The 123,176-nt window shown below is 41.8% G+C and overlaps 3 protein-coding genes across 5 annotated transcripts; 2 read left to right on the top strand and 1 right to left on the bottom strand.

The window, feature by feature from the left end:
* The first annotated feature begins 2,899 nt into the window (after nucleotides 1–2,899).
* Nucleotides 2,900–38,456, top strand: CYTIP (cytohesin 1 interacting protein). Of its 2 annotated transcripts, none has more exons than XM_073305524.2 (8): nucleotides 2,900–2,938; nucleotides 17,008–17,057; nucleotides 17,486–17,540; nucleotides 24,737–24,839; nucleotides 24,986–25,079; nucleotides 27,680–27,749; nucleotides 32,724–32,790; nucleotides 33,534–38,456. In XM_073305524.2, exons 1-8 carry the CDS (start codon nucleotides 2,915–2,917, stop codon nucleotides 34,001–34,003), a joined length of 933 nt encoding a protein of 310 aa, XP_073161625.1. In that variant the 5' UTR covers nucleotides 2,900–2,914; the 3' UTR covers nucleotides 34,004–38,456. The 2 variants fall into 2 exon arrangements, with proteins under 2 accessions (XP_073161625.1, XP_073161624.1); XM_073305523.2 differs by lacking the exon at nucleotides 2,900–2,938 and adding an exon at nucleotides 11,979–12,192.
* A 20,852-nt stretch (nucleotides 38,457–59,308) lies between these two features.
* Nucleotides 59,309–70,634, top strand: ERMN (ermin). The gene is made up of 3 exons (XM_073305522.1): nucleotides 59,309–59,716; nucleotides 60,106–60,198; nucleotides 68,021–70,634. Exons 1-3 carry the CDS (start codon nucleotides 59,470–59,472, stop codon nucleotides 68,512–68,514), a joined length of 834 nt encoding a protein of 277 aa, XP_073161623.1. The 5' UTR covers nucleotides 59,309–59,469; the 3' UTR covers nucleotides 68,515–70,634.
* Nucleotides 60,534–111,023, bottom strand: GALNT5 (polypeptide N-acetylgalactosaminyltransferase 5). 2 transcript variants are annotated; one of them, XR_012154260.2, is made up of 11 exons: nucleotides 109,180–111,023; nucleotides 97,153–97,319; nucleotides 94,167–94,286; nucleotides 92,619–92,754; nucleotides 92,124–92,243; nucleotides 90,393–90,510; nucleotides 88,835–89,158; nucleotides 83,518–83,598; nucleotides 82,216–82,377; nucleotides 77,923–78,172; nucleotides 60,534–60,582 (listed from the first exon to the last, which is right to left on the bottom strand). XR_012154260.2 is itself a non-coding variant. In XM_073305521.2 (10 exons), exons 1-10 carry the CDS (start codon nucleotides 110,688–110,690, stop codon nucleotides 78,032–78,034), a joined length of 2,880 nt encoding a protein of 959 aa, XP_073161622.1. In that variant the 5' UTR covers nucleotides 110,691–111,023; the 3' UTR covers nucleotides 72,722–78,031. The 2 variants fall into 2 exon arrangements, 1 of the variants encoding a protein (XP_073161622.1); XM_073305521.2 differs by lacking the exon at nucleotides 60,534–60,582 and having other exon boundaries at nucleotides 72,722–78,172.
* Nucleotides 111,024–123,176: the final 12,153 nt, after the last annotated feature.

The following is a 123,176-nucleotide window of genomic DNA, read 5'->3' as shown; positions in this document are numbered from 1 at the left end:
AAAAATGGTTACAATCTCTCGTCCTTTCTGTTGAAGTTCAATGTAGCCATGGCGTGCAGCATAGTGACAACAATCATGAAGTTCCTATGTGTCTATAGATTTGTTACAGTATTAGTTTGCTCCACTTTGGAAGCCTTTCTTTAGCTTTATACATATTTTACTTGGCAATTTCTATGAGATGTTCTAAAATCATTTATGAATTGTGAAATCATGATACACTGATCAAGCTTTCACTCTGCAGCATTGATCTAGATTCTCGATTGATTTCAATGGTGTGACACCAATTTATACCAGCAGGGGATTTGGGGGGTTGCGTTTTGATGCAGCTGTTGCCTGTGGGTATAAATCATCCAGAAGTTTAATTATTTCTCCAAGTTGTGCACTTGAGTTGGTTTGTATTAGTTTAAAACTGAATTACACGGGTTGTGTGAATTGCTGCTGAAGCCCTTGGTAAAACCCCGTCTTAGATTTATTTTGAAATGACTTGGTTCTTTCTTTTTAAATGTAAAGCTCTGTTTAAAATTCACTTACCATAAAAGACCTGACAAAAACATCTGCTTGTACTTTTATAGATATTTGAAAATCTGAGATGTAAACATAAACCAGAGTTGTGTGGAGACTAGTGACCTGATTTTCAGAGCACCTGCAATTCTTATTTAAGTTAATAAGATTGAGGGTGTTCTGTGCCTCTTGAAAATCTGGCTATTTGACTCATATCTGTTGTTGAAAAGTTCTAAACTTGATTGGGAAAGAAGATATGGCTGCAGATGTTAAATATCTGTTGTAGAATTAGTTGGCATGCTCTGGCCTGAACTGCGTGCCACTTGACTTACTCATTTAGGTACTTAAACCGTTATTCTGAGTCATTGCATAGCTCATATGTTACTTATGAGATGGAAAATTTTGTGGTCCAAGAGACGAGATACCACTTTTTGTAAAATGTGCTTCTGAAGCTGAAATGTGACAGTTTGAGTTTAGATTTTATACATAGACAAAACCTTATAGGACACTTCTGTTGGTTTTTTTTTTCTACATTTAGAACATGATACATGGAAAATAGATATCTTTCTGATGTTACACAGCAGTTTTCAGCATATATCCACTGCAGCAAAACTAGACTGTTTGTTTCACAATGGATAGAATTTTTCAGACTAGACCAACTAACTGGCACATTTTTATTTTACCTTTCCAATAAGATCACTTAGGAGCTGAATTGTTCTTTCAGTTACAGGGTTCAACTCAAACTGAAGTCAATGGGAGTTGCACCTAAGAAGTTTAATGCAGAATCTGGCCTCTAATGTCCCAATATTTCTCAGCTTTGTTGAGGAACAACTAGAAATAAGGCTCAGTAAAGAAGACCAAGGACACTGGAGAAAGAAAAGGATGAGCGAGAAATAGAATATGGATGGGACAATACAGGCAGCTGATCTAGAAGTAATGGTACAGAGAAAGAAAATGATAGTTCTTTTGATATACTTGTGATAGAGCAGCAGCTGGTTGCAGCTGGCTACTGGTCAATATCAGATTATTTCAAAGGTTTCAGATTCCATAGTTTACCAGGATTATATTTGGCCCCCAACCCTCCAAAATAGGGCTGGCTACAGAAATCAGAGCTGGTCCTGCAACTGACTGGACTCTGACCTCTGGCACTGCAGAGTCTGTAGGATTTAAAGCTTCAGACTATCTGGAGCGCCCAGGAAGCGCCAGATGCAAGAAATTGCTTTAAAGTGCATCTAAGGAGCCCTGAGGAGCTAGCAACACTTGCAGGTGATTGTAGGAATTGGAGTTGCCACAAACAGGACTAGATGGGACAGCAGGAGATGACAGAAATCACAAGTAGCCTTTTGAACACAGAAGACACACTCAGAGAAGCCTGAACTGATGGGAAGGTCACAGTGTGTCAGGGATCATTATGAAGAAGTAGGGTAGTGCAGAAACCGTGTGAAACAGCCAGGGCTGTGGAGAGAAGAGAGAAGTTGGAGGGCGAGGGGGAGAGCGCACACAACCTCGGAGCATCCAGGCAAGTGTAGCTGGAGAATCAGATCTCTGTGAAAGAGAGAAGTAGTTAATGGGTGAGGCTTGGGGAAACAAACGTCTGTGACTGATTTTGATTTTTCTCTGTAGTTGGAATCTGCAACAACACACACAAACTAATTGTGGAGCCAGACCAGGGCTAAGATGTCAAATTTGCTTCTCGTAAAAAGAAAAGGAGTACTTGTGGCACCTTAGAGACTAACCAATTTATTTGAGCATAAGCTTTCGTGAGCTACAGCTTATGCTCAAATAAATTGGTTAGTCTCTAAGGTGCCACAAGTACTCCTTTTCTTTTTGCGAATACAGACTAACACGGCTGCTACTCTGAAATTTGCTTCTAAAACTTCTAGAAAAGAGAATTCTTTCAGGATCCACCATGTGTGTGCGCAAACACACACACACACACACAGCAATGAAACTAAATGATTCTGAAAATCTTAATGTCTGTATATTTGTGTTGCTTAGTTACTGGGCATTTTGTTGTCTCCCGTTAATACTGAGTTGCCAGAGTTGCAAGTTGACCTAACTTATGTGTGTGTTTTTCTGGTGGCAGATCTTAATTTTTTTTCTCCAGTGTGTCAGGAGATGAGTCACTTGGTTTTAAAAAGGTAAAATAAAATCACTTAAGGAACTGAAATGCAGTTTGTTTGCAGAGATAATCAGCAAAATAATGACAAAGAGGAAAAATACAAGAGGTTTGAGTCACAGAGGAACTGTACATTACATGCTAAAAGCAAGATAAGTAAAGAGATGTCATTGCTGAGATAACTATCTAGTTTGTATTAAGAGAAACAGGCTCTTTCTGGTCTATCATAATTTGTTTCCTTTTACTCTAGCTGCATTCATCTAATCAAGTGGTGTGGAGGAGGAAGACTGGAAGATGTGTAAACTGCTCTTAATAAATGTAAGTGGAATGAGTGCTGGTGAAAGGAACTAGGATGAAGAACTCTATTAACCACAGAATAGGGCCAGCATGGACAGTGACGATGAAAGTTGTTTCACCCCTTCAACCCCAATCTTGATCTAGAGAGACAACTTCAGAGATGGGAAGTAATTTCAGCTTTTATGCTTACTCCTAATACCTGTCACCTCCCTTTTCTGGGGTGAAGGGCCTGAATCTGATTGTTTTGTTTTGTTGTATAACGTGCACGCTTGTCCGCTAGAAAAAGGACAGAGACCACAGTGAGTCATTACACAGCAGCCATTGATCAGCCATCCAGATGCATTTATACAGTGCTTTTCATTTGGAATGATCTCAAACACTTTATAGCCTATTGATATACAATGAAATGCAGCAACCTCTAGGGTTGAACACAGCCACCACCGAATTGTAAATCTGATTGAAAATGTTCCATTGGAACTGTTTTGGGACAGGAAATGGATTTAGACTAAATTAATTTATTTTTGTGTGTGTGGAAAAGTGTCTGCTTTCCATGGAAACATTAGGTATTTTGGTTGAAAAATTGAATACCTGAAAAACAATATTTCAATTTGGAAATGCAGCTGCAGAGGCTCAGGGGAGTTTTACTTTGGATGCCTCATGTTCCCCCTTCTCCTCTATGGGCTGGGCTGCATCTTCCACCATGACCAGGGTCTCCAAGGTATTTCATTTCCCCTCTCCAAAAGGGAGCCCATAGTGCTTCTTGGGAGATGTAGTTTGACGAGGAACCCTGGTGTATAGAGAAGAACAGGAATTAAGGATCTGAACTATAACTCCCACTAGGTCTTGCAATAGCACTTCCAAATTGAAATATTTTGGGTTTTGGACAAAATATTTAGGTTTTCAGTTGAAATTGTTTGATGTTTGAATTTCTGTAAAAATTTCCCATTGGAAACCAACCATATTTCTGGCCACCTCAACTTATTAATGTAGAATAATACTATATAAACCTTTAAGAAAAGACATGAAGAAAATGATATCCAATAGGAGCTTCAGGGAGATTTAGATAAGCAAAATTATCTAAACTAGGACTTGATCAGGAGACTAAGGCTAACTCCCTGGTATTGGGAAAAGAATGTATAGGATGATTAATGAACACAGGAAGGACTTCAATTTTATTTTTCATTTGAGAGATGCACTTCCTTCAGCACACAGCCTCCATACACCAATCTGGAATGTTATTTTGGCAATGACTTAGAGGGAAGAGTTCTGTTTCCATCTAGTGAATCACCAACACGGTTTTCTTTATAACTTGGGTTTTCCTTAGGCCCTGTCATGACTAGAATTTTGGTCATGTTTTATCTCTAGTTAACTGATTTCCAGTTAACTAGCACTATTGTAGACAGTCTACAAACATTAGTTCTATGACACGCAGATTTGTTGTGGGTCTGTGGTTCATGTGGCCCTAGCTAAGCATGAGGATGATTCTCAACTAGGAACAAACCTTTGTGGAGTGTTACATTTGCATTTAGAATCAAATTAGTAAATTCAATAAGATTGAAAGACAGCAAATTCAAAACCAATAAATAGAAATGATTTTATGCACACTAAACGATTAGACTCTGGAACTCATTGCCATAGGATGTTGCTGAAGCCTGCGCTTAGCACGATTCAAAGTGATATTGGACATTTATATGGATAATAAGAATATCCAGGAATAAAACCCTGTATGCTTCAGGTTTTAAATCAATCTCTAACTATTAAGGGTTAAGTGGAGACTCTCCTGGAGGACAGATTATTTAAAATCTGTCTATAGCATGTTATCTTGCACTTTCCTTTAAAGCATTTGATGCTGGCCGCTGTTAGTGTCAAGATACTGAACTGATACTAGCTGGATCTCAGATCTGAGTCAGTAAGGGAATTTGTATGTTCCTATGAGTTAGACATTAACACAAAAATACAGGTTAGACAGGACCATTAGAAGTTTTCCAAGTAATGAGTTGTTCTAACCTTGCATCACTTGTGAAATCTGACTAGGTTGCATAGGAAAACTGTGGCAGAGCCAGGAACAGACCTCCACTCCTTCTGCATTCTAGTGCTGTATCTTAATCACAGATGTATCCTTTGTCTCCATCTTGTTTTCAGAGTATAGTCAGGGAAAGGCCACTTCTGTATTAGAATATTAGCAGGCTAATTATCTAATGGGTTTTAAACTGAATGAAATGTTTGTACTCTGGGATAAATTAAGATCTAATCAGGATTTGTTAGTTCAGTTTGCTGCCATTAATGGACCTATATTTCCACTAGTTTTTGACTGGTTATTTTTCAGTGTTTCATTTATTTCTATTTACTGTTTGTATTAAGATAACATATAGGAGCCCTGTCATGGATCAGGACCCTATTGTGTTAGGGGCTGTACAAACACAGAACAAAAAGAGTCCCTGCCCTAAAGATGTTACAGTCTAGATAATTGTAGAATCCAGCACTACTGAGAGAACAGCATTCATTCAGATCCATCCTATCATTGATTTTTGTTGGTCCACTGGCAAGGACTGAACACTAAAAGGACTGGTTTTTTTAGACTGCTAGAAATCTCTCTAATCTGAACTATTAATACTATGCTAAGACCTATAGAAAACACGTGGAAAAACCTGGAATGCCAGCACCAGCACTTTCTTCAGAAGATCCTCAACATAAAATGGGAGGATCGCCGCACTAATGTCAGTATCCGCACAGAGGCCAACATCTTTGGTGTTGAGGCCCTGATTATCCTGCGTCGAATGAGGTGGAGTGGGAACCATGTCCGCATGCCTGATGTACGCTTACTAAAACAACTGCTGTGCGCCCACCTCACCAAAGGAGAAAGGAAATAGGGAGGCCAAAAGAAATGCTTTAAAAACATCCTCAAGATAAACATCAAGAGATGTAAAAAGAAAAGGAGTACTTGTGGCACCTTAGAGACTAACCAATGTCATCGACACCACACACTGGGAGACAGCAGCCGAGGATAGGGATAACTGGCAAAGACAGAGAGGGAACATCCACTTTTGGGGAAAATCACCTTGCCCTGGTTGCAGAAAAACACTAGAAAAGCAAGGACCAACTACTCTCATGCAGCAATCGTGGCCCAACCCTGTCTTCCAACACCACCTGCAATATCTGCCTGTGGCTCAAGGAGTGGACTCGAGTCACCAAAGCACCCATGAAAAATAAAACCCGTGAAAGAGATTGTGACATTGCACTCCATATGATTTTATGAAATTATAATGAGTGTGAATATAATGTAACTGGAATATGCTTATGCAAAAGGTCTCTTGTAAGGTATCATTACAAAGCTTATAATCTAGTGAGTGTGGTCATCCTATTTGTATAAATGTATCATTCTTGTATCTGAAACTAGAAATATGAAATACAACTCTGAGGTCCTATTGTAATTATGCAAAGTGTGGGCCATTAATGGTGGTTTGGAATCTTGTTGGCTCCCATCAACTAGGACAATTGGTTGAAAATGGCTCTGTTTACTTGCAAACCTTCCTGTTAGTCAGACGAGGAAGAATGAAGGCTTGCGGTCTCACAGGACATGTGGCTATGTCACCTGGTACTGGAATCCATCTTAAACCTGGTGCTTTTCCATTTAGAAGGAGAAAGACACAAGATTCCCACCTTGTGCCAAAAGGGGTAGAATACAACAAAGAAGTTTCCAGTCATGAGAACTCCCTTAGTTATCACCTGAGCTGGAGCTAACGAGAACTGTACCAGGGGAAAGGATTGGGCCCAGAGTAGGAAGGAGTACAGTCTGTGAAAGAAGCTTATTGGAACATCTGTGAGGGTGAGATGTATCTGTAATCAGTTTCTTAATGTATTAGGCTTAGATTTGTGTGTTTGTTTTATTTTGCTTGGTAACTTACTTTGTTCTGTATGTTTATTACTTGGGACCACTTAAATTCTGGAGTTTGGAGTACATGGAGTTTACCCACTTCTCATTTGGTGAATGTGGTGGTTAGGTTAGGTTAATTTACTTGCTGCTGCTTTTACCACTATGCTACTGAGTAGTAGGTATTATGGTAGAGCCTTACAGCTCTAACCAAAATTAGGGTACCATTGTTCTAGGCACTGTGCAAGTAAGAAAAAGTCCATGCCCTAAAGAGCTGTCAGTCTAAATATATGAACCAGACAATGGATGGGAGAATGGAGTGGTTATTATCTGGGTCCGGTTCTTGTATAGCCCAATATGGAGATAAGGGTTCACTGCAAAACTCAATCCAATCTGGATCCAGCTTGTAACCCCACCAAAGTTCTGTGTTCTGCTCTGGGCAATGATTTGGGCCCATCTCTATCCACATTATACATAAAGGGAAAAGACTCCATCTGCGCCAAGTACAACAATGCCAAGGTTAGAACACCATGAAGAAACTTAAATCTGCAGGAAGGGTTTCTGTGACACAGTCACCCTTTGGTAATGCTGGGAGAGCGGGAACTTGTAGAAGACAGGGACTATGAAGTGGCTGAAACAGATGAGCTGTATCGTGCACCTGGGGAATATCTGATTTGCTTCACACATTTTTCTGAATTAAAACTGCAAACTTGGGCATAATTTTGTGAAACTGGTTAAAAAACAAAACCCCACAAGTAATTGGTGGATTTCACCACTGTGCAGATCCAGCATCTGGGCTTGTGCAGGAAACTTAAGGCCTGATCCAATGCCAGGGAAAGTCTGTGGAAAAATTCACATTGGACTGGGATGATGGAGTTCAACCCCCAACTCATGGGCAGGGCATGGTACTGTAGTACAGTTATTCCATGGTCTCTGTTTCAACCTAGGGGTTGGAACAGCAGGACCTGTGTGGAGAATCTGGGTCAAGAGCAGATTCATTATCATTATTTTTGTTTATTTTGGCAGTGTTAGGGACTAACCAAGATCCAGACCTCACTGTACTAGGCACCATATAAACACAGAGTAGCAGACAGACACAGAACGGGGGAAGGGGTATAACACACAAGCAGAGTGAATAATAATATGGCAGCAAATGTCATGATAATGCCACCATTTAAAAACAAATTTGGGGTCGGGTTTGGAGCCAGCATAAAGACCTCTTCCATGGCACATAGGGATCTGCTTTGCACCTTTTGCAGCTGCTGTGCAGACCCTGCATGGGACTTTAAAGGGTGTAGATGGTCTTGTGTAGGCTATTAGTACTTGGGGAAATCTCGCCCTTTTAGAAATTTTACATTGATTTAAATAAAAAAGTCAATTTGTGAGGATTCTGGCACCTTTTTCCAAAGCATCAGGAACAGGCCGCTTGTAGCCCACTGGTAATTTTACCAGTCTGGCAATTCCTATGGGTCTGAAATCTGATTTCACGGTTTTGTGACCTATTTTGGTGATTTGACCACCTGCCTTTCAAAAACTTTGTGCTACTGAAACTTGCCTTTGCTGGTGTTCATTTTGAACAGCACCAGTATACAAGCACCACAGGAAAGGATTTGTCAATGTGAAGGACTTTAGAATAATGTCTGGGAAGTGGCTGGGTGAGGCTTCAAACCTCTTCAGTACGTAAAATGAATGCTAGGTAGTTCAGGTCATACTTCAAGCCATTCAATGTTTCCTGCCTAGCACAAAAGATTGTGTGCTCTACATTGCTGCAAATTTTAAAAACAATACAGTAATTGTCCAAAAGCATATAATGACACACTTGTAACCTGCCATGTTTTGTACTACTATTGCAGAACACTGTGGGGTTGTCCTGAAGTCACTGGGAATTTTGCTTGAGAAGGAATGCAAGATCAGGCCCTATATTATTTTTTAAAAATTAGAATAAGTGTATTCCCTAGCAACCCTAATGGTGATTATGTGAAGTAGATGTTTCCCTGGCTATCCATTAGAGCATGGTTCTCCACCTTTTTTCATTTGCAGACCCCTACAAAATTTCAAATGGAGGTGTGGACCCCTTTGAAAATCTATTGTCTGTGGAGCTGAGTTCTGTTCGGTCAGTTTTCAGTCTATCTTTCACAGACCCCTTAGACATAGTCTGTGGTCTCCTTGGGGGTCTGCAGACCACAGGTTGGGAACCACTGTGTTAGAGTAGCTTGAAGAATTCACATACATGCTGCCGTGCAAAGAACATCTTGAAGGCGGCCTTACTGCTCTTCATGCTCTGGTGCTTGTGGCCAGTTGTCAGTTGATTCACAGTTGTACAGGAAACCAGAGCTAAGGCAAATCTCCTTTTGAGCTAGACACCGGAAACAGCTGAGTTCAGTATCAGGGGGAAAATGGACTTCTACATCTGAAAAGAGATTAACAGCTAAGAAAATGAATTGTGCTAGCAATTACATTCTACTTGCTTTATATTTTTGAAAGGGGGGCCCCTTTCACCACTTCCCAAATACATTGTTATTGATTATAAGCTTCTGTTTTGTCGTCCTAGTTTTCAGGATGATAAAGGGAGCAGGTCTCTGCTTAAAAATGAATATATGGCTGCTGTGTACTCCACAGTGCATCATTTAGAGTCAGTTATCTTTTTGAGAGATTCCACTCTCGCTCCACTCCCACCCCCAGGGTGTTTTACTAAAACTGAACAAGTAAAAGGGAAGTACAAAACAGATCTGTATCATATCCCCCCTGCATAATATGGACACTAAAAAGAACGCACTGAAAATCCATCTGGCTAGCAGAAGATGAGAGGAATTAGAATCTATAATTTCTGCCCTATTTTGAAGTTTTGGCAGAGGTCCTCTAAACTTTCTTGCACTTTAATTATCCATATCCACCACTATCCATATTCTGTGTGATCCATGACTCCTGTGATTTTATGTGCTGGAATTTCCTTTTGATGGCTGGGAATTCAAGATATATATAGCTTTTTAAAGGTACATAGGAAGGACATGTTGAGAAATAAATATATATAACTTCTGAGATTCTGTGATAGTCTGAAGCCCTAAATCTTCTGTTCAAGATCTCAAGAGCATGCCTGTACTAACCACTATAGATGACAAATCCTGATGACTTTAATGTTCGTTTGACACTCATTCATGAGTCTCAAATGTTCATCTTCATATACTGAATGAAAATGAAAGTGAATTTCAGAGAACTTCCATCAGACCATTCAGACTCCCCCAGAGGCTGGTTTTGGCCATCAGAAAATGGCATTCTTGGCAGAGCAGCAGCAGTTCTGTGCTGGCAGGCTAGATAGGATTTCTTGTGTTAATCAGCTTCAGAACTCTGAAGCATAGGTAACTCCTTGTTTTCTCTCACACTCATTTTAGGCTGTTAGGGTCAAAGGAGGTGAGGCTGGTGGATCTGGCAAGCATTTCAGGCTTGTGTTATACTTGTATTGGCATCTTCACACTCCATCTTTCTGCTTTGCTGATGTCTGAAAGTGGTAATGTCAACTTTTATACAGGAGCTATAAGAAACACAAAGAGCTGCGTGTTTGGAAAGTTCCTGTATTCTATCTCCTTTCTCTTCTTGAACTGTTTAACTGTAGCCAAATGGTAGCTGGTCTCTCTCTCAAATTTGGATTTATGGCACGTTATTATTTGCCCCTTTTCTATTTGTGGCATACTTCTGAAATTGTGGTCTATGGACTTCTTTGTTTGCCCATAGAATAAAATATTTGGAGAACCAAGCAGTGAAGAAGCTGCACTAAGACCTTTAAAAAAAACAACAACAAAGAGAACAAAAAACCCCCAAACAGCTGTGACCCATTCACATGTCCCAGCAGCAAGTGGAAACAATACCAGGGAAAATGTGCAAGGAAAAGGAACCAGTCATAGAATTCCATCTTCGAGCTATGGATATTTATAAAAATCAACCATCTGTGTGGTGGCCTACGTAAGAATGGATGGTGGTCCCAGTCCTGCTCTGACTTTACACTAGCGGAGACATCCTCTCTATCAGGTGAATTCTCATCTGGCCACATACAACCAGTATCGTGCCCTTTTGTATCACGAGAGAGGCATAAAGGAGTCAGATCAGGGGAGAGAGTCTGACCCATTGTTTGCAATATGGTGCTCAATATCTTGTGAGTATGCAGTGTGTGTAGTGACAGACTGATGGTTGATATGTGTGGTAGAACCTCCTCAGAGGTGCTGAAACTAGGGGTGTTGGCGTTGCTGTTACACCCCATGGCTTGAAGTGGTTTCCATCACATACAGGTTTTATAGATTGGTTCAATGGCTTTCAGCACCCTCACTATACAAATTGTTCCATCCCCCCCTGCCTCTGGGACCTCTGGAGTGCCTTTATCAGCTACCGTGCTGCCTGTCCATTTGAGCCCACTTGCTGGGGGACCAATTTGGAACAGTTTTCTGACTTCCTTGTCTGTCTGTCTGTCTGGCTTGCCTGGTGTCACCATCTTTCTGAAGCCCCACCTACTGGCAAATTGACCGTCACCTGTGAAATACCTCACTTCATTCTCATGCCATGGCCCTCTCTGACTGCGAACTGACTGGCATGCTCCTCCTCCCCTCATGGCTCTGTCTATGGGCTACCCGGTATCACCTTTCTGCTTGCCTGGAATTACGTTAATTTTTCTTTTTGGAACAGAATTGATAATTAATTAAAAGCAAAATGCAATTTCTCTTTTAAGAGCATCACTGAGCTGGAATAGTGCTTTCTTGCAGTGAATACTTTCTGACAAGTCCTTTTAATTCTTTCTGATGTCCCTAACTCTTCACTGAAGTCATTATTTGCAAAAGCACGATTTTTTTTGTCAATGATAATCTGAGGAATATGAAGGGACACAGAGCAAATGTAAGAATGAATGTCAAATTCAGGGACATTTTTAAAGCAAGATGGTCTTTTAAACACAAACCATCACAGAACATAAAAACTGCATGATGTGAGTTCTGCTTGTATCCAGGAGTGGAAAAACAAGCTGTTTTCTTTAATTGCAAAATGCATCTCCTAGCTCTCCCATAAGCTTAAAAAAAACATTGAGTAATGTTGCGATCTGCAAGAAGTGATTTATGTAACATGCACCTAAACCACAAGTCACATGGGCTCTTTCTGTTTGCTACTTTTGATTGCTTGGCTGAGGAAACAAACTATAACCTCCTCTACAAGCAATGTTCTTTAGCAATGCCAGTCTAAGTGCCCTTCATCCAACATGTCCTTAAGAAAGCTCATTCAGCAAAACCGCAATGCCAATTTTGTGGGCTACTGTGTTAGTCCAAGTTACACACCTTACTTGGATCCAATGTGCAGTCCCCAGATGGATAATAGAAGAGTTCAGAGTCTGGCAAACACAGTGGGGACATTACCCAGGGGACGCAAACAGGTACGTTTTCAGTTTTTGACATTGTGGAAGGTCTGATTTTTGCAGGACAGATAATTGTTTTTCTGTGTGGTTTTTTTTTATTTCTAAATGTATGCTACAAGGTTATCAACATGTGATTTTTAATGGTTGTTGTAGAATGTAGCAGGCCACATTCAACCTTGATTTAACTTTAATACAGTCAGTGGAATTACACCAGGGGGAATTTGGCCCGGCATGTTTTCTTGGATTGTGATTATAAAACCTTTAAAACAAAACACCAATATGGCAAGTTTTTAGGGCAACTCGGAACATAAAGTTCTTTTTCAGCTAAAGAAAAGGAAGTACTTGTGGCACCTTAGAGGCTAACCAATTTATCTGAGCACAAGCTTTCGTGAGCTACAGCTCACTTCATCGGATGCATGAAGTCACTAACTTCTAAGTCACTAGCTGTGCTGCATTAGGGTTTGTTCTGTTTACAGCTGTGTTGAGAAGACTCTCTTGATTTCTGGGTGTTTCTGATCATTTAATTCACTCTGCTCTGGTATAATGGCTTGTTTAGGACTTTTGGTTCCCTCATGAACTGCCTTCCCCATTTATGACTGAAAGCACCTCTCATTAGTTGTGTCCATCTGGTTTGAAGTATTTTGCTAGAAGCGATTCTGATTTGAATTGTTTCTCAATACAATATTCTTTGTTTTTCTTTCTTTTTCTTTCAGAGCATGACAGATTTCTGTTTGCAATTGGCTTTTAAGAAAGCCCGTTTCTGTTCTTGCTAATGCTGTGAATTGGCAAATAAGCACTTATAGGATCTATCTAACAATCTAATGTAAAGCAGTCTAAATTGAAAGTACATAAGACATATTAACACAAATTATCAAAGAATTTGTACATACTGATTGTGCACTTACGCATTCACTTTGTATAACAATATAAGTGCACTTAATCCTTCTCTTTGTACAATCCTGGAGAAGATAAAGCAGAGCCAGAATTAGACAGATTAATGTATTTCTGTGGAATACTGTTGCTGATTCTTTGTTCAGTTACAAGTGCTTGTGATAGGCACGGTTTTCTATGGCAATCATGCCTGATTTAGAGAGAGAATCTACAGTAATGGTTGTGACATGACCATGTTTGTTAAAAATAAATTACAACACATGTATTTGCTCTGAGAACCACCCTCTGCAAAGAATTACATATCTGATGGACACTTTAGAGAAGTAGATCAGTTTAAAGTTATGTGCATATTTAACTCTCACAAACAGCCTACAGTTTGCTATAAGTACATCTAATGCTCTTCCCCAAAAACAAATACATGTTTCTGAAATAAGAGTGGTACAGAGATGGTTGTTTTACAATGGGGCACAGTTTTATCCCTCTGAAGTGTGTATCATATGTTTTATTACATTAACTTGCAGTCCATAGACATTTTTGTGATACAGGCCAGTAGTTCCTCATTTTTAATCTACATTTGGCAAGAATCTTTGCTTAAAATTAATGTTAGCCCTTTTCAGAATCCTTCCTGATTTCTTAAATACTTTTCTATTTGCCTGAAATATCAAGTTATGGTTTTCTGGCATCGTGAATGTGTGTATGTTGTTGGATTCCACCATGCATAGAGATAAGAGTAATCCTCATGCGTGAGCAGGTATGGAGGGTCTGTGTGACACCGCTCATCGTTACAGGAATAATCACTCCAATAACGCCCGGTGAAACTTAGATCTGCTTTTAGAAATGCTGGAATTAGCATTAGCAAATCAGCATTTCCTTTGGTATCACAGCACTCCCGGAAGTACCGCTGTGTGGATGCAATACTCCTAATGTGGGGTTTTCAAAAGTGCTCTGCATTGGCCTAACTCTCCTCCAGTTGAAGACGATGGAAATTTGACTTCAATCGGAGCAGAGTTAGACCAAACCTGAGGGCTTCTGAATCCCAACCCAGGTGGTCTGTTCTCTAGCTGTATCTTATTTCTCGTTGGTGTCAGTGGAGAAAGTAACGGGCCCATTTGGCTACTCGTGGATGAATGCTGGCAGAGATAAGAGTGGCTTTGCGGTAAAGGCACAAGAGTGGGAGTCAAAAAGATTTGAGTCCTACTGCAGGTTCAGCTGGTTCTTGTGTGATCTTGGTCAATTAATTCTTTGCCTCAGTTTCCCGGTTTGTAAAATAGGGATCATTCTACTTGAATTTCTCACGGAGCGAGATATGGTGGGTGAGGTAATAACTTTTACTGGACCAACTTGTATTGGTGAGAGAGAGACACTGTTGAGCTTTTCTTCTTTTCATGGGCAGTTAAGTATTAATGTTTGTAAAATGCGTTCAAGTTCTCTACTGGAAGGTGCCAGAGAGGTGTAAAAAGTATTTGTGTTGTTAACATACACTGTTGGCACGATAAAAATATTAACTCTAATTAGAACTACCTCCCTCCCAACATCACTCCAAATTATTCATTTGTGATACACCTACAGCCCCCTAGAGGTAAGGTAGCATGTCTGGGGCCCATAGATTCCGGCCATGCGTAGGCTTAGGCTGTGCCTGATTACAAAGAGCAGGGTTCAGACCTGCACAGCTCAGACTTCGATCAGGCTGTACATTTTCCATAGTGCACAGCAGTAAAGCTTCCACAATATCAGTGAACATTAAGTGTCTTCTATCTGAAAGTTCCACAAAATACCGTCACAAGGCATTCTTTCTTAGGTTTCTAGAACCATAGGAAACACTTCAGCTATTCGACCAGTGCAGGGTTTCCCCCTACAGAGTATAGTCTATTGTCCTTTCCAGTTTAAAATGCTCCAAGAAATTAAATTCGCAGCATTTCAATTACGGGGTGGAATCCACAGTCAACCAGTCTCGCTCTCAAAAAGATTTTCTTATTATTCAGCTTCAATTTTCACTCTTCATAGTCTCACCCCATTACTTTTAATTACAACCACTTGCATTACCCTAAACAACCCCTTCCATTATGTTTACAGCCTTCAAACTCTTCAGCAGGTATCACAGTCATTGCTTAACCAAGTTACATACCCCTCCAGGGCTTTGGTTTTTAGAGCACCTGTTCCCGAGCTTTTGAAAGTGGATCACAAAGGTCCTAGGTGCCATTCCCAGTACAAAAGTGTGCTGTGAGTTACCTCATTCTTGTATTGGCCAGTGGTAATGCAATGTATCAATGGGTTTAATCTTTATCCTATTAGCAGCAGGATCATGCCTGACATTTGGCCATACAGATATTGGAGAGTTTTTTTTAAAATAAGGCTTGATTCACTGCAGTTTTCCAGTGGAGGACTATTGCAGATTTTACAGTGGCATAACACTGGAGTCACATAATGGTATATCAGGTGCAAAATGTTTTCACATGGTAGATTCAGAAAGTGTGCAGTATTTCCACTTTATATCAGAGGGTCTGGAAAGATCATATTAAGTGACTTTCACACCCATTTGGAAATGTTGCTCCTACCAGTGACTTTCTGTATCATAACAATACTGAAACAATGTATGATGATTGACCTGTAAAACCACTGAGTGTTGCACATGAAATGGTAAGTCAGCCCTAGAAAGCAGACAGGTTTATATACTGACAGTTGTTAATTTGACAGTTGTTAATTAGAATTAGCCAGCCAGCTTTAAAAAGATGGATTTGAAGAGGAATGCAAATTGGTTTACAATCTTATATTTAGCTTCTAAAACTGATGTTCTACAGTTGTCATTTTCATCAGGTTGACCAGATTTACTGTTTAATTAAAACTTTTATTTCAAATTAAACCCAGTTTGTTTAGTTTACCTTTCTGTCATTCAACTCCATCACTATGGACCTGGAGGCGGCTTAACAAAATGAAATCTCTTCTGTCTAACCCGCTCCCACTTGCCACTGTGTATTTATTACTGTGGCATCAAAAGTGCCTTTGTTATTGACTGATACAACACTATGCAGTCTACCAAACATCCCAGAGACATGTCTCTTCCCTCATCATTCCATTTGGAAATGACACAGAGACTGGGAATGGTATGGAAGATCAGAGGGATTTTGTTTATAACAGTTTTATGGAGAATACGGAACCTTGCTGTTGAATTCATGCATGCCGAACAGACCACCCAAGTGCCAACCATAGGATGGTGGTACCAAGGCCTTGAACGGGACCTCTCTATCATACCCCTTTCTGGTCTTCCCTTACCCAATATAGTTTTAGGACTAGATTCATCTGAGGCTTATATTGTTTCTTTTAGGCATTACCTAAGGTACAGCACCCGCAAAATGAAGACTGCTGGGGAGAGGTTGCAGTAGTGCAAAGTGGCTACAAACTCTCTCCTCTACTGAGGAACCTGCATGCAGCCAATGCTATCCCCAAGTGGCCAGGAATGGCTGGAGAGAGTGGATGTGAGATGCCCTGATTCAGCACATCCCCTAAGCACTCTGCACCTGCTCCTACACCAGGGGGAACACCAAGGGAGGTTAGACAGCAGTAACACCTTCTGTTCTCCCGGAGGGTACAGAGTGCCAGGCTGGTATGAGTGGAGGTATAATTTGCACCTTGCTGAGTCAGCGAGAGAGTATCTTCAGCAGTTATATACTCTTGAAAAGTGGCGCAAACACTCTACCAGGTGTCACTTTCTTCTGTCCCTGTCCCCCCTCACCACACACCAGGTTTTTCACACAATGCTCATGTGATAGCAACTTTGCCAAAATAATAATATTCTCTTGGGAATAGACATTCACTAACACACAAAGGTTCAAGGAATTTTCTCTGTGGTGTACTTTTCTATTAACTTGTTGATTTTATTCATTTTATACGTAAAGTTAAATGTATGGACCTATTAACAATGGCAAACTTTATTTCTGTTTCCAGCTTGCTTTAACCAGATCAAGTTCCTTAGGTGACTCTTCTGGGCCACAAAGGTAAAGAGATTTGCTTTTTACTGTGATACTTGCTCTGATTTTATATTGTGCTGTAGATGTATGGATAGTAAAAAGATAAAACAGAAAATGAAATAAAAGCCATTCCCTGAAGAGCTTACAATCTAACAGCAAGAGTAGGTACAGCACAGATACCAGGCAGAGAATGGTGGTTCGTTCGTACACAGTAGCTAGTGAGCAGTGTAGAGCAGGTGGGTTTAAAAAGTAATTTTAATTTTGAGAGGAAGGGCTCCTAAGTTGTATGACTGTCTGTAAATGTGCATGCCATGAATCCAGACTGTTGATGGGGTTGATATGTCACAGTTGGATAAATAGCGGCATTTTGCATTTCTTAGTAATAAATAACCCCCCCCCCCCCCAAAATAGGGTGCTGTGTTCTTTATGTGCAGATTTATGTATTTTTCTTACAGACGCCTTCTTGCTATTGTCAAAGAAGATAATGAAACATTTGGATTTGAAATTGAGGTGAGACTTCAGCACTGTGAATATAGATTATCTAATTCACTGCCTATGATAGGTCTGTGTTCATGATGAATTGAAGTGATGGACCTGGAATGTGATGGACTTCAAAGGGTTTACAAATATAGAAGGACACAGACCAAACCCTATGATCACCTGCCACTACACCTGAACTTTGGAGAGATTCAGATCTGAATCCAGATCCAAAATTTGCAGGTGGCCCTATCTTTATTATGGGCCAAAACAAAACTCTAGTTCCAGACACCCTCAACTTCCATGGCTCTTCCTATTCCATGACATAGTTGTTTTAATCCTCCTTCTGAATCCACAATAAGCTTCTTGTTGCCAAAAGCAGGGGGTGTTGTCAGCTGATTAGAATAGAGGGCTAGAAAGCAAGAGGACTCCTGATATCAATTCACACCCCTGTGATTAACTTCTTGAGTAACTTTAGACAAGTCATATAATTTATGCTGGCCTAAGTTTACCCATCTGAAAAATGGGTAACTATGGCATTTACCTGCCTCATAGAGATGTTGTGAGAATTAATGGTTTTAAAGTGCTTTAGATTAACGCTGCTATACAAGTATTCTTGACACTTATGTTACCCAACTCAGGGATCGCTTCAATGTGTGTAGTGTATCTAACTTGTATGGGATTTCCTCATGGACATTGAGGGGGAAAAGCAAAAAGTCCTTTATACAGAGCCCAATGCAAACTTGGAAGGGATAAAAGAACAAGTATAGAATATAAATATTTGAGTCCATTATGGGAAAATAACACACACATGCTCTCTTCTGAAAACACTGTACTATCTTTTTAAAATCTTTTTAAACTTTAAGTAGATATATTTTTGGAAGTAAGTGTACAGAGGAAATACATTAAGAAATTTTTAAATAATAATGAACTTACTAAGTTCAACTATTTTATTTTTAAGTAAATCGCATGAAAAGTAACTGTGTGTATATATAGATTTGCAATGTATGCATGTGTGTATCTATCTTTCTCTCTGTTTTTATGTATAGAGGGAGAGAGAGACACATACAAGAGTTAATATTAACACATCAAATAATAAAAATAAAATTACTTATGGTTCATAATAAGTCAAGAGCTTGATCCTGTAACCTTTACTCTAGGATTACAGGGGCAGGCCTTTGCAGATTTCTTATATATTTTGGGAGATATAAATCTTTGCTATTCCTCTTTCAGCTGACTACTTTAATACTTTGACCTTGATCACTAGAAAAACAAAACTGATGCAATTTTCAGGACAGTTGTCTAATACAAGTATTATAGAACACCTCCTCATACTGTATTTCTAATCTGTACAGACACACATTTGTACAGTATTTATTTGTTTATATACTGGTAGTCTTTATCTGTGTCCATTTATTATTTTGCATAATTACTCTGGGTGGCTTGGTTGTAGCTTTAAAATAAATCACTGATGTTAACAATGTGAGATAAATAAGATAGATATTTAGCAGAGTATATAAATAATACATTTAGAAATGTTCTCAAGGAAACATCAGGTTTTTAGGCTTATTTGAGGACATAAGGATCTGATTCCCCACTTGCAATACATAGGAATGAAACCACACATTTATTTACAGTGCTGTTGTTGTGCATCTTTGAAACATTTCTCAAATTTATGCACAGAGAATAAATAACATTTTCAGCCAAATTAGTGTATTAGGAGACGCATAACTTTTTCTGATTTAGTTCTGTGACTAATGAGTGTGTAAGTATTTGGGTCAGGAATAGTGGAGAGCTTTTAGAAGGGAAGATAATTGAGTCAATTACTGTGCTTTTGTATGAATTGAGAGGGCAGATTTTCATTATTTGTGGCATTCAGATTAAAAATAATTATTCTTGGCATATCTTCCTTCTGAGTGTACATTGTCTGTGAGCCTCTCACTTGATAGCCTGGTCTATAAAAAGCCAGTATCTGTTTGGTATTGAAATAGGTTGACTTAGCTCCAGATTTTGACAGTATTTAGGTGTTAACTCCACTTGCCATTGCACTACCTAAGTCCCATTTTCAGAACTGATTTTAGGCTCTTAGGAAGCCTAAATCCCATTGACTTTCAATAAGACGTAGGCTCCTAAAAGCCCGAATTGCTTCTGCACATGAGACTTAGGCTCCTCAGCATGGACTTCTCCCATGCTGCCCCTTTCCCCTGAGGCCTCACCCCATGCTCACTCGTCTCCGCCCCCTCCCCCTTTGGCTCTCCTTTACAGCCAGTAAAAAGAGGGAGGGCTTTTTAAAAGTGATGGGGCCATGACCCCCTGGCCCCACTGTCCCAGCACTCCTGCTTCTATGCCAGCTAGGCCATGTCTGAGCTGGAGGAGTAACTTCCAGCTCAGGTAGACACACCCATGCTAGAACTAGCTCTGATTAAACTAGCATGCTAAAAATAAACATGTAGCTGTAGAAGCATGAGCCACAGGATAGACTAGCCGCCTCGAGTACATACCTAGGGTTTCAGATGGGATTGTGCTCAGGGTGGCTTGTCTGTCTTGCCACCGCCGCTACGCTTTTAGTGCGGTAGCTTGATTAGAGATAGCATGTGTTTTTTCTGCCTGAACTGGAAATTGCATCTCTAGCTACAGTGTGGACATACCCTAAGGCTTTGCAACGCTGACTGGAGCAACACCTAAGCATCTTTTTAAAAAGCAATCTGGCCTGAAGGGTTTACACTGTGTAGATGTGATTATTTCATTATTATAGTATGAGTTTAGACATCCCTGAATAGGACTATATGAATCTCTCTATGCTACCATTTGCAGGTGGTTTATGAGAATTACAGTGGGTGCATTTGAAAGTTTCTGCCCATTTGACTGATTCTACCAGTACTTCCCATTTATGGCCTCAGTCTGTTGTAATCAGATGACAGCAATCACTACTGTTGTAATGGGACCATGCATGTGCCTAAAAAGTTACTAATGTACGTACATGTATGTGCAAGTTTGAGGCCTAAATAGCTAGATATTACTACTCAGGCTGGTATAAACTTTCAGTCTGGTAGGAAAATGTTAAATGGCATATACTGGTGTGATTCTGGAATATTGGGTTTAGCTGAAAGCATTAAGTTGTGCCTAATGTTGAAATCACTGAGTTGCATAGTTTCTTCATGAATAAGTAAATCAGCCCAGGTTTGCTAGAAACTCATGCCAGATTTGCTCATCATTTGATCCATGTTGTGATTAGAAAGATTTGTGAATCTGCCGAGGATTTTAGGGTTGTAACGAAACTCAAAATTGAGTGGGTTTTGGCTGTCTTAGTTTCACTATTAGAGAAACAAGGTGGGTGAGGTAATATATTTTATTTGACCAACTTCTATTGACGAGAGAGACCGCTTTCAAGCCACACAGAGCTCTTCTTCAGGTCTGAGAAAGGTACTCTGAGACAGAGTGCAGTGCTTAATTTGTGCCAGGGCTTGCCAGGACTGAGCCCGGGCACCTCTAGACTTGGCAGTTCATAGTCCCAGCACCTCTGGGCTTGCTGCATCAGTTGTGAATGTAAAAAATTGCTTAAGCCTTGGTACCTAATTGCTTGAGCCCCAGTATCTCTTTCATTACAAATTAAGCACTGTCTGAGTGTGACAGCTAAATGCAAGGTGGAACACATTGTTTAGCAAAAGGAGTTAGCACATATTGTAAGGGACCAGTCAAGACAAAGTGGCGCATTAACAATTCTGACAAAAATGGGGGTAGCCGTGTTAGTCTGGATCTGTAAAAGCAGCAGAGTGTCCTGTGGCACCTTATAGACTAACAGACATATTGGAGCATGAGCTTTCGTGGGTGAATACCCACTTCGTCGGATGCATGCATGCCACAGGACTCTTTGCCGCTTTTGTGAAAAGTGTTAACCCACAGGTGATGGGGTGTTTTAGCATTTTCCTGGGTGAGCTCATTTGAGAGTGTATTGATTATCTGGTTTAACCCACATTATTGTTCGTGCATTTAGTGCACTGAATGAGGTACAACACCTGTTGTGATAGGCATGTGTAGGACCCATGGATCTTGAAAGTTGTGTTGTCGGGACTGTTGATCATCACAGCTGTGGAGATATGTCTACAGGTTTTGCATCTGTTCTGGTGGGGTCTGGTGCCGCTTTGAGTTGGTGTATCTCGGTCTGTGGGGAAATTGCTTCTGATGATGAGCTTGGAGAGGTTGAGGGGCTGTTTAATGGGGTATTTTTCAGGATGGGATCCCGATTGTGTATGGGTTGTAATTGTTTGATACCCCGGTTGGGTTCCAGAGTAGGGTGACAGGTGACAACTAGGGGTATTCAGTCAGAGAGGGTTTTATTTCTGTATTGAAGCAGATTCTCTTGGGACATTTGGGTGGCCTGTTCCGTGATTGATCTACTTCTCTGGTGGAGTGTCCTTGTTTGGTGAAGATGGTTTTAAGTGTGTTAAGGTGTATATATCCTGGGCTGTTTCCTCAGAGCATACTTTGTTGTATCTGAGTGCCTGGCTGTAGATAAGATTTCTTGGTGTGTTTGAGGTGGTTACTGGATCTACGAAGGTAGGTGTGGTGGTCTGTGGGTTTCTTGTATATGGTTGTCTGTAGGATTCCATTGTTGAAGCTGGTTGTGGTCCAGAAAGTTGATGATAGTATGGGAGTGTTCTAGAGAGAGTTTAGAGGGTGGGTGGTGGAAATCTATGAGGGAGTTGAAACAGTCTGTCCAAAAGATGAAAATATCAGGTATATCACTGGTTTTGTGCTTTGTTTGTCCAAAAATTCTTTTTCAAGGTGGCCCATGAAGAGGTTGGCATACTGGGGACCATTCTAGTACCCATGGCTGTTCCCATGGTTTGGACACAGTGTGTGTTGTTGAATGTAAAATTGTTATGGGTGGGTATGAAATGGATGAGTTTGCTGATGACTTTGGGGTGGATAGCTGAGGGTAGTCCATTATCTTGTAAATATTTTGAGGCAGGCAATGATGCTGACATTGTGAGGCATGTTGATGTATAGGGAAGTGACATCCGTGTTGGCAAGGATGGTGTTCTGAGGGAGGTTGTTAATGTTGCAGAGTTTGTGAAGGAAGTCAGTTGTGCCCTTTGTGGTGAGTGGTTAGAAGATGGTTTCCTATGAGTCCCGATATTCCTTCAGTAAGAGTGCTGTGGCCAGAGAGGACGAGTCTGCCTGTGTTCCCTTGTTTGTGTATCTTGGGAAGCATGTAGGAGGTCCTTGGGATTAGTTTGTGGGAAATGAGTTTGTAGAGTTACGCTTGGAATTGTTTGGGGAAGGATTTTATGATATCCTGGGTAAATTGTGGTGTGGGGGTCTTCTTTGAGTTCTTTATAGTAGGTGATGTCAGAGAGTTGTCAGTTGGCCTCAATAACATTTGCCTGTACCCTGCCCCTCCTCTATGGCCGGGGCCATGAGACCACCCCCAGAGGAGTCCCGAGCACTCCTCTCCCCCCTCTCCCTTGGCTAAAGGATCCCCGCACAGGCCAGAAGCCGGAGCACTCACCCCATTCGGCTTCAGGCATCTTGGGCCAGTCGAAGACCTGAGCCTTCCTCCCTTTCCACCTGCCTGGAGGTGCCCCGAGCCCCCTCCACCTGCACAGAGCAGACCCGGCCCAGCTGCAGGGAAAAGTCTCTCACTTTCATCCGAAGAAGCTTTACATATGCCCCATGCAGGTTCTGGGCTGGTTGAGGAGGTGGTATTTGCTACTCAACTTCCTGGGTTCATCAGTCCAGGGAGGTTACTGATGAACCCAGGAAGCTGACTAGCACATACCACCTCCTCAGCTGCCCTGGAACCAGCATGGGGCATAATAAAGCAAAAACTTCCCCCCAAAGCACCACAACTGGGCATCCAGCAACCATGACAGAGCCTCCCCTGGCCTTATTATATCCACCACCCACGTCAACGGTGTCCCCTTTTGTCTACTGTTTGATCACTCTCTGGCGATTAGATTAGCTGTCCTCTTGGTGGTGGAGAAATCATGGTAGATGCGAGGTTTGTTAAGGATTTCACAGTCAATTTTTTCCCTGAAGTGGACATGGTAATTGTGAGTGGTAGTGTCGTTGTTGTTTCACTATTAACGTTTCGCACAGCCCCAGTCCTGACTTGTGGTAGGAAGATGCGGTTAAATATTGATATTGCCAGGCAACCAACAGGATTGGTTATTTCTTATGTCTTTGCGAGATAACAGAGATTTTGATTAGGTATTTACAGTTGCATGATCTGTCTGGCTATTTTTCGAAGTACATGTGACACAGATGATGGATTTTGCTGGATTTTTTCCTCATTATTTAATGAATATTCATTTCAAAATAAAAAAGAGGCAGCTATTTTTTTCTTGGAGGAGGTGTGGACACAATGTTATGCCTTGGGACTCAGAGCTTTTACAGCTTAAAAGATGACTTAGGACAAGAGCAGGTTCAATTTTCCTTACTTCTCAGTCATCTCATAATAGTCTCTTGTCCCATCTAATATTACCAGATGGTTAAAATGACATTTGAAATACGGTAGCATAGATGGGCCCAAAATTTTTAAAACCGTGTTCCCAGGCTATGTCAGACTCTACCGTGTTATAACTGGATCCTACAAGATGGTAGATTGTTGTAGTGTAAACAAGAGAATAATCTATGTCCAGGTAGGCTAGAACCAGAAAGTTGTTCTTGTCTACAGTTAATGTGTAAATAGGCCTAAACTCTTCTTGTTGCTGTTTAAGAGCCATCTTGGTTTAAAACTATGTTGTGTAGGAACGGTACATATTGTAAATAAAATGAACAAGGATAATTTATTTATTGTTTTTCTGTTTCCACTCATTTCTCTCCTAAGAAGGAAATATCCTATTCCCATTGTCTCAGGCTTCTTGACTTCTCATTTATGATAATAACAAAAGTAATAAAACATATGCAATACAAAAAAAAGGTTTCAGAGTAGCAGCCATGTTAGTCTGTATTCACAAAAAGAAAAGGAGTACTTGTGGCACCTTAGAGACTAACGAATTTATTTGAGCATTTATTTACTTCATCGGATGCAAGTGAGCTGTAGCTCACGAAAGCTTATGCTCAAATAAATTCGTTAGTCTCTAAGGTGCCACAAGTCCTCCTTTTCCTTTTGAAAATAAGATGAACGCTGACTGTACACTGATTGGGCTGTAAGGCAATATTTAACTTTTTACATTGATTTTGAGGTTTTAATATTGGTAACATTGTCAATTTGATATTTATAGACACGTAGATTACAACACCAAAATGCTTGTTCCCTGCAAATATGCACTTATGTCTGCAAAATAGAAGAAGAAAGTCCTGCCCATCTTTCTGGCCTGCAAACAGGTAACTATCATGTTTTTCTATGGTTTGTGGCTCTGTCTGTTTGTTTTCCCATTTATTTCTGTGTCATTTAGTTTTTGTTTTTAGAGACTGTGGAAAGAATGGTGTGTACCTGAGATGTTCATTTTACTTTTATTTAAATTTAACAGGTGATATTCTAGCCAATATCAATGGAGTAAACACTGAAGGTTTTAGTCACAAGCAAATGGTGGACTTGATAAAATCTTCAGGGAATTATTTAAGGTAATTAAGTGTTTTTTCAAACATTTTAGTTTAATCCCTTCTCACACTATGAGCCTAAGAAGAAATGTTTACTTGTTTCCTGATGCTCAGTTTGCTGTTTCTGATGCAAAGGCAAAAAGGATTAAATCAAATTCTGCTGATGAAATAAGATCCACAGTTCTGCCTGTAGGCAGGAACACAATAGCAAGTTCAAAATCGTAGAGCCACGCTACACGACAGTTTAGGACAAGACATGCAAAGTTACCATAGCACATCAAATATGCAGAATGTAATTGCCCAAATTAGAACTGAACCCTGCTCTAGCATAGGGTGACCATATTTCCCTATGCTGAATATTGGACACCTTGTAAAATTACTCGTATTCAAGGGAGTTCAGCGGCAGTCAATCAGAATGATGCAGTAAAAATGTTCAAATTAACATTAAGTTGACTGAGCTCCTGTTAAAAAAGAAATACTAAGCAGTTGGAGTCTTTTTATTTATCTTCTTATCTTTAAGACTTTAGGTTTGATACAGGGAGGGGTGACACACAAATCCCTACCCTCCCACACACACACTGGGAGAGGTGACGTGCACATACTCCCATACACCTCTCATATACGGTGGGAGACAGGTGACCGACTGACTCTCCCCTCCTTGCCTGGCACTCTCCGCCCTCCCTGCCTGGCTGGGCCCTCGTGACACACCCGCCTCTCCTGGTACCTGGCACCACATCTTCCTGAGGCAACACGTTGGGGGGGGGGGGAACACTCAGGGTCCCATGCCCCTCCTCCCCAGATTTCTGCCAGGATTCATACCAGAATGTGGCCAGCAGCAGCCTTTTGGCACTGTGCTGGAGGGAAGGGACGGGAGTTGCTTCCAGCAGCAGGGGAGGAGGAGTGGATGGGGAAGAGACGACCTGGCCTGTGCCTTTGCAGAGTTCATCTCTTCTTCTCTCCTCCATCCCCAGTGGCTGGAAGTAGCTTGTCCCTTCCTGCCCACACAGTGTCAAAAGGCAGCTCACACCTCCAGGCTGCTGCTGGCCACTGACATAACCCAGCCACCTCCTGTCCCCCGTGTGGGCAGGAAGGGGTTAAGCTCTAAGGATGCATTGTGCACCAGGGCCCAACCTGACTGCAGGGGCTTCAGCAGCCAGAGATGTGGGTCAGCAGGGAAGGGTGCCTAGGTGCCAGAGCAGCCTCATGCCCACTGGGGGGCAGGACCCAGGGCAGGAGGGTCTTGGACTTTCCTGGGGTGCTGGCCCAACCAGAGGCAGTGGGGGAAGGAAGGAGCCTGCCAGCTAGGGTGACCAGACAGCAAGTGTGAAAAATCGGGAGGGGGTAAGGGGTAATAGGCACCTATATAAGACAAAGCCTCAAATATCAGGACTGTCCTTATAAAATTGGGAAATCTGGTCACTGTATTGCCAGCCAGGCTGCTGGTGAGCTGAGCGCTCCAACCAGTGGCTGGTTCTCTGCACATTGCTGGGAGTGAGACACTTGGGAGGATATGGAGTAGCAGCAGGGTTGGGAGAAGGGGCAAAACTGGGAGAGAACAGTGAGAGGGGGAGCATGTAAAGGGCCGATGGGTGGGCAGCACAGGTGACATGTAACCAGGCGCTGCCTGGTGCCTGCCCGCATTCGCCGGCCACTGCAGTGCTGGCCAGAAATGGGGCAGGGCCCTGCTGGCCAAGAGCCAGCATGCAGTGTGGGCTGCACTGACAGACCACCAGGGGCGTAGCTGGTCCCACACACTGAATCTTCACCCCCCGCATCAGCCTTGCACACCCACCCCTATTGTTGGCCACAGGACCCCTCCACTCACCACTGGTGGGAGGGTGACTGGCAAGCAGGGATCAGGCCAGCAGCAGGACCTGCCAGTACTGATGAGGGAAGGCAGAAAATACGGGACAATTTGTTTTTAAGAAAAAGTCAGGACACCTGCAGGAGGGCTTAAATACGGGACAGTTCCTTTAAGAAGGAGACATCTTGTCACCCTACTCTTGCAAGCACTATTGAGCATGAGGTAAGTAGGTTTTTGCAGTGGATCAGCAAAAAGCTGTTTATCACAGGCACTTATAGAATGATACATTGGAAGAATTCCCAGGCCATTACAAGACCTTCTCATCTCACACTCTCACACTTTTTGATCTTTATGGTAAGTAGTATTAGTTCTCTCAGTGCTTGTTGACATAAAACATTTAGGAACACTAATTGGTCAAGACAGACACCTACCTCCTTGTCCCCATTGGCCCTAGGATCCCCTTTTTTATATTTACCATTCTTTGGAAGTTGGCCCAATACTCTCTCTTCACCCTCTCCTGCTTCTCCATACTCATGTGTTTGGAAATTTCCAAGTGGCTTGATTCCTCTGTAACACAGGAAATACATCACTCCTTAAAATAGCTGATTCAAGAGAGATAATACATCCTAACTGCATCCCTTTCCCCAGACCTCCATATTCCACTTGCCTTTTAGATTGTGAACTCTTTAGGGTATTTACTGTGCCTACTCCTCTGTGTGCTACTGCAGTATAAACATTACCTAATAGTAGTAATGTAATACCTATACATGCTTAAATGGTCCTTGTACATTTCAGTCATGAAAACAATTGTTCTTTACAGATTAGAGACTGTTAATGGAGCCAGGATTGTTAGGAGAATGGAACTTGAAACCAAGCTGCAGTTATTGAAGGTAATTTAATATGTGTTTTTTAAGTGCAGTATGTCTCTTGTAAATATGTTGCACGTAAAAAGTGCCAGATTGATTTCCTGAAGACCAAAGTCATCTATTTATCTGCAGACAAAGAAGAAACAGGCAATGGAAATGCAACATCTCGCATTGCCTTGCCAATATGCATCAGCCCCTCCTGCCTCAAGTGCTGAGAGGCTAGTTCATTTTCTATGTCTTTGACCTTGCAAATTCTACTGCCAGCGAGGATACCAGGTGTGTTGGCCGTCTTTGTGAAGAGGATGCTTCTCCACAAGGGGAACCCCAAAATACCCTAGGCCCTCATTTCATCATCTGCGTAAGGTTATCCAGCTTGGGACATTGTTCATACATAGTATGTGCGAGGAGTAGAATTAAGGAACGTTGGCTGACTCAGGATAGCCCAAAGCTGCTGGATGATGATTTCAAGACTGATTGAGAGGAAGGATTGTATTGTGGTTAGGGCACTAGCCTGCCACTTTGGGAATTGGGGTTCAATACTCTGCTTTGCCACAGACATCCTGTGTACCTTGGGCAAGTCACTTAGTCTCTCTGTCTCAGGTGCCTACCTAAAAATGGGGATAGTAGCACTTCCTTACATCACAGGCTTTTGTAAGGTGTTCAAATACTATGGTGATAAGAGCCATATAAGCACCTAAAATATCTAGATGATAGAATTACTTCTACTTCTGTAAACCTATAATAATCTCTGCCATGTGAGTGTCAGTAATGGGCAAGTACGAGGTATTATGACACAGACCTTGATTCATTCTTTATTAACAGAGTTGGTATGATTTTTAATTTGATTTGTATTTAGCAAATACCACCAGCAGTTTTGTACCATGCCATGGAATTCATAAAAAGTTTAAAAAAACCCCCACAAAAAACAAAACAAAACCACATGCTGAACTTAAGCGTGTGTGTGTGTACGTACATCTGACTCCAACTGAGTGAGCCGTGGCAGATCTGAGCAGTGGCCCATGCCAGCTGACGCGGACTTGTCGGCCTCCAGCTGTTTAACTGCAGTGTAGACATTCTTGTTCAGGCTGCAGCCTGGGCTCTAAAACTCTGTGAGGTGGAAGGGTCCCAGAGCTCAGGCTGCAGCTTGAGTCCGAACATCTACACCACAATTAAACAGCCCCACAGCCCACACCCCGAAAGCCTGAGTCAGCTGACACGGGCCAGCTGCAGGTTTTTAATTGCAATGTAGACATACCCTATGCGTACACGTTAAGACATCAAGTTGATCCAATTAACATACCTGTCTGGTGTAGTCAAACTATTTACTAGTGTCCGCATAACTGGAGTTGATGTTCGTGTAGTTGAGAGCAGAATCTGACCCATCCTCTTTACTGTTTTTCTTTTCTTTTAAACAATTCTGGGCCTGATTCACCTCTCACTTACACTAGTGAAACTAATGATTTCAGTGGAGACACTGAAAGGAAAAGGAAAGTACTCGGCCTTTAAAGTGTTTTGTAATTTAAACAGATTAATTTTAGTGAAGAATTTAAATTTTTAAAGTGTCCCAGAAGTGGTAAGTAGAAAACGCCTGTTTAAAACTATTAAAAATACACCTAACCTCCCAATGAATTACAGCAAAGTTGGGTTTTCTTTGGGATTCTCAGAGCAGGATGGTCTAGTGGATAGAGTACTGGACTAAAAGTCAGAAGACCTTGGCTTTGTTTCCTGTTCTGCCACTGGCCTGCTGTGTGTCCTTGGGCACATCTCTGTGCTTCTGTTTCTCCTTTGTCTTCATTTAGAATATAAAGGCAGGGACTCTCTCTCACTCTCCTTTGGGACCTCTGGGTGTTATGTAATGCAGCTAGTCTAATAATAATATTTACCAGGTGGTTCTTTGCAAGGCTGATTCTGAGGCAAAGCTCCTTCATATACAGTGCTGCCTTTATGCAATCTACCATGTTCTGCCCTGTTCCTCAGTGTTAGGAGATTTAGAAAGGTAGAGGGAGGTGGGGGAACTATACATGCCCAGCATGCTGCTTACATCACATGGGGCCACCACCTGAGTTTGACCTCCAAATGACCCTAATATTGGAATGGCAACCCCAACTTTGATTATATCAGCTAAGTATGCAAGCAGTCACCACCACTTAGTCCAGAAAGAACTAGAACTAAGTCAAATCATGGAGCCAGACATTTCATTGCTGTGATTAATGAGACTGCAGTAGTTGATTATTATGTTGGCAGTAACTAGTACCGCTACAGATTCCATTACTGTTAGTTGTACAGGCTGGAATAAGCTGCCTGACAATTGATCTCTTCCCTCCCCCCCCCAGATAAAAGCTTTGAAAAGCATCTGAGCCTAAGAAAAACATCATAAAGTTACTCTGCTTTGTGATATACCCATGTACATTTTGATTCGACAAACGGCAGGTGGAACAGAGCTACTTTACAGTGATGGATTTAAAATATCCCCAACCTGTTTTAGCAGCCAAACTCTAGCCCTGCTAAGTGGCTTTGTAAAATATGAAATTCATTTCTCTCCTTTCCCCTTCCAGATTCAGAATCTAACCCCATTCCCCATCTTTCAGCCCTCGTTCAGAATTTAATTAAAGCAGTTATCTGCTTCCAAAATGGCTAGTCCCCTTGCTGCAGTGCAGACCACATTGTAATGCTCCATGATGGTGCTAATAGGGCTGGTCATTCTGAACATCCTGTGAGCCACACAGCAGAGACCACAGCATTTCTAAGCTTAAGTCACTGGTAAAGCAAAATTGCTGCATCTCTAATCATATGCCCTGTTTTCAAAAAGGGGGTTAATTTACCAACTAGTTTCTCAGAAGTGCAAAACCACTACCTCACAAAATAGTTGTCATATATCAAAGTATTGTGAGAGTGTGGGCCTGGGCCCACCGGTTTCCTATTAGTGTGGTTACAATGGTAAGAAACCTACTTTTGTTTATAAAAGATCAGTCCCCAAAAAGCCTTCTATAAATGAGACTCTACTCACGTATGTGATAAGTAACTACAAGTATAAAGAGTCATTATAAACAGAATTAGAGAGACAAAGTGGGTGAGGGAATAAAAGATATTCTCTTTTATCTCACCCATCTTGTCTCTCTCATATCTTGGGACCAACATGGCTACAACTATACTGCAAACAGAATAAGCACATTTAGAGTTTAAGAATTGTTTGGGTTTTTGACATAACCTGCCAGATTGATACAAATAACCTTTTTACAGAACCAGGGACCGAACACGTAAGCACATTGTCATTGAGAGGTGTTCTAAACCTTTGGGCCAACAAACTGAAGAGAAGTCTAGCTAACATTTTGGCAGCAACAGATGGATGCATAACAATTTTTTGAGAGTCCAAGTGCTCCCAAATTTCAGTTAGGTGCCAGAAACAATAATTAGGGGATGGCTGGGACTCTGATGTAGCGATAGTGAGAATAAGGAAAATCTTGGATATTCTGAACAATCAATCAAAGGTGTCTTTTGCTGCCCTCTTGAGAATTCACCCAAATTTAGCCAAATTATAGGCCTCTGAAAATTGCCATTTGCAAAAGTTCAATAGTGCTAGTTGGAAATGTTAGCAGCAAGCTTCTAAACTTTTTTTTTTCCTCATGGTTTTTCACTGCAGCAAGAAAGAAATTTTTCAGTTTGTTTGTGTTGACCTGAAACTAATTTTATTTGGGTTTTTTTGGGTTCAGCCACCAAACTAAAAATCAGTTATCCACTCAGCTCCAGTAATGAAGAAGGGAGGAGGTAGTCTAATGTGACTGCCCTTGAAACAACAGTCCACACAAATGTCTCCACACATGTGGTATTAGCAAAAATTTGCATTTGTATTCACTATCAAGCTTCTGCATATGTGAACCAGGAAGTGGCGTGCCTAGCTACCTATTTATAGATGCACTGGGTTCATTTATATCATTGCAGATGGCCGTATTGCATCCACCTTAAAGCAAAATGGTACAGGTTTTATTGTTTTAATTAGAATATGTAACTGCATTTGAGATGTGTCAAGATAAGCATGCAGCAGGGAGGAAGCCAGCATGTTGAGCAACTTCAGGATAGACCAGCCTTTGTAGGCATCAGACTGAAAGTGTTGTTGCTAACCATGACATCAGGACATTGCTCATGGCAGAACAAGCAACAGAAGCACATGTGCCTTGTTTTCAAGAGCTCAGCACCCACGACTGGGGACAGATTTCTAGAAGAGATCAGTTCCCACTTGGACGCTTAACAGGGCAACATTTTGAAAAGCGTTAGGCTCCTGGTTTGCTGAGCTTTTTTGAAAAATCTGGTTCTTCAACTCGGTGACTAAATGGTAGCTGAGCATTTTTTAATATCCAGACCACAGGGCCCAACAGCCCATGACCCTGGCCTCACAGTGACATGACTGGCAGTTTGAATACAGCAACCAATGCTGGAAATTCTGAAGATCATCTTATTCCAAATAACTAGATAATCTCTCTCCCAGCCTTTCTTTTGGCAAATGAGTTTCACTAGATACTGTCCTTGCCAGTGATTATTACATAGTTACTGCACTACAGTTATGGCTTTTGCTTCAAAGATGCTATCTGCTTCTATTATGGGATGTGCAGATAGTATTCAAATGTTGTTGGTACAGGTAATTATAGTATCATGCCTCTGAACTTTTGCATACTCTTCTTGTTAGAGATAAGCCTGGCTTCCAATAACTAGAGTTATCATATCTATGGGTAATAAGAGAACCCAGATAATACTCCATAGTAGCATGTGTTAGGTGCATCAGCAAAAGTCAAACAAAAATTAACAGAATAATTTGTTTCTGGGAGAAACTTACTAATTTTCAAGCAAGCTCTGTTAATACGACTGGTAAGAGAATGTACGCTTTATTGAAAGTACCTGCTTCCTAGAACTAAGCTGCAGTTTTTCTGAATACACCATTTCTCTAAACCAGCTTTACATTGTGAAAGTTAGTGCTAATCATCATTCATAATTTACCCTTCACAGCAAACTATGCAGGAAAAATGGGTGGAGTACCGATCTCTGCAATTACAGGAACAACGCTTGCTGCATGGTAAGTTTTGATTTCCTGTTAGGAAACCACAGTACGTTTCATGACCATCACAGCTGCTTCTGCAGAAATTCTGTGTGCTCAGTCGAAAGCAGGTGTTTGCTTGGGTCTGGTTTTCATTTGGCTTCTTTTTCCCTGTTAATGAGGGTACTGGGTGGAAAAACTGTTTCAGGGATTAATGAATGGGGATGTCTGTCTCCTTGGCTGGCGCAGAACAAAAGGTAATCTGCATGAATTCTAGAAAACAGAAGTTGGCATTGGTTACACCCTTTTCTCCTCCCTTCCTTTACTGACTGACCCAGGGAAAGGCCTTCATTCTGTTTATTGAGGGGGAAGTGATAGGTACATAGCTAATACACCTTCCTCTAAAGTATCAGTTATTGGCCACTGCCTGAGACAGGACACTGGACTTGATAGATCAATGTTCTAAACTGGCATGCTAAATCCATGGGGGTCTTCCCCATCTTCCTGGCTGGAAAAAAGCTGATGACAGGTCAGTAAGGAAGAACAGAGAAGGGCTGAGAAATCTAGGGGAGACCAAATAAAACCGTTGACGTGCCTTGTGTAGATCTCTTCAATCAGCCAAACATGTAGGCGTGAATTACCAGTAACATCTCTCTCTAATGACACTTCGGGAAATTCAGATTGCGATGTTGTAGATTATCTTTGATACACAGATTTCCTGTGCTCTAGTCTTTACGTGATTTACATTGTATAATTCTGCTGCTTTTATATCTCTTTTCTAGGGGAGGTGAATGACAACTCTCTGTTTGACATCCAGGAATTGGAGTCCAATTTATTCGGTAGTTGTGCTTCACCAAGGCCTGCCTTCCCAATTAAACCCCGATTCTCCAGCGAAAGCAGCTGTAAAAGCCGTCTGAGCTCAATGACGGTGGACAGTGAGGATAGCTTCTACCAGAGTGGTGTTTTTGAGGATTCTGCTCATGAGACTTTGAGCAGGCAGTCAAGTACAGATGACGATTGCTTCTTTTCAAGGGACAATGATACTGCAGTAGGGAAATATTCACTGAGGAGGAACAGAAGCATTAGTGTGGCTAGCAGTGGATCAATGTCGCCCTCATGGGAGGGAGGCAGTTTTTCAAATATTTTTGGAACACTCCCACGGAAAAATAGGAGAGGAAGTGTCCGAAAGCAGCTTTTGAAATTCATTCCAGGTCTTCACCGAGCAGTGGAAGAGGAAGAAAGTCGGGTCTGACATCTTAAGTATCTTCTTCAGCAAGGACTGTGTTAGTATCCATAGACAGAAACTTCAGCAGTAAAACCACATGGTGCCTGGAATTCATACTGACTCACCCAGCCACACATTTCCCCCCAACATAACATTACGATGGGATTGCCGTTCGTTAAAGTGCTGGCTTTTTTTTCATTCTTCTTGAATGCAGCTAGCACACTGTGGGCCCAGCTTTGTTAGTATAGAGCAGATTTTCAGGGACTAACTTTGGCATGTGAAAAAGCTTTGCAGTGTCTCCTCATCGACCCTTGCGTTACCAATGTAGTCCTCTCTGTGTGAGAGTTACAGCTATTTATTTCCTATGTTAGCCAGCCAAATATTATATTCTTCAAAGAACTTTAATAAAGGGCCTGCTGCTGCTGAAATCATTGGCAAAAGTCCCATTGTGAGCAGGATCAGGCCCCACATATACAAATGTGCGCACCACAGAAGAACAAAACTGTGAAAAGAAGTGCAGTAACTAGAAGTCTGAAGGATTTATTTGTATGTTTGTTAACCTTATATTTTGCCTGTGCTGTGGCTCAGACTAGGGTATACTTGAGTTTCTGTAGCAGAGACTAGGGATTTTTATTTAAATGCAATTGTATTTCCAGTCAGTAAGCTAGAGACCACGTTTCTCCAGTCAGTCAAGCCCATAGGACAGCATGCAGACACTGCAGGGACCGTAGCAGTAACTCCTAGGATATCGTTGGAATTTTTCTTATCTCTTCATACTATTTATATTTTAACACACATCATGACCTATGGCCCACACTTTATCAGACCTGTCTGCTCCTCATGGCTGAAATCACTGATATGTCATGCTAAGTCTTTACCATCACAGGGAATTTGAACTCTAAGGTTCACCCACAAACTTACATGATTCCTCAGCTAACAAACCAAAGCTTTTCTACTATGGCAGCTCATTCAGTACCATTGTCTGTTGTTTTTATACTAGACTGGCCACAATAGCTGAGTTACTGAGTTTTTAAAACGTGGGTGTGTGTGTTTCATTCATCTGGGTGGGGGACAAACTGGGGCCATTGAACATAAATGAACTTGGGAGTCAAAACATTTCAGTTTTCTTTATTAAAAAAGAAAAGAAAAAAGAAAAAAAAGGCAGAGAAAAGCATAAAGGATTATTGGCTTAAAAAAAGGAGGGGGTATCTGAAATATGAGAGATTGCAGAGCCACACTCATTGGACTGTGATTGAGTATGTTTGGGGGAGGTATTCAGCTGAGGTATGTTATTTGATCTGCACCTGCATGGTAGTCTAGAAAGAGAGAGGAAGGGTTTTTTGGTGCTGCTGGTATCGGATTGACATTACCTTCGGTAACATGAATTGGCCTTGTACTTAGCAGCAGTGATGACAAAGATCATTGAAATGGTGAACACCAAAGAAATACTGGACAGGTGTGTACAGAGCAAAGTAACATCCACTGCAGTAGTTTGGCAACAAAAGGTTTGAAATAGATTTCAGTGGTTTGGAATGAGAAGGAGTCTTCCAGGGTGAACTGATTGAAAATGGAAAGGAAAGAAAAAATGGAATGGCAGCACAAGGTTCTGGGAAACTAGTGATATAGTCTGACTGCTTTTGTGTATCTTCCACTTCAAGACCCTGCTATGACAGCTCAGGTGGGCCTGTGATCCCTGCTTATAGTGACATGTCTCTAACTCCTGTCACTTGTTTCTGAAATTCTAATCAGGCTTATTGAAAACATATTTCCCTGTACTGTGCATATGTCAGGCTCAGTAACAAGTAATGTAAAGGTTATGCTTCTTCACTGTCACCAGTTGAGATTATTGCAGTCAAAGAAGCATATCAGAATTTCAGCAGTCTTGAGAAAATATTGATCAGCGAACAAGATCTAAATATAGTACATCAGATGAATTCTCCTTCTTCAAGGCCCCATAGAAATAAGTACATCCCTTCCTATGCCATTCTCATGGGATGTCCTGCAGTTACCAATAGGATTTTGTTTTGTTTCTGAATGGAATGCAAGATTTCAGTCTCACCTTTGAAAACTCTTTACAAATCAGTGTCAGGGAAGTGCCTTTTTTGGGATTCAAACCCCATAAACAAGCTTGCACTCTTAAGGACTTCATGGAACCCTGTATACAACTCTCTATATAGTATTTTGGTGTACTGCTGCTGGAACAAAAGGGTCAGCAATTATCTAGGTTTTTTATGATTAAAGATTTCTATAGCATATGGAGTGAAGATGGAAGGGATAGTTTACCCAAGATTGATTATAGGAAATTATTTAATAAGTTTGGATATAGAATGGGAAGGAAAGGAGACACTTTGTGTATATCAGGTATTATATGTGCAAAACACTTATAATAGATCAAGCACAAATTAAGTCCTCTAAACTGTGGGCAAAACTTTTCAAAACATAGCATAGATGGAAGACGTGTTAATGTAATTATCTTTAAGAATATCTTTTGTTTTACATGACTTGGTTTTAACTGACCAAAAAAGAGCATTAAGAGGTAGTTTATACTTCAGACATTACTCTACTCTAACAAGATTTCAGTTGTGTTTAAAACATCAAAGTCAAACCAGCAACTTTCACCACCACAAACAAACAAAAAGTCAAAGAAATATGCTCCATTGTACCCAATATTCCTTTAGCTGATAAATTTTGTTTCAAAGGCACACCTTCCAAGGTGATTTCATCACCCAACTCTTGCTAGGCCAACAAGAGCTGTGAACCAACATTTCAGATAGTTTTTATATTTTTTTCTAAGAGGATTAAAAAGATTGTAGTACAGCAATTCTCCATGTGAAGTTGAGGGAAGGGAAACATTACATGAACATGGGAGAAGCTTTATTGCTCTGTTTATTACAGGAAGCACATTCTTTTGTTTGTTCAGTTTAACATATATGTTTATTATTATGTTAAAAATTGAACATGTGTTTTAAATTCAACCCCACTCCCATGTCTCTGGTGGTTCAGAGTTCAAGCCTTGATCCAGCTGAGCTCTGAATTTCCTGACTGGCCCTTAACCTGAGCAAAACCAAACCCCTTGATTCAAATAACCCCACACCTGATCCAATCTAATTTTTGCATCTGGAGTCCATTTCTGAATCAACACAGTAAATCACAGGAAAAAAGTTAAGATACATCGCATGTATTTTCAGAAATTGCTTTCTTGTTTTGTTTTTCCCCACAGTTATTTTTAGACACAATGTCACTAGGAGGTCTTGTGGGAAAAATTAGATGCTTAGGTGTGACTGTGGGCACAGTGATGCTCTAGTGAAGGCTGGATTGAAAATCATGCCCATAATACCACTCTGAGAACATATAGGACCTGACACTTTAACCTAGATCCCAAATTTTCAGGTGCAATTTTGCAAATACAAATAATTGGGCCCACATCTTGCACATGCAAATAACTGCAGTTGCACATGGTAGCACCTAGACATCTAACAATCCAATGTATAGGTGCAAATATGCAGGCAGAGTTGTTTGTGCATATAAAATTGCACCTGCCAGGTTAGAAGCCATCTCTGAAAATCAGACCTTTTAAGTATAGGACGTTCCTAAGTGAAAATCCTGCATTGAAGTAAATATTTTCTTTCTTAGCATGTCTACTGTACATGTAGGTGGAATCCTGGCTCTACTGAAGTACATTGATTTCAACAGGGCCAGGATCTCACCCTATTTAGGAACAGGAATTCCATAACTGTGTTAAAATTTGACTCTCAAGTAATAAATACCATTTTATATTAAAATCATAGAATATTGTTGCAGGAAAAGGGCCTCTGATTTGTGCTGAAGTACATGCAAACTGGGAGGTAGTGAATATGCAACTGATATGTGCAAAGGTGGGTTTTGCATAAGATAATTTGCACATACGTGGATCGGGGCCCTTTGAACAAATGACCCTGTGCAGTTAAATCCCTTCTCCCCAGTGGATCTCTGAATGCTTTAGGGGATTTACCTGCATCCTTGGTGGTTATATATCAGAGCAATGAAAATGGCTTGAGTCAATCTTTTAATTTGGGCTTGATCAGTTTAACAGAACATATGGATCTGAAATCTGTGCCGCATTTTAGCAGCAGTGACGAACTAGAGTTAGGCCAGAACCACAAATTTCAGATCCAACTGTGGATTTCAAGTCCTTCAGAGGTTGTTCCACATGGAGCAACCCAACCTTCATCAGAGCTCCTTCTCCCCAAGGTTTGAGGGTGTTTGGAGCCAGGGTTTTGGTCTGAGACCATCTCCACAAGCAACAGATGTTCTCGGACTTTCCTGTTGGACCTAAAGGTGAAAATTTGTACCCTTGCACTGTAAATAATGTGGGTAGCTAAAGGCTGACTGTGTGCACTTGGTAAGCACCCCCTCATAAGCCAAAGTGACGAGATATTAAGTACTAAGTTATTAACCAACCAGCTAGGGAATTCAGCTGGTCAGGTGAGGATGTTTAAAAGAGAGACAGGAGGGAGAGAGGAAGGCAGGGCAAAGGAGCCCATTATCTCAGAGAGGTGAGATCTGTCTCTCCCTCCTGCACTTTGCCTTGGTATTAGGTAAAGACCTGGGGAAAAGTCTTATGCTGTGGGGAACAAATGTTTACAAAGCACTTGGTGTTGAACTTGCTACTGGTGTGTATGAGGATTATTTGCAGTAAGGATCCAAGATAAGGGAACCCTGCCCTGTGACAATAAACAGACATTTTATTTGTGTTGAGTCAAATGCAACCTCAAAGTCTAAACTGTAGCTCTTTGTATTGTAAGAACATAGACTAGACAGTAAACCCATGGAAATTGTTTAAAATAAATATATTTTTATTTCTCTTTTTCCAGAATTCTTTTATAAACAATGTTTTGAATGAAAATATCATTCTGACTGTATTTACAGAGTCCAGAATGATTTGGACTAGAGGCGGGGGAAGAAGGAGAGGCTTGGTGTTTTGCTCAAGCATTATGTCAGCATGATAATTAAAAAAAGAAGTCTATTTAAAATATTCTATAGACATAAATATTTAAGTCCAGATCCTCAGCTGCTGTAAACTGGCATATTGCTATGGCCCATAGTATTTATATGCATTTCAATGTGAACTAAGCAAGGTTAATCGTACATCTTTTAGATGCAACAGAGGAGATGTCATTGTGCAGGTCTAATGATTGTCTACCTTTTATGTAGTCAACCCAAGCCTTATGGAGGAAATCCAACATGCTGAAGAAAGAGAAAATTCTGTTACAAACACCCAAGCCTATAGTGAGCAAACTTTGGTGGTGGTTCTCACCACAATCTGCCACTTACACCAAGCTCTTCAGGGCCACAAGATGTGCAGCTGATCAAAAACAGGATGTGGGTGATAGAGATTCATGTGAGGCTGCCTACGTGCGTTTGCTGAAGATCAAAGATGGCCTGACAATTACAAGAAAAAAGAGTCTATATGTAATCTAAAACAAAGAAAACAAGGATGTTTTCTAGACTACGTTTCTCCGTGTAGAATGCATTTTAGCCCATGTTTTGAACCTTCACGCAGCTACTGACATGCTTACAAAACAGAAATGGCTCTTTGCACTGAATAACAGGGGGTAGGTACATGAAGATGATGACCTGGGAACATGGCCAGTGGTACGCATACTCATGAACAAAGAGAGAAGCAGCCCATGATCACTACTGCCCTTGTAGTCTGCAGTACTTGCCACACAGCAACTGGCTGTTGCTCAGGATTCAGCTCCAAACACACACAAGTGCAGCCTCTCTACGTAGGCTGTGAGCTCTTCATGAGGCTGTCCCCTGTATTGCTATTTATTGTTTATTCCCACACAAACATAAATGTTCATAGCATCTGGAAGGAGTTTGTAGCCTATATTATGTAAGTAATGTGCCAGTAGAATACATTACTGAAATTATTATAAGCATAACACACTTCTCTAATGGACTGTTCCCCAGGACACAGGGAAAGGCAACTTCCTATTGAGCCACTTGGGATTCCCCAGCACGCTGAGCTAGTTTGGGCATCATTCTGTGGAGAGTGGGTACAATGTATCTGGAGGTACTCCACGCTTGTACCTCCCATAGCACCAGTTTCCCCATGAAACTGGACAGGGAGGGGTCAGGGCAGAGCTATGGCCTGTTCCCCTTTGTAGCAGCTAGCAGAGTTGTCCTTGTGCAGTCTGGCCTCAGTGCCCCGTACAATCCCCACATCTCATCTTCTAAAAATGTGGCTGTTAAAATTGCTCTCCTATCCCATTGATGTGGCCACATCACCCCACACTTTGAATCTCTCCTTGGGATCCCTCCCCATCCCTGTTGACCCTCCACTTCAAGGGCTTGCATAGTTCTTCCTACCTCTCTGGTCTTTCTCCTTGACTCCCCCCACTCTTTTTGCTCCACTAGCGATGCTATCCTGAACACCCCAAATCGTCTGTTCCCCCTACAAGCCTCTCCATGCTGACCCCTATGCATGGAATTCCCTTCCTGACCTAGCCCGCCATGGTGCCGCCCTTTCCTCACTGACCATTAGAAACAAACATGTTTTTATTTGTAAACTGAGCATGTTTTATAAGGAGCCATTCAGAGACAATAAGCATCGAGCCCCTCAGTGTCATCACTTTTCAGGGTGCAACCATACTTTAAGCTGAGGTCACTCCCAAGTTAGAAGTTAAAGATCCTGTAGTGTGTGTTTTAAAAGAGGCGGGGACAACACAAGTAAATTTGCTGACATTCCTCTTCTTCCTAATGTGTCTGACTAATCTGTAAATAAATGATTGCTGAGCAAATAATGGTTGCTTTGTTGACCTACAAGGTAACTGTATTACCAGAGTGAGTTTAAGTGATCTGGCATATCTTGAATATGAAAGAATCTATATTAAATGGCATTCTGTTCTCTACTCTAGTGGTGTCACATCAGTGTGGGTAAGGTCCAGTCCAGGGAATTTTTCAAGGTTAATTAATGTTCTGCAAGAAACGTTACTACTTCTACATCTGCAACTCTGTTACTTGGTAATGACAATGACTGATGTATAGTCATTGCGTGTATAGTATGCACAGTAGTGACTTTCATTCACTAGGATCCTAAAGCATTTAACAAATGATCAATGTACCATACACCACATAGGAACCACATCTTCAGCCACTACTGAAGTGCAGTCACCTCTGGGTGGGACACAAACACTGTCAACAGTGCCTAGCAACATCAGACATCAGTTTAGGATAGGAAGCGAAACCTGCCTGATTTATTCTATTTAAACCGAGGAGAAAAAGGTAGAAAGTATAATAATCACCCAAATTGGTATTAGCTTGGGGCACTAGAGCTCACTGGCTCAAATGTGTCATGAGATCACTGTGGCGAAACCCTTAGTTTTAAGTTTTATTTGAAAAAAAAATGCCTCCAGCAGCACAGTGCTCCCTCCACCATTAATATGGACTCGGAGAGCAGAACACCACTGTGCTTTTACTACTTGCAACATGCTGGATGTTCCTTGGAGATCTCCTGCTCAAGTCCTAAGCAGGCATAACCCACCTCAGTTATATGAGGTCTGGCATATTCACTGTCCTAGACTGTATGGCCTCACATTCACATGGTGTACAGTATCACAGCATACTAACTTTAGTTTAGGAAGCTGTAATTTGGGTAATTTAGTGCTGAGTTTATTTGTGATGCATTTTAGACAATTCCTGTTTAGCTTTTCAGTATCATTTGCCCTAGTGTTTTAAAAGAGCAGCTTGTTAGAAAACATAGTGGAGAAATAGCACATTTGAATTTGTCAGAACACACAAAAAACAGAGGTTATCTAGCTGTTCAAAACCAGCTTTCACCTATGTCCATAGTTTGGACAAACTAGCTTTGCAGATACCATATAAGAATTAGGGGGTATGAAAGACAAAATGCCATAGAGCATAACTAAAAATAGTGGTAGCAGTTTCAAAGTAGAGAGCTAGGTAGGGGAAGTCCATCAACCAACTTTAGCCTATGATTTATGAAAACTTATTTTGAAGTTCTCAAAAACAGCTTATAATAATGACACCTTGAAAGCAGTTTTCCAGTTTAGAAACACAATGCAGAAGGGACATCAAACAAAAAGTACACTGTCCCATTGTTTTCTCCCACCAGTAAGACTTTCTCACCATGGATTCTACATTCTGTCCCAGCACTGCCGTCAAGTGCTCCATAGCAAATGCAAAAAAAGGGGCACGCATGCCTGTGTGTCAGGGATGTGAATACCCAGGTGAAGTGGTTGATGCTGTAAAAAGGGGATATTCATCCAGCAAATGAACCTCCAAATTGAAAACTTTCTTCATGTTAAGCATTAACGGCTAGGGTGAAGGTTTTAACTTCTTGAATCACAGGGGAAAACCATTGAGCATGCCAAAGAAACAGGTTGTATGAACTGCACCTATAATTCCCTGCCAGAGGTTTAAGCTGATTGGTTAATGTTTTGTGGCATGGGGGTTGGCTATAGGTCTGTAGAACGCATAGCCGTGAGTGATTCTTTACTTGGCTTTTGGGGTAAGAATTAGGACCAGGCAGTTCAGAGGGTCAGCAGGATGCTGTCATTTGTATGAAAGGCACACCGTGTGTCTTCAGAAAAGGAGAAGCTTTAATTGATTATAGGTTTTAATGGCTCGCTTGATTTCCTAAGAGTTAAGGGATTACTTTATACTCTGCTTATCCTCTGCGCATAAAGAGGGCAACTCGAGTTTACTAAAGAAGGAAATAAGAGCTGCTGGTCTGAAAGTATGAAATTCCCTATAAAATAGAAAACTTGTTTGTTTAATTTGCTCGTTGCTACTATGCCTGACCCTATAAGAGTTCTCATCTGCTTAACTGCTATAGCCTGTTGGCCCTCAGCTAAGGCATTGTTTACTTTACTTTGTAAACCTGATGTAAAACTGAGAGGGAGACAGAATCATAGTGTATAGCCTCTGATTTCAGTTACTTGGTGGCAACTAGGCTGAAGAAGGCTGACTTACCAGAGGTGGCAGGAATAGACAGTTCTTAAAGCTTTTGGGCTAGATTGTAGAACAAAACATTAGTTTTTGGCTTTTTCTCAGACTAGAATAGTATCAGTGCCTAAATTTAAAGGATACAGAGGACAAAGTTTATTTTTTAGGAACAGCACCCTACAAGGTTTCCTTCTTGGTACAAAATCAAACATTTGTATGGTATCACATCAGGCAGGCCTTTGCTGAAGTGCATTCTGTAGTGATAAGAGAAGCAGGACGTTAGCTTCTGCTGACATCCAAAACCCATTAAAGTCAATAGGAGTCTTTACATTTTGTGTAATGGACATCCATCAATTTACAGGACAAAGCCTATAGTAAGAGCACCTTCTGTTGCTCCCCAAGCACATATGATCCATTATAAGACTGGTCCCCAGGTTTTCTTCACTCAGCAATAGCTTCTTTCTCTCTAGCTAGCCTGGATGTTCCTCATGACCCTCATAGCCCCCTCGGATCCTGTTGGGCTCTTTCAGTCTATTGTCTCTATTACTGAAGTTTGTCCAAAGCTCTCTAAATGGACTCAGGCTTCTGATGAGGACATTTAAGGATGCAAACAGAAAATGAGTCTGGCTCCATGTACATGTTCTTCTAAAAAAATTTATTTCTCTTCCCACAATTAAGATCCAATCTTACGAAGTACTGAAAGACCTGAGTATACTTCTTTCTAGATTTTTTGTTGCTACTCCATATCAGTTTTCCACTGATTGTGCTGCTGTCATTTTACAGTGACCATTTAAATGCCTGCCTCTCATGGATTGCTGTATCTATAACCTACCTTACTGCTTTCACTTCTGTTTTTTTAATTTTGGCTTTAACACCCGACACTTACTTCCTCGTACTGATGTTTTACAAGTACCACACACAGTCATCTATCACTTGGCAGGCAGATATCTTCACTCAATGGTCTATAGATATAAAAATTCACAAGCATTAGATATAGTAATACTCACTTAGAGATTATTTTGGAATTCAGCATAATCACCTCGCACAAATCAGCAGATTACAGTGCTTCAATATGCCTGCAACACTTACTCTAATTCTGCAGTTTCTAGGAATAAAACCAATTGTTGCTGCAACATAAAATGTTGCAACCACACTGGCCAGCAACCTGCTTGAATTGTATCTTCACAGTAATAGCCAGAAAAGAAGAGAAATTGTTTCCAGTGCAGTTGTGCGATGAATCATGCACACAAAATGTTCATCCACCATCAAGGAGAATGCAGAAAGCATTCTGATGTGCACTTTGGAAAGAATACAGGGTAAGTATAATTTGAAATGGCCCAAGAAACCACCCAAAAATGACACAGTAATGAATCACATGGAGAAGTGAGCATTCTAATGTGCACATGTCCTTTCACTTCTGATAGGAGCTTTAGTCTTTCTGCAGCCACACTGTGTGCATAGCAGGGAGCAGCAAGTGTGGTCCACCTAAGTCTACAAAATGGAGCTGAAGAAATCCCCAGGTGCAAATGGCACATTAGCAAAATTCAGACCCATAGTCCACCATCAGTGAAGTGGCAGTGGTGAAATACCAATGTAGAATGGGCTCATACACTTTTACCACCGTATCTTCTAGCCCTGAGCAAAATGACCAGAATCCCACTCAAACAACCTCTCAGATTCACAGAGATAATCAGCAGGTCTTTTGACAAAGAACAGCATGAGACCTATGCTATGGAAAGGAATATACCTATCTGATAAGAAATTACTAGTTTTCCAGATTTGTAGAAAATGTTTTTCCCACTAGTCAACAAGTGATAGAAAAGTTAAGGACATCCTTTCCCATGTTGGCATTCCAGAAGAAATAGTCGCTGATGATTGGCCCCTAATTTGCCAACTCTGAATTCTAAGCATTTGGGATACACTAAAATTTCATGTATATTACTTTCAGCCACTCCCCACCCCCATCACAGGATGGACTACATGGATTGCGAAGCATTGACAATAAGCAAAGGCTCCCATTCCAGCCCAGCATGTGTGTCACCACAGTATGCCCACTTCTACTGATTGTGGGTTGAAAGATCAGAACAACACTGCCAGCCTTAACAGTAAATCTTCGCCCTAAGTGACCCTGCTTAAAGAAGCCTGAGATATGCCAAACCTACAAAGTCTCAGGTGTCCTCCTTAAACCATCAGGCTGCACTGCGTCTGGGGCTTACCCTAGGTGAAACCAGTCAACCCAGTTCTGATAAATATATAGGGCCAGACTTACAAAGGTGTGTAGGAGTCTAAAGATGCAGACAGGCAGGGCCGGCCCACAATATTTTGGCACCTGAGGCAGGGAGCTCAAATGATGTCCCCATGCCTGCTCGCTTGGGCCAAAACTTTGAAACTCTGGGTCCTGGTGGCGCCCTCCCCACCCCACAGTCTGGCACCTGAGGCGGCTGCCTCAGTTCGCCTCATGGTAAGGCCAGCCCTGCAGACAGGCACCTCATGGTGCTCACAAAAGTGCCTAAGCAGGTTAGGTGTCTAGCTCCCACTGACTTTCAATGCGTCTTAGGTGCCTAGCCTGCTTAGGTGTTTTTGTGACTCCCACCAGGTGCCTATGTGCATCTTTGGGCACCTACACATCTGTTTAATTCTAAATTAATTCTAATTTAACTACTGGCAGTGCTATGCTATTAATAGATCTGATATATAGCCTTTAACTTTATAAATCAATACTTTTGGTGGAAAGACCTTAAATCTACTTCTCCATGTGAGTTTAATAACGCTATGAATATTTAGGTGCTAACATAACTTTCCTACCACTTGTCACCATGACAACTAAAACCCAGCTGGTGGACAGTTAATCAGTTCCTGTGCAAAGTTACTTTGAAGGGCTGAAGAGTAAAAATGGCAAAGACAAATAGCTCAAAACAAACAACTGCTGTACTTTTTACATTAGCAACCACATGGAAACATACAACATATAACCAATGATTTCCAGGAGGAATGTTGTGTTTCTCTGGTTCCATTTGCTGTCAAAGATTTAGCTACCTGGCATATTTAGGCATTATGGCCTAACGTATCCCTGACTTGATGCAATGCTGAACTCCTAGGTGTCCAGCCACCCAGACCAATTGGCAACCCTGAGTTAGGCACCCAGAGTTAGGTGCCTAAGAATGGGATTCTCAGAAGCTAGCAAGCTGAGTAGGGAACTACTGAAAGTATCCAGGAGTGAAATGCGGAAGACAGGGGAGCGGCTTAGGAGCCAGATCCACAAAGGTGTTAGGTGGCTAACTCCCAGCGATCAGGGCATTAGGTGAAAATCTTCATTCGAGGATCTCCATGGTGAACCCACGCCTGAAAGTAGGTGCCTACACCAGGTCAAACTTTCTCGCAAAAGAGTGAGACCCCCCCTCCCTGTTATAGCCCAGTGGTTAGGGTACTCACTTGGGACACCTATTTTCAAATCCCCACTCTGCCTGTTTGGGGCAGCAGGGCCTTGAACAAAGGTCTACCTACATTCCAGTTGACTACCGTAACTGCGAGGCTATTCAGTATGTTGCAGGTACAGACTGTCCTGATGAAGCTGCTTCACTTTGTATTACATAATTAAAGGTTCATTGGGCCCTAGAAAGAGAAGAAGGGTCATTCTCCCTACACCTCTGATTAGGGCCCTCACTGTGATTTAGGAGAGTCAAGTTCATGCCCCTGCTCCAAACAAGGCAGACTGGGGATTCAAACCTAGGTCTCCCGAGTGCCCTAACCACCAGGCTATTAAGTAATCTAGGAATAGGCAGTTGACACCTGGACAACCCCCCAAATTTTCTGTCCTGCTTGCCTCTGGCTGCCTTTTGTGTGGGTTAGGCTTGCTATGAGCACAATTACTAGATCAGGTCTCACAGGTAAGCTAGGCAGAGGAACACCTAGTTTGAGCAACCTGACAGGGCTTAGGCCTGAGTGAGGACTTGGAGCAGTTTGTTAGTGCGGGGTGGTGTCAGGACTTAGGTGGCTTTGAACATGCCCACCATAGAAATTTAGGTGCCTGCAAGGTTAGGTAGCTGCTGAATGGTGGTTTTGTGAATGTCAGTGGCACCTAAAGGTTGGACTTAGGCACTAACGGAGAACTCAGGTACCTAAGTCCCTTTGTGAATCTAATCCCAGGTTCTCTTTTCTCTCGTTGCTTCAGGAGTGTCATTTACGAGACAAAAGGGGGGTAGATAAAATTGTCCCCCAAGACTTGGGTTTGGTTGCTGGAGTAAAAAGTTTAAACAAGCACAGGTAAATGTCTTGTCCTACTGTTCAGCTGTAGTGTCCCTGATCTTACCAGATCTCACTGAGCCTACTTGTTGTCCATATTGCTACCTTGCTTAAATAGCACTAATGACCCCCAGAAGGCTTTGCTCAGAGCCAGCCCTAGACCAAATGAGGGCCACAGGCGAGGAGTGTCTTCGGTGCTCCCCTCCCATTTGTTAAGATTTGACTACCTTCTTTTTTATTGCATTTGAAGCCTATTTTATGACTTTGATGTGCGATTTGCATGCATGATTTATCACTGTCATATAAGACGATAAATTTGAATGCTAGGATCTGAAAATCTGTATTTATTCATTTCTTATAAAAGCAAACAAAAATTCATTTTCTTAAGCTTATAGAAACTTTTTAGACTAACTGAAATGTAACTAACATCAAGCAATTGAACTGTTCACCAACATTGGGTGGACCCAGTATTAATTAGTATTACAGTACGTGACAGCCTTAGAATGTTAACCCTGTCCTTTAGTTCCAAAGGTGCCTTTTCTTGCCTTTGCCCTCGCAAACTGAAACAGTATCAGAGAAATCCAAAGACTGGCCACTGGCATTTTCAAGCGATAAAATAGCAAGCGATATCACTCTCTGATAGGCAATTGTTCACTGAAGTTATGTCTTAATGGATCTGAGCTTTGAAAAGCTGCGCTCACCAGTTGCAACTCCTGAGCAGCAGCATGAGCTGAATCCTTAAAGCTATCCACATATTAGGAAAAGTGTCCTTCAGCTCTGCATCATAAATCATCAATGGCTATTCGCCAGGATGGGCAGGAATGGGGTCCCCACCCTCTGTTTGCTAGAAGCTGGGAATGGGCAACAGGGGATGGATCACTTGATGAGTACCTGTTCTGTTCATTCCCTCTAGGGCAGCTGGCATTGGCCAATGTCGGAAGACAGGATACTGGGCTAGATGGACCTTTGGTCTGACCCAGTATGACCATTCTTATGGCAATAAATATGTCTCATTGATTGCTATTAATGCATAATAATTATGTTTCAGAGCAATCAGTTATGCCTCAAATGGAGGCTTATGAAGCCCTTTAAGTGGGTACCAGGAACAGCTAATCAGCATGCTCCTAAGTCACTCTGTGCCATTATGGTGGGGAAAGCCAGCTTAACCAGCATCCTAAGAATTACACCAATGTGGAGGAATCCCTGGGTGACACAGGGCTGATGCAGTGGCAATGTGCCACCCTTTCTCTTGACCTTTGGCCTGATGGGCAAAGCTAGAGAAAAGGGCAGGGCATCAGTGCACTATGGCAATCTCTACCTAATGGAGTTGTCCCTTGGGTCCATCAGAAAACCAAAATCCTCCTATCCTGCAAATAGGTTCCGAAGTGTAAAAGAGAAGTAATGGGGGAGAGAATGGAGAAAATATGTGATGCAGCAAAATGATCTGCGCTGAGACCATTTCATGAGGAAAACCACACTTTAAAGCATGTTGAACAGATGAAAAAGTAGTGTGGTGATCCAGGCGGCACTGGAGAAGGAAAGCTTTAAAGTCTGAAACAAAGAAAGAAGGAAAAGGAATAACCAAAATGGAGCAAACAGAGTGAAGAGGGAGTGGAAGATTTTCAAAACTGAGGGGGGATGGAAAGATTGAGGAGAGGATGTTAAACACAGGCCAGATATCCCCTGAATGGCCATGGCCTCCTGCAGAAACTGAGAGAGACAATGGAATTTCCAGCCCATCATTCCGAAGAAGGCACCTTGAGGTAAGGGAAAGCCTGGGCCTATTGTGACCCAGTGGAGAGACTTAGCCCAGTCTTCATCGCCTGGGACTCTTTGAGCATAAGGGAACAGGGCTGGTTAAGTTCTCTCTGCCCTGCTGATGCTAGAGCAGGGACATGCTACTTGATAGCAGTGAAACTCAGCAGTGGAACTTTGCTTTGAGTTTCTGAGTTCACCCAAACTGAACCTCACAGTAAACCTTCATGGGTGCATACCTGTGTGAACCCCAAATCACCCTTACTTTTGCAATAGATGGCTGCAGAAATGCACTAATATTTCATTTCAAAAGCCTACTGTATATCTGTAGGAATTGTAAAAAAGTTAATAGGAAGAGGCTGGGATAACTTCCGTTGAGTAAATTAAGATGCAGGAACTTTTTCCATTTTAGAGGAAACAATCAGCTTTTCACAGCCGAATCTATTAACTGCTCAGTGCCATGGTGACAGCACATTAGTGACACAGAGTGAGATGTCCCACTTAGAGGAGTTGCAATGAAATATTGATTCTCCTCTACTTTTATTATTGTGATACTCTCCAGAACACACAGTTTGGAGTAATTAAATAAAGCAGCTGAATCCACAGACCTCAAAGGCAATCTGTGATTTCATGTAGAGACAGGCTGGATGAAGGTGAATGTGGACCAGCAATCTAAATGTAATCTTTTCTGCTCTAATATGGCTGGAGATTTATTATGACCATTGAGTTTGAGTGAATTTTCCTCCGTTACACTTTGATGAATTGCATCTTAGTTAAATTCTTAAAGATAGGCTAAAAGAAGCTACATCTGTTTCTCACCATACAAAAGCCAGGGGTCACCCAATGAAATTAATAGACACCAGGTTTAATACAAATAAGAGGAAGACTTTTTTCACATAATGCTCAGTAATCTGTGGAACTCATTGCCAGGTGATGTTGTGATGGCCAAAAGTATAACTACATTCAAAAAAGAATTTGAGAAGTTCATGGAGGATAGGTCCATCAGTGACTATTAGCCAAGAGGGTCAGGGATGCAACTTCTGACTGTCAGAAGCTAGGATGGGAAGAGGGGGTGGATCACTTCTACTGCCTTATTCTGTACTCTCATCTCCCTGAAGCTCTGTTACTAGCCGCTGTTGGAGACAGGCTATTGGGCTAGATGGACCATTGGCCTGACCCAGTATGGCAGTTCTTATATTTTTACATCGACATCACAGTCTCTCAGAGGGGAAAACTCCAAGCACAGGGTTTCCATAGACAAATATCTTTACACTTGGAAAACTGAGTAGGTTGCAGGGGCGTGATATTCAGAAAGTTGCTGTTTTCCAAATGTATGGCCTGATCCAACCCCCATTAAAATTAACAGAAAACTTTCCATTGACACCTCTGAGTTGGGTCATTAGGAGACAGGTCTTCTGGGAGCACCAATCTAGATACTGGGGTAAACGCAGGTATGGTAAGTTTTAGCAACTGAGAGATGGGGTAGGATTCTTGTCTGGTGTTAGTGTCATTTCAGCAATCCCTGTCTCCCCGCTGCTAGAAACTCTTCCCAATTCTCTGGCCATTCACTCCCACTGCCAGTTCCCAGCCACACCCTCAGCTTGTGACCAGAAGTTGCAGTCCAGTGTCATGGTGGGAAGTGGGGGAAGGAAGGTCAGGGATGGAGCTGGTGAGGCTGTAGATTGGGCACTTCTGATGGGAGGTGGGCAGATACAAGTAGATCTCTTTTGGATTAGTGAGTGAATTGGCAAGGGATGGGCCGTAGGCAGGTTGGGGGTTGAGAGAAAATAAGGATTAAACTGGGAGACTGGTGGATCTCTTGTTGAGGGATGGATGAAGAGCTAAGGATGACTATCTGATGTACACTGTGCATTGTTATTTCTTAATATTTGGGCTTTGTGGAGCCAAGATCAGGGATCACTGAACCAAGACAGGAAAATCCCCTGAACACAAACTGAACCTATGGACGTACAGATAGGAATGATACAACAGATGTCCCTGATTCACTTAAAAAGTGGTGCTATTTCTCTTCTCCTCATTTTCCCAGGGTATATTCAGCAAACACAGATGAGGCATGTGCGGTAACATGCAAGATCTTTAAAACCTAGAGAGATTCACTGAAGAGCTGCTTTTAAGAACCTATCACAAAAACCAGAAATTGGGCTGGGGCGGGGGGAATTAATCGTAATCAGGTATCAAAGAATTAGCCAAAATATCCTTCTGATTAATTTTAATATCCCTGAAAGGAGTTTGTATTAATACCACTCTAAGGATTGGCTTTATGTTAGTAGCTGAAAGAGTACCACTTTCAGATTCCCATAGTGTCCTAGTACCTGACATAGTGTGGGGACTATTTCTGAAGTAAACAAATAGATTCAAAATACACCTATGGTAAAAACTCCCAGTAGAAAATGATGGGTGTAAAAAGATTTAAATGTAAACAGAGATCATTCAAACAGGGTTTTCATACAATAGTCTAATTCGGGGAAATGTGAATAAAGCAGAATTAATGTTGCCACCAACAAGTGGCACTAGTAAATAGCTAAATGTGCTACAATAGCCTTTTGCAAGAAACACAAAATGGCATCCCTATTGCATGGGACCTTTAAATCCAGGCTGAACTAAATACTAGGGAATGTACTGTAGGGAACAATCCTGCATAAGCTGGAGATGGGAAAGTCTTTTCTATTTCAAATGTCATTGACTGGAAAAGAAATATTTACGAGCAAAGAAAGCAGATTGGTTTCAAGGTGGAGAATGGCTTTCCCATTAAGTCAAATTGCCAGTTTAAGTACTGAGGCAAGCTTACCACAGATCCTGCTAGGTCAGCTAGAGGCCAGCTTCTTTAGGCTCACCTCGATAGATGAAAGGAAAATGAAGAGAGACAAAGTAGGTAACGTGAGGTAATATCTTTTATTGGACTGACTTCTGTTGGTGGATGTACAAGCTTTTGAGCTACACAGAGCTCTTTCAAGAGTTTTGAAAGCTTGTACTGTCCATCAACACAAGTTGGTTCAAAAAAAGATATTCCCTCATCCACCTTGTGTGTCTCATATCCTGGGATCAACATGGCTACAACAACACTGCAAAGGAAAGTGAAGAGCTCTTAGCTTACCTTGGTGTTCACCTTGTACACATACCTTTTGTACCAGTATAACTATGTCGGTTTGAGCTGTGATTTCTTACCAAACTAGTTATACTAGTACGACCCTTAGTGGCTACGGTTATACCAGTATAAAGGTGCCTTATGCCAGTGTGACTTATTCCCTTTTCCATACAAGCATAAACAATACCAGTATAAGGCACCTTTGCACCAGTATGACTGGTTATCCTCATGTGTGTGTGTGTGTGTGAGAGAGAGAGAGAAGGGGGGCATTGTGCGGCTTTAACTATCCTGGAAACCTTTGGGATGTAGACAAGCTCTTGGGAACTATCCCTTTAAAGTTCTGAGAGCTTCCTGAATTGTGCTGTGTTCCCTCAGTCTTGGCTGACGTCCATAGGAGCAGAGAGGGATGAGCACCTTGTCAGAATGGGCCCTTAATGCTGAATGTTTTAACTCCAGCTGGAACTGGAGTTTCTCTTTTCAATTAAATGACCCACCTTGATTATCACTACAAAAGGTTCCTTCCCTTTCCCTCCCCACGGCCCCGCTCTCCTGCTGGTAATAGCTCACCTTACCTGATCACTCTCCTTACAGTGTGTATGGTAACACCATTGTTTTATGTTCTCTGTGTATATAAAATCTCCCCACTGTATTTTCCACTGCATGCATCCGATGAAGTGAGCTGTAGCTCATGAAAGCTTATGCTCAAATAAATTTGTTAGTCTCTAAGGTGCCACAAGTCCTCCTTTTCTCTTTTCAATGGTTCACAAAGAACGACAGTGCAATGCTGAATAGATTTAAGAGGTGCTGCAATAAATGCTTTAGCTGGGAAGGTTAAAATATGATCTTGTCATTGCTTTGTCTGGGAGGACATGAAAGAGGAAGCTGAAGAATTTGTTCTTTGAATGAGAACAGTGTCTTCCTGACACAAATCCAGGATAATAGTGTGGGATAGTATCCTTTTGCTATTAGTCAGACTGGTGACAAGTAGCGATGGGTGAACTTTCAAATGGTTTTGGAAATTTAGCTAGACAAGCCCCACCAAACTCCTTTCTTTCTTTCTTTCTTTCTTTCTTTCTTTCTTTCTTTCTTTCTTTCTTTCTTTCTTTCTTTCTTTCTTTCTTTCTTTCTTTCTTTCTTTCTTTCTTTCTTTCTTTCTTTCTTTCTTTCTTTCTAACTGGTTTTATAATTAAGGAAATGCATACACTGTATGAATTGTCCATAGTGAACACTCAGATACTCACTTTTTCATTGAGCACATAGCAAGGATACAGTTATAAAGTGACTCTGTGATGATGTAGTATTGCATACTGTAAACGTGGCTCTGGGCCAAAGACAGAATTATTAATTTCCTCCTGGGTTTTGTATGGCACTTATCACTGTAGAATGTGAGTGCTTCACAAACATCAAAGCATATATCTTCGTCACAACTCTGTGCAGTAAAATGGTGATATTATCCGTATTTTAGAGATCAGGAACAGAGAGATTAAGGAGAAAATTGCCATAAGTAATCCATAATCTTCGGTGCCCAACTGAAGACACCTAAGGCCTAATTTTTCAAAGTACCATGCATTTTTATAGGCACTTTATGTTTAAAGTACACACCTTTGACTTCATTTGCAGTAGTAGTCATTCCTCAGCACTTCTGAAAATCAGACCCCAAGTGTCTCAAGTTGGGCACTGCTATTTCTTAGCTCTCTATGCATCATTAAGAATATGAAGAAAGTAAAGTTGCATTCCAAATAACCATGCTTACTAACTATGTCCAACATTCAAGGCCTAGCTATGGTCATGGTACCCTCTGTTAGGATCTGATGGCTTCTGCAGTGAAAGACAGGGAGGCCCACTAGAGGGCTCCCAAACTATTTGCAGGGATATTATCCAATTCCTATACACTACAGGCACCCAGAGAATGAGGAACACAGTTGGTGGCCACTTGTGAAAATTTTGGTGTAAGGTAATTTCCAAGCATCACATAGGAACTCTGTGGTAGAGGCAGGGACAGAATCCAATTCTCCAGAGTGGCATTCAAATGTCTTAATCACAAGATCATCCTTTCTCTGTCTCATTCCTTGCACACCTTCCAATTTCTGTAACAAACGAAGCAGGGGTCCTACAGACACCACCCTATTTCACTACACAACCCTGAGTCATTTCGTGAGCTCCACCCATGAGGCAGTGTGCACTGATTGAGGCAAGCGTCCAGAGGAAACAACAATATGTGATCATGTAATTAAACACTGTATGCATGCATACAAGGGGGCCAAATTAAGGTTGCATGGACAACTTTAATTCTAGCACTTCCTAAGTTTTGAGTGCTCAACTTTGCAACTTAACGTTCTTTTAAAGTAGTTGTAAAATATAATTCCCTATTTTATAAAAAAGCTAACTGAACAAAACAGAAAGTAGAGGGGAAGAAACGCACATTTTTCCAGTGAGTTCACAGTTATTTTCTGACAGCAGAAGAATGTTGAGATTCAGGACTCCTGGGTTCAATTCCAAGTTATGGAGAGAAGTTATGGAGACCTTCCTGTTCATATTTTCCCTCTCACCCATCGCCTGCCTCTGTTCTGCCATTGGCTCCTATTCCCCCTCCACAACTCCTGTTCCTTTCCCACTGTGCCTCTGACACCCCCCTGCCTATCCTTGGCTCCCTTACCTCCAACCTCTCTACATTTGAGTCAGGCTGCCAGGATTCTGACACTCAATGCACTGAGGAGACGATTTCTGTGCTTTCAGTTCTGGTGTCCAGTGACACAGCAGCCTCTGGCATCCATGAGAGGCAATTGCAGGGGAGATCTTGCTAGGCCCCTCAATGTCTTAAGTGGTGCAGGCTCATTCGTTCTATGGGGATGTGCATATACACATGGTTGGCACATGGGAGATGTGTGGCGAGGAGGTATGCTCAATGCGAGTGGAATTTTTGGAGAATTGAACTGCCAGCTTCTAATAAATCTTTTCTGAGCATGGGAAAACTGTTATTTTTTTTTTAGAGACTTATAATTTGGTTAAATTTGGGACAGAAAAAGACACATTCCAGACAATAGGGCAATTCCCATGTCAAATTTCACGTCCCTGTTCCAAATCATGGAGTTGCTAAAGCGTCTCCATGAAATGGTTATAAGCTTTGTTTAACATGGGCAAAACAACATATTTTCCCCAAACTTCATTCTTGGAAAAGGCTGACCTATTTTTGTTGAAACTTACAAAATCAGCCTGGGGCAGACAGCCAGCGCGGGAAAATTTCAGCCCAAACAGCTAAAGTTTGCAAAGATCTGAGCAAGTGAAAAATGGCTGTAAAATGGCAAGTGTTAGGCAACCTTAACTACAGAGGTCACTACCAGCACTGCTGAAAATAATAATAATAAAAATAATTAATAATAAAAATATACAGGAAATACTAAGCCACGAGGTTGGATTTCAGTAAGGATAGGAGTTTTGCAGTCAGTTAGAGAAGGAGTAAAAGGGCTTCCTAGAACTTTTAGAAACCTAGAAAAAGGTTTTTGTTTTTGGTTGAAAACTGGGACAAAAGTTTGGGTCAATTCTTGTTGAATCAGATATGGGTGCTCATTCCTAATATCAAACCTGTTGCTCTAATAAAAAATGTAGGATACTACAAAGATGCCAGTCGTGTTTCTAATGAAATGGCACACTGTGCTGCTGGGCTGGCCATTATTTCTATCAGACACAAACCTGTAGTCCTCTGACCAGTTGTGGTTATTATAGATACCCTGGAGCCCTTGGCAACGGAAGTGTTGCTAAATACCATGGTGACTGGCATCCTAGAGATAGATTAGATTAGTGGTTTTTAACCTTTTCCATATCAGGACCTCCCTCCCCAATACTCCCTCCCATTTAGCAATATGGGAAAGGTGATTGTAAACTTCTAACTCCTGTTTGTGACCCCAGGGTGAAAACCCATGTTATAACACAGTTCTGGTTAGAAGCATCTGGAGCAAGCCAATACTGGTCAAGCAAGCATTCTGCCGGGGGGGCAGGGGAGAGCCACAGTGAGCCAGGAAAACTCTTCCCTCTTCTCTGAGCTCAAGCACATGATTCAAAATTTTGCCATGTGGAAGCCACTGAACTTTGGTGTGGAAAAGGAGGTTATGATGTCAAGTTCCCATTTCTTCAAATAAAATAGGGAAGAGGTTATGCACTGAGCTTCCCTTTTATAAAGCTTGCAACTTTTACAGCCCTATCAAATATTTTTCTCACTTCCACCAGGATCCTCTTTGCTGCCAACTATTCCCAGCAAATTGAACAAGGTGCCCAGTTATCTTGAGGTGCAAAAGGCTGGATTCTAGTGACAAGGCCACTGTGTTTCCTATCATAGCTCAGGCATCATCCATACCAATACAGTGATACCAGTGTGACCCAGCTGCAAGAAATGATAGGTGTAGAGCTTTGAAGATATATTTTTTTTCTTGTAGCATGTCCTGTAAGAGAACAGAGAAAGAGGAAGGCCACCTCTATAGTTCCTTTCCAATCACAATGAACAAATGTTAAAAGGTGGGCAGAAGAAGACATGCCTGTAGTTTCGTCCATTAGTACAGAGAAGTACTGCTCTCCTGACAGCATACTTTGAAAACCAAGACACTGGAGATGCTCAGGTAAGCTCCATTTCTGCCTCCAGTTCAGTGGAGTTGCCCCATTAAGAGAAGCACTGGGAACAAGATTGACTGCCAAATAAGAACATGTCACATTTCATTGCCATAAATTAGAGCACTGGTTTAAGGAGGCCATTTGAACAAACATGAAGGTTCTTTTTAATTCCAGGGGTACAGCAGAGTATGATTTTAAATGACCTATTGCACTCTCAACCCATTTTCAAAGTATCTAATTTCTTTCCTTACAGCTACCTATGCCCACATTCAAGATTTTATACTGTAGCCATCTCTCATGAAAAGTTAAAACAATTACAAATCATTTACACCAAACTCATTTTTATGATACCACCTGATCTACTGGGATTTCACTGAGCCTCTCCTGCTCCACCAGCCTTGATTCCCTCTTCCTGTTTTGCCAAATTAGGCTCTCTGGCCTCTTGCAGCACACACACACCGGAAGGGCCACATCCAGCTGCAGACACAGACTGAAGTCAGCTCTGTGTGAGAGTACTCACCCAGCACTCACGTGCACACCCCTTTTGGGAGATAAACCCAAGATACTACTGTCTTGCACTGTAGAGAAAGATCTGCACAGCGCAAGCTCATAAAAATTCAGCCTCTCCCTCAATGTGGAGAGAGGTGCAGAGCTCCTTGCCCCCTACCCCCTACAGATATGAATTGCACAAACTGGGTTATGTTATAAACAAGAAATACGTTTATTAACTACAAAAAGTAAATTTCAAGTGATTATAAGGGATAGCAAATAGATCAAAGCAGATTACTTTAGTAAATAAACAAAAACCGCAAAATGAGCTTAACACACTACATAGGTAAGATATAAATTAGCAAATTCTCACCATGAGTGATAAACAGGCTGACAGATTCTTAAGACACAAGTTGCCTTGGCTTTCCCAGGTTTCCATACACAGGCTTAAAATCCTTCTAGCCTGGGACCATCACTTCCCACAATTCAGTCTTTGTTCCTCAGGTGTTTCCAGGTGTGTTGTTGTAGGGAGAGTGAGGTACCCTCCATCATGTCATTTCCTCCCTTTTTTATCTTCTCCCCACTTGCTGGAAAGCTCTTTTGCTGTGACCTGGGTCAAACAGTTCCCATTGTGTAGTGCTATCTCTGAGAGATTTCTATTGTACACAGTTCCTCGGGTAATCCTTGTGCTTGTGTGCATTTCCTCAGTAAGCCCTTAACATTGTTTGACCTTTTTACTGTCATACCTGAAATGCTGCTTGTGGTTGTTTTCAACCTCAGGACATGTTTCAGCAACACATATGTAGCCAAACTTCATAACTTCACATACGATGATAGCACATACAATCCAGTGAGCTATTACTGTCTAGCAGAGCAAAACATTTAGAATGACACCTCACAAGGCATACTTTGTATAAGACATATCCTAATTACACGACAGTGGTGAATATTGGGGTGTCAGGGTGTAACAGTACTGCTATGAAAAGACATTTAAAGTAGAAGATTTCATTCTTATGTAAACTTGGCTTCAGATGCTAGGTTTGTGGAAGAGACTGTGAGGACAAGTTCAGCTATGGGCAAAAATGCCTCTGTCACCCAGGACTGGCCAATTGCTTCCCAGTGAACTACAACAATGAGTTCACTCATTCTTTGTGAGTACTGTACCTTAGAAAAAATTTCTCAGACTCAGTTAGCTTGTAGGTCAGGTTGATAATCAGTGATGTACGTATTAGTCTCATGCCACTGCCCCTATTATATTCCTTTAACATAAGGAATATTATTGTTGCTGGGACTAAAACTTGGATTGGTAAAATGGGGAAACATTGTTGATATGTTATACTACGAGCCATGCTGTTTGTGGAGACTTTATCTTCGTTCTACTGGACATTTTTCCACTGCACATGGTAGCACTTAGAAATATCCTGTCATCTGGAGCTCTCTGCCTCATTGACTCACCTTCTCATTTCAAATCTCATCTCAAAATGTTTCTGTCCCTCTTGCCTGTCCTGCTGCTGTTGTTTTTCATTTTAATTCTCTGGTCTTATTTGGAAGTGCAAAATCTTGAAAGATGCTGAGTGCTTGAAGCTTCCACTGAATTAAATGCCCAGACCTCTCATGGTTTAGCCCTATCTCTGTAAAGCATTTTTGGACACAGTTGGCCTGAGTGATGCTGTACTAAAGAAAGTGGCATTATACTGTATTGTATGCAAAATATGTGCACTTTTAAAACAAGCTAGTTTATTTCTTACCAAATAGAAAATGAAGCCATTGTCTGACCAACAGCATTTCAAGGTTTACCGGAACATAAACCTGGTTGGGAATGTTAAGCTGGTTACACATAACTAATATGAATAAAGGTGGTCACTCACTATGGCTTAAAGATTTAGAACAATTGTTGCTCCTGTTACAAGGCAAACGCACAAAGAGCCATTGTGATAAGAGTACAAAATCTCTGTTTATTACCATGGGGCTGACATGCTGAAAGACCCGCTCTGCATGCCAGCACAAAAGCTTTGTTGCTTCAGATTGTTTGTTTATGTAAATTAAAATGGTTCATTTAATTATGCAACTGGAAGACTCTAAGCAACAAGCAAGGTGCTGATTGGATAGTTTTGTAGAAGGGGACTGCTGGCAAATCCTAGACAAATCCTGACATTGTTACTCTGTTTTCTGCTTTGCTATAACGCCTTCAGAAGAAGAGAAACTTGTTGACTATTCAAGCGGGGGAGGGAGAACAGTGAGAAAGGTAATAAGGTGTATAGCTTATTTTTTCTACAGTGGTTGTAGGATACTGGTACTTCAGTGGAAGTGTACGACCCAAAGGAATTAATTGGACACTACAGTAATCATGACAGAAGAAGTCCCAATTACATCTAGCATACTTGAGTACAATGGGAATGTACCACCTGAAAAAACTCAGCTGCAGGTCATTGATATTATTGATGAAATAGCAAAATCTGTTGGGACAGTTCCATGTGAAAATGCAGAAACCAGTCCTGAAGCTCCACTTAAAAAGGAAAATCAAGAGGATAACAAGAATTCAGTAGAGGACAACACAATATGTGGTGCTCTCGATGGGGAGAAGCAATGCGAAGGTAAAGTACAATACTGCTTCTTTTCAATTTGTTTGGGAAGAAAACCCAATCCTTTATTTTACATACAGCATAATGAATAATGGAATGTAATTTACATGTTATCAGAAACTCCACACACATGTATAGACATAAACCATGATAAGAGGTGATTCACAATCAGATATAAATTTGAACTAACAAGGAATGGAAACAATGAGAGAGAGAAATTATTAGCTGTCTACAGTATTGCTACAAGCATGGCAGGATGAAGTAAGAGCTCAAGAGATAAGCAGTTTTTAGTTCCCACTTATCATATACAGGTGACAGTATGTAACTATGAAAACTAGTCATCATCATTATTACTTACTCCCGTCATTAGTCACTTTCTCACTGTTTTGTGTCTTCTAAAGAAAAACAAGAGGAAAACAATGCAACTCTAGAGGAAGGATCAGCTGACATCCCTTCCGAGAACACTAGACCTGATGAAGAGAAATCAAGAGAAGGTAATGAGAAATGCTGTCTGATGTGTGGTATTTTGCTGATCATATGAACATAGGGATGGCTTTTGAAGAGAACAATTGCATGGGTATTTATTTTTCCAAATAACAAGCTAGGAAACTTATCCGAATCCTAATTCTGCAATGGGAAGTAAGTCACTCATGATTTATAGCACTGCTGAACCTTAGAAAACACCACTGGTACTGCAAGGTACAACGTGCCTGGATTAGCGTATCTGATTATAATGTTTAGAGAAGGGATTGCTATAGTTACCTTTCTTTTTCATTTATAAGCCCATCTAACTGTAATATCATTCATGTAGTATCTCCAGCTCTTTCCATACCAGCTTGCATGTGAATAGTAACCACCTCCTCAAATGCAGTATAGATCTATTTAGAAAAATATAGAAATATAACTCTGAAATATTTTTCACAGTTTTATCAATGTTAAAGTCAAGTGAGAGAATTACTATATGGAACTTTCAGGGATAGGTGCAGAAAAGCTGTATAAATAAATACTACCAAATATGGTAGCCTCAGAATCTGAGGATAATTACACTGGCTTTGATTAAGGAAAGGAACAATATATAAACATTTATCAGTGTCTACATTATATTTCATAGAAGCTCCATAGGTTTTGAGAAAGGAAATCATGATGGAAGCTTTTCCTTCTTAAGGTGACATCTATATTCCAACTGTGTTGCCTTACAAGTGTACAATAAAACCTAGTAAGTAATTTTTCACAGACTCCCCTCTCCCCAACGCCTACCCACAAGCACTTTATCTCTAAATTGCAGGCAGCTTTTTAGTACCTAACCAATTTAGCCTAATTAATACTTAGGACCCCACAGGCAAAATGTTGAATAGATCATTTGTTGCAACATCAGAGCGTCATTTAAAATAGAGATGTGCCAAATAGGACAAATAGGAGATACCCATCTAAATGTAGTCTGCCACCTTTGAATGGGAGAAGCAAGTATAGAATATGTCTTAAGGGAATATACAAACTACCTGTGATTAATCCAGCTGGCGACTGGATGTCACTGTTGCACTGTAAAAATACAGCGTAGGAAGAGGGTGAGATAGTTGGAAAACTGGTCTAATGGGCCTGTTTTGCCTCCCTCACTATATAGTTTATTCCCAAGGCTTATTAGAATCCTGGTTCCTGATAAGGGCCTGATCCTTCTCCCATTGACCTCATTGGCAAAACACCAGTAGATTTTAACAAGAACAGGATTGGGCCCCATATGAGCTACTTGTAGAATACCTACCCCAGTTGCATTGGCTCTTTTAACAGCTCTTTCTCAAGGCAAGGATACTTTGACCATACTGTTAAATTCCTCTTCTTCCCCCATCCACCCATAACAATCCTCTTACTTCATTTCAGTTTCCAGTGTCCTTCTTAGTCATTCCCCCAAGATCCCTAGCTATTTTCCTGTCAGTCATGGAGACCTCCTTTAGGTCTTTCTTCATTCTTCTGGTGGGTCAGTATTCTCTACTTCCATGATCTCTGCAAAGCAGAAAATCCAACTCTGATTATTTTTATAATGGAAAGTTTATTTTCCTGTTTGTTTTATTACTTTAGAAATATCAGATCTTGACTTCCTCCTTTTTTGGCTAGAGGGACAATTTTGAGTAAGATCTCTGGAGGACCTGGGTGGTGGTGGTATTAATTATTTTTTGTATTACAGTAGTACCTAAAGGTCCCATCTGTGATAAGGCTTCCCTTAAGCTAGATACTGTATAAATGCATGGTGAGTGACAGCCTGCCCTGAAGAGTCTGCAGTCTAGGTAGACAAGACAGACAAAGGGTGGGAAGAGAAAAAGAGGTACAGAAATATGAAGTGACTTGCACAAATTCACACATCAGGTCAGCAATGGAGCTGGAAATCAAAAGTAGAATCGAAAGTAGATCTCCTAACTTCCAGTCCAGTTACACTGCCTCCAATGAGGGTTACCTTCCATGAGGCTGAAACTGAGTTGCAGTTCTCTCATCTCAAGTGAGGGGGCAGGGACATTGAGGTAGAAGGGAACGTGCAAGCTTCAACAAGCCATTCCTAATTAGCTGTGAGACCATCTGCTGAGGTGTTAGCTTCCTTTGATATCACCAATCTAGGTCCTCCAAAAATCTTGCCAAAGTCTCTGGCAAAACAAGGGAAGTGGGGGAGGAGGGGCTTTAATAGTATGAGATCATGAGGTGAGGCCATCTTTCAACACTAAATGGCACAAACACAATGATGATATTCACTTTGCAGTTCCCCTTTATTTCAGATTCTCAGTGGGTACATCTACTACCATCCCACTGAAAGACCTAATGGCAAAGACAGTGCATGAATGATACATTTTCCAGTAGCTCCCAACTCTTTGTCAACACAATTCACCTTTAAAGGGCAATGACGATGGGCAAATCATCAGTCCCCATAACTCCTTTCTGAGCTGATTGTCCCCCTTCACCATGCTGGGGGGGGGGGAGGAGTATTCAACACAGAAATAACTTTAAACTAGCCTCTGTTTTATTCTACCTTCCCTCCTCTGAAATTCTTTCAGAAATTCCTGGTTCACTGATGATATCTCAGAATGTATCATTCTGTGACCTCACTATACTACGGCTTGCACAAATTTTAATGAGATTCCTGGTATTTATGATGCCAGATACTGTTACATCCTTTCCGAACCATAAAGAGGAAGAACAGTGGATACTATTCAAATATCAGCATTGGGTAATAGACACCACACAGTTACCACGTAGCTTCTTATTCTAATTATAAAGGGAAAGTGTGAAACTGTGTCTCAGATACCACCCTGTGGTAATTAGTAGCAAGTGCCCACTTTTTAACTGTGGCCATTGGAGCAAGAAGATTTCACAGGGGGGGGAAAAAGGCAATGTTAATTAAAACTTATTTCTTTGCTGAATGCTCCTCAAAGCCAGGTTATTGAGGCTTTCAGCACACAGAAACCAGTGCTTAACTGAGATTTCGTTTTAGCTTTATGTCTCACATTTAATGAATGAATGAAGGGTAGGCTGAATCTTAAGTGAACAGCCCACTGAAACTTGGGACTCATTTTCCTTTCTCTTGAAAATCTTTTATTTCTCCCTTATAGGTGTAAGGATCACAGATTTTAGTAATATCTGTTTTGCATGGGAAAAATAACAAAAACATAAAAATACCATATATTTGGAGCTAAATAAGATGACTTTAAATATCAGGCAAATGTCCCAAAGATGAAATCTATTAGACTGAGGAATATTTTTCTACAGACAGTTCCATTATCTTAGTTCTAGGGACTACTCCTTCTCTGGCAGAATTATATGGTCTAGATGACCTAATATGTCTCCACCTTCTGATTTCTGCTGATTCTTTGAGAGAAAATGCCTCATATTTCAGGGCATACACTGATTTAGAGTGGGGATCAACGTGGGGGTTCCCCAAATGGCAAAGTATAAAAATAGTGTTTCTTGAAGATTTTATTCCCTTGAAACAAGTGTAGGCAACGTTACAATTGCTGTTAGAAACCAGAGTAGATGAACCAATTGTCTGCACTAAACCAGTGAACATATGACAACTCACCATTTCCTAAGGAGAAATTAGCAAATTGTATATTCACTTATATTAATCCAATTCATTTAAAATTCATATTAATTCCAAAAGCTATTCCCGGAACTCCCACTTTTCTTGTCTTTTTAGTCTTTTTTTTCTTCTGTTTTTTAAATTTCTTTTTTTAAGCAAATTACATTTGGAAAAATGCCTGTCTGCTCTCATTGATACCATGAAGAAAACATTGTCTAAGTTGTTTTTAGAACATTATCCTGGAAGGGTCTTACTCTTATGAATGGATGAAGGCTAAAGTGCTGATAACCAGTAGTAGAGTATGTGTTAATGGGGCCAGAGCTACCAAAATTTCCTAGAACCCTAGGATGGACTCCTGCTTGATTCCATACTTCTGGGGTCTCACTGTGCTTTCCTATAGCCTCTCATAGGGTAAGAGAAAGCCTACTTGCTGCAAAATGCTGCTAAGTCTTTGTGCTGATTAGTGTGCAGCTTGCTGTGCTTGCCTTAGATGAGGGAATGAAATAAAAACCAGTCGATGCAGCCTAGGGATCTGCAGTGTGAGCCGACGCCTGAAGATGTAGGATGTTGTCTCCTCCAGATGGCAAAGCCCCCTTTCAAATTGGGGATCCACATCCAGCCTTAAATCACCACAGCTGGCCACAAGGGAAACGGTGTTCGCTCCTTTTAAGCTGCATTGTCTGACAGAATCAAGGATTAGAATGCAATGCTGTCTGGTCTGTCAGTAACACGTCCATAACTGAAGAGATAACATATCGTGCATCTACTGAACAATGGTTTGTTATGACTCATGGAATAAAATCTTTGCTGTGCCTCCTTGAGAATGGTGAGAATGATCAAGAACATTACTTTCTGATTCTTTATTGGCTGAAGGTCCCATACCAAAGATTTAAAAGGTATAAACCATGAGGTGACTCTAACTCATGACTGTGTCATTGTAGACCAACCCACAGGATTAGAGTCATAACTCTTTTTCTAAAACTTTCTCCTCCCCCACTTCCCTAAACTGAGCAGAACAGGAATGCAGAGGAGAATCTGGCCCTTAGGGCTGGATTGTTCTCTCTTACTCACATTGCCTAAAATCTTTCTCTTCAGTGAGTCTCATTTTTGGGGATACTCGCTATATAGTGTACTCAACACAAGTAAGGATATCACAATATGGCCTGTATTGAGGGAGAAATGGTTTTAAAACAAAATCCTATAGGTTTGAATATACAGGACTGAGCATGTGCAGCAGAAAAGTCTGGCGAGCTGTTAGCTGTGCACTTATAAAAATATTGTGGTTTTAAAAAAACACTCACAGCAAAGTTGTTTGGTTACAAGCTCATTTGTTGAAGCAGGAAGAGATTGCAAATGCAATAGGCTTAATAATGTTTGAGCACGATGTTGTTGAGCTTGTAAGTACCGCCAGCCACTTTGTTGTGGGTGAGGGAATTTGTAGCACATTTGTAACTCTTGATCCAGGAGTGGAGTGACACACTTTGCAGGAGAAGATGGTAGAACCTTCTCTCAGTGGAGGCAAACAACTGTGCAAGGAAGTGATGTCACACTGGTTCCATGTTCAACTATCTTGGAAACCCTGTCCGGATTGCTGCATATAATGTCCAGTGGAACAGACTAAGGGGGTTGTTATCTGAACAATGGAGGATGGGAACACAGCAAGCAGGCGTTAGCTGTGTAGTGAAGCTGTTCCTCTTTGGCTAAATAATTTGGAGTGAGGGGACTAGATACTAAGTTTCCCACCTCCTAGGTGAGTGCTCTACACACCAGGCCATCAAGTCATTCTCACCTGCGTTCTTTGGCCACCTACTCATAAAGTATTTAGCCAAAGTGAGCTAGCCTCAACTGGGGAGACTGAAGCTGCCCCCATCAGAATATCCCATAGCCCAGTGACTGAGGAGCTCATGTGAGAGGTGACAAATTCCTGTTCAAATCCTGTTCTCCTCATCAGGCAGAGGGGGGACTTGAATCAGAGTTCTCCCACAAGCCAGGTGAGTAACCTTACCTCTGGGCTAAAAGTTATGAGAGAGGTGGTCCTACTTCAGCCATTTTGTGTGGAGTTAGGCAGCGTCTGAGCATGCCTACTGGATCGGGACCTACAGATGAGCTAGGCGGTAGAGCACGTATCTTCCCTCAGTTTGTGAATCACACTGGAGCTTAGGCGTTCAGATGTCTAGACCTAGACAGCAGTGCACATGCCCAGAGACAGAAATTTAGGCACGTAGGGAATTTGTACAGTTGAAATGTAGGTGCTGAGTGAGTATAGGTGCTTACAGGGTTAGGTAGCAGCTGAGCTGGGTTTTTGTGAATATCAGTAGCCCCGAAATCTGGGATTTAGGAGTCTGAACTGACAGTTAGGCACCCAAGTCTTTTTGTGAATCTAGCCCCAAGAGTTTTGGTTAACTATGCTCAAGATAATTGAGGTTGACTTTGGTGCTAGCTTAGCTGATGAAGCCTGTAGAGCTTGGCAGCTCAAGCCACAAACCAAATAGCTCTGGAATTATCTTTTCTGTAACAATAAACATGCAAAAAAGCAAAACAACTCCCCACCCCATACCTCCAGTCTAAACAAATCCAGCAATCTTCCCTCTGCCCCATACATGTTATGTTAATGCAATATTAATGGCACAAGATTGCCTCATAAGAGCATGGGCTGCATTAGTTCCTTGCACTGTTGGAAGAATATGGCAGGCCAGCATGCCCATCCTAGAGAGAGGGTAGAAAGGCTCCCTGTGCCCTTTCTCACCCAGCACTCCCATGCAGGAGCCGACCCACCATTTGACCCTAACATTGTGACCGTGTTGACATTAAAAGAGAAACTATGGCCCATGACACCCTTTTCAATTTTCTAACTTTTTGACATTTCCTGACTTTTGAGATCTTGATTTCAGGACCTTTATATTGCATTAAGACTGATTATTTACATTAGCCATAACAAACCTTGGCAAATCATTCACTATATTTAGATATGCTGTCACATCATGTCACAAGCCATTACTTTCCAACATCATGAAGGCGCACAAATTGATATTATTTATCACATCTATAATGGTATAGATGTGCATAGCCCTTTGCAAAACAAGTAAGTTCGTGATCTGTGCCCTAAAGAATTTACAATTGAAGGGCCCAATTCTGGCTGTGGTCCCATTCATGTCAATTAGTGATGCCTGCGAGCACTAATACCTAGTAATAAGAATTTGCAGAATCTCGCTCTAAACTGAGACTAGAAGGAGACAATAGGACAGGGAGGGGCTGGGGTTTGAAGTGATTGAAGACAATATGAACACAAGGTTACTTGGGAGAGTACTGCATGCAGTTGGGGGGTTTGAACCATGTGGTTCATTTATTTTAACTAGATAGTCGTATGCAGGTGTGTACATACAAACACCACTCCTTGAAGAAGGAAGTTGTTATGATTTGCATCACAGTACAATACAAGAAGGATGTGGAAAAATTGGAAAGAGTCCAGCGGAGGGCAACAAAAATGATTAGGGGACTGGAACACATGACTTATGAGGAGAAGCTGAGGGAACTGGGGATGTTTAGTCTATGGAAGAGAAGAATGAGGGGGGATTTGATAGCTGCTTTCAACTACCTGAAAGGGGGTTCCAAAGAGGATGGCTCTAGACTGTTCTCAGTGGTAGCAGATGACAGAACAAGGAGTAATGGTCTCAAGTTGCAGTGGGGGAGATTTAGGTTGGATATTAGGAAAAACTTTTTCACTAGGAGGTTGGTGAAACACTGGAATGCGTTACCTAGGGAGGTGGTAGAATCTCCTTCCTTAGAAGTTTTTAAGGTCAGGCTTGACAAAGCCCTGGCTGGGATGATTTAATTGGGGATCGGTCCTGCTTTGAGCAGGGGGTTGGACTAGATGACCTCCTGAGGTCCCTTCCAACCCTGATATTCTATGATTCTATGGTATAGAGGAGGACACTGGTAAAAACCACAAATTGGTACAAATAGTTATTCTAGGTACAAAACCCACCAATGGGCAGGTTGTTATAAACAAAGAAGGTGTGGTGGCATATCTGAGTGTTCATGGTGATAGAAAATCCAGCCTCAAGATGTAGTTAGCTCCTGACGCATAGTCCTGTTCTGGAAAATGGTTGCTCAGTTTATCCTGCACTTTCATGGTGGTGGGGATCTGCATATGTAAGCTATGGAAATCCAGACTAAAATTCAAATGCAACTTTAACATATTGCAGGATAAGAAATCCCTGTCCCATACTTTATCCGAAACTAATTGGTTTTTGCTACAGGGCCCTGTGAGGAGATTATTCCTGTAAGCACCAAAGAATGTGAAATAACTAGACAGGAAGAAAGGAACACAGAGCAACCTCAGGAAGAAACAGCTACTCATGCTAATGAGGCCGAGGAGTTCCAGACAGCAGGAGCCCAGGAAGAAGCGAGGATGCTTGAATCCAAGGAGCAAAATAAAGCTGATACACAATTAGAAGAAAGAGAGAATGTGGAAGAGGAGGAGGAGGAGGAAGTGCAGTTGATAGAAAGCAAGAAAGAAAATGGTGGGGAGTCTCCTTTAAAGAACCAAGAAAGTAACAGGGAGGAATGCCCTCCTACCAGCCCCAGTTTTAACTTCCAGCCTGAGAAACCTGAGGAGCAGCCAGGCTCAGGGAAAAAAAATGATATCTCCAGACATAGTTATTCTAGATACAATACAATCTCCTACCGCAAGATCAGAAAAGGAAACACTAAACAAAGAATTGATGAATTTGAGTCCATGATGCATTTATAAACTGAGGTGGGGAATTTGCCTCAGAGAGTTCATTTTGTTTTCCAAGACGTATCGCTTCATGTCATATCAAGTCATCATTTTTCCTTTTTGTATGTAATTTCATAATACACGGTGCAAATTTAACCTCCGTATTTCATTTTGAAATCATACAGAAGCATCCATAGGAGAGAAATAAAATCAACAGTTTGCTAAATATAATACAACCTGATTTAAAGTTTATCCATCCCCGTCTCCCCTATCCTTTTTTTGTAACAAGATTCAGGCACTAGAAATTTTTGAGCTAATTGGAAATTCTGTAGCTGCATGCAGCAGAAAATGATCCACGCCATTTGCCATTCTGGTAATTAGTTGGCAGCAGAACACTTCCAGTAAAACTAGAGAGTGCAGTAACGATAATAAAAGAGAGAACTGTTTGCAACAGCAATGCTCTCTGTTTTGAAATCTGTTTATGTTGATGTCTTATGGTGCACTAAAGCCGCCTTGCGCTATCACCAGTCTGTTTCCACTTTGTGCTGATGGAATAGAGGGCTAATTGCATAAGCATGTAAATATAGATTAACAGAAGATAAGCACATAACGTTTCATTTAACAAAGCAATAAATCCACAAAGTTTCCTCTTCTGACCCACACCCTTGTAGTGCTCCTTAATATAGATCTTTAATCTGGAATGCACTGGTGTAATTACAAACAGTTACATTCAGCATCTAATACCATTAGTATCATCTGAGGGCACCTCTTAATTTTTGGGTCTGAATGGCTGGCACCATATATAATTCATTTTGTAAATGTTGGCATTTGCTATTAAAATGTTCATGTTTCAATTAAACTCATTCTTGGGTTGATATATTCTGAATCTTTAGGAAATAGAGAATACTATATTACTTCAGATCTGCACTAAATGGTTTCATTACCGTAATAGATATTTTTGTTTCAGTCCATATATTTTAGTTAATATGATTAAGTTAAATGTAAAATGAATACAAAAAAAGTTAACATAATGTTAAGCTATATGAGAATATCTCTAGTAACTAAAAGCAGCCCCTTTTTGGTAAGTATCTTTTCCCCTTTCCCAAAGCATCACTTTGTAATAAAATTCCTTCCTCAGTAGCCTGTGTCAGCTGTAGTCAGAGTGTCACCAGCTACTGTGGGAGGAGATTTAATTGTTTTCAATTCAGAGTTTACATGAATATTATCTCTCTCTCTCTCTTTCAAAAAAAAAAAAAAAAGAGAAAAAAGAAAGCATGCTGGCTAAACATGATGTGAATGGTTAATTTATCCAATAGCAGCTGTGCCAACTAATATCCATACAGCCCATATGTATCTTTTGTGAATCTTCCATCAGTTACTGGTAAATTAGGTAATTGCATAGATACTGTACCATACAAATTGGAGGTCAGCATTTTATACACACACACACACACACACATATATATATATATATGGCATATATCACGTGTTTGTGTCTCTCTGTCTACCTGATAAAAACCCACAACACTGAAAATCAGTACTCTTCAAATGCTGCCATTTTGATCCAAGTTTTTCTCACAACATTTCTTATCCGTTTTAAAAATACTCAATATTCTTAAAACGCAGCTTAAATCTCAGATCGTAGTGAGATTTTCAAAACCAGGCACATTTGAAGCATCAGCTGTTTTAAGTCTCCTGAGCACATTTCACTATATGTGTAAACTCTTGAATAACTACAGTATGCATGAGCTGACATTGTTCTAATGTTTTAAAGAAAAATTCACCTTGGGCTGAGACAAGCTTGGCAAATTTCATCTTAGAAGGAATTTGTTTGGGAAAGTGGTCAGCAACGGAACAAGAGTGAGGGAGGAGGTTAGAAAGGAAGCTGGAACTCAGTGTTAAAGACAGGGGAATCTACCATACCTCCTAGAATAATAGGCTCTTTTAATAACTAGTTTTACATTTTCAGCAGCACCAAATATTGTTTTGAATTTTTCTCCTACATAAAAGACAATTATGTATTGGCTATATGTAACAACAACAACAAAAAAAGACAATTCTTCATTGTACAAACAAAACATAGTCCTCATTGTACTATTCAGCCTTGTTTATTTGCTCTTTGTTTTGTGAAAACCCAGTGGTTAGCTCTTATTAAGTTGTATTGCTGTTTTATTAAAAAAATAAAATGAACCAGACTACATTCCTGGACATTCAAGTGAGAATTACTTATTTTTTTTTAAAGTATTTCATTGCTGGGCCTGACTTTCAGTGGTGCTGAGCACCTGTAACTTTAATTGACTTCTGAAGTTGTGGTTGAAAAGCATTTCTGAAGAATCAGATCCCATCAAGTTCACCATCTGCAATTAACTGGCTTATGAAAGATGCTAGATAAGCACCCCTGGAGAATGAAGCTGATTATCCACTGAACAGGTACAGCATGGACATAAGCAACGTGAGTTTCCCCACATTGCCCCACCAATGTGTCTCAGTCCTGTCCTGGAGGGACTGTCTCTACTGCTAGGAAGGTAATGCCATCTTCAGGTCCATTCAAACTAGAAATTGCTGTTGAAACAATCGTAAAGGTGACAATTAGAGCCAATTGTGCTGGTGATTTTATGACCTAGATACTTCTGGACCAGAAGCTGGAACAAGATCACCAATTCATTTAATGTGACCACCAAACAACCATCAAAATAGTCATTTTGGGATGAGGATGAGCGTGGAGGGTGGAAAACACTGGCTGCATTGTGATTTTGATGATCAGTACTCTAATTGCTTGAGCCTTATTTGAAACCAATCACTTAAGGGCCAGCTTTTCAAAGGCATTTAGGAGGCTAAAGATGCAGATAGGCACACAATAGGATTTTCAAAAGCATCCAATGAGGTTAGGTACCTACCTACTGAAGTCAATGGGATTTAGGTGCCTTACCTGCTGAGATGGTTTTGAAAATCCCACTAGACAACTACCTACATCTTTAGAGGCCTAAGTGCCTTTGAAATCCAGCCCCTTGAGCTTAACAATTCCCCACCTTGCCATTCAATCTCCTTGACACTTGCCTTTGAATAAAAGTCATGGAATTTATTCTCTTTCTGTCAAAGGCCAATATGGCTAAAAATATTCTGCACAGAAAAAAATGGACAAATTCACCTCAGAGAAGCAGGCAATTTTCTGCAAGTGTGTGTATGTAAATACACAGGCACACATGTTTCTGGGTGGAATGGAGTGGAATGGGGTGGGGTTAGTTTTTATTACTTGTAGGTCAAATAAGCTTAGTTTTGGGAGGAGTGAGCACATCTAGAGGCTAAGCTGTGACTTTAGGCAGTCTTCAGCAGGTGATGGTGTGTGAAATCCACCATCTCAGGAGTAGAACAAAGGGAAGGGAATACTTATTAGGATGGAAGGATCTATGGACCTGATCCTATTCCCATTGAAGCCAATGACAAAACTCCCATTCACTTAAATGGTGCAGGATCAGGCCCCATGATAGATAACTAATTGGCATAGCTCAGACATATCTCAAAGACTTGGTTCCTTTCCACAGTGGAGGAACCCTGTCATGTGATGCTGGAGCACACTTGAGGATTTTTTCAAGGGTTTTAGAAAAGCTGATACTGAGGGATATGTTTTTTAAAATTTAACTATTTCAATGGCAACATTTTAATTTGGATTTCAACATCTCCCTGCTGTGTCAGCAACAATTACCAGGAACAACTACTAGATTCAATAGAGGAAGGTCTATTTGCATACGCTAAACTCAGTGAAATGCAAAATGCAAATAAACAGCATAATTGGTACAAAGTGAATTGGAGACTTAAAAGTGCTTTACATTTTAATAATCTACAGCAGTGATGGGCAACCTGCGGCCCACGGGCCACATGTGGCCCATCAGGGTAATCTGCTGGCTGGCTGCGAGACAGTATTTACATTGACCGTCCGCAGGCACAGCTGCCCGCAGCTTCCAGTGGTTGTGGTTCGCCATTCCCAGCCAATGGGAGCTGTGGGAAGTGGCACGGGCTGTAGGGAACTGCAGCCACTGGGAGCTGCGGGCAGCCATGCCTGCGGACGGTCAATGTAAACAAACTGTCTTGTGGCCTGCCAGCGGATTACCCTGATGGTCCCAGCAGGTTGACCACCACTGATCTATAGTGTTACCCAACAGTAACCCCGGGAAGGAAACATTTCATGGAATTTAGGAGAGCTAGTGACACAGTAATTATAGAGAAACTCCAGAACAGGATATTCATGTACAGTCCTTTATTTCCATGTTTTCTAACTTTTTTTGTATACAAATCAAACCAGGTTTTCAACTTCAGCCTTTTGGATCCAGACTACTTAGATAAATTGACGTGGTAAAGGCCTGTTATCTTACAGCATATATGGACTGTTAAAACTCCCCATAAATCACATTTTATAAAAGACATTTGTTCACATTTTAAAAACATTTACCCCTTTCTCATCAACATAGTAATGAACGAAGCTACCATTCTTAAAATTTCTTTTAAAATTGAGATATTTACACTGCATAGTGTCCTTGGGTACATATTTAAAATTCACAAAAAATGCTTTTAGTCAGAAATAGTCTCAATGTTTTGAATAGGTACAAATGGAAACTAAAACAAAAGGGTTATGTTCAGGAAGAGCTGTTATATGTGGAATGATACCTACATAGGACAATTCATCGCTTAAAACATAAAAAGTACTGAGCATCATTTGTAATACAAATTAAACAGTTCAGCTGCAAGTGGACAATGACCAAGGGTCAGATTCTGGCCACTGGTGGATGGCTGATTTGCAGAGCTCACATGCCCAAAGCCGGCCTAAAGTTGATTTAAGAGTATTGTGAGGTTGTGAATGACATCACTGGAAAGTGTTAAAATTGTTTATTTTATTTTTGAAAAGATGAGCATGATAATCATCTGTCCATATCCCAGCCAAGCAAGTCAGAGCCACTCATGGCTACAGAAGAGCTGGTAACATATGGACGCTTGTAGAAGACTTGCCAAAGGGAGTAAGGCTCATTCTAGTAAATGGTCTCACATTTTTCTAATTAGAAGTGATTTTTATTTGCATCTGTGAACTAAGGATGCTGGAAGTGGTAATGGTAATCTGGTCTCTTACATGGGAATGTCAATGGATTAGCAGGGATAAAGGTGTTCTTCATTGTCTCGTGGGCTCTAGAAGGCCCTCTTGGACAAATATAATTGTGAGTGGTTCCATGAAACCAAGAAAAACATATGCAGGCTTCTTTGAATATTTACTGAGTATGCCAGAAAAATGTTCTCAGACAAGGCTGATTGGTATAATCTGAGTGGTTCTTAATATTGTGTAACAGAACAGCAACAGTACTATTACCAGTAGTCCCTAGGGACATGCTAGAGACGTTAAGTAAGAGATACCAACACTGAAGTGAACATTTACACAAATCAGGAATAACAGTACCAGTGACAAGACTGGAAATGTGAAGTGACCATGACATATGACCATTTGGTGCATGTTAAGTGACAAATGATTGAATGTCAGCAAGCAGAGTTTAATGAAATTCATGCTCCTGATAAAACATGACGGCACAAACAACATCTGTGTAATTTTTCTGATAGTGACTGCAGGCTAGTTGTATTACGAAAGGGGAAAAAAATCAGGAAGACAGTTAGGATAGAAGCCAACTGTGATAGTCTGTTAGGTAAATCAATATTTTGGCAGGCTTAGCCTGTCAGATACTGTCAGTGTTGCACCTTGATGTGAAAAGTAAAATTATACAGAGGCCCTTTTGAAAAATCAAAGAGAAAAGACGAGTTATTTTGTAACCGCCTGTAAATATTGGAGATGGCGAAGGCTTGGCTGTCATGAACAACAAGATACGAACTGAGTTGACAGTTCAGTCCTATATATGTAGAGAAATGTGCTCATATTTGGATAAGCCAATTTTTCAACATACAAAGCAATGGCCAAAGAGTGTAAGAACTACATTTCTATTACGGACCATTCACACTTACACGAGTCTTCAGTTTGTCACAAAACATAACAAAAACATGAAAAAGGCATAATAAAAAGCTCGAGAAGAAAGTCCCATGTGCAAAACATTACAATACCCTGGATGTAGATATCATGTTGCAGCTGAATTTGACCCTATCAAAAAAGTAACTAAATGTTCTTTCACTAACTGATGACAGTTATTCCAGTACGATTCCCCCCTTCCCATACAACAGACATAAAAGATCTTTAAAAAAGTTTCACAGTATGAAAAATGTATGAGGATTAATTCATAAGGATATTCAGTATGTTGAGTTTTGTCAACTGCGTGTATTGATTCCAAATAGCTGTAAGAGTGAAGGTGAGTTCTCATTTTTACTGCACTCCATCTAATCCTATCTTCCATGTGAGGTACATGAATAAGTCAAGAACAGGAAGCACTAAATTCTGCAGTCCCTTTTCAGTCAAAACTCTTTTTTTAATATTATGGGCTAGATTCTGGCTGCAAACAGCCAGTGAAGAATTCCCCTGGTTTAAGGAAACTCTCTGCTGCAATAAAGCTGGCAGAGCTGGCTCCTTTGTCAGGCTCCCACCCATAGCACAGAGGGAGTATTGAGGTGGATAAGGAGGCGAGCAGAGCTCTGCTGCACTAAACAAATCCTCCACTGGTGTAGGTTCCCTTAGGGATCCTAGGTCAGAGATGTAAGCTGAATCATTGCAGACTGGCCAGGATCAGGCCAGATTCAGGGGCTCTAACTTGCTCCCTAACAGCTCCCCCAATTCCTCTGTGTTGGGAGGAGTTCAGACGCAAGGGAGAATCTAGCCCTATATGTCCCACTGACTCAACAACTGTAGCACTTTGATCTAAGAGAGTAAACATGCAAACCCATCTTCCAAATCAACTCTTCATGAGAGAAGAGTCAGCACTTACGTGTCTCAGCTTCTAGGTTCATAGGCTTAAAACTTATCTGGAAATTCTGAAATGGAACTATGGGATATGTAGTCTTAGGGGACAATTCTGCCTTCAATTCTGAGGGGTGGATCTTCACTCAGATCTTCTACCCTCTCTTCATGCACAGAACTCCTATCCCTGGACGTGTGGAGCTCCTACACGCTGTCTCCCCTTCCTATGAATATTCTAAATCAAATCTGGAGAGTTCTATACACACAAAAAGGGCAGATCAACGCAAAGAGCCACCATTATACCCTTTCTCTGACAGAAACTTTTATCAGAGTGTTCCGTTGGTTGCTTTCCAGTGAAGAGAATGCAAAGCAAAATAACAAAATATAAGGCTCAACTGTGCTCTGGCTTTGGGGAAGTGTCCAAGGGATTCAGGAGGGCACGAGTCCACGTGTTCAGCTGGGCACAGGGCCTGCAAGGAGCTACTGCTGCTAGTGATATTAGCCAGTCCAAAGGCTCATAACCCTGCCATGCCTATTGAACTGGTTAGCATAGCCGGTGGTTGTCTGAAGGAGGTAATATGTAGTTATAAGACGATAAGGGGAGTTGAAGGACTGCGGATAGGTACTAGTGTAGGCCAGGCAAAGAGATCCAGCAGGAAGGAGTTGGATGGGAAGGCTATGAGAGGAACTCCAGAGCCCTGCTGGGGGTGCTCTATTAGTAAACCAATCCCACGCTTTCCAAAAGGTTCAAGCTTGGTTTGTAGAAAGCAAACTTTTAGCCAATTCTTATACAACTGCTTTGCCCGTCAAAGTGTAACATCACATGCTCTTTATCATTAATCGATATAATACCAAGGCTAGCTCCTGCCCTCCACTATATGGTTGCACTAGGGCATGAGCAGACACAAGGAGTCACTTCCATCCCCTCTCCCTACTAGCAGCAAGGTAGAAACTATTTAGTGCTGAGGGGAGCAGAAGGAGATAGCACCAGCTATTATGCCATCTGAAATGCTGGGCCTTCAAGTGGGCAAAGTCAGTTAGGAGACGTCTTCCTCCTGCAGTCAGCGAGTGCACATGCTGCATTCTGCCCATCCTGAGACATCCTTTTCCTGTGCTTCCACCTGGTACACAGCTGTCACCACCACTCTGCTCCCACCAATGCATGGCTCCTCCAGTGAAGCGCAGGGCGTACCCTATCTAATGGGATGCTAAATTGCCCTATCTTAGCATCACAGATCAGCTACAGTTCAGCCAATAAAATGGATTTCAAAAAATATATCGGTGTCTATACTCAACAAACAGGAATGTATTCAGCAAAAGCCTCATCTGCTATTACATACTTTTAACAACTGCCCACATTTTCATTCATCTGGAAGAGCAGAATGAGATGTCTTAGGTACAAAAACATTCAACGCTTCCATGACAGATTATTTTCTATTCTAAGAAAAATAAAGATTCCATTTTTTCCACAGTGGCATGAAAAAGGAACAGGCAATTAACGTAGAATCAGAGTTCCTCAGCTTTTGCCCCCCTTGTGTTAAAAGTTTAACATTATTTAAGCTTTTCTGGTTTGCTTTGCGTGGAATGCATATACAGTACTATTGCATAACATGTGGCCAACCCAGGAACCTGTAATGCAGGAGCCATGAAATCATGCCCAACAGTGTGTGGCTGCCATCTTGGATTCACTAGTAGTGAGAAGCAAGGTCTGTTTTTTTCAGGTTAAGCAGGCCCTTTCTGAGGATCTTCACCCCATCACCACACCTGTTCCCACACCCTCTGGTTTATTTTCCCTTTTCATGGCTCTGTGCTGTGCTCAGGCACTTCTTTCTGGCAGAGAAGGGCTGAATGGAGAGTCTCTTTAGAGTCTACTGCATTCATACTGTTCTTGCATTGGCCCAGAGAGTTAGCTGTAGAGATAGATAAGGCACATCCCACCTACCCACTGAACACTGCTTTGCAGCCTAACCACTCCTTGCCCATCCAGGAAGCAGGAGGTCAAACCAAGGTAGCAAATTCAAGGTGCCTGTGTCAAATACAGCACTTATAGGGCCTTGCCTGCTGCCAGGTTAGAAGTGCTTAAAGAGTTATACTTTTTGTGATTAAAGACGGGCTTTTGTCATGGGAAACCAAGCTTCAAAAGTGGCTCCAGGCACCTACCTTTCAGAATCAGTGAATCCAATTTGGTAGGAGCAGGTTCCTGTGATCCTGGCTGGATTTTTAGGTACTGGGTCTAGGGTACTTTCATTTTGTTGGCGTGTGGAGGAATAAATGAGTAAATGTGGATCTTCCAAAGAGCAGCACAACATGCTTCCTGCAGTCACAGGGGTTGAACCCTGGAACTATTTCTGGTAACTTGCATTAATCTCTCTGAAGCTTAAGGTGGGAATGAGGAACTTTAGAAAGTATTTCCATTTACTGAAAAAACTTTCACTCAACCTTTCCCTAGTGCCCCACAGCGTGTGGAAAACATGCCTGTGTGTTTTAAACCATATCAAACCAGATGTGCTGTTGCTTGATATTTTGATCTCTCAATATGGTGATTTAAAATGATGGATTTAAATTACCATTCAGAAATGAACGTCCAATTTTGTAAGTGCTGTCACAAATCTCACAGACGTCATTCTTGAATTCACACGATTTGAATTTTCTGTTTCTGTTTTGATCGTGTTCTCTTCAGTCAGCATAATAATTTCCAAACTGCCATTTCTGATAAGGATTTGAGGCGTCACAGGCATTAACCCTCAGGGTTTTGTGAGACTGATCCACTTCCAAACATGTTGGCTGCTGAAGGTGTTCTAAAACCATGTGATCAATCTAAAGAGAAACAGCACATGACAATAGGTAACATGACTCGTACAGCAATTGTTATTAGAGTTAGGGAAAAAAACTGGAAAAAAAAAGCTTCAGAAATTATACTCAGTTTTCCCCAGTGGAGATTTCTGATCCCCTAGGATGCACCCATTTTTGCATTTCTGCATTATGTAATGATTCATTCATAGGCTTCAAGGGAATTTTGGGTGGGATCCAAAGTTTACACCTGTTGTTGAACTACAACTATATTATATCTTCTGTGCTTCATGGGATTTTAATTCTTTGGAAATTAACGGATTAGTTCGCTTGCTGTCTGAATAGTAATTATCATGCAAAGGAAATAACTCCAGATGGCATTTGCAATATAGGATAACATATGGCAGGAGACTTTGGTTTTCATACTGTGGTATTTCGCAACTGATGAAGTAAAAGCACACTTACTATGATGAAAAGTGTGTTAGGTAATTTGTTAATTAAGTCCAAGAGCTGGAATGCTAAATTGGATTATGAAATCGTGAGGAGTTTGAATGATTAGGGGCCTTATTCTGATCCTTCTGCACTTATGTGTGCATTTTTTTAATCTACTTATACATATTGCCAATATGGCAATACTACAAGTATCCTCAGCGGTAGGGACATTTTTACATTATTGCTTTTCTCTGTATAACATTTGATAGTATAATTTAAGTCATATATCTTGGTGAAATATTAGCGAAATCACCAACAGACTATTTTATTTGAACAAATAATGGGGCTTTGTATGTGTATGACAAATTCATTGAACGTGCCATTGTTCTGATGCGGATTATGACACCTGATGAGTGGGAACAAATGCTGTGGGAAAGCAGGCCATAGTGACAGGTATAGGGTCCCTGGTATGGAACCCAGATAGGGTGACCAGATGTTCTGATTTCATAGGAACAGTCCCAGTATTTGGGGCTTTTTCTTATATAGGCTCCTATTACCTCCCACCCCATCCCGATTTTTCACACTTGCTGTCTGGTCACCCTAAACCCAGAATAATGGGTAGGCCTGGGTTCTCCTACCAACCACTGGGGACATGGCACAGGCCAAGCAGAGGACAGCAGACTGCCTGGGCATCCTGGAAAAACCTGGTTACATTTACCTTGGAAGGGGGAACCATGGAGTTATCTGGCTGGAGGGCTAAGTCACAAAGAGGAATCTGTGATTCGTAGAGTGAAAGGGGTCTGTAGAATGAGAGGACAATAGGAGAGACACTTCCAGAAGAGGGTGCAACACCTGGCTGGAGCTAATCCCCAGGATGGGCCTGGAGGAGTGCCACCAACAGTGAGTAAACACTATGACAGTCCCCCATTCCCAGAGCAGTGCTGACTCCATTGCGCACACACACAGAAGTAAACCAAAAAAAGCCATGTTTGTTTTTACTTAGAGATGGACCCTAACCACAGCCCCAGATTTGAACACTGGGCTTGAGAGGAGAAGATTAAGATTAAATCCCCTTTTGTGTGGACTTCTTCAGACCTGCAGGAGGGGAGAACTAAGGGTGCTCATTAGCTTCATTTACAAGGCTTTTGGTGGAAGATGTTTCCCTCCATTACCCCACATCCCCAGTGTATAATTTACTGTATAAATTCTGTTTCTGCAAGGAAATGTGCTACTGACTTATTTTTTATTTAAATGTCTCTAGAGTCCTTTCACTTGCTTTTTAAGCTCAATGGTGCAGAAGGTCCCCAGTGATGTTTCAGATGTAAAAAGTAACAACTTTTGAAATTGAACTTTAATCTAATCTAGAAAGTTTTGGTGTCAAAAACTAAGTCTTATTTCTCTCCATCTTTCTGTTTTTGTGTGTGTGTGTTTTGTGTCTGGCTTTTGCTGCAAAGTGGTTGAAGAGTTAGACATTTTGAACTTTGACTATCTGTTGTTAGGATGTCATAAATCAGGAGTTCCTTGTTCAATTAATTTCAGTTTTTGTGGAAAATTTCTACCTTGCCTCAGAACTAACCTTTCTAATTCTGAGATTAACATTTTGTGGATTTTAGGTGGTGGCCAAATTTGGATTAAAATGGAAACTCAATTGCAACCTTAACAATAAAGCAATTTCCACACTGCTCAGCAAAATAAGAATCACTCAGCCTGTCTCCTTCTCAATTTCTGGGTTTATATTTTATGCTAACACAAAAATATATCCGTTTTAAACCTGTGTTACAAATCCAATTACTGTAGTCAATATATAAACTTTTTTTCCTCCAAGACTTTTAAAAATAATAGATACAATAAACCTTAAAATTGAGCAAGTAACTTCATCTCACTGTGCCTCAATTTCCCACCTGTAAATAGAGATACTAATAATACTTCTTCTCTTCCACCCTCTCTTGTCTATTTAAATTAAAAGCTCTTCAGGACATAGGCTGGCTCTTGTGTATGTATAGTGCCTAATGTAAATAGCCTTCATCATGTCTGGGAGCCCTACATTCCACAGTAGTACAAATAATGAATAATAGTCACCCTCACTAATATTCAAAACAAAATAAATAAAATAAAATAAAACATCCACATTCGGGAGATATTAATTGTAACATGTTGGGTGATGTTTTGTTTTTCTTCATACAGTTACAAGTCCCTAGCCTCTGTTTGTCAGAAGCTGGGAATGGACAACAGGGGATGGATCATTTGGTGATTTACCTGTTCTGTTCATTCCCTCTGGGGCACCTGGCATTGGCCACTGTCGGAAGACAGGATACTAGGCTAGATGGACCTTTGGTCTGACCCAGTATGGGCGTTCTTGTGTTCTTCAGTGGGCCCAGAAAGGATAATATTTCACTGGGGGGAGTTGAGAAGAGGGGGGAAAAAGGCATTCAAGTCTTTTTGGCTTGTGAGTTTCTATGGCTGTTTTCGAAGGAGGGGGACTGACAGTGATAACTTTCAACTGTCTTTCTCCTCACAGGGCTGGTACTATATGTTTCCAGTGTCCAGGGCTTTCCTAAAAACTAATCTGATCTACTTCAGTGAACTAAAGGGTATATTTCAGGCTTGTCACTAGTTCAGTCCTATGCCGGTACAATCATCTGTGCCCAATTGTGTTGAATTGGGTATTGTGGCTTTGTAAAATGAAACATGATTTCTGTATCCTAGCACCAAATGTATCTAGCTTAAGGCTTGAAGTTCAGCCTGGAACAGTTTCTGACCATCAAAAATTGTCACTGTACCTACTGTGCAATCCGGTCTCATAAATGGCTGACAATTTTCTTTTATTTTTACAATATATCCTTGCTTTTGTAAGGAGTGATTTTTTTTTTTTTTTTTGGTTTGAGGAGGGTTTTTTGTTGTTTGGCTAAAAAGAAATGAATGGAAGGAGAGTCAATAATGGAATATCTTATTGAGTATCGATCGGGTAACACAACAGCTACACTTTTGTTTCCTAAATGGAAGGCTCCTCTAAAAGCATGTCATTTCAGAGGGGGAAAAATCATTTCTAATAATTCATGGAATTCTTTAATGCTTAGAGTTATCTACAAGCCTGAATCTTTGACTTTGCTGGACACAGGGGTAGGAAAAAAGAGAACAAAATGTCATTTGAATGATTTTGTGTGTTTGTGCCAGGCTAGTTTCACTATGTTACATTTTGCTTGGTGCAATGCTAAGGCAGCACATTGCTATACACCACCCTGAAAGGTAAATGGGGCCATGGGAGTGAAATCACACTGGCAGCTGGTTAGCTTTCAGTGTAACCTGGAGGAAAATAATCCTGAGGATTGAAAACGGCATGAGCAGAGTAATGATCAGAGTGCCTGAAATAATTTGAAGTAATGCATGCCTTAGGAAAAAGGTGATTTTTGTCAACCTCTTTTTTCCTCATATGTATTGAGAAATTCACAAAGAGACAAACTAAATGTGTGTCTTTGTGTTTCTCTTTTATCTTTATGAATTTGGTATAGTCTCTCAGTGCCAAACACATGAAAATCATACAACACTGGCAATAAGTATTGTTTTCCTTTTGTTTAGTTTTATTTCAGGTGTAACTATGGTGGTGGTGGAGGGGAAATCATTACAAATGCTCTACTTACCAGTTCTGGTTGAAAGGCCACCAATGATTTATGCAACCATTTCAGGCTATTGTTTCTGTTATCGCAAGGGTACAGGCCCAGTGTTCTCTTTGCATCTACTGGTGCTACACAGAAGTCCCCATGTTTTATTAGTCTCAGCCAAGTGTAGTTGAACTTCTGGTTCTGTGGAGGACAAACAATAGCAGACTGATTTCGGTTTGGGTTTTGTGAGCTATTTCCCTTTATTTCTGAATCTTATGCATCTAATCCAACCACATAAATCTAGGCTTTGTATAATTGTTCCAGATATGCCAGACTCTGTTTTATTAGTATGAATCCGGAGCAAATTCACAGAATAAAGTTCCGGTCTAAGGCCTGATCGTGCTCTCAGTGACCTCAGTAACCAGACTACTTCTGACTTTGATTAGAGAACAGTCTGTCTCAAATCAGCTGAAATCAGAACATAGCCCAATAACTCAAAGCTTTCTAACGTTTGCATTAACAATGTACTAGTACAGGGATTCTCAAACTATGTTCAGCAAAGCATTTCCTGGTGGCCCACAGAGAGGAAAACTGAGTACAGGGTAGTTGTGAGGGTGGGAGAGGAGAGGATCTCTTTTATAAACTGGACTGTAGAAATGAAGAATTGGGGACAACACCAAAACAAATTCTGAAAAGGGGATTTGTCTGCTACAGCCGACACCAGCTTGCAATGGTGGGGATTCAGGACTGGACTTCTTCGATGGCATAACAGCGCTCAGTGACAAAAGGCCAACCCTGCCCCCCTTAGGACAGTTACTCTTGATCAGTCCTAGCAGATGCCTTGGTGTCTATATTGGCTAGTAAACAGTGGGGTATTACCCATCAGGAGGCATTTCCTATAAAAGACAGCAGAGGAAAGTAGCCCCCCGTTCCTGCAGCAACTGCCATGCACCCTCCCTCCCATGCTGGCTTTGTTGTTGTGGTAGAGTACACTAGTGGCCTATTGTATTTAAAGTTTTCTCTCCACTATGGGCATGTATGGAATTTTGCATTTGAGTTGCATTTCAGCCAATTGCAGACTTTTTGGTTTTGGGCGTCTCGGAGCTTTCATGAAATGGTGCAAGCTCCATTGCTTAGCTATTGCCTCTACAAATATAGCCCAGTACTCATTTCTTGTTTTACCAGATGGCATCTTTTGGCAATGTGTCCTGGCAGTAAGGATTACATGAACCTCCAAGATGGAGTTCAAGTCATTGAGGTGGCAGGTAGGGAGATTCTTTAGCATAAGCAATAAAACTGACACTATTTGACATCCAGTATACAAACCCAAATGCATCTTACCTTGTTGCTAATGTTACAAGTCTCAAAGGCCAGAGTGGAGTTTTCCACAGTAATGCATCTAGCCATGGCTATGTTAACAATCTGGGAACAAAATTAAAAATGGAAATTCAGAAAAGGGAATAACATCAAGTGAGGCACAAAAATGCAAGAGACAGAACACCAAAAACAGAACAATTATAATAATACCTAGCTCTTATGTAGTGCTTTTCATTAGCAGATCTCAAAGACCTTTGCAAAAGAGGTCAGTATCATTCTTCCCATTTTACTGAGGCACAGAGCGGGGAAATGACTTGCCCAAGGTCACCCAATATATTAATATTTAAGAGTATTACATTCTGAATTGCATAAAAATAACAAGGAGTTGTGATTAGCATAAGAGTCTGTCTCTACATGAAAGTTAATCTGGAATAAGATAGGGTGTGAATTTAAAGCAGATTAACTGTTACTGATTAACTCAATGTGTGGACAAGAGCATCCACACATGGATTTAGCCAGGAATAGCTATTCAGGAATCTTTTAGGGCTTATCTACACAGGGAGTTATTCCAGAAATAAGTGGTTAGCATTATCTCTTTTACTGGATGCTCCCTATAAGAGAAACATAGAGTAATCTAGGCAAACTAAAGATAATGGGCCATATTCTCTGCTGGTGTCAGTGGTGCCCATAATATCTGCTCAAACTCTTTTGTCTGCCAAGAGATGCTTTACATTAGCCTTTTTCTGGAACACGGGAGGCAGCAAGAGTAAGGTTTTTGTTAGGCACAGCTAACTTTCCTATTGCTGATTCATATGCTGTAACTGTTATTGAAAAGCGATTTATAAATCCCCTCACATTCCTGCAGCACAGTCTAACCAACCCAAATGAGCAGCAGGTTAGGAGAAAAATCCTCTTAAATGGACTTTATGCATACAATTTGATTGCCTGGCCAATCAAATCGGAGATCAGATAACTGGAGATATCTTGGCCACCCAAAGATAACTCAGAGTTAAAAGCTGCTCTGAGCTAGTCATGCAGCTACACTTTAACTAGAAGGTCCAAAACGCTCCTCCCTACCCCCCCCTAAAAACATAATAGCTGGCAAAAGCCTACCTGCTGTCATCAGACCTCTGACTGGTGATGGATTTAGGACACAAGTGGCGGGATACATTTCTATTCTATTCAGGCTATTATACTGCACCCTTCACTGCTGCATCTGAGCATCTCCCCGCAGGGGATTAAATTACATGACTAATATCTGTCATGAATTCTCTTCTTTTGTTCTCTTTCCCCAAGGGGAAAACTGTTTGTAGATTTTTATATATATTTAATTTTATTATATATAATGTGATCTGTGTCATGTCACTAAGATAACTCTTCAACCCTCGCAGATAGGGTTGGCTGCCCTTGATCCAATCAGTGAAAGGGTATATTGGTACTTATGGTAATACAGGAGTCAGCAGCAGTTGTGTACATATCGACACTTTGGAAAGAAGGAATTTCAATTGTAACTTAGCCAAAAGGTTTACGATTATCTTTTTAAACTTTTGCATCAGATTGGGGGGGAAAAAGAATGAGTGACAAAACATTGTCTATCAGAGAATAGCTAGTTAGAAAGTGCAGATGCAAATGAGAATTTTTTTTAAGTGTCTAAATATTTTCTCTTTCCAGATGTTCCTTTGTTTTTGTTGTGGTACAGGTGGCCTCACGTCTCTCAGGTGTCTTGTATCTCTTCATTCTGCCTCTTTTTTGCTCTGTTTTCTCTACAATTGTCATTACACCAGGGAGTCATCATCATGATACCTTGTTAGCATGACCTTCTGGAGAAGTTATGGCTTGCACTAAGCTTTTTTGTACTGTTGTTTGAATGACCAGACGAGTGCATTCTAAGGGCATTTATGCGTTCTGAAGTTTATATTAGAACACTGCTTACACTGGACTGAATTCTGCCAGGTACCAAATGCCCTCAGTTCACATATCAGGAAGTCAATGGAACAATACTGATTTATAACAGATGAGGAGTTGGCCTAATTGAGATATATTTATTGTACATTAAGATAATCATGGCAATATTTGAAAATTATAGCTGGTTGAGCTAAAAATGTAGCCGCTTTCCTCCCTTTTTAGATTACTGAACCTTTTATGAACTAATCCTGATTTCTGTAAGTAAATCTGCTCTTCATAAAATATTTTCCAAGTAGCTTTGATGAATATTCTTCATCATATTGGTAGCTTCTGAATGATTATTTCAGAAATCAGTACTTGTTGTTTGTGTTGTGCAGCTGCTCATCTAAGCAACAAGGTATTGTTTCTGTCCGATGACTGGATGTTTTTAAACAGGAAAATAACAAATAACCAACTTTTGTAGTTTTCAGGTGAATAGTTATTTGTCTTAAAATATATGAAACTTTTGGAATTTATGAACACAATGCTCAGTGATCATTCATAAATCACATGACTTCACAAATCACAGTAATACAAATTTGGCCCTTTTAATTCACAAAACTATTCCCCAATATTTTTACTATTTGATCACTGTATTGGAAAATATGGTTCACATCGCAGCTAAAGTAAAGCAATCTCAGCCCAGCTTCACTGACTCCCTGGGGTAGAAAAATATCTGGGAGTTTATAGCCAGCAGAGCAGCTCTTTACCACCCCGGCACTGCCCGTGGTCTGGGAGGCATGTCTGAGGTGTGCAGAGTATGGCCATGTCTGCTCCTGGCTGCTGGAATAGCCTAGAAGGTAAATCAAAGCTGTACTGGGGGAGGGGCTGAACTGCCCCACAGCCAGCATTAGTGCCAACAGGCGTAACACTACTTATGCTCCTGCCCTTAGCAGGCACCGTACAAGCACAGCTGAGGATCTGACCCATTACTTTCAGGAGTACTGCTCTTGTTAAAACTAGAAAGACTTTCAGAAGCTGACAGAACTACATATGGTAACAAAGTGCCTTACTTTTGTGACCTGGGATCACTGTCACTTGTTCTTAACATTCAGATTTTTTTAATGAAGTAGCATGTCCATGATGCCTCAGGAGGGACTATTTTATGCGCCTGTATTTTTAGAAATGTTTCCAACAGCCCTGAACTTTGGTGAGGAAATATGGACCAAGATCAAAATCTACATTTTGTTATACACACACACACACACACACACGTAAACATAAAGAGATGCTGAATATGTGAATTAGCACATTGTAAAAATGAGACTCATATGGCATTGTTCACAGAATGGTGTGAATATAACACCAGTGGAAGTTAAAGGGAAGTAAATTCAGAGAATACACGCAACCTGATCCAGCTACATTCCTTACACAACCACAACTTCCACTAAAATCAATGGGAATTTGGGGTAGGTAGGGAACGCAGGACTGAACCCAAAATATTTCTGAAAGTATTCTGTCCACTATACCTTTTTTGCATTTGTAGAAGTACTGGAGACTGGGTTTTAGCTGCACTTTAATATATGATATGACTGCTTGGGAGGATACTTCTGTTCTTTTTGTTTGAAAATAGAAATGAGTCTGTTTTTTATTGTAGAAGAGGAAAAAATAGATTTCTAGTGCACTCTAGTGGTGTCAGGCTCTCAGTACAAAACAATAATTGTTCATGTACTATATCGATTCCATGAATAAATTATTGAAGCCCTAAAAATCCTGGAGATTATAGATAATATATCTCTGCGTCTACCATATCTGTCTGTAGCCACAAGATTTCTGAAATATAAACTCCAAAAATGAGGTAAATTGCTCAGATGTTTCACTATTATCTTGACTGCTATGGGGTAATTTATCATGTCAGTTATCACTGAAGAAGCTTGTTAATGTAAAATTTTGTCTTTGGCGGGGGAAAAAGAGAAGTATTCTTGTTCCCACAGTATTCTTGTCAGCAAGTTAAGGAAGTATGGGCTGGATGAATGCACTATAAGGTGGGTAGAAAGCTGGCTAGATTGTCGGGCTCAACGGGTAGTGATCAATGGCTCCATGTCTAGTTGGCAGCCGGTATCAAGTGGAGTGCCCCAAGGGTCGGTCCTGGGGCCGGTTTTGTTCAATATCTTCATAAATGATCTGGAGGATGGTGTGGATTGCACTCTCAGCAAATTTGCGGATGATACTAAACTGGGAGGAGTGGTAGATACACTGGAGGGGAGGGCTAGGATACAGAAGGACCTAGACAAATTGGAGGATTGGGCCAAAAGAAATCTGATGAGGTTCAATAAGGATAAGTGCAGGGTCCTGCACTTAGGACGGAAGAACCCAATGCACAGCTACAGACTAGGGACCGAATGGCTAGGCAGCAGTTCTGCGGAAAAGGACCTAGGGATGACAGTGGACGAGAAGCTGGATATGAGTCAGCAGTGTGCCCTTGTTGCCAAGAAGGCCAATGGCATTTTGGGATGTATAAGTAGGGGCATAGCGAGCAGATCGAGGGACGTGATCGTTCCTCTCTATTCGACATTGGTGAGGCCTCATCTGGAGTACTGTGTCCAGTTTTGGGCCTCACACTTCAAGAAGGATGTGGATAAATTGGAGAGAGTCCTGCGAAGGGCAACAAAAATGATTAGGGGACTGGAACACATGAGTTATGAGGAGAGGCTGAGGGAGCTGGGATTGTTTAGCCTGCAGAAGAGAAGAATGAGGGGGGATTTGATAGCTGCTTTCAACTACCTGAAAGGGGGTTCCAAAGAGGATGGCTCTAGACTGTTCTCAATGGTAGCAGATGACAGAACGAGGAGTAATGGTCTCAAGTTGCAGTGGGGGAGGTTTAGATTGGATATTAGGAAAAACTTTTTCACTAAGAGGGTGGTGAAACACTGGAATGCGTTACCTAGGGAGGTGGTAGAATCTCCTTCCTTAGAGATTTTTAAGGTCAGGCTTGACAAAGCCCTGGCTGGGATGATTTAACTGGGAATTGGTCCTGTCGAGCAGGGGGTTGGACTAGATGACCTTCTGGGGTCCCTTCCAACCCTGATATTCTATGATTCTAAGTGCAAAAAAGATGGAAACTTCATTATCAGAAATGTCACCCAATAGAAAATGCAAAGAGAAGCACAGAAATACCAACCAAGGGGCCATATCTTTAGATTTGTCGCCTGTCATAGAGCAAAGAGAATTACTACAACATAACGAAATCACTTTGTCCTAAACCATGATCTCCAGTAAAGGTGAAATTCACCATGGCTGAGGGACACCATATGAGGCCCTCTGTACCTCTAGGAATCACTGAGCTTGTGTGTCACAGCCCAATCATAGAAAGTAAGTTTAAATGAAGAGTGGCTGGTTAACACAGATATGTAAACATGCATTTGTGGTGTAATTTGCCCTTGTAAAGTTCACATACCAGCCCACTGGCTTTAACAAGAGGAGCTTCCAGGTCTGGGTAGATATTCTCCAGATACCACTTGAAGTTTTTACACTTAAGCTTCTTCCGCAGTTCTATTTGTTGAGTCAAGTCTCCAACATCCAGGTTTTTCTGGATTAAGTGGTAACCATGTCCATAGAACAATTCTTTGTACTCATCTAACCAGACCTCTGCAACACGCGCCAAATTCCGCTCCACTGTTTTTATCCGGTCTTTAGGGAAGGAGTACGGGTTGTCATTCCTGAAAATATGTCCAACTCTGGAGCATGGGATGATCTCAATTTCTCCTCCACACATCCAGACCTGTCAGAGTTTGATTAGATAAAAATATTGGTAAATGGTACCTTCTGGTATACAATAGATCTGATTTTTGAGAAGTGGCTTCAATTTTTGTAGGCACAATTTTGTGGGTGTAACCTGCACTTGTGTGTCGGTACAAATGAAGAGAGCCCAATGGGAAATGGTCTGTGCTGGGTGCACTGTGGAGCAGTATTACCCTAGGGGGAATCCTCTCAATCAGGTACAATCCCTTCAGAGCTCCCCAGGACACGGGCAGGCCACACCCACTCCACCATCCATTAGGGAGAGGACCAGCGTATGCCTATCTCACCAACTTCTAGGCTGGTGTGGAGGAGGCACACAGCCAAAGCCCTGCCTCTTCCTGACCCATTTAGAGAGGTTTGCCTAGCAGAGACTGTAGTTGGTGTATCTGGTCCCTGTTCTGGGATGAAAATGAAGGTGTCTTGGGCCTGCTTTGTCTCTGTATAACATCTGAGTATCTCTACAATTCAAATACTTACATGCCTTAATGATAGTGTTTGCATGAGCAATTAATTGGTGGTATATGATAAACGCTTCTTGGGCTGATAAACCAGGAATTGAACCAGGGACCTCCCAAGATAAAATTGTGAACTGCTACAGCTTGAGCTGAAGAGCTGGCTGACTGTAACAACTTCTTTTCTTTGGGGGTCAGCATATAAGGGGATCTGTAACACGCTCACCATGAGTTATAGATGGAATTATTTTCAGGGAAAAAACTGTGGCCACAAAAATGGAGGTCAGGGAGAAGTCTTGTTAAAAATCAAGTCAAATGTATTATTCACACAGACTAACTTGAAAATACTGATAAACAATCCTCCAAGCATTGCTGAGTTGAACAATAATTCTACAGCTGGCTTATATTAGCAAAAAATCATAAATAAATGACGAGCATAGCTTGTGGTTTATGTTCCAGGCCAAAAAGGAAGTAATTTCCCCAATAATCTTTGGAAAGGGGAGGAGAGCCTCGGGTTTCAAAGTTGTTCCCTTTTGCAACACACTCTACTTTTGACACAGGTGAATGCAAGAGTTACTGTTTAAATCAAGAGGGTTCAAAGTTCATCTTTAACCACTAGTAGAGGCCCTGATTCAGCAAAGCACTGAAGAATATGAATTGGGGTCTAAATGAGATTCAGAGATAATAGCATTTAAAGGCTACGAGGATTCAAATTGATAGAAACATTCAGTAACATTATTACTACTTAGGAAAGCAGCATACCTTGAATGAAATCTCCATATTTTCACCTCCCCAAACATCCAGTCCAGGATCATATGTTCCAAGTTCAAAAAAATACTTCTTATCAATAGAAAATAATCCACCTGCCATTACGGGACACCTACGAATGAACCACAGACCTTACATTGGTACTCTGTGGGACAATAAAAATGTACCTGCCACAGCACCTCTACACAGGAATAGCCTGGAAATCATGGACTCACAGCTGTCCTGTGACAGGTGCTAAGTGTAACACCCTATGTTAATTTTCACTTACAGAAATGGAAACTAAAAGACACTAGATAGTTAATGAATAGAGAGCAAACAGATCAGTTTGAAGAAATGGAGAGACCCATTGGATATGAAAATAAGCTAAAGTACACTGCTTAAAATCTGAAGTTAACCAGGTGGCAGTGAGAGCATCATGTGTGTTAACTTGCTGCAGACGGGCAAGCACGCTAACAAAATGGATACTAATGTTTAAAAAGCATGTGATGGAAAGTAAACATGAGGCAAAGCTTTGATTAGAAGAAAGTACAGTACGCTTTGGCAAAGTGGCTGAACAGAAGCTGAAAATTTTAATGAACCACTAAGGTAATTTTCTGATATCAGTTTTGTATGTCTGTCTGTCTGTCCAGGTTGGTGCCAGAGGAACTGAAATATCATCTTGGGTTCAAATTATAGATTAAATTTCTAGAGGGTGTTTTTCCTATTAGAGTCTAGAGGCCAACTGCTTTAATCAGTGGTGCAAAGTAGAGTCATGAGATAAGTAGCAAGGTAATACAAAAAGAATGGAGATAAACCGAAAAGGCCACCATACAGATTCTCATCCTGTGTAAACAACATTGTATAGAAGAGACAGTCACTAGAAAGATGGAAGGAATCAGAGACAAAGACCACTTACTCCGTATGGTACCTCCTAAAACAGTCTGGGCTGGATACTCCACATCACCCATTTAGTTCTGAACATAGTGAAGGGGGATGAGGTGTAGCAACCAGTTATGACTCTCTGATCCTGCACTGTCCAGCTCACAAGTCAGAGCTGCTGGGAGCTGATCTAGTCTATTTGCTGGTGTGAGGTCCCTCTGTGTCCTTATGCTAGTGGGGGATTGGGTAGAGTGGAGGTCCATTCCACCATGCCCCTCATCACCAATTAGTCCACTCTGCTGCAACCCTGATTCATCGCCTCCCTCTTCCTACACAAAAGGAAAAGTGAGTGGCACAAAGTGGACTTTGCTGGCTGAGGAATCCCACCCCCTAACTTCAAGTGCTGACAACAAACGCAACATGATTTATGGTGGATAGGTGCAAAGTCAGTCCAGTTCTTTTGATCTTAAGTGCACCTAATTGCAAAAGCTTGTGTGGCTTCTGACATAAAGGGACCATTTGCTGTTGCAGTGTGATTGTTCTAGTACATGACCTTTATCTCTGGCTATGCCAGTGCTGGAATCCCTTGCCTGTTATGTTGAAGCTCTTGAGGCCATGCAGCGTCCAGCAAAATATTTACGACTCCTGGGATTTTGAGCAATGCCTGATGTGCTCTCTGTGACTCAGATTGGCACACATCAGGTGGCGCAACTTCCTACACAACTTAATTGCACAGATTTTTCTGGGTGTTGGCCTTTCTGTGCCCATTTATGTAAAAGGGGAACTTTTGGCCCCAAAAAGACTAGTTGTTTGAAGCTCTGATGAAAGAGCATTTCTGCTCACAAAGTGTTAATTTTATACTCTTACCTTATTATATCTGTTTCCTTGATTTTATCTTTCTCAATGACCTCTGGAGGAATCTGCCTCCAGCCAAAATTCATTGGCCAGGTAAAAATCCCACGCTGAAAGTTATCCACTGTCATGTAACTAAATACAGAAAAAGAAAGCTATAATATCAAGTTCTTAAGCAGACTCATAATCAAAAGGAATAAGTGAAAATGAAATTGTCTATATAATTAAAGCAAAAATCTCAAAGATTTCTTCATGTATTTTCTTTGAGCACTAAACATTCATGACCTACCAAACAGTAAATGCAAACTGTAGTAACTGAGGTAGCTGTATGTATTTTAATATTTGTTCATGTACATTTTTCTTTATTCTTTGAGTGAAATAATTTGTGAAAAGTAATTAGCAGGTTAAGTCGCTTGTCTTCCCATAATTAATATTTTTGATACTTGTGATTTGTAAGTGTTTTTTGTGAAAGCTGTTTGTATTATACAATATGGCATACAATGAAATTACCTCATGTCCTTGTCACTGATTACTTCAATAACTGGGCACGCTACTTTCTTTCTATTTAAACGGACTCTTTCCAGAAGTGGTTCCAACCATCCTACATTACATTCCACATGAGAATCTAAGAATGTCAATACATCACCTAGAGGCAGAACCAAGAGGGGATTATTTCATTTCTGAGAATGAAATACATTCAGTAAAGTCCACATCCAGCAACTACTGCCCCTAACAATAATACTCTACTCCTATGAACCCACCTAGGAAGAGCCCAAGTAGGGGCCCCAATCTGAACACATTTTGACCTCAATTATGATTTCCAGACAAGTTTTGCAAAGAGTGTTTGCCTGCTCACAAAATGCCACATTCTGGCCAGCCCTGTACAGGTGCATAAGCAGGTGGGGAATGTGTGCCAGGGAGGTAGCCAGAATCCAAGGGAAGGACTTGGTCCCTACTCTCGCCTAAAACCCTTGTAGATGCCAATCATCTGAGATGAGTGATAAGGGACAAAGAGGTGGCTGGAATATGCTCCATCTCTTAACTGGCAGACAGAACTGGTCAGGTGCAGAAAGTGGAGCAAACTCCCCCTGCTTCTTTAGTGAGTGCTTCCCAGAAGCCTCTAGGAGGAATTCTTGCTAAGTGAGGTGTCATTTCTCCTGTGGGTTCTAACTGCAACATGTCCCCTCCATGCTTCCTCCAGAGTGGGTATGAACACTGGGACAGAATCTTGAACTCAAAGTGCACCTCCTAGTGGAGAAGGCAAAACTAGAATATAAGTCTGGAAAGGAGCAATCTTCCCTAACTCAATGCACAATGTAAGGGGGAAAATGCTTCCTGGGCAAAGTGGAAGAAAAGGTAGGACCCATGACCCCGAACACACCTTCCCTTCAAACAGCCTCAGAAAAATGTACACCCCTTTCTGCTTACCATCCAAACAAGTTCCCAGCCAACAAAACAATGAAAGCAAACTTAAGACATACCAGACAAAATTGGCTGTTAGTAGAAAATTCAATATATGACATCATTGGTGCAGGGCAATGCAAACATTTTAATGACAAAATAATATGGGTCTATGAGCATCAAGAACTGAGGCAAGGGAAAGACAGATATTCTGCAAAAAGGATGTTAGAATTTCTAAAATACAGAGCCTCACCGTAACTCACTATAGCTGAAAGGAGCCAGCTTCTCAGCTGCTCAGTAAAATTGTTTTACATCACAAATCCTTCTCAAATCCTTTATCTTATTACTGTCTAATTTCAAATCATCTGGTTACTTAGAGCTGGTGGAGAGAAAAGTCAAATAAATTTATGCTGCAAATGTTGCCTTTATTTTCCAAATATGTGATGGGCTGAGTAGTACAATAAAGCAAGCTGCTCAAATACTGGCAAAATTCTTTGCCAAACAATGACAAAACTTGCCAAATAATATTGAGCTTTCTCTAATATTAGTTCAAGGTGCTATGATATACAGCAGAGTAATAAAGGGTAACATTTTTGTAGTATAAATCTCCTATTCAGACAAGCCCAAAATGGCAAATAAGAATAACTCTCCTCTTACCTTTAGCAATCTCTGCCCCTGCTAGTCTGGCTCGTATTAAACCATGTCTTTCTTTGAGGTGAAGGAGCTGAACCTTTGGAAACTGTGACATGTATTTGTCCAAGCTGTCCTTGAGGTATTCTAAACAGGAGAGAAATTAGCAAATTCTTAAATGATTGGCGTGTCTTTTTAAAGCCATAACAAAGCAGTGAAAAAAGTTCCCTCTCACTAAGTTTTAAACCATCTATGAAACACACTAGTTTTTTTCCACTTGGAGACATTCCCTTTGACTTAAATGAGCATTGGATTAGGCCCTTTAGCAGCACTGGTTCCTCCCTCCCCAAACTATTTGGAAGCCTCTCTGTATGAATCATGTGTTTGTGCTCTGTGGAGGTTTGGAACACTGCTAATTGGAAGAGACAGGGCAAAAATATGTATGCTATGGATGGGATTTTCGAAAGCTCTCAGCATTAGCCAAACTCTGCTCCTGTGCAGGTGAATGCAGGTAAAACTCTCATTAATGTCAATGACAGCAGAATTAGGCTATTGCTACTCAGTTTGAAAATCCCAGCCTGTGTGACATTGGTCCCCTGCCAACCTCTGGCATTTCCCATTGAAGCTTATACTTAACATTTCCTTTAGAACTTATAAAACCAGAATTTTCTCCTTTAAAACACCATAATTCCCATTAAAAAACTGGCTCTCAAGTTGGTTTTCATAGAGTGACTGTTTTTTTGCTGTGCTTTGCAAATTTTCTGTTAAATTCCAACAGCTAATATTAATTGCTACAGTTTAACAATCCATCTGGTCTTAAATTGAGTGAGGAATGCAGCATTGCTTGTCATTATTTCTCATGTGGCACTTTATATTTGTTTGACTTTGTTGTGGGAGTGGGTTTTATTGTACAAAATGCTCAGAATAAAATGTGAGAAAGAAAGATGTATGAGTTAGTAGCAATCCCAGGCATGTGTGGGTTAAATATATTGGGCCAGATCTTTGCCTGAGTAAAGACAGAGTGAAATCTGAGAGAGAGCTTCAGTGAGAGTTTCTACAGTGGAGTTTGACACCTTCCTCTGAAGCATCTAGAGCTGGCCACTGTTGCAGACTAGGTATTGCACTAGGTTGACCACTGAACTAATTCACTGTGGCAATTCCTGTTTATATAAGTTTGCCTGAGAAAGAGCCTTAGGATTTGGTTCCTGAATTTTACATGCCCTTTTTTGCTTTTCCAAAGGAAACAATTGTTTACATTTCAAAAGCCAACTCAAAATCTTGGCTTGAGTTTTTTAAACTTTGTGGACACACTAGAAGTTCTGCTTTTTCTGCCACTCCTAGAAATACAATACCACATAAAACAGTTCTCATTACTTTACCGCTGCCCGTGACATTTCTATTGCAAGATGCTCAGTATTTTCATTATGCCACTGGCTGGTTAGTCCACACAAAGGAAAGTGCAAAAGTTAAGGGAAGTTTGCTAGAAAATAGTGTACAAATCTATTTATTTGCCGAAAAAATGCACGTCTATAACATTTATCTACTGAATTAAGTCCTTTCCGTCTCATCCTCCTTATGTCATTTCTCTTTTTAGGTTTTAAACTCTTTGGGACGGGGATCCTGTCTTTGTTTGTACAGCACCTAGCACAATTGGGCCCTGATCTGGATTTGGTACAAGGCTTGCCATGGGGAGCTAACAATCTAAGACTTTCCCATTGTTCAATTATTCAAGGCTGAACTCTGTTGTGGAGCACTGAGAACCAAAGTATTAAAAAGCAGAGACTCAGTGGCATTGCAATTACTATGATTGTGCATGTAACTTGACTGTACATAAGTGCCTATTTAGATCAGAGGTGGGCAAACTATGGTCACCAGCCGGGAAGGCTAGCCCCCAGCCCCTCCCCTGCTGTCTCCCCTGCCCTGCAGCCTCAGCTTGCCTTGCCACCAGTGCTCTGGCCGCTGCTCCTGCCGGGTAGTGTGGCTGTGTGGCTGGCTCTGGCCGGGCTGCGGGGCTGCGAGCTCCTGCTGCTTTGAGCAGCATGGTAAGGGGACGGGGGGGAGGGGGGGATTGGATAAGGGGCAGGGGGTCCTGGGGTACAGTCAGGGGACAGGGAGCAGGCGGTGGAGGTTCTGGGGGGGGGTGATCAGGGGACAGGGAGCAGGGGGCGGTTGGATAGGTGCAGGAGTCCCGGGGGGGCCTGTCAAGGGGTGGCAGCATGGATAGGGGTCGGGGCAGTCACGGGACAGGGAGCAGGGGGGTTTGATAGGAAATGGGGGGCGGTGGTTAGGGGCGGGGGACCTCAGGAGGGGGGTGGTCAGGGGACATTGGATGCATCAGGGGTTTTGAAGGGGGCAGGGAGGGGACGGATGGGGGCAGGGGCCAGGCTGTTTGGGGAGGCACAGCCTTCCCTACCCAGCCCTCCATACAGTTTTGCAACCCCGATGTGGCCCTCGGGCCAAAAAGTTTGCCCACCCCTGATTTAGATGCTTTCATACTGCACAATAGCTTAAGAGATGAAGAACAGTACTGTATCTAGCTGAGATTCCAGGGCCACTGAAGTAGGCCAAATGTAATTGAATTTGGCCAGGACACTCTGATTATCACTCCAACTGTCATGAAAGTGTTTTAGTATCTTGGGTCGGGGCGCTTATTTTACATCTCCTGTGAAAGATGGAGCCTCAAGCAACACAGTATTTGCAACACTATGGGGCACTGGTTTCATATTCATTCAGAAGGAAGCATGCCATCTCCTGATTTGTCATATAATCCACTCTACTTCTTGGAAGTCTCTATCCAAGCAGTACATTGGCCTCATCCTGGCTGGGGGAATCCATTCAAACTATGATTACAGCACAAGGTGGCATAGCTTGGTGATTAAAACACGGGGGCAAGTTGAAATTAATGAAGAAAATTATATTTCTTCTCCTATACAGAATTTAAATACAGAGAAGCATTTTGCTCTTTAGCCCTGGGACACATTCATTTCCTGAATTTAAAGGAAGCTTCACCTACCTTTTGTGCTGAAGTCATCCACCAGAATAATCTCTTTAATCAGGTGAGGAGGAGATCGATTGAGGACACTGTGAACGGAGCGTAGAAGAGTGGACCACACTTCATCCACAAAACACATGATAACCGTGGTAGTCGGAAGGTCATCGTGCACCAGTTGTTCTGAACACCTAAAATGTCAACAATACAAATGAACAGCATCCAGCAGGTGATGTTTTTAATGTACACGAGGCCAGAGGATTTAAACTTCTGTAAGTTTCGGTAAAACTTTGAAAGGCTGCTTGTTTTGTGTTTAGCTTGGAGATTTATAAGGTGGGTCGGTGGGGTGGATTGAAGTATTCTGAATAATAAAGATATAACACCAATAAGGAAATTCCAGTGATACAAAGATGAGTGTTCAGGTGCATTGAATGATTTTTATAAGATATATACAGCTACTTGTAGTGGGGGCAGTCTCAGCAGAGAGGCCAAGGATATCCTCTCTCTCACTGATGTAAGCAGAGACAGGGTGGGCTCCACCCTGACATCTGGTGGTGAGGTGTGGCAAGTTGTGGAAAAGAACTTCAGGGGCTGATCTCATTTGCATAGGCACACCCACCCTGCCTAGAATGAGGCCATAACTGCCCAAATCGTCACTTTGGCTGCTGTGGGATCCCCAGTGTCTCTGTTATTGGGGCGGGAAGAATAAATTGTTAGTACCCTGATTATGGGAACTGTGCTTGGAACTGTACTTGGCCTTTTTGTTATGATGGAGGACTCACCATCAACTGAGTAGCACTCACTAGGCAAGGGACATGGGTTCCAAAACTCTGTGAATTGAGAGAGACTTGAGACAGGTATTAGTGCCTGGTGGTGTAGGCCCCTTTTGTGAGGGCCTGAAGCACCAATTGCACCTCTGTCTCTCTCCACTGTGGAATGTCAGAGCTAATTTTGGGTCTATTAAGAGTTTTGTTACAGGTATTGTGCTGAATTCACTTCAGCCTTATAGTGCACCAGCACTAAGGCTCCCACTACTATGAGCTGAAATCACTGAGAGCTGAAATCACTGAGCACTGTGTCAAGTAGGGGGGAGCCGGAAGTTCTAGTGTGCAGTGGAGCCGGTCGTGAGACAGCAGTGTGTTCGTGAGACGGCGAGCTGAGCGGAGCCGGTCGTGAGACAGCAGTGTGTTTGTGAGACGGCGAGCTGAGCGGAGCCGGTCGTGAGACAGCGGTGTGTTCGTGAGACGGCGAGCTGAGCGGAGCCGGTCGTGAGACAGCGGTGTGTTCGTGAGACGGCGAGCTGTCTGGAGCCGGTCGTGAGACAGCGGTGTGTTCGTGAGACGGCGAGCTGAGCGGAGCCGGTCGTGAGACGGTGAGCTGTGCAGAGCGGAGCCGGTCGTGGTGGAGCGGAGCAGAGCCCTGTGGGGCAGTCAGCTTCAGGACACGTAAGGTGCCCCTTACCTCTTTCCCCCACACCCAGGCACATTTTAGCCAGATTGGGGAGTAACACTCTGCAGGTGAACTTTTGAACTCCGGGGCTGGACTTTTTTTGGACTTTGGGCGATTAGTGGATTGCTGGACTCAAGAGACGTTTGGGTTCTGGGACTCAAGAGCCTGAGGGAAAGGATGTGGCCCAAATTTTCTGGGGTGGGTCAGTGTTCATGGTTTGGTTAATGAACACTAGTTGTGGTGTTTCCCCAATTTAATGCTGATGTTGTTTGCCTCATGTTATTAAAGATTCTCTACTACACCAAGACTCTGTGCTTGCGAGAGGGGAAGTATTGCCTCCTTGAGGCGCCCAGGGGGTGTGTAAGATTTTCCCAGGTCACTGGGTGGGGGCTCGAGCCAGTTTTGCATTTGCTTTAATGAGAGGGAACCCCTGTGTATTGAACCCGGCCCTTGCTGCTATCAACTTGGCCTGGCAGAAGGGTTACACTGACATGCATGCACACACACTCACAGCCCTACTTCGTACCCACCTACAGAGTGTTATGCCTGTAGTAACACCTCACAGAAGGAAGGAGGACTTGTGGCACCTTAGAGACTAACCAATTTATTTGAGCATAAGCTTTCGTGAGCTACAGCTCACTTCATCGGATGAAGTGAGCTGTAGCTCACGAAAGCTCATGCTCAAATAAATTGGTTAGTCTCTAAGGTGCCACAAGTACTCCTTTTCTTTTTGCAAATACAGACTAACACGGCTGTTACTCTGAAACCTCACAGAGGCTGCATCTACTGCAAAGTAGCCACTGTTCAATTATCTCATTTTCACTAACAAACATCCTCGAAGGCCCTGATCCCCCAAATAAGCAGATACATAGTTTTGTTCACGGGACTGTTCCTATTGACTGCAATTGACTTCTCTTGTGAGCAAAGTTTCATATGTGCTTACGGGTTTTGCAGGATCAGGGCCTAAGAACAAGAATAATGTACTCATTATTACAGTGTTTGTTCCTAATGTTTTCTCTATTGCTCATGATATTGTGTAGCTCATGCTGCCCTGTTTCTGGCATGTTTTCATCTTATAGCTCAAGCTGCCTTATTGCTGGCATGCCTTCATTTCTCTCTTGCTGTGTCTCTCCTCAGAGCACAGTCCCCAGCTGCTCATAAAGAAATGCAGTCTACAGCCTGAACTGGTATCACCACTTTTCTGTTTAAGGAACTGCTGCCTGGTCAGAACAAGCAGGGTGGGCGCAGTGTTCTTGCTGTTTCTCCAGAGCGTCAGTTTCTTGGCACTTGCACAATGCTGTACTGAACTGGAAGCAGAGAAAGACTGAGAGAAATTCTGAGGATTCACAGAGCCTCTGAATTCCTTGTTTCAGAGTAGCAGCCGTATTAGTCTGTATTTGCAAAAAGAAAAGGAGTACTAGTGGCACCTTGGGGACTAACCAATTTATTTGAGCATTGAGTAGTGATAATCAAGGTGGGCTATTTCCAGCAATTGACAAGAACGTCTGAGGAACGGTGGGGGTAGTTCACTACAAAAGGTTCTCCCCTCTCTCCCCCGCTCTCCTGCTGGTAATAGCTCACCTTAAGTGATCACTCTCGTTACAGTGTGTATGATAACACCCATTGTGTCATGTTCTCTATGTATATAAATCTCCCCACTGTATTTTCCACTGAATGCATCTGATGAAGTGAGCTGTAGCTCACGAAAGCTTATGCTCAAATAAATTTGTTAGTCTCTAAGGTGCCACAAGTACTCCTTTTCTTTTTTTCTGAATTCCTTAATATTCCAAACTGCATGTAAATCAGCTGTATAGGGAAAAAAAATCCAATGGTACATGTAATGGTACAGGGAAATAATCACTTCCAAAAAGGACTGTTCATAGTACAGTAACAATACACAAAACATGCAGATGCAGAAGAAAACTTACCCAACGTAACTGTTTCGAGTGGACCAAAATGAATTAATCTTGAGGGCGCAAGGGGGTGGGATGATATTACAATATACATAACCTCACATCAATGCAATTAAATCTGTACACACATAACACACACAAAACTATCTTTGAGGTTCCATTTCTCAAACAATCTCAGAATCTAAAACCATCAAGCATTTGCTGTCTTTTGTCAAAATATGTAGGCCTTTCCTTTTCACCTGAACTTCCTCCCCCGCCAGCTCAGCCTGTGAATGCTGAATGCTCATCAACAGACTCCATCCAGAGGGTCTGAATGTAGCCTACTCGCCTAGCAAACAGGGAAAGATGAAAATCAGCAGATTTGAGGGAGTGATAAAATTTCTCCGATTTCTATGAATTTGTCATCTTATTCCATTACAGTCAAAATGTGATGGCTGGGTCAAGTCTGGGTCTTCAGTGCTTGAACAAAAGGTCGATGAGCAGCTTTTCTCATCTTCCATTTGCAATTCAACTACTGCTTTGATATGTGCCTTAAGGGGACATTCACTCCCCAAGCTCTGGTATCTTCAAGTGGATCTTGAGGAGTACAGAGCATTTTACTGACAAACTCCTCTTCCCAGAATTATATTATTTTTTGCCTAGAATACCTTAGCATTATTGGGGCTTGCTTGCTCTCTATTGATAAAGTGTAGCCTGACAAAGGTTTGATCTGTTTTCCTCCAGGGTAGGCCTCTTACATGTAGGACGAGCAACTAACCCACCTGCTAATTGAGAATACTACAGGAATAATGCTCTTCTTGGGGAACATAAAACAAAGAGCACCATTTGTTTTTATACTTTCCCTTTAAAAACAAGCAGGCACCAGAGCACTGTATGCCAAAATAATTTTGAAAAGTCATATTTTTTTCTTATATTTGGAAATATAAGCCATCACATTATACTTTTATTGGCTCAGATATGGCTCACATATCTGCATATCTCAGAGAGAAAGTGAAGTGTGGACCATAAAAAAGAAGTATTTGCAGAGCCTATCTGTATCTCGCTAATTGCAAGTGCAGTTTTGATTTCTTTTCTAGCACTGGCTTTACAAAAAATCCAGATCAGCCCCTCTAGCATTCCTTTAAGTATATCTTTCCTCCCCATTTTATAGCACGAGAATGATTTTGTAATAGATTTACAGGGGCTTCATCTTAGGACACCAGTCATCACTGGATCAGCCAGAAGGAAATATTGATATTTGCTATGTTTTAGTTGGAAACCATCAACACATTGGCCCATGGCAGTGACGCAGCTTGCTGCAGTGTAGGAGGTTTTGGATTGGAAGTGAGTTCAGGACTCTCAAACTGGAAAACACTTACTGAATGTACTACAGGAGAGGCATTTATCACAGGGCGAGAAGAGAGAATTTTCAATCCTTCCCTGCTCTTAAAAAACTTTGTGACATGTATGATTTTGTTGGTGACCTCAGCGGAGGCAGAAGGTAGACGCTGAGAGTGAAAGCTTTCACTATAAAGAGAGGGATTTAAGGGGCAAAAAAGTAGCCCTACAATGAAGACACAAGCAAGACTCAATGGACTGAGGATGGTGGTAATAGGAGAGTAACATATAAAAAGGAATATTAAATCCATGTTTAAACTACTCAATTTTATTATCTCTAGTCCAGATCTCTGGGCCTTCTTCTAACCTCTGAGGGAGCACAAAGCATCTAGAAAGTAGTGGGGGATTCCTCTAGCAAAGATGAATCTGTGGATGATGCAACAGCTCCTAAGGACTTAAAGTAGCCCTTAGGCGCAATCTTAAATTAAGGAATGGCACCAGTGTCTCTTTTCTTGCCTCAAGGAAAAGGGATAAGTTCCCTGCGCAGGGACCGCTGGGTCCATTGTTCCTTCTATTGATACACATTTAAAGAAGCTTAATTTCAAAATTTCCGTCAGCTACTGTATGCATACATGACAACTAAATGAAAGGAGCCAAATGATGTTGCTTAAAGGTGGGACTTTCAAAAGTGCTCAGCGTTGGCCTGACTCTGCTTTCCTTGAAGTCAGCTCACTATTGACTTAGATAGCAACAGAGAGAAGCCAACTGTGAACACTTTTGAACAACTAACCTTAAATGACATTGTAAATCAACATGGCTCCAAGGTCTGACACCCTAGTAATAAGTCTCTGCATTTCCATGAGGGTGACCTGCATCTGCCCCCTAGCTCGGGGTAACATTTTCTAAAGTGTCTAAGTGAGTTAGAAGCCTAAGGCCTGGTCTATACTACGGGATTAGGTCGAATTTAGCCGTGTTAGGTCAATTTAAAAATGACTGCATCCACACAACCAAGCCCGTTCCATAAACCTAAAGGGCTCCTAAAATCAACTGCTATACTCCTCCCCAATGAGGATATAGCGCTAAAATTGACCTTGCTGGATCGAATTTGGGGTAGTGCAGATGCAAATCGACGGTATTGGCCTCCAGGAGCTATCCCAGAGTGCTCCATTGTGACTGCTCTGGACAGCACTTTCAACTCCGATGCACTAGCCAGGTACACAGGAAAAGCCCTGGGAACTTTTGAATTTAATTTCCTGTTTGGTCAGTGTGGCGAACTCAGCAGCACTCAACAGCACAGGTGACGATACAGTCCCCCCGAATCATAGAGCGTAGAATGTTTCTACGCTCCCCCTATCATCTCTGTCCCTGAGGTTATCGCAGATTAGAAGGCGAGAAAAAAAAGCACTCGCAATGACATGTTTTCCAAGCTCATGCAGTCCTCCCGCACTGATAGGGCACAGCTTAATGCATGGAGGCATTCAATGGCAGAGGCCGGAAACGAATTAAGTGAGCGCAATGAGTGGGGGCAGGACACGATGCTGAGGCTAATGGGGGAGCAAACAGACATGATGAAGTGTCTGTTGTGGGAGCAAATGGACATGATGAAGCATCTATTGGAGCTGCAGGAAAGCCAACAAGAGCACAGACCCCCCGCTGCATCCACTGTATAACCGCCTACCCTTCTCCTCATGTTCCATAGCCTCCTCACCCAGACACCCAAGAACGCGGAGGGAGAGGCCACTCCACTCCAGAGGATGGCCCAAGCAACAGAAGGCTGTCGTTCAAACAGTTTGATTTTTAGTGTGGCTACAATAAGCAATGCAGCCTTGTCCTTCCCTCCTCCCCCACCCCACCCGGGCTACCTTGTCTGTTATCTCATTTTTTTAATTAATAAAGAAAGGATGCATGGTTTCAAAACAATAGTTACTTTATTTCGAAGGGGGCAGGGTGGTTGGCTTACAGGGAATTAAAATCAACAAAGGGGGTGGGTTTGCATCAAGGAGAAGCACACACAACTGTCACACCGAAGCCTGGTCAATCATGAAACTGCTTTTCAAAGCCTCTCTGATGTGCAGCGTGCCTTGCTGTGCTCTTCTAATCGCCCTCGTGTCTGGCTGCTCAAAATCGGACGCTAGGCAATTTGCCTTAACCTTCCACCCCGCCATAAATGTCTTCCCCTTACTCTCACAGATCTTTTTGAGCACACAGCAAGCAGCAATAACAATGGGAATGTTGGTTGTGCTGAGGTCTGACCTAGTCAGCAAACAGCGCCAGTGAGTTTTTAAACGTCCAAAGGCACATTCTACCACCATTCTGCACTTGCTCAGCCTATAGTTGAAATGCTCATTACTACTGTCCAGGCTTCATGAGCCATGGGAACAAGGGTAGGCTGGGGTAGATGCGACCGTGCAGTGCTGCCGGCTGGGAGAGCAGCCTGAGGCAGAAGCCTCCAGCTCGCATGATATTCCAGGCAGGACTGAATCTCCATGAGATGAAACTTAAAGAAGAGAATGACCTGGAGTCTCTGGCTCCCCTTCAGTGCTCTAAGAGGAGAATAGCCATGTCTGTCAAGGCACCCCTGATTGACCTCACTGAGGTCTGCCAGGAGCACCCAGGAGACGTATGATGGCTATCGGTCCTACTGCACCATTTGCTGCGAAGGCAAGGAGCTGCTGCTGTGTAGCAATGCAGTACTGCGTCTGCCAGCAGCGCCCAGGAGCTGTACGGTGACGGTGAGCTGAGCGGGTTCCATGCTTGCCATGGTATGGTGTCTGCACGGGTAACCCAGGAAAAAAGGCGCGAAACGATTGTCTGCCGTTGTTTTCATGGAGGAAGGGAGGGAGGGAGGGAGGGGGGGCCTGATAACATGTACCCAAAACCACCCGTGACAATGTTTTTGCCCCATCAGGCATTGGGAGCTTAACCCAGTATTCCAATGGGCAGCAGAGACTGTAGGAACTGTGGGATAGCTACCCACAGTGCACTGCTCTGTAAGTCGATGCTAGCCACGGTAGTGAGGACACACTCCACCAACTTAATGCACTTAGCGTGGACATACGCAATCGACTGTATAAAATCGGTTTCTAAAAATCGACTTCTATAAAATTGACCTAATTTTGTAGTGTAGACATACCCTAAGATGCCCTGAAAGTCAGTAGGCTCTAGCAGCCTAAGTCACTTGGGCACTTCTGAAAATGTTACCTCAGTTCTCTTGATTCATGAGTTTGAGAGTACAATGGAGTCAGAGCATGCAATCCACACTGACAAAAAGTGTGTCTAGTGACACCTCCAGATGATTAAAGACTGTTGGTACCCTAAAATGTCGTCTTTTGCTGCTAGAATGGTGGCTGAGATGCATGGCTTTGCTAGCATGTATACCTGGTTGCCAAGATGCAGAGTGGAATGTAGGAAATGATGCTCTTCTACCAAGCGAGGTTGTTTTGGGTTGGGCATGCTCAGGATCAAATCCAGGTTAATGACAAAGCCCACGTAAATAGCTGTGCACAGAGGGACTACAATGGTAGTTAGGGGAAGGGGATTGGAATCCTACCCACCAAGTTCAGAGAAGATGGAGACCAGTTATGCAGTGTTTCCATGACCTCTGTGTACAGTAGCATCCATTGTCTGCTAGCCAACTCCCACAAATGGGTTTTGTCCAGTACTTCATTTGCAAATCCACTGGCCATCCCACTGTGTGTATTCCAGATCTCTCTTTCCATGGATTCTTGGGATCTTTCTCATTCCTGTGCTGGTCCCTCTATACTTGGGGCCTCCAGTGTACTTCTGCACCTGGGTGGATTTGGTCCTCAGTGAGTTTTTATTTTTATTGTGTTAAGGGCTAGAAAAACAAAAGTCACTGACGGAACAAGTTCCTAAAGCCTACCTGGTTACTGGGGTTCAGTTCATTAGCTTAGTACTGAGGAATGGCTTAAAAGGGAAGCTGAGGTGTAAATGGGAAAGATTAGGAGATCTCAGAGAAAAAATTTTATCAAACAGGTTCTCTAATACATTCATTGCACTGGGAGCTGGTTGAAAACTGGGCATGCAGTATTGCTTCCTTGTCAATGGACAGTGAGCAAAGAATTTGGATTGGTTCTGGCTGATGTGGATTGAAAAAAAGGCATCCATTTAAGTGGTTATGGATTTGTAATTAGCAACTGGCCTATCCCAGTTGGTACACACTTTTGGGCTTGGTTGCATCTTCTTTTTCCACCCAGATTATTATCCCAACATCAGACACCACTGGTTAAAAAGCATTGCAGAGTATGTTGATGGGAAATTTTAACTTAGGAACCACATACTCCATGAGTTAAACAAAGAGGAAATCTTTGCTCTCTAGAAATGGAAAAAGCTACCAGCAAAATATTCCAGCCAACTTTCCATATAGCCAAGTATGGTTTTTGTTATCTTTTCAGATACCATACTAAGCTGTAATATCAGATGGGCAGTTTGCCTAGGTGCTATGTTGCCTACAACACTCCCATGTTTGGCCATGGTGTTTTCTGTGATAACAAGGTAGATGCCCATTTTCTAGCCTTACCGGGAGCTCTGACTCATCACCTAAGTATCTTACAGTTCTATAAAATACCTGTTACATGCACTGATACTATTGGAAGGAGAATATCCTGATTTTGGTCTCTGTGGGACTTTTGTTTCCTTCAGGTGACACTTCACAATTATTTCAAGACAAAACTTTGTTCTATGAAACATGAGTGTTGCCTCTTTGCTCTTTATGTTTGCCTCATATCACTTGTAGTTTCCCTGCCTTGCTGTGCTTCATAGAATACAGAGTGAAAAACAATCATAGTTTTTTCCAATGTCTCATCACTTCAAAGGTACGTTACACTTTGCAGCAATTTACCTTTGATCATGGAGCCAACTTCAGAAGTGATGTGTAAAGTGCTGTAAGTAGCACTCGGGAGGAGTAGTGAATCCCGCTATAAATGCATGCAACTGCTACTGAAATCAGTGAGTACATGAAGTTGCAGCAGGCTAGAGCTCAGGGAGTCTAAATGTAATGCAGTTTTACTTCTGGGGGAATTCTGCACCTAAAATTTTACACCAAAAAGTTAAAAATTCTGTGCACAATATTTTAAAATTCTGCAAAATTCTTCATATTTTATTTGTCAAAATAACACAATATAATCATGCCAGTTTCAATTATTTTGGTAATTTATTTCAGAATACCTTTTAGCAAGTATATCTGTAACAATACAGAAAACAAAAAAGATTCAGGAAATGCTTTTTGACAAATAGATTTATTACTAGGCATATTAATACGGGACTTTGTATTGTAGTTTAAATGAATTATTACTCAGAAACATATTTCCTGCACCCCTCAGAAGCAGTGCAAAGGTTTAGGGGAGTTGGGGTAATGAAGGAGCTGAGGGAGAGGGAAGTAATTGCTGGGAAGGAGCCTGGGAGTGAACCTGGGGTCTTGGGAATCTTGGGAGTGGGGCAGAGAAGTATAGCACAGGTTTTTGGGGGTTTTTTTGGGGGGGCGGGAGGGATTGTTAGGGAGTTGGGGAGCCTCCCTCATGTAGACCCTGTCTGACCCCTACCCTCTCCCAGTCAGTCAGGCACATCTGTCCTGTCCCCATGTATCCCTGCACCCCCATTCAGCCAGGCATATATGCACATTTCCCCTGTGGCCGTGTACCCCACTTCCCTCTGTCCCTATGTATCCCTGTACCCTCACTCAGCCAAGCATAGCTGTCCCTGTCCCCATGTGGCCTTGTATCCCCACACACATTCATCCCCAGGCTCAATATTGTCACCCCACTAGCTCCTGTGCCCCTGCCCCAGTCCGTCCCCCTGCTAGCCCTTCTGAACCCCAGTATGTGTGACCCCTCCAGCAGCCCTGTGGGCAGGGAATTGTGAGGAAAGCAGCCTTTGCCCCCTCCCTCTCTACAGCGGGCTGCTCCAGCCTATGAGCCAGCAGTCCTCTCTTCTGGTGCCCATCAGCCCCAGTGGGCAGAAGGTATAATTGCAGCTTCCCTTCGCCTCACCGTCAGAATCAATTATTCCGCAGGGGGGAAAAATCTGCAAAGAATGTTAATTCTCCACTTGTGCAGTGGCACAGAATTCCCCCAGGAGAATAAAATGTAATGTACAATAACCAAGAGATTAGGAGAGAAGGTTGCAGTGAGAAAAGCAGCTAATAGGGAGATGTAAAAAAGTATGCAGCAGATTAAATTCAGTCCCCAACTTTAACTTGCACCTTCTTCCAGGTCCTCTATGTGTACATTACAATTCACTAAGTCAGAGTCCCTTAGAATCAATTAGACTCTATCAAACCTACTGACCAGCAAAGTAACTTACACATCACCTCTGTATTTGGACCATGGACTTTTGCATCTGGAGCACAAAAATGAAATTTACAGGAGCATCTGCAAATTTCAAGGAAATGTTCGGTTTCACTGCCAACAATTTTAAAAACAAAAATCTACATTTTCGCCCTGTGCAGGCATTTAAACCTGAAATGCACAAACTTCTGTCTTTCAGAACTGCCCTTGGCTATAACCAAGAAAGTGAGCGCCAAGGGGTCCTTCACTAGACTAAGAGTGCCACTCAGTGGTCATTTAGATTAATCCTAGGCAAGGGTGCATTACCTAGTGGATATCTCAAACAATATGTCAAGTAGAGTATGCACACTGCTATTTAATAATCCTACTAGTTTAGCACTTACATATTAGTTTTCATCTTCAAAGCATAGTAGACATATCAGCCAACTAATCCTTACAAGGCACTTGTAACAGCTGAGTATAAAATATTACCTCCATCATATATGTTGGGAAACTGAGGAAAATAAAAAGATCAGACAGGGAGGCAATATCAGAACAAGGATGAGCCCTCATGAGCTACCAGTTATCAGTCCTGTGCTTAGACCAATTATGTGACAGAATTCACTTGGGAATCAAACATCCATATGACAGATGTATTTGATTTTGCTTATGATGCCCTTAAATGCTGGATATTACACTAGATAAACTGGGTAAAATGTTCCAATGTGCTCAAGTCCTATTTTTAAAAGTGACTTAAGCACAGTGAAAGTCAACAGGATTTATGTTTCTATGTGCCTAAGTCTCTTTTAAAAATAGGTAGAGGCTCCTAACTCCCTTAGATGCCTCTGAAAATTTTATCTACAGTGTGATTGGTCTATTAGCTGAAAATATAGAGATATTTTATTGATACTTTTCATGGGACTAATAGTGCACTGCAGTTTTGAAAGAGCACTTGACTATTTGAAGTTATGGGACGTTTATATAAAAGTTAAAAGCATTCCAGAAAGCACATCATGATCAAATCCTTTTGATCAATACATAGTTCAAACTTGTCTAAGATAATTTATGCAGGGGGAAACAGATCTTACCCAGCAGGCCTTGTATCCTCAATGGCTCGGTCTACAGGGATCAAATCACTCAGATAGACATTGAAGTTTCCTTCCTTCCATCTACTTTTTGCTTCTTCTTGCTTATCATCAGGGACTGCAGCAGGATGCCCAAATTGACCGGGAGCTTTGGGATCTCTTGGGGAAAGTGTTACATCAATTGTTAAGACTTTGTGCATCCCAGTGTCCCTTGTAAAATGGACTGTATAGCTGCTTCGATTTATTTTCCTTAATTGCTCCTTATCAGCTAACCTGACATAAACTTTTGTTAGCTTTGGACCTTCAGTCAAAATTGCTTTCTTAGTTAGACCATTAAGCTCAGCAGTCTTGGTTACAGAGTTCACGTTAGGGGCATCCTCACTTTTGTTGCTAATAACTTGCTGTTCTTTTCTCGTTTTCAATCTCACTGTAAAATTTCTTTTAGAATCAGCTACAAGATTCTGGGTTGTTGGGATGTTGATTTTTAACCCCTCTTTACTAATAAAGACAAACTGATTTTCAGAGAAAGTTAGTTTCTTTTCATGAGCAGCTTTTGTTTTGTCTTCTTTTGGCAGCTTTCCCAGTCCTGTTAGCTTTGTGGACAATCCCTTTTTCTCAGCACTGTTTGCAGCAGCCAGTTTGCTGACAGGTACATCCAAACTCCTGTTTGCTTTGTGTTCGGTGCCATCTATTGCTTTCACCCCAATCCTGTTTTGCTTTATAGGAATGATTTGCCCAGGAATTGGCAAATCTGGTACTGGCGGTTTGTTCTGAGGTGCCTTGGGATTTGCCTCCGTTTGCAATTCCTGTTTTAATCGAGCCAAAGGGATTTTCTCTGTAATCCCAATTTTTAAATTGCCCTCAATACCCTTTGATGCCTTAGTTACAGGTTGGTTCTTTTTCGCTGCAACTTTGTTTCTTACAGTAGCTGTGCTGTGTGTTAATTTGACTACTGATCTCCCTGTTGCTGTAGCTAATGGGGTCTGCTGAAGCCTTTTGGGAACAGTTTGCTTTGTTCTCAGCAAGTCTGTGGAGTTTACAGCTTTTACATGCTTTTTTCTCTCTTTCTTTTCCATGGGAACAGAGGGATAGGGGCTCAGCAGTTTCAGTGAGAATGTCCCAAATGGAACAATAATTTTCTTATAGGCCATACTTCTTTTTTCTGTTGGTTTTGGTGTTCTCTTTTCATTCTGTTTGTCTATTTCATTTTCAGCCTCTACCATTTTCTCTTCTATATTTCTATATTTCTCCTTACTAAATCTCCCCCTTTCAAAGCCTTTCGGGGGAGGTTTTGGTTCCCTTCTGGAGCCTTCAGGGGTCTTCTCTAGGTTTCGCCAAACTTTGAACCTTTCCCTTTCCCTCCTGATCATCTCATCTTTCAGAACCTTGGTGTTGATCTCACTGAATGAAAGCTTGAGAGCTGCCATGTCAAAGATCAACCAAATGACAGAAGCAACAAATATAAAGGCGAGAGCTCTCCCACTACCTCGGAAAAGCTTCCGGATCTTGTTCATCTTTAAAAGTTTGTTTGTCTTCTTTATTGCGCTTGCCCCCCTGGGCCTCTTACCTTAGCGAGCCGGCAGTCCCCGCTCCCTGGAACACGTCTGACTAGTGATCCAGGGGAAACCTCAGATCCTGCTGCCTGTCAGTCTTTGCCTGCGTGGCATTTTACAGCAGAGCATCTGCGTCTCCTCAGCTTTTCATGATTAATCCAGCAGCATTTCATTTAATCTACAGTAAACACAGGCGTTAGGTCACTGAAGAAACGACAAATACAAGTTCCACGTTATATTCCCATTGCTTTTCTTGTTTAACTATTATACATGTTGCCCCAAGAGAAGGGAAAGGTTGCAGATCAGATGTTTTTTCTCTCCACCCAGCTCTCATTCCTCCTGCTGTAACTCAACACCTCCTCACATAAGGAAACTACTTCAGTCCATTACCCAGAAAACTTTTTGTGCAGCTCTTACCTTCCGAGTTCTTCTGTATATTAACCATTTATACAGCAACCTATCCAGAGGCAATACTTTAGTTCCAGTTTCGTAACACTTTCTTAGAGTATTAAAAGTTAACCCTTCATTAACTCTTCTTGTCTAAGGTAATGTTAATACCGCACTGGCTGACCTTCAGTAAATAATAAATTAAAAGGACATTTTATCTCCAGTGTAACTCTAAATCAATGGATAAATATAGCTCAGTGTCTCATTTAGATAATGTAGCAAAAATTCAGCATCTGACCACTGTCTATCTTCATTAGGAATAGATAACAAAAGGATAATAATTAGAAGTACAGCTGCAGTGTGTTAGTGAGTATTTGTATTTCTCCTGCTTCACTACAGAAGGCAGATATACTTGAAGTAAATGGATTAGCTTAAAACTTGGAAACTACTGTTCATATACTTGAATTGTGGGGTGTAGCAAGCTGCAGGGTGAAGAAAGCTGCTCTATATAGGGTCAAAGGAAGTGAAGGGCAAAAAAAATGGACATACACTTTCAGAAGAATGAGCCAAATTTTCCCTGTCCCTGCACAAAGATGCAAACGGGGAAAACAAAGACAAAGGCTCTACAGCTTTCATACCACTGAAAACCCATCACATTGTGGGGGAAAAGCTAGTGGTCGCTGAGGGGGCTGGGCATGTGTCCACTAACTTCAGACTGGTCAAGGATCCATAGATCTCAGGACATCTGTGCATTGTGCCTTCCTCTCCATGCTGTGTCCAATGCTGTCACTGTACCGTAGCATAGCTCACACCACAGCCAGGCTGCCAGTAGCTTCCACCCTAGGACTGTACTCTCCCAGGCCCTTCAGCCAGACTAGGGGTGAGGGTAAAGTAGGAGGCGCAGTGCTGTGGTTTACACCAGCATTAACTTTCCGTTCTGAACAGCATAAATATTGGTGAATTCACTGCCACGTTCCCAAGGAAGCAAGTCATGCAAAGAAGCTGCTCTGTAGGTCTACTCACCCTGGAGACTATCCCGTAATATCCCAGGAACTCCCCACTCCACAGCGCTGTCCATTAACACCCGTATAGCACCATAAATGTACATTACACTTTACGGTGCAGAAGATGAATTCACTGCCCCAAAGAGCCTATGATCAAAGGCTCAATTCAGGAAAGTATCCGTGTAGATGAGGAAAAACACTGCTGCACATGCTGAATCAGAATCTAAACTAAAAAGAGAACAAAGGAGGAGATGACAACACCGGGAGAGGCAACTGTTCACCTTTTGTTGCTAGATTTGGCTAGATTTCACATATTTAGCACACATTTGCTCTTCTTTGCAGTACATATTAGAGGAGTGCATTTGGCTGTTTGTTCCTATTTCACAATACCAACATCAGTTACAGTGAGGCAACCTCACTGAACTCAATAGGGCTTAATGAGGTGGACTGAAAGCAGAATTTGTCCCTTGGAGTCTGCGCCATGACAGGGTCTTGATTTGGTACGGTATAGCGGAGGAGCATTTAAAGTTCTTTAACTGTAGACATGGGAACATATGATTTAAAAATGGCTTTTTGAAACTTTTGCATAAACAAGGAATCCTAAATAAACAAGCCCTACCAAATTCATGGTCCATTTTGGTCTATTTCACGGTCATATGATTTAAATAATGGTAAATTCCATGATTTCAGTTATTTAAATCTGAAATGTCAGCGTGTTGTAATTGTAGGGCTCCTGACCCACAAAGGAGCTGCGGGGGGTGGTGTTCCACAGGGTTATTGTGGGGGGAGAGTTGCACTTACTCCTACCCTTACTGCTGCGCTGCTGCTGGTGGCGGTGCTGCTTTCAGAGCTGGGCAGCTGGAGAGCGGTGGCTGCTGGACAGGAGTCCAGCTCTGAAGGCAGAGCTGCCACCAGCAGCCGCATAGAAGTAAGGGTGGCCTGGTCTGGTATTGTCACCCTTACTTCTGCACTGCCTTCAGAACTGGGCAACCAGAGAGTGGCAGCTGTTGCCCAGGCGCCCAGCTCTGAAGGCAGTGGCCCCCCAGCAGCAGTGCAGAAATAAGGGTGGCAATACTGTGACCCACCCCTAAAATAATCTTGCGACCCCTCTGCAACTCCCTTTTGGGTCAGAACCCCCAGTCTGAGAAACACTGGTCTCCCCTGTGAAATCTGTATTGTATCGGGTAAAAGCACACAAAAGACCAGATTCCACAGTCCGTGACGTGTTTTTCATGGCCGCGAATTTGGTAGGGCCCTTTAATACAGCACGTGAAGGAAAAAAGCTGAGCAAAAGCACCTGAGCACAAACATATCCACATACTAGAACGCAGATCCCATTGGTGCAACTGCCAAAAAAAAAAAGGCAGGAGGGACCAATGGATCGAAACGCTGGGGGAGGGGAGGGAGCTGGCTTCACGGTTGCACTCACTTCTACTTGTGAATTCTCACATCCTCCACTGATACCATAAAGTATGTGTGTGAGCAGGACTTGGCCTGCGCGTGTGTGTGCCCGGCGCTGCGCCCCCACCCTCAGCTCTGTGTCACTCTCCATGTGCTGTGTCCCCTAGTGCTCTATGTCCTGTTCCCCCATGTGCTGTGTCACCCCCTCCCCCACTCACATGGTCTGGAACCCCGGTCTCCTCCACAGCATTCTGTGTCCTCTAGCTCTGTCTCACCCTGCTACGTCTTCCCCGCTCCACTTCGCATCCAGTCTCCCCAGTAGGGTATGTCTGACCCTCGCCCACTAGTAACTTTCTCCCTACCCTGCCATACCTGCTAATATTTGCCCTCCGCCTCCTTCCATGTGCTCCAGGCCTGTGAGGAGGGGATGCGCCTGTTCCGGGTTCCTGCTTCTGCTGCAAGAAACAAGGAGGCTGGTCCCGCACCTCTGGTTCCCTGTGCTGTCTGGATGTGGCACTACGTTACCTTTCAGGTGGTAGGAGGAGCTCTAATCTCTGTTCATCATCTTTTAGGGGGCCCGGGGAGGAAGAGAGGGAGCTTGCTTAGCTGCTGCTATGCACAGCAACACTTTTGGGGCCGGAATGGCAATGTCTCCCAGCCAGCAATGGTTCAAACTTGGGGCAAACAAAATATATTGTTGATTCCTTCTGTCTGACAGCTGGGGAGAGAGGGAAATGTCCCCTTTGGCCTCTGAGGTGTTGGCACTTATGATAGACATTCACTAGTGACTAGGGTTACTACCTGGCTGGTATTTGACTGGCCTGGCTGGGTTTTTTTATGGACTTGCCAGTTGCGAGGAAAATAATTTAATCTTTTTTACGTGGGTCTAAAGATTTGCATTATTATCACAATACACTGGGATATCTACTGTTCAAACTTTCTGTATGCAGCTAAAGATGCTGAAGTGTTCCCACTTCTGCAGTTTAAGTGATAACAGATCAAAACTGTTGAAAATACAGCAGCTGTCTGCCCACCAACACACAAGCACACCGCGTGTGAGAGGGGTTGAGTCATGTGAGAGTGAGGAGATGGGTGATGTTATCAATCTTATCTATCTGTGTTATCTCTCTAGATACTATAAGTGGCTGTTGCAGGAGGGTTACAGAGTTGCCTTGTGGTTGGGGTTATGGCAGGCTTGCTTTCAGAGGGTGCCTTTTTTTTTTGTATTTCAATCACAGGCACCGACTTTCCAAAGTGCTGGGGGGTGCTCGACCCCTGGCTCTGTCCCAGGCCCCACCCCCACAACCTCCCTTCCCCCAAGGCCCCACCCCCACCCTACCTCTTCCCACACCTGCTCCACCCCACCCCATCTCTTCCCACCCAGTTCCACTCCCTTCCCCGAGCACGCTGGTTCCTTGCTCCTCCCCCTCCCTTCCAGCCTCCTGCATGCCGCGAAACAGCTGATTGTGGCGGGCGGTAGGCACGGGTAGGGAGTGGGAGGCACTGATCCATGGGGCCAGCCAGTGGCAGGAGGCTCTGGGGAAGCTCATAGGGAGGCTGCTGGTGGGTGCTCAGCACCCACCATTTTTTCCGGAGCACCCAAGGAGTCGGCACCTATGATTTCAATCATGATAACCCTACTAATGACTCTAACCAGTCAAGCTAAAAACTCTTAACAGGAGGCCTGACTCCCAGAAACTGCAAACTAACTTCTGCCAAGTGCAGGCAGGTGCACCAATAATCTGACAGGAGGGAGAAGGAAATCCTGTAATTATGGCTTTACTGTGTGGTGACAATGTGCCACTGTATTCCTTGTACTTGTTTCCATTTTCAGATTGTTATTAGTTCTGTCAATGCCAATCTGAAAATCTTATCAGCCCAACCATTGATTGCAGGAATCATCTCTGATTTCCTTCTTGGTATGATTCGGTTAGTCACCAATATAAAATAAATTATACTGTTTTTACATTCATTAACATGCAGGAGCTAAATGCAAGGAAGGGGTTGCCAGGAATTAGCAGAAAGGGATACACTTTTTTTCTTTTTCCCATTTGCTTTAAGGTGCAAGTCAATGTTGCAGTAAATTGAATCATTAATATTTGGTCCCAATATTTTTGTGTAATAGTTGCTATCGGCCATCGTATATTAAAAGGCGGTGGATGACCAAGTTGCTCCTATCTTTGGTCATGATGTACCGATTTTTTTTTTTTTAAAAATGGATCTACCAATGGATCTACTCACTGCTACTTGCTTTTCCAGACTTAACCCTGTCCTCCCAATAAGGACCTACAGAGGCTTCAGCTGCTACCTATTACAGTACACTTGTTATACTAGTGGCAGCAGAGGAGTGGTGCAGCTTCTGGATTTGGAGTGGTGTAATCCTTGTGTGCAATCTTGATTTGATCCTGAACAAAGCCTGATTACTCAGACTTTGGGGGGGAGGGCATGTAGAATATGGCCCCTTGACAACAAGCAATGGAGCAACAGAATGGCTTTCTAGTCCCCTCTAAAGTTCCTCTGTAAAAAGCTAATCATACCACCTTGCAAAATTCTCATGAAAATTTACCAGCCAACACAAAAAAGCTACTTAACATTTAGGAAGTTAAGGATACAGTTATTAAAGTGAAAGAGTGAACATCTTGCAGTGGCTAATCTTTGTAGATTTTTCGAATACTGGTATGAACAAATAATTTAAAAGCAATACATTTCTGGAAACCCAACAAGATTCAGTAGCAACAGAGAAGGAAATGAAAAAGAAACACACCACTGTGGGGCCAGCCAAAAACAGTAAAAATGCATGTGGAAAGTAACAGAAACCAGAAAAACCAAGATGGAATCAAATCAATTTCTTTTTGAGGGTTAATAATCCCAAATGTCTGTGTTTACCTTTCGAAGACTAGAATGAGCTTCCAAGATGCTGCAGTTCTGATATTTTTCCAACCCTTTCCTTTTAAAGGGAAAACTTCTCAGATTTGCCTGGCCTAGCTTGATTTCAATGGGACTACCTCATATGGGTAAAGCTGTGCACATTCTTAAGTGTTTTCAGGACTGGACCCTATAGTTAAAATGGAAGCAAGGTTAAGAGTATGTATCAGTTATTAAAAGGTATAAAAAACCCATCAAAGATCATTGTAGTTAGCAAAAAACAACCTTTAGAAACAGGAAGTAATATACAAATATTTTCCACATGGAAATGCACAGTTCAGATCAACCAAACAGGCTTAACTCAGTCCTTATAGTGGCACTGGTGCTCATCTTCCATTTTTTGTTTCTTTCACACCTACTTTGTATTATTTTTGGAATAGGACTTCAAAAAGATTTCAGAAGTGCATAGATTATGGCTGTGCACATCTTAAATATGGAATATCCGCTGCATACATTGAGTGACCATACTGCCACTTTTCTGTTTTCCTTTCATCAACATTTTTTCATAAGAATGTTTTTAGAAATTTATTGTGCAATTCGGAGAAGGCACTATGCTTGGGTAGAGCTCGCAGCTGGAATATAAAAACATGTATCACAGACACAGATGAACAAACAGGTTTTTCACACGTGGATAAACTTCCATATGCGCCCCATCCCACTCTTCCCACACATGAGCACACATGCAAATTTGATTTCATTCCAAACCTGGTCTTTTCCCCTCTTTTCCCCCCTCCAAAAAAATTGTTCTGAGTCAAATTTGTGAAAATTCATGATTTTGCTCAAAGGGCTAATATTCGCCATTTCCTCTGTGAAAAAGCTGTCTTCCTACTTACAGAAGTTGGACGTCACTGTGGGGTGCAGATATTGCAAAGGTCAGGGGGTGAAGTCTGTTTACAAGGTCACATTTTTGTTGGGTGAGTCATATCCACATGATCAGCAGCATTCGGACTCAAAGTGTGAAATTTGGAGAGGGAGACGGCTCACACGGGCATGTTATTCCTTGGAAGTAAAGTAAAAAGAGAAAACATTGGCAAGAAAAATCACATTTAAGCAGTGAAACTGGCATTAACAGCTGCAGCTCTGTACACTGCTGTTTATTTGCCTTCTCTCAGGGACATGGAAATAAAAAGAAAAAGGACATTTCCCTTCAGTGTTGCTGTTATAAATAGAAAAATCCAGCAAGTGAAGGGAGGGCCCTTGGGCACAGGGAGTGTGAGAAACGCTGGCGGGAAAATGTGAGATTGGCCTCTTTGCATCTTGTTTTGCAGATAAATAATATAGACAATCTTATCTTTCAGGACCGTCCATCCACTTCCCTTTTGAGACTTACTCTGATAAGTGCTAAATGATCCCACTAAAATTAATGGGAGTTGCAGGTGCTCAGCACCTTTCTGACTTGGGCACTGCATGAGCTTTACATTAATATTCCAAAGTCATAGGTACTGTGGCTCTGCCACAGTTAAAATTTGGGACAATAACTGAGACATTTGAAAAGTGATACACAACATAAAGATATAAAAAACAAATTACCTCAGAATTACAGTGCAAACTGCAGATCTAGGTCCTGCTTCTGTCATCAGCTCCACTACAGGGGACCCATGCATCTCTGCCAAGCTCCACAAAGCTGGAGGGATGCTAGTGGATCTGATTGCACAGTTGGGGCCTTAGATGGTAGCTATGATTTTGCTACTGTTTTGCGACAGAATTGTCTGAAGTGCTGGAGACCCTCAGTTCCCAGCACCTCTTGGGGCATTCAGCACCTGGCAAGACTAGGCCCTTAATTACCTATAATTTAAGAGGAAATGCTTACCATTGTAATCTAGAACAGTAAGTGTGTTTTCCAATAATCTGGCACTTCACCTGCCCATTCCAGTACAGCAATGAGTGACTCATTCACTGCGAATGGTGGTATACCCTCTGCATTTTTTTAAACTTTGCCTTCACATTATGTATCATGACAAATGCACTGCTGGTGTTGGTGTGGTCAAACGTTCCCACTCTAAACTGGTTTCAGAGGAGCAGCCGTGTTAGTCTGTATTCGCAAAAAGAAAAGGAGGACTTGTGGCACCTTAGAGATTAACCAATTTATTTGAGCATAAGCTTTTGTGAGCTACAGCTCACTTCATCGGATGCATTCAGTGGAAAATACAGTGAGGAGATTTATATACACACACAACATGAAAAAATGGGTGTTATCATACACACTGTAACCAGAGTGATCACTTAAGATGAGCTATTACAACAGGATGGAGGGGGAGTGGGAGAAAACCTTTTGTAGAGATAATCAAGGTGGGCCATTTCCAGCAGTTAACAGGAACGTCCGAGGAGCAGTGGGGGGTGGGGGGGGGAAATAAACATGGGGAAATAGTTTTACTTTGTGTAATCACACATCCACTCCCAGTCTCTATTCAAGCCTAAGTTAATTGTATCCAGTTTGCAAATTAATTCCAATTCAGCAGTCTCTCGTTGGAGTCTGTTTTTGAAGTCTTTTTGTTGTAATATTGCGACCTTTAGGTCAGAAATCGAATGACCAGAGAGATTGAAGTGTTCTCCGACTGATTTATGAATGTTATAATTCTTGACATCTGATTGTGTCCATTTATTCTTTTACATAGAGACTGTCCAGTTTGGCCAATGTACATGGCAGAGGGGCATTGCTGGCACATGATGGCATATATCACATTGGTAGATGTGCAGGTGAACGAGCCTCTGATAGTGTGGCTGATGTGATTAGGCCCTGTGATGGTGTCCCCTGAATAGATATGTGGACACAGGTGGCAACGGGCTTTGTTGCAAGGATAGGTTTCTGGGTTAGTGGTTCTGTTGTGTGCTGTGTGGTTACTGGTGAGTATTTGCTTCAGGTTGGGGGGCTGTCTGTAGGCAAGGACTGGCCTGCCTCCCAAGATTTGTGAGAGTGATGGGTCGTCCTTCAAGATAGGTTGTAGATCCTTGATGATGCATTGGAGAGGTTTTAGTTGGGGGCTGAAGGTGATGGCTAGTGGCGTTCTGTTATTATCTTTGTTAGGCCTGTCCTGTAGTAGGTGACTTCTGAGTACTCTTCTGGCTCTGTCAATTTGTTTCTTCACTTCAGCAGGTGGGTATTGTAGTTGTAAGAAGGCTTAATAGAGATCTTGTAGGTGTTTGTCTCTGTCTAAGGGGTTGGAGCAAATGCGGTTGTATCGTAGAGCTTGGCTGTAGACGATGGATCGTGTGGTGTGGTCTGGGTGAAAGCTGGAGGCATGTAGGTAGGAATAGTGTTCAGTAGGTTTCCGGTATAGGGTGGTGTTAATGTGACCATTGCTTATTAGCACCGTAGTGTCCAGGAAGTGGATCTCTTGTGTGGACTGATCCAGGCTGAGGTTGATGTTGGCATGGAAATTGTTGAAATCATGGTGGAATTCCTCAAGGGCTTCTTTTCCATGGGTCCAGATGATGAAGATGTCATCAATGTAGAGCAGGGGCATTAGGGGACGAGAGCTGAGGAAGCATTGTTCTAAGTCAGCCATAAAAATGTTGGCATACTGTGGGGCCATGCGGGTACCCATAGCAGTGCCGCTGATTTGAAGGTATACATTGTCCCCAAATGTAAAATAGTTATGGGTGAGGACAAAGTCACAAAGTTCAGCCACCAGGTTTGCCGTGACATTATCGGGGATACTCTTCCTGATGGCTTGTAGTCCATCTTTGTGTCTCGTTTTCCTGCTTGGGAATACAAATGTTCCAGGTATTTGAACAGCATTCCTTGATGTGAGTCAGCTGCCATTCTAGGGACAAATAGAGTAATTCAGTCCAGGTACATTAGTGGTACATTAAAATAGTGTTAAGGATCAGATTTAAACCCATGCAGGCAAGGAAATTTGGAGTTAAAGACACAGTGATTTTTCTGTCAGAAGGACCTCACGAGGGGAGGTGACCTTACAGCAACTCCCATGGTATCTAAGGTATTGCATCTCAGTAAGGTAAGGCAAAATCAAGTCCCATAATTCAGGGTCAAGGTGATTGCCTATAGGTCAAGAAGAAATTACCCTACTGTAATGCAACTGGCTTGATTAATTATCTTTTTCTCTGAAGTACCAGGTCTCAACCATTGGTGGAGGCAGCATCCTGGCCTACAGGAATGACTGACATACATTGCCTAATCCCATTATTCTACAGGGTAAACAAGATCACCTGTTGGCTTGAATTCTCTCTCACAGAGGATTACAATATTCCATGGTACAACTACATGAGCCAAGGAATGGAAGTTGATGTTAATCAAGGTCTTTAATCTGTTCCAATTTATATTGAAAAGCCAAATGCGTTTAAGGAAAGTGGCCTCATCTATAGAAGGGAATAGGAATATATTTGAAAGGTAACACTCTGTACTTGATGGTGTTATTAAAGCAAATGTTATATGCATATATATGATTTAAATCTATTGTTATAACAAAGATGATAATGAAATGAAGCTGATGTTTCATTTCAATACTAATGTGACAAAGCACAAGAATGGGCTAGCTACTGCAGTCACATCCTGCCCAGCCATCTATCCAAGTACTGGCTTCACTCTGCAGCCTGATGGTGTTCTTTTCGTACATGTTGGTTGATTGTGGGCATTCTCTTTTGTATACAACGACAATACCAGACAGGGTGCCTCCAGCTCAGTATGAGTTTTGGGTGGACATCTGGTCATCTGGTTGAAGAGCAACCCTGAGTTGCACCTTTAACTCACATTGAGGAACGAAGGAAAGACTCAGAATGACTTCAGTTGGAAATGTATCATGCCCTTAGTGTTTGTAGTGGGATAACACACAGAGGACAAACTGGAATTGGCACTGTGTGCTTGAGAAAGGGTCTGAGTGTAGCTATTGAGGGCTAAAGAGTTGGGACATAGCTGTGCCTTTGCCCTCTTTGCTCAAGGTGAACAGGAATTCTGTACAAATAGAGTAGAAGGAAAATCCTGGGTTTCTGTGTCACTAATTCTCCTTTCAGAAATGACTCAGGCTATTCTAGGAATCCCAAACTCGATGGACTGCTCTAGAGCTGGGGTACTATTGTACCCTAAAATTTTTTCAAGTTGCTCATAATACCGACACATATTTTTTAATTACATCTCAATAACTTAAATCTCTGTTTTAATTCTCACTGACTTTATTATGTTTTCATTAGAAGCACGGAACACCCAAGCTTTCCGCAGCCTGTTGTGCTATTCAGAAATATCTGGCAAGTGATCCTTAATGAACTATTAAAAACAACAGATTTTAAAACTGGGAAGTCTTGAGGGAAAGGCAAGCGAGAAAGAGAAGAGAGGACACACAGAAAGAGAAGATAGATTTTTTTTTTAAAGCAGTGTGGCTATAAGACACTGTATGAAGAGTGATTTGGAATAGATTCAAACATTCCAGTTTTTTCTGCAGGTACCCTTGCCTACCTGAACAGCTGTGCTCTGATGTTATCGCCAGGAGCGCCACCTTCAAAAGATGAGACCCTACTTAGAACAATGACAGTTAATTTGTGAAGGCAAATTAAGGCAAGGTGGACATTAATGGGTGTTGAGGGTATTTAGACCTTTTCAGGAGGGGCTCTGCACCTTGCAGGATTGGATCCTGGTCAGTGTTACCAGAGCAGTATCTTCTTTCCAGTAGTGGCACATATGGCAGGAGGTCAGAAATTCTCCCCCTTAATCCATTCAGGGACCTCTAGGCACCTAAAACATTAAGGGGTTTGAGGTTCCTAGTTCTTTTCCACCTTGTTCTGATCATCTGTAGATTCAGAGAATTTCTCCTAAGAAAACTTTGTAGTTTTATATCTGAGATATGCCCATATCTTTCATATTAATGTGAGTGAGTGTTGGGAGCAGTAAGTTGCAAAGGAGCTTTACTTGTGAATTACTTGCCCATCAAAAGGCTGAATTCAATCTGCCAGAATAATTATATATATGGGGTTTTTTTTTGCCAGATGCTGAGCTGATTTTGGCAGGAGACCTGCACAAGGTTCCAAAGAGTGACTAATAGAATGAAAATTCCTATCACCTGCCTTTGTAATGAGGCATATTAACTAGAAGGATCAAAGTACTGGCATAGTTTATTCTTTATTAAAATCAATCAGTGTACTGTAAATGAGAGACAATGGCTATGAAGAGTGGAAAGTATTTTGTCCATAAATATGATTAGAAGGCTGGGCTAGTGACTTGAAGATAGCTTAATGCAGGGCCAATTCAGACAAATCTGTGGCCCATTGAAAAGCCACTCAATTTAGGTTCCTGGCAGAAAGCTCAAAATTCAGTGTGCAGCTCTCTTTTCCTACCAGCAAACTGCTCTGCCATGTCAGCTGGCTGGAGATGAGGTGGAGGTGGGGCAGGGGGAGGGGAGGGATTCCATCCCATGGTGGGAGGTGAGAACAGGGAATGTGTCCAGACTTGTTATGCATTTGTGGAGGAAGATAGGGAAATAGTAGATGGTGGTTTCCAGTTAAACAGAAGAAAAGGAGACTTTGTAATGTCATGATAGAGGAGAAAGACAGACCAATTAGATACACAAGTTATCACTCTACGGCTCTCATTCAGCACAAAACGGCTCATAATTCACACAAAGTTGCATTGAAGCATGAGAAACAATGTCATGCTAGCATTTTAAGCAGTCCTGAGTGGGATGGGGCCATATGACCTAGGGTTTCCTTTGGCTACAAATTTGGCAGCATTGTCTGAACTCAGCACTCACCCAGTAGGCTGTAAGTCATTCATTTCTGCTGT

This window comes from Lepidochelys kempii, chromosome 11 (assembly GCF_965140285.1).
Source record: "Lepidochelys kempii isolate rLepKem1 chromosome 11, rLepKem1.hap1, whole genome shotgun sequence".
Taxonomy (NCBI): domain Eukaryota; kingdom Metazoa; phylum Chordata; order Testudines; family Cheloniidae; genus Lepidochelys; species Lepidochelys kempii.
The sequence above is the reverse complement of the archived record's forward strand: the minus strand, read 5'-3'. Positions and strand labels throughout refer to the sequence as shown.

Bases quoted from the DNA above. Each gene is read 5' to 3' on its own strand.
- ERMN (XM_073305522.1), top strand. From the start codon at position 59,470: ATGACAGAAGAAGTCCCAATTACATCTAGCATACTTGAGTACAATGGG. The intron at 59,717-60,105 runs GTAAAGTACAAT...TGTCTTCTAAAG, and splicing joins TGGGGAGAAGCAATGCGAAG to AAAAACAAGAGGAAAACAAT. The intron at 60,199-68,020 runs GTAATGAGAAAT...TTTTTGCTACAG, and splicing joins TGAAGAGAAATCAAGAGAAG to GGCCCTGTGAGGAGATTATT.
- GALNT5 (XM_073305521.2), bottom strand. From the start codon at position 110,690: ATGAACAAGATCCGGAAGCTTTTCCGAGGTAGTGGGAGAGCTCTCGCC. The intron at 90,511-92,123 runs GTAAGAGTATAA...GTTCATTCGTAG, and splicing joins AAGGAAACAGATATAATAAG to GTGTCCCGTAATGGCAGGTG. The intron at 89,159-90,392 runs GTATGCTGCTTT...AAACTCTGACAG, and splicing joins ATATGGAGATTTCATTCAAG to GTCTGGATGTGTGGAGGAGA.
- CYTIP (XM_073305523.2), top strand. From the start codon at position 12,022: ATGTCCTTAAGAAAGCTCATTCAGCAAAACCGCAATGCCAATTTTGTG. The intron at 17,058-17,485 runs GTAAAGAGATTT...TTTTTCTTACAG, and splicing joins GACTCTTCTGGGCCACAAAG to ACGCCTTCTTGCTATTGTCA. The intron at 32,791-33,533 runs GTAAGTTTTGAT...TCTCTTTTCTAG, and splicing joins GGAACAACGCTTGCTGCATG to GGGAGGTGAATGACAACTCT.